The sequence below is a fragment of the Vidua chalybeata genome, chromosome 6, assembly GCF_026979565.1.
Source record: "Vidua chalybeata isolate OUT-0048 chromosome 6, bVidCha1 merged haplotype, whole genome shotgun sequence".
NCBI classification, from domain to species: domain Eukaryota; kingdom Metazoa; phylum Chordata; class Aves; order Passeriformes; family Viduidae; genus Vidua; species Vidua chalybeata.
Window position 1 is genome coordinate 46,414,673 of NC_071535.1, and position 144,179 is coordinate 46,558,851.

The following is a 144,179-nucleotide window of genomic DNA, read 5'->3' on the forward strand; positions in this document are numbered from 1 at the left end:
AAGGAGCATCAGTCCAGTGAGACCGTGAGTTCATGACAGGAAGTCATTCATGTCTTATGAGTGAGACATCTGCTCTGTTCATGAAACAGTGAATTCCCATGGGCTTTGAAATCCCCTTGGACATGGGTAGGCACATCAATGGTTCACACTTGCTGAGCTTTAATTCTCATCACAAGTACAAGCCTTGTACAGTCTGGAAAACTATTTCTGTAGCCCCTGACAGAACTGCAAAAGTATCCATGGTCTTTTATATTTATCCCATGAAAATATAAATAAATTGCATCTACATCAATAAAGCTTGTAAAATGAAATTATAAGTATTCATGAAAAGCAAGCTAACAAGCAATTCCTTTTCCCTTCTCTTCGACCAACAAAATAATAAAAGTCAGTGTTCCAGTCTTTCATAAGTGGCAAATGGAAAAACCAATGAACAACCCCATATGTAGTTGTTTTAGAATAATCAGTGGAAAAGGGCTTTAAAACTTTTCATAATGAAATTAAGGTAACTGAAATATTTTCATATTTGGTAAAAAAAACTGGATTACCTCTGTTTTCAAACAAGAACAGCCCCCTTTTATTTTTTTAATCTGCAGGGCTGCTGCCTAAGATGAATGATTTGAGTTTTCATTCACAAACCTCTGCAATATTGACTGTTGTGGAGATCAGATCCCAGCTATGGGACATCTCCAGCCTGCCCATCAATTGTGGCAGCCCTTATTTGGGTTGTGGGGTCATGCAGTTGATGTGATTCAACTCCATCACTATCACGCCTCCCTTTATCAAGGCTGTGCAGCTCACCCCCTGTTTGTACATAAAGCATTAGGTGGTGTGGCTATCACTTACTTCCTGCACAACTGCTCCTTGTGTCTTCAAGGGAATGGAGCCAAATAGGAACAACCTTGAATGTGGACTGTGCCAACAGGATGCAAGTGGCCCACCTCCATGGACATCTTTTTTTGCTTTTGTTTCCAGAGAACTGATGTACAGTCCATGTTACCACTGAGGAATGTTGGTTTGCCACTAGCCACAGGTACAGATGAGCTGGCCAACTGACCCCATGGGCTCTGAGTGCTGACACCAGCTATGCAGAATTGAATCTTGTGATCTCCCAAAACATGTCCACCTCTCTGTGAACCTGGAGTGATGGGATCCTTCTGTTGGTGGGCATGCCCAGGTAGATCACCAATAGAGTCCCTTAGAGTATAATGAGAGAGAAGCCTTTGCTACTTAAGACTAAATGAGAATGAGCTCTTATTACTGACTTAGTCAATACTTGAACAAGCTGAGTCAATACTTCAGATAGATGACTTTATACAGCTGGTTAAAAAAAAATACATATAAAATGGAAAACTCAAGAAAATTTTATATTCTGTCACCACAGTTCCTGTAATACATTTTATATGCTGTCAGAAATATGGACTTTTAAAACCTGAACTGGAAGCTTGATTTGGGTACAAGGAAAATATCTGGAAAATGCCAACAATTCTGTTTAGTGTATGGTGGATTCATCACTTTCTCTCTCATGTGATCATGGGAAGATTCCAGATAGCTTGTGCCCACTCTCATGATTTCCCCAAGCAAGTATGATGTGTTTGAGTGCAGACTATCACTGCTGGTGTTCCCCTACTTGCTTTCAGGAAGGGGCTGAATGGGCACACAAAATGTAGCCTGAGCTCCATTGCTCATTCAACATAGCACCTGCTTGGTCAGACTATGCTACAAGAGACACAGGGCAGGTAGTAAAATCATGTAAGTAGCAATGGGAAGTAAAGGGAGGGTTTGAAGGGGGAGAAAATGCAGGCTGTTTGTTTATTTGTTCATGTAGCCAGGGACATAAAACAAATATAATAACTGACCCAGAGATTTGTTGATTTGGGACATCACCCAGAGTTGGATTTCAGTACCAGTACAGGAAAAAGTCAGATTGTCTGACCCAATAAGTTTGAATGGGTTCCCATTTCTCTGGTTATTAACTGGCATCTGAGAGCTGCTAAATCAGTAAATTGTTAGCATTTCTGGATCTGAACTCAACAAGCTTGACTTGCTCATCCAGTTACTGTTGCACATGCTTTGACATCAACTTTAGCAAGGAGGAGGATTTGAACCAGGAACTCCTATAAACACTTTTTTCTTTGAAATCAGATTAGCAAATCAGAAATGTCAAGTGATAAGAGAAGACTTTCCTTCACAAGACTTCCTTTAGCAACCCTGAGTCAATGGCATTGGGAGGACATTAACCTTCATATCCACCCTACACATGGTAGAAAAATTGATTCACTGTCATCATGAAAGTTATAATTTTAACTTTGCTTCTGCAAGCTATGGAATATAATTAGAGATTTATTAAAACCACACATACTTTCCCTATTTAGAAAGGAAAAGGAAAAGGTATTATGCACCTGGAGGAAAAGTTTGCCCAAAATCTGGATTTAAAAAAATAAAAGGGAAAATAGAAAAAAGGGGAGAAAATCAACCTGCAGTGTCTTTGCTTGCTGGTTTTGACATTAAGGTCCTTTGCAGACCAAAAGTCAGCCTTCCAAGCAAGTAGATGGAAAGCTTCTTCTTGGGGTGAAGAGATAGTGGTAGAGAGATGTTTCTTTTTTGGAAGCTGACTAGAAAGATCATTTTATCAAACTTATCCTGGCATAATATTCCTGACTAGTTCTTCCAGTAGCAACCCTTGTATAGATTGGAGTAAATCAAGAAGGCCCCTTGCTTTTAGGTGTGCACAGCTGCATGTTGGCATCACACCTACAAAATACACTCTTTGGAGAGTCAGATACATTAAAGCCTGTGGTTCCTCATCAAGCAGGCACGCAAGATGTACTGAGGGAGGAGTACTTGGTGAGCTTGTAGGAGGGCAGTTTCTCTTCTAAAAATAACAAAACAGTTTCCATTTCTTTTCTTCTGTTGAACCATAATGATAGGGTTTATCTCAGACTCAACACCTTTTTTGGGGATAGAACTCTAGAATGAAAAGTCAGACTGAAAGCAGGATATTATAAGCAATTTAGGAACCTGCAAGTATCCAAACTGCTATCAGCAGAAAAGTAACCTATTAAACCTAAGGGTTTTTATACTTATGTCTGTTCTTAAGGTCATTACCCAAAAGATTTACATTGCAAATGTAATGTAAAACCATCCAACCATTCAAACCATTGCTATTAATAGTAATATTATTAAAATATTACTGGCTCACATCATATCTACATCTACAAAACTGGATGGGTTATTCTCCAAAAAGCAGTTTTCAGATGGGTATTCACATGCTGGCTCACTGATCTAACAAAACCTTTCACACCTAGCCTGTAGCATCCTAGCTAAAATGGAATCCAAGGAGGTGAAAAACTCAGAGTGTGAAATGCACTCACTGGGTGTCTTAAATCCAGCAGTGACTTTCATGGTCCTCCTCTACTGAAAGTGGAGAGAAGCATCCCCAGACCATCATTCACCCACCTAGAATCTGACTGGAAGATGTAGCATAGCTCTACCTGAGGTTACACCATTCTGTAGCAAACACCATTAAAAGGCAGCATTCAGAAGTAGCTTCTGGCACCTGACCCAAGAAGATCAGTGTCAGTCCTTTGTCTTGATCAATTTTAATGCAAAAGAAGAAAACACATTATACTGCAGGAGAAATGGAGCCAAGCTCTGTACATCCAGTGTTTTCATGCACAGGCTCTAGTTAGGGCTGTGATCTGTCATCACTGTGGTGGGTCATTACCCACAGGTATGAAGTTGCTTCTGTCAATATTTGTTCAAGTCTGCAAATAAGTAGATTACCTGAATGTATATGTCTCTGCAAAGATTTACATGTTAGATTTGTTGTTATCAGATCACAGAGGGTGTAACACAAATTTGACCACAATCATTTCAAAGAGCTAACGTCTTTCTCACCGTGGCATTTTACCACAGGTTTCAGAGTAATATCATCAGCAGGACAGAGACAAAATCAAAATACATAAAATAAATGCAGAGCAAGCAAATATTCTTCCCTTACTTTTTTTAGTTTTAGTATGAAATACCACAATTAAAAGATTTCTCATCTGAAACAGTTTTAAAGATAAAAATGGTTTTGTGAGCCAATGTGAATGCACTTTCAAAAAACACAACTACAAAGGAAATGAAAAGAAAAAATCCCAGGAGAAATTACTTTTTTTTTTTCCATCCTCATTTTCATAAATGTCTAAAAGGTCAGGGAGGAAAATGTACTGAAAATGTTAATTTGTCACCCCTTACACATCTTTGCTACGTATCTAACCTTTTCACTCTATCTAAAATCTAACGTTTTTCACTCACTGCATGAATTTTCTTGCAGCAGTGGTTCCTACTTTAAAGTGGATAAAGGGGAAAGTGCCACAGAGGTGAACAAAAGAGTGCAGATTTTTCTATCATACCTGAAAAATTACCTATAGCACCTACCTTATTAAGCTGTCATGGAATTAAGCTGTGTGGAATCATTACATCAGGATGTTCCAGTCACTGGGAGAGTTTAGGTTCCTTTGAGGTCCGTAGTTCAGGGTTCAGCTCAGACAGAGAATTGTGAGGTTTCCTGACTGAAAGGAAGTATTTGTCTTCATATGCTAGTGTAGGAATAGTATGTTCCACTGATAATGAGGGAAATTCTTGTTGGATTTGGCTGAGAATATTCATCTTTTTGAACCTATAAAGTGGACTTTCAGAGATGCTCTCAAACTAACAGCTCCCTTGAGCAACATGTGTTCAAACTCAAAATTAAAGCCAAGGAATTTGGCTCTTACAAGGCACATGAAATGAGCAGCAGGTTGAGAATCTGAGTTCCAAGTGGGCAATAAAGTCCATTTATAATGTTACACAGTACTACAGTCAGAGCTACCAGCAGTGGGTATTCATAGCACTGGCATGTACTTGCACTAAATTATAATAGCATTGAATATTAAAAAAAAAAAAATCAAACCTCAAACCTCAAACAGCTATGTACTTCAAAATTAATCAGGTCAAAGAGTTGGAGGAATGAGGGATTTTGAAAGTCTGTAAAGGAAAAAAATCGTAACTGTAACTATCATCTCTACTCCTGAACATTATTTTATATATTTGCATTTAGTATTTGTTCACTTCCTGTTTGCATGAAAATGGCTTTCACAAACCATCTCCATTAGCTTGTTCCCAAAGCAATTTTTCAAATCAAACTATATTACTGCTCTTTTTATTCTTTTTTTCTTCCTCAGTGTGCATTTTCCTTTAAAAAATAATAATTTCTCTTTCTAATTTATTTTAAACCCAGCAATTTTCTGCTTGATATTTCCTCAGCTAATGCCAGACAATTTTTTCCTCCTCCTTCTTATAAGTCCACTTTTTTAAGAGCTTCTTGTTTGATTTTTTCTGATATACATATCAGCTATCTCAGGCGTTTTATTGTAATATTTATGGGTTTCACATATGTGTATTCTGCTTTTTTAATATTGTTTCTATGTTCTCTTTAAAAGGAAGTACTACTCTTTAATTTTCCACACACTGGTAATATTTTTATTGGCCAGATAGAGAATATAAGATCACACATTAGTGTGTCAGAGGGAAGAGTAATGAGTTTGCTTTTGTTTTATTAGATGTTAAAAATAGTTTACCAGTTTCTGAGAATTAGTTGACACTTTTTTCCTTTATACCTCATCCCATTATAATTATCTATGAGGTGTCCATGCTGCTCTGGCTTCATATCTCTTCTGGTTTTGGCTGCAATTCTAACATGCAAATGGCCAAGCAATCAATTTATCCCCCAAAATCAGTTGAAACAAAAATGTCTGTGAGGCAGCAAAACTTCTATCTTTTTAGAGATATTTTAGCACATTAGCAAAACCAATTACTCAGTGAAGGGCTTACATGCTTCAAGATTTGTTTTTCTGTTTTCTTCCTTCTCATTACTAGTGATGCAGCTTTCCCTCTTCACTGGCTGCACACATAAAATCCAAAGTTTGCCCAGATGGGGAGCTGTTATGGGTGAGCTCCACAACCTCCAGGACAGCAGGAACCTGTCACTGGATGCTGTGTCAGGTAATGGGCTGACATGTTTCTTCGGCTCCTCTGCACGGCAAACACAGAAATACAACATAGTCCTGCACCCTTGAGAAGGTAAAACTGCTTTATCCAATAGCTTTGGATCTGAATTTTAGGAGGAGCTGCTGGCTATGACTCTAACTCTGAGAAGTGCAACTATGAACTCAGAGGGACTTTGGACACAATTTAACTGGAGAGTGTTACATCTGTTAATGTCTAGCACATTTGTGTTCCTGGGAGCATTACTTGAGGATTGCTCCAGATTCCAAAGGAGTAAATCTCAACTTCCCAGAGATCTACGTATGATCCACCACCCATTTGAATAGACACAGGACTGATAGCAAAATAAAGACCCATGCTGACATGCAACAGGGAAACTTATTTAATCCTAGAACAATATTTCAGAAAGCCACTGAGAAGAACAAGGATCCTATACATTTAAAGGTGACCTCGGACTGTATCTCTGTATACAGGGGGAGATGAGTTATTTCTTTATGAGCCACTCTCATAATTAGTCTTTACTATCAAAATGTATTATCAAAGCTGGCTGGTCACTGGTGAACATCTCCTTTCCCACCCCAATATAAAACCAGCTAGTTTCCAGCCTTTTTCATTTTTACCATGTTCTTCTCTTTATTCTTGCTCCTTCCAACCAAGTCACTACTTCCTTCCTGGTGATCTGTGGGGCACTGCTCTAAAGAGCATTATTGAAAAAAATTTAAAAGGGTCATTGTCAAGACCAGTCTCTGCTCTGAACACCATGACTGCCGAAGTAGCAATATACAGTGTCTGTCAGTGTAAGCAGTGACTGAAAGCCTCTGCCATCAGCACCACCACACAGTGGATGCATCTTGAAGGAGGTTGTCATGGACCTCCTCATGCCCATACCATTTCTACAAATGGTATGTCTTGTGTAGCTTGGGTCTGTCAGAACAAAGATAAAAGAAGGAGAACATTAAAGAAGGAGAAACATTAGCTGTGGGTGACTGAACACAAATGACTATAGGGTACAGAGGTTTAAAATGCAGCTCATTTCCCTCCTTGACCTAGTCCCAGCCTTAACTGTAACATCTTGAAGGTAAGTGTTAGAGGGGACAGACTTTTCCTGCAGGGTATTTCTATCTTGCACATGGTTTCATGAAGTTCTCCTTTTATGATCACCTTGTGCAATGCTGTGAGCCCAGCAGAACGGGCTGTGGCAGGGTGTTTTGGCATTTCAGTCTTGCACTTGGTCCTTCCAATCCATGGAATGCTTCCAAGAGAACAGGTGAGTAGTGGCTGAGCAGATCAGCTGATTTCACACACATATCCACTTTCCTTGAACTGGATGAATATCTGCAGTCATTCTTTGTTAATATTTATTCAACGAGTTTCACTCTGTGTATGTTGTACTATATCCTGCTTCCACTCTTTCTACTTTTTTCCTGTATATTATTACTTGTGCCTGTTTTTCTGTCTGTCATTTCGTTCTTTTGTTGCAGTCCACTCTGGAAATATTTTGCCCCGTAATTGCACACAGGGCCAATGTATCTTGAGGCAGTTTTTCTTTAGATGATTAGAGCTCTCTTTGCAATCCTTTGCACTACTTGTTGCTACACAAAGCAAGAGACAGAAGGTGTGCTAAGGGCTCCAGCATCCCTGTCCTTAATTGAGTGGAGATGTGTGCACTTTCTGGAAATTCACCTTTTGACTTGGAAATCTCTGCTCTGCTCCTCATCTTCTTTCATTTATCGTGAATTGGCTAATCCTGTTTTCCTCTTAAACAGCATTAAACCTGACTATCCTGCATAATCCCAAAATGGCATCACAGTGTGAAAACCCTCACTTTCAATCATTTCCCCAACATAACAATCATGTTGGAAATGTAACATATTTTTTTTTTCCTACAGTAGGGTAGGTGTTACTTTCTAAACTTAGCAGAAGCAACTTCCCAGCTGGTGCCTTGAACAAATATGGAAAAACAAACAAGTAGGTTGGATTCAATGATCTCAGAGGTCTTTTCCAATCTAATTGATTCTGTATTCTGTGAAATAAAGCAGACAAACATTCTATAACTCCCAAAAATGGCAGATACAAACAAATTATCTAGAAGCTGTTTGTTGAAACAAAAAATTGTCATAATAAGTATCTCTAACCACAACCATCAGTCATTAAGTTCATGCAACTGCAGAATTTAATCTTCAACTTGTATTTGCTTGTATTAACTTGTATCATAATCATTAATTATGATTAATAACGAGAAGGGTCAAAATCTTCCTCCCTTATTTTCTGACTCAACTAACTTGATAAATGGCCCTTTCCCCCTCTGTGCACTAAAGGAGTCTTTCACCCAAACTGCCTCAGCATCCTCACTCCATTCTCACATTAGCTTTGCTCCTTGAATCCCTACTTCACTACTTGCCAGCACAGAAAAGGAGCTAAAGGGAGACTCTGCCTTTCCTCAGCCGCAGTCTTGTTGCCCCCCTGTAGTCCTGCTAAGAGGAATAGTCAGGAGTCATCAGCCAAATCTCTGCCTAACAAGTGGGAAATGGGACTTGGAACCAAGCCTTGATTTGGACTGAATTTCACTGGGACAGCATCTGAGTATTTTCAGAATTTGAAGTACTGCATTTCTGTTATGTGAAAATGTGTGATCTTGTCAAGAGTATTTTGCATTTGCAGGTATCCATGGTCTCAAACACCCAAGCAAACAATCACAAGCCACATGATAATTGCCCAGAAGTTTGATATAATTAATTACAGGGACAACAGGGTCAATATATTTCATTAGTTCAATTGAAGGTTCTACTACAGATAAAGACAGAATATACTTCAGAATCTGGGTTTTAACCTGACCAGAGTGTTTTTGTTCAAAATAGAGTTAAATTTCCTGGCTGAAATGTGTTATCTTAGAGAATATAATTAAGGAAAGAGCCTGTGACATGTGCATTGGCAACACAGATTTCTGAGGACTCTGCTTATTTCCTGTCGTTGCTGCACCATAGCTCTCAATAAGAACATGCCATTTCAGGTGTGTTGCTCCCTGTTTAGTCAGCCAAGAGCAAAGCTCTTCATATTCAGGATTGTTTCCAAGGACCTGTGACAGATACAGCAATATCTGTCTCTTCCATTATGGAAAAGGTGCTGTCTGACACCTGCAGAAGCCCTGTGTAAACTGGCATGCTACTCATACATGCAGGCTGGTGCTCAGCTCAGTATATTTAAACTCCTTAGTACACAACAACACCCACCAGGAATAAATTACTCTTCTATCCACATTAAATGAACCGGAAGACCTCTCCAGGTGAAAGTGCAATTTTGTTTTTTGCAGTCACTGCAGAAAGAAATGGACTTAACTTTGTAGCTCTTCATAGGAGACATTTTGGCTGAACAAGAATTCCAAATTTGGGACTTGTGTGGTTATAGGTGGTATAGTTACTATCTAGAGAAACCTTTGAATTAATCTCAGATAAAATAAAGTGAGAGTTCTCTACTTTGTTCTTACTTAATATGAGAAATTTTCTTTCAGACACATATCTGCAGAGCACAGCTTAGTATTAAGCATGCACTTCTGGGTGGAAACCAACTACAAAATTGTATTCTTTCCCATAGTTCTTGTTCTCTTAGATAATGGTTGAACAAGCTAGTCTTTGTTTTCAATGATGCTTGACTTAAAGTTGTTCATTTAGTGTTTTGGCACTAAACAGAACAACCTTTTTGTCAATCTCTGACTGTGTACTTGCTCAATATTTTGTTTACAAATACCGTAATGATAAAATCTGTTCTTCACTCTAATAGAAAATACTGACATATGCAAACAACACAGATTTTGCACTAATACATAAGAGAATGGAAAATTGCTAAGATAGGAATTTTATAAATTAATAGTTTATTAAATTAATATAGCAAGTTATTATTATATATTATACTGATATCACAAATCATTCTAGTTCTTTGTATGAACATATAAATCTGTATCTGTTTTGGACATAAAGCCATTCAATGTTTCATTCATGATTTTGGTAACACTGCTTCTTGACAATATCAACCTTGGATGGGCAACAAGTACTCAGAAATTGCAGAGGGAAATAGATGCCAGAAGCCAGCCAGACAAGTGCGTACAGTTTGCTATAATATCCAATTAGCAGGTCTGTAAAAGAGCATCCTTTTACTTCCTCTTTCACATGAGGTAGGCTTGCAAGTCTTATGCTTCCAGAGCATTGCTGCACATCCTTACACATGTCATGTCAGCTGCCAGGAATTTTTACTGCAGTTTCATCCTGATTAGAGAGATTTTCAAATCAGACTTCAGTTTATAACTACTAGTGGTTCTTATGATTACATTTCCTGCTAGCAGTAGGAAAAGACCTATGGCTATCCTCAAATAATGCAGTCAAGGATATGTTAGTCAGACTTTAGGTGTTGAGGATGTAAAAACCAATAGCTGCAAATACATAGAGAACTAAATACACAGAGAGGGTAAATCTCTAAATACACTATAGAGCATAACCCTTCTCTTTAGGCTCAGTGATCTTGCAGATGATGGTAGTGACACATGAAGGAAGCAGACTGTCCATGACACCTCCTGCTCAGCCCAGCCCCTCTCAATGCCATTTCCAGCTCTTTTAGCTCACCTTAACCAGTGTTGCAATGTCTCCAAGAAACAGTGAGCTGTAAGCAAATCTGGTTTGGGATTGTGGCCAGAATTTAAGATGCAGCATTACCATTGTACAGCATACTACCCACAATTACCATTCCTTCCACTTTTCCTCCTTAATCTCCCAACATTCCCATGAGAGGGGGACAAAAAAATTCTCTGCATACCCACCAGGACACAGTGTGGCAGCACTTCCATCGTGACTAGTTTTATTCTTTGTAGTTACTGGAATGAAGAGAAGTAGTAATGCAAGGGAGATCTGTCTGGAGCTTTTTCTCCAATATGCTGTGTCGCACCGTTTCTTCCCTGCTTTGAACAAGCACATGTCAAGAAGGCTGCCAACAAAAGCATTGTTTCTGACTTTCACTGTTTCAACAAATACTGTTTTGACACTATGAAATGTGGCTCTGAGTTTTAAATGCCTTGTTTTCAGGGAATGGCAAGAGCAGGAGTGATTGAACTTGTGCACAGACTGTGGGCACTTAAAATCCTCACTAGTGCCATAGCCCTGCCCTTCACCCTTTCTTAGCGCTTAACCTGACATTGTTATTAAATACTGAGCTTTGTTATACACTGCCCTAGAAGTGGCTAGGCTTGTTGTGTATTTAAGATTTTAATAGGATTTGTCCTGGCTAATCTTCCATGTTGTAACTGCACAGTGTAAAACTCATTGCTCTTTATTCAGAGAAAGTGTCCTTAGACCCATTTATTTACTTATTCATGTATAGTTCTGGCTCTGACCTGCTTTTTCAGGCATTTTTACCCTATCCCTTTATTTACCAATGTGGGAACCAGCACAAGCCATGATTCCTTCAATTTCTCTGAGTTTTAAACTTCTAAGCTAGGATCCTAATACATACCCATTTTTATGTAAAAAACACACATTAAAAAAAAAAAAAAAAAAAAAGAGAGAGAGAAAAGAAAGGAAACCCCAAGACTGCTTATCTCAGTTTAGAAGTTAAAACAATTCAAACAATGCAAATTCTAAACCCAAGGAATTTTCCCCTAGCTTCTGTAAAATACTTTGTCGAAGTACATTGCTTATCAAGGTGGATCATCTCCCAGGACCACTAAATTTAGTGAATTGCACAACACAGAGATAATCATTACTTTCATAAGAGTTGAGAGAAAAGACTTTGCTTTGAGAACAGCATAGTAAGTTTTGTAACTATCTGCAAAGGAATCCTTCAGTGGAAAAAGTTTAATTGGATATCAAGATTTTATAGGTTAGATACACTGGAACCTCTTTTTGCTACTTAAGAATCTAGGATATTATAATGCTACATGAGAGAAAATGTACAAAGTTTTATTATGTACTCTTAGTGATACTTATCAATTCAGCTTGGAACCACTAGAGGGAAAGTGATTTCACATTATTGATTACAGCACTGCATGTTGTATTTCCTCAGTCACCTTAATCAGTGTAAATGTAATGAATTAATGTGACCCATGACAAGCTGGTTCAAACAAGGGTCTAGCTTGATGGAGCTTCAAGTCATAATGTGTGCAAACTACTCAGTACTTACTGAGTGTTATACAAATCGTAAAAGAAAAAAGTCATTTAAACCTTTCAATATGCAGCAGTTACAGCGAAGTTGAAATACACCACAGAGCTTAGAGAACAGGCTGAAATTACTCTTGTACAGTTCTAATGTGGCTACATACAACCCAAACAATTCCTAACACAGTGAAAGGCTTCTCTCACTTTTTTCACCTGCAGACAATATCCTTTCTTGATCTGATCCACCTTCACTTGTGTGGGACAAAACTGGACTGATTTCCTGGGAACTGAAACTCCTTATGGAAAACAAGGCTGTCAAACTGATTTTAACCAGTTTTTGACATAAATCTTTCAGCAAACTGACTTAATGTTCAGATGGGAAATGCTTCAGCTGCTGATATATGCAGTGCAGGCTTCTCCACTTTGATTCTTCCCTTAGAAAAGGAAGACTGTCATTTAGCAATGTTGAGTATATAACAAGGAAAACAGCTTTTCAACAGATGCAGGCAATTCTCTGTCATCAGGGATCTCTGAGCCAAGAAGGGATGTTTGCCTAAATGATTTGCCCTAAATGTAAATTGGTAAATTACATGAAAAAAAGTACAGGATAAAATATGTATGAGAGCACGGTCTGGGATGTAGAGGAGTCTGACTCAACAAAAGTGATTACCTGATAGTTTTAAGTCTTTGAGTCAAGAAATGTAGTGTTTGCAATACCATTGACAAAGTATGGGACTTGCAGGTTTCCTCTGTGCAGCCCAGCTGAGTTATGCTGAACCACTTTGAAATTCACCAGCGTAAGAGACTTGGGTTTCCTGGAGCCTTGAATTCAATCCAAAACCTGCAAGAAAAGAAAGCGCTCCCCACCTGTTTGCAAGAATGATTCAGAGAGAACAAATGAGCATACAAAGGAGTTCCAAAACTGCAGGATCCACACCATAAAAGCAAACTTACTTTTCCTGTTTCTCTTCTTGTTGGACAGAAATGCAAAATGGAGATGAACAGCCTTCTGGATCATGTTTGTTTCAGAAGGTTTAAGAGCCCACTACCTGCTATGAAACATATGTCAACCTTTAGATCGTAGAGAGTAATTTATTTGTTTATTCTTGTGAAGACAGGAAAAAGTCTCCTCATTTCACTATAATATTTTCTCTATCAAAAATGTTATTGCATTGATAACACTAATAATGGAAAACAGCCCTTTGTGTCAATATTAATCTGAGATAAATTTCAATAAGAAACCCTACTTCACCTTCAATTTCCAAAAGAGTCAGCTTTTTACAGAAATATTTTTTGCATCTTTTTCCATGATCATGTAATTAGTTCAACAATGGACAAGCTTTCTTCAAATCTCTTCAGCATACACTGCATAGAGATTGTAAGTTTCTCAGTTCAGATTTGCATTTAATGTATTCATTACTGCCTATTTTAATTGATCTAGTGCAGTTTTCTATCTATAGTGTCCAGAAATTCTTTCCAGAAAATTTAAAAACATTCCTAAATTATTAAGACCAATATAAAGAAGAGACAACTGTGCTTTATTGTGTTGTATAAAAGGAATCATAGGTCTTCTACTCCACATTTGTATAAAGGCATCAGCCCATAAGCATGTATTAGAACTAACCACACACATAATGTCACATCTAGCGTGACTATAGTCACTTCTTACTTTCTTAATCATCAGCTTACAAAAATCAGTTTCAGATCTGAAATCTACATGTGATTCTCTCTGTTCAATTTGTTACTAATAGTTCAGACTCTATCTTCATTTCATCAGAAATATTGTTAGCATTCAAAGGAGGTGAAGAGTTAAAGATGTACACTCAAAATTAGGCACCATCTGCAACAATCACTACCAGCTTACAACATCAATCTCCTACTGAAGACTGACAGTCATACTGCCATGGATAATATTTGCTTGATGATGGCAACAGAAAAGAGCAGAATAATCTTCTCTGCATCCCTAACTCATGGGAGTCATTTCATGGTAAGAAAGTTCAGTCCATACAATTCTTGTTTTCAAAATATGAACACACAACACCAGTTTTCAGCCATTTGCAGCAACTGACCAAAGCAGATAAGGATTTTCATAGTTTTCAGATCAATAAAGCCGAAAACTGACGATAAAAAGGTCAACAGACAATTTATCCACTGACGTGTTGAATGTCCAGTACAGTACAAGTCTAGCTGCTCAAGTCTGACAGCATTCTTGTTTTATATCATACTTCAGCACTGCAAAATGATAAGGAGCTTGACAGCTCAGCTTAGCAAATCCTGCAAGACCAAATAGTCACCCCCATGATGCATATTTAGAGAATATATCTAAAACCCACGGTCTGTGATAACTTACAACACACAGCCCATGAGAATTTCTCATTAGTAGTTCTCCTGTCCCTACTCAGACTCACCGAGGAGGGGTTACTTCCGTGAGCAGGGAGTGCAGGCTATCAGAAGTCACAACTTGCCATCTTTGTGCGTACACAGGATTGCACAACCCTGAGGCTCTGATTGGATCCTGCTGCTCTCCACTGGACTGTGTGCACATTAGGCACCTGCTGCATGGAGTTGAACCCGGATTCGAGGTTCAATGAGAGCATGTTCTGAGCATGATGGCTGTCCACAGTCCTCTCTCACTGTCTTGAGAATCTGGCCACTGCAGAGTGAAAATGGCAGACAGATGTCACCGTGTCGAAATGGATTCAAATTCTCCCTTATTTTGAATGGTTTTAATGCTGTGCATATTTATTTAAACTGGAATCTTCAGACTTGATGATTTTTTTCTTTAGATTCTGTGCTGGACTCTTCAACATCTCAGCTGCAGAACTGTAGGACCTTCACAGTTCTATCTGAAGATGGCATACTAAACATGCGACTACCAAAATAAAGTTCAGTATTTTGAAAATTAATCTTATGGGTGTTAGACCGTTTGCCCCCAAAATTACTGTGACTTATTTAGCAATATGTAAAACAAAGATAATATATCCCAAGTACTTAAAAATGTATTTTCAAAAACAATAGACTACTATTGATGAACTTCTCAGGGACTCCAGTGATGGGCACCACAGAAAAGTAACTGGGGAAATTGCTGACTGTATTCAGTGAGGATTGAATAACACACAGTAACAAAGTGATAGGACACATAGGTAAAAATAATTGAACACGAAAAACATTAATTATCTAAGCTCTGTCTAAAAAAAGCAAGAACCCTCTAAGAAACATAACATTTCACCCATGTAATTTAAAACTGTCTCATGGAACTGCATTGATGTCTTTGACATTGCAAACTTAATAATACTTTATAAAAATTAAGTAAACTCTCCTTAAAATTTACTAAAATAAAAACAAAACATAATACAGAAATATAATAAACAAAATATATAAATACAATAAATAAAATAAAAATAAATATAATAAATAAATACAGGTTTGTCTCCAAAGTGATTATGATTATGATTCTTATCCCTGCTACTGCAATAAGGTCTTTAAGAAATGATAGCAGTCCTTTGATGTTTATAAACCTTAGCCAAATTTCCAAATGAAATTTATTTATGGCCAATTTTTACCTCTCTACATTTTGTTCAACATTTTCCATTAGTTTAAGTCTTTATGCTGTACCATTATCCAAGTTGTGAACTGAAATACTGAATACAGAAAAGGACTCTTAAAAGTAACTTTTAAAAGTTACATTATAATAGAGATTGAACACACATATACAGATATCCTCATGCAATATGTTCTCCCTTCAAGAAGGATGACATAACAGAAGCTTAAATTATTAATGTGAATGGCAATATTTGAACTGAAATACTAAAGAGATCTCTGCTAACTTTTATACCACTTCTATAAATTTAATTAATTTCTCTGAGTCTTGAATAATACATGGACCAAAGGATTTTGTTTCTTTTTCCATGTTTGTCCTTGCTTGTATGCATTTAATTATATACTCCATGCCTTTTTTTTTTTTTTTTAATAAGAATGTCTGCTACTGGTTTAAGATAAGGGACTATACTCAAGGGTCTTAGAATGTCTGACAAAACTTGCTAGTGGTAATAGTATATATACATACCTATCTCTACTTATATGCAGTCTGTTGTTTATATTATTACAAACAAACAAACAAATTGTCATTCAGCAGAATTATGTTCACCAGAGTATATTAATGCAGATTTTTTTGAGCTTGTGTATCACCAACAGGTTCCTTTGAGAGCTTATAGGTACTGCTCAGCATAGCCCTCCATTTCACCCACTTTTTGACTAGTTGTACCATTTATATCTCTGAGCCTGCAAACACCAATTGCTTCTAAAAAATGATTTTTGATTTGGGTCACTAAGGCACTGCATAACAGACCCCAGCTTTCAGCAGGCTTTACATAGTGCTGCAATGGTCCTATGGCATTGCATAGGTCTAGGCAGAGCTCTGATCCCAAACACAATGCTGCAGCGTCAGTGCCTCAGAGAAAAGCAAATTCTCTTAGATGCAACTTCATATCGATGCAGTGACACTATTTCCTATTATGAATTTACCTTGGCAGCTGCTAGCTGAGGGATCTGTGCAACACACACCACTGCACAATGCAAATATGCCCTCCAGTATGTGTGTGTACATCAGTTTTTTAGTCTATAATACCAATTGTAAATATTGGCATGCACAGTTGTGGTGTCTGTGTTTACAAACTGTAAAGAGGCTTAAGTGTTTATCCCCTTGATACACAGAGATATCCCGGACATGTTCAGACAACATGGAAACCCTACTCTGGCCCCCATGTTCGTACTTCTCATGGCACAGGGTGCACATTGTTTTTCCTTTACTACCTCTGCACAGGATCTTTACTAGCTTTCTATAGGGGGAATGTCTTAATACAGCACCCTAAGTTGTTTTCTGATGGATATGCTTCCCAGAGGATAATGGTTAAATAAAATGAGAGATATTATACTCAATATCTTTTACTTCCTAATCATATCAGTATTAACCAGCCTCTTATGTTGCAGCTTGTCAGTCTCCAGTGCCTGATTTAAAATGTTATGCTTTGCTTGGGTTCTTCTAAATGACACTTCAAACTTTGAAATTAACAGATCAAAACCAGATCTTAATCAAGTTACTTATTACTTGTTTCTAAGTAAAACACAGAGATTGCAATGGAGGTTAGAGCATTATGTATTGCTCCTTTACAATGCACAAGCTAAAAGACAGAACTACTCATATTAATGGAAAGGCTTAAAATCTCAGTTATAATGTGATTTGATTTTCAATTAATGAGTTTTATTTAAGCATTTGGAACTAAAGGAATGGATTAATGGCTCTGTGTTTGACTGGAAAAGAACATAAAAGGAGTTCTATCCCTGTTTTAGTCTTTAACTATAGCTTTACTTTAGACTATATTGTGTCATACTATGAAATACTTACTGCAGCTGATTGAAATGTAGTTCATCTTCACATAAGTAAGAAAACACCTATAATGTTAATGAACAATTTTAAGCTGAAATTGTTACCTCACTTTTCCATAGAAGCTTTCAGATAAAAATAACGCATTTGAATTAGCACAGGTCAAAATTCAGGGACAATCAGAATGGTACTTCAGCTGAAATCCATGCCAAGTGTCCCAGCATCACTCTGGAGGTTAAACATGGCTTCAGAAGTGGCCAAATGACCAGCCAGAGAAAAGTTGAGCAGGCAGCGCCTTGTTAACTTGCATTTTAGCCCGCACACAGAGGAAGTGCTGTAATTCCTGTCAGTTACACATGTTTTCCTCCTTCCCTTGAAATGAATACTCCCTACTCCAGTATGGCACCAGGTGGACTAGACAACGTTTTGCATGTCCCTATGAGTTCATCATTCTGTCTTTTTTAACTATAAATGGAGACATTGATTTCAGTCATTACTGCACCCCAAAGTTAACCAAGTTTGCTCTCACATTTTATTTGCATTCTACAGTGGGTATCTATGAAGATAAGATATGATGGTCTAATTTTATTTTATGAAGAAGGATATTCAGAAATCATGAGTAATGTGTAAATAACATCACCACTATGTAGCATTTGATCACATAGGGTTAAAAAGAAAGCATCTGAAAATGCTAACTCTTACTGAAATATTTAATTCAATTTAATATTGCAGATGCAGAGAGTAGGAATATGATCTTGTGAAAAAGGAAGAGAAACTAAAGAAAAATTTCAGGGTTTTCAGATCAAATGCAATGGCAAAATCTTCTATCTTTTCTGTTAAAGAAATAAAAGTAGATACATCAATAAATTCTTCTAACATATTAATATTTCCATTTATGCAGTCAATTGTATGGATTTGATTATAAGGAGGTACAAAAATCAGACATGTTACTCCCAAATAATTTTTAAAATATACTTTCCCATGTCACCTCTGTGTGTCTATTGAGTGAATGAAGGTGAAATACAATTTGACGAGGAATTATTTCTTTGAATAATTAATAATGCTACTAAATATATTTATCATAAATATTTGAGATTATTTTTGCAAGTCTCATATATTTTAACACATTTTATAATAATTTGTGAGAAGAAATAGCACAAGATAAGAAATTTAATATGGCAAGAGTCATATGTCATGAATCAATGGATTGATTCATTGACCAGTCATGGTCAATGAATTAACCACTTACTAGTGTCAGGATAGTTCATTCATTACATATATCAGATTTGAAAATTTCAGTCAAAAATACAGATAAAGGGAATCACTTCTGATGGTGCCTTAAAGCTCAATTAAAGGGGTTAAACTGAACTGTAAACCAGATTCAGCCTAATAGTGATGACCAGACTGGAATGTCTCAGAGATCACAGTGCTTCCCTGAACATGCAGGAAATGTACATGAAACCACAGCATAGCAACTGTTGATATGAATTGATTTTTAGTGGTAATACAATGATTCATAAAGTATATATTTCTTCTTGCTAACATAATCTCTTAATAAGCTTATGTGTGTTACCCACATGAGTTTACCATACTATTTTATCATTACTTTAATTATGTACCATTTAAATCCATTATTTTTTTTTCTAGATCTTCATTCTGGAACTTTGATAATAACCATTAGAGACAATGATACTTCCTTAAATTTTCACTGCATGTATTTCTGTATGTACAAGTATCTTATAGGCATCGTCTTTTCCTTGTTAAATGATGCTAAGTAAATTCTACAGACTTACACATCAATGAAATTGCCAAAGGTATAACTCACGACTGAAACTAAACAATTCTTTCCCTCCAAACTTCCAATTCAATTTTATTATGCCACCTTTATTTAAATAGTTGTGCTCTTAAAATGTTCAGGACAACCAGCATATTTTTTGCTTTTGTTTGCTGCTTAGGTAAAAAATATACCTTTTATTTCCCTCTTAGTGCTGAAGTTACTTCTTCAAATCTATCAGAGAGTAGATTTTTATTAGATATTAGGAAAAAATTCCTTTCTGTGAGGTGAGATGCTGGAACAGGTTGCCCAGAGAAGTTGTGGATAATCCATTCCCTGAAAGCATCCAAGACCAGGTTTGACGGGGCTCTGAGCAAGATGGTCTTGTGGAAAGTGTCCCTGTCCATGGCAGGGGGTTGGAACTGGATGATCTTGAAGGTCCCTTCCAAACACAAATCATTCTACAACTCTATGATTCCATGATAATTTTTCATAAAACATAATAGAAAATCATATTTGAGAGAATTTCAAATGGATATTCAGTCTATGCCCTTGTCCCAGAGCACTATCAACAGCATTTAGACCATTCTCATGTAGGTGTTTTACTAACCTAGTAATGGAAATTGGACAGTATTCCTAGGCAACCTAAATGAGTATTTCACTACCTTTTCAATGCACCTCTAACATCCCTCCATAATAGCTAAACTCCATTCCATTTTGAACATTGCTATGACTCCAAAGAATACACAGACTATACCAGCACCTTCTTCCTTGCAGGAACTGGGTTTGAACCCATGTGGGATTATGGGATCTGCTCTCTTAGTGAAAGACTGTGTTTTTCTACACCCCAGGGTAAAACACTATAAAAGGTTAATTTCCCAAAGTACTATAGCTGTAAATAACTATTTTAACATACTCAAAAATCATTCTTCACTCCCTCATTGCTCCTAAGATAAGGAATATTCCAGAAAATATTCTTGCGTATCTGTCCTTTAATATCTCTAGGGCTAGAAATCACATGGATTTTTTAAAATCATAGATAGAATCCAACTAATTTTTAATGCTGAAATCATGTTTACTCAGAAAGGAAACAGCTGAAATAACCTCATATTAATGACTTGCCAACACAGAAGGATTCTCATTGTGTACACCTGTGTTGTGCTTGGCCAGTGGGATAACTGCTGACCTTAAATAGCATTTGATTTCTTCATTTTCACAAGCAAAGTATCTACATAGGCAGGTGCAAATTAATTTTAAAAAATTTTTATCAGGTGGAACTTCTTTGGAGGTTTTTGAGAAGCTAATTATCATCACAAGTCACCCAGAAGTCTCTTAAATTGTGTTTATACCACAGGAAACAAAAATTTGGGAAAACTAAGCTTAAGCAAAAATTCTTCTTGCTCACTTCATGACATTTCATCAAAAATGTGGAAAGAAGACTCCTCCTAGAGTGTAAATAGCTGAGGGAAAATCAGAGCATCCTCTATTTACCTCTGCACCTGCAAAAGAAAATGAAAATGTCTGAAGCCCCACCTTTTAAGAGCCTTGTGAAACAATCTGGGAACTGAGCCAAATTCTACTCTCTCACTATATAAGACTTGGGAACAGACAGGTATTTCCTCAGAGGCTAGTTGTTCGGTAGTTTCTACCGGACCTCCAGAAGATGGGTAAAGGTGGTGGGACACAAATACCAGTATGGATATCAATACTAGCTCTGGTCTTCATACAGATCAAAGGTAGGAAGAGTCACTTGCTTGGCATTTTTACTGTTTTAAAGAATTTATAACTTTCTTTGGAGTTTGAAGCTTTTTTTTTTTTTTCTTTTCTTGGCTTTGTGAAGTTAATGAACTTGCTACCTCCATGCAAGATTTTATTTTCTGCTTAAAATACTTTCTTTCCTAAGAAGAGAAAATTAACTCTTTTGAAACTGTTATCCTGTTTTTCTCCAGTTAAAATCTGGAACAGCTCCACTGCATTGAGTGGAATTTTCTCTGAACTTATATGTCTACAAAAATGCCTCAAGATTTGCATTTAGCTTTTAATATCCACTTCAAGGTGGTATAGCATTTCTAAATGTAGAAAACAAAAAGTGCAAAGGTACCTCTAGAAAAGAACAAATCAGCTGAGGAGTATGTCTGCATGAATTATTAAAGACTCTGTTTATCACCTTATATTAGAGTATTGAAGAAAGGGAGGATTTTGCTTGAAAATCATCAGGCAATAGGTTTTAGAAATTAATTTACTCTTGCTTATGAGGTTGCATAAAAGCTTAGCACACAAGGTTGGTTTGCAATGGGCTAAAAACAAATGGTACTGCTATAAATATTCTGAGGGAACTTAATAGTCACAGATGGATGGAAACCCCTTTATTTTTTCTTTTTTTCACCTGCTAATTTCCCTTTAAGTTTAAGGTAACAATAATGTTAGTTTTAAATGCATTTTGATCTCTAGTGCAGATCCTACTGTATGATTTCTTATTTTTCCTGCTCCTAGGTAGTTCCATAGTAACTTATGTTAAGAAGTGGTAGTGTCAAAGAATAGCTTATGACAGGACTAGCTGTAGCATTAGCAAAACATGCAATGACAGCAGGGATCTGCAGTGCATGTGGCATGAGACAGAGCACAGCCACACAGTACGTGGAGAGAGAAGCAAAAACCTCTCTGAGGCTGGGCACTGAAGGAGCCCAGAATCACTGAATGGTTCCTACCTTAAAAAGGGACACATGTCCTCTAACCCCAGCTCTTTCCCCAGGAGGGGACTTGCAGAGTTCCCCACAGCTCTTTCAGCCTTAACCCCTCTAGTGGTCCTATCCACAGACTGCCCTTGTGAGGTGCAGCAGGGGGTGAACCTGCCCTTGCAGTTTTCTCTGGCCAGAACAGTCTTCACCTCGACCTGCCCTCTGATGAACTCTCACTAAGCAGTGCACTGAAAGCCCCTCTGGATAATGCATGTATTCTAATTCTGATGCTGCAGTGGAATGGAATGAAAAATGGTTTCTTTGCTTTGGGGCAAAATCAACCGGCACAAACGTATCTCTTGGAAAGACCTATTTCCTTCTGTGCGGTGTGGCTTTTGTATTTGTTTTCCATCTGTGGCTTATTACAAAGAATGCTTGAAACTATAAAATAGAGTAACTTTGGCTTTGACAAAGATCAGTCCTCTAATCCTAATGTGAATTCTTCATGTACAAAAGGGACTTATTTGAAAGCCATCTAGCTAGAAAAAAAGGTTTCCCTGATGCTTAAAGCGCAGAGTGATCATAAAACCTAAGAAATCTAGGTCCTTTATCTGAAAAGCTTCTAAGGGAACTCAGGGATATACTGTGACAGAATAAGGACCTGCTCAAATCACCACAGGCATGTTTTTGATGGCTTCCCTGCAGTAATTTATTACCTGAAAAGTTAAAAAAGGAAAAGGCTGAAGAAGTGGTGTTTGGCCATCATGATTGCATGTAGCATGGGTCCTGATGCATTTCTGGCCTCCTGTACATAAACAGATCTTTGTTTTTTGATATACTGAGTGTTGCACATTTAAACAGATAAAATTGAGACATTATGAGGGGACTCAAGAAAATTAGACATTCACATTTCCTTTACTACTCTTCTTAATGCAGTTCAAGCCCAGGGTGGTGAACAACCAACAAAGTCAGAGTATGTTTCTCCATCTCTCCTGCAGCAACAAAAATGTAGGTATATTTACGCAGATCTCTTTCTATGGTTTTGCTCCAAACAAGGTGATAAATAGTAAGACTACTAGAATATTTTGATTCCTAGCCACACACATACCACACACATTAAAAGAGAAATCCTCTGTACAATATATCCAGTTCTCAGACAATCTATGACTGCTCGAAGCTTGAGAACTTCCTCTGAGATCTGGCCCAGTGGATCTGCTCTACTGATATGATACACTTATCTAATATTTGACTTCACAAAAGGTACATAACATATCTAAACATATCTAAAAGTGTATTTTCAGAAGAGGTGTGTGTTTACATATATATCATATATATCAAGGTACTTGATAGTAGGTAATAAAAGGCACATTTTTTTACACTGTGTTAAGATGACTACATCAGTCACAAGAGAATAAGAAAGCTGTAACTACCTTAAACATTAGAATAATTAAGTACTACAAGATCATGCATGACACATAACTGGACAGTGCAAAATAAGGGTGGAAGGTGTATTAGTGATGACAGGCTGAAATAATTGATCATTAAGTCTGCCCTGCAAAATGTGTGCCACAGACTATTTAAAAATAGCTGTTGTAATCAGTATTACAACACAGTGCTCTGAGGATCATATTGCTGCTTTTGAGTTCAGCGTATCAGGGCCAGCATCAGATGGGAGTCTTGAACAAATGGTGGAAGAAAGTACTACAGTCTGTGCAATTTAGCTGTTAGTGAAATTTATAGAAAGACAGAACACAAAGCAATTTGTAAAAACCACCAATGAAACATTGTGGAAACTTTCCACTAGAGTGTAACTAGTAGTAAGAAATATTATTCACTAAAAAGACTAGGCAATCTCTACCCATGGTTTAGGACTTCAGAAAAGATTAAACCTTGCCATTTTTTATCCTTTCTATTTTCTACCAGCTTTCAAATCCCAAGGAGTGACAATCATTCCACCTTTTCAAAATGCACTGAAAGTAAAGGGTAAGTTAAGCAAATGTCATGGCTCAGATATCTGTACCCTTGTTAATGAGAGAGCATGGAGTGATTGAAAAAAAAATCAATAAATTGCATAAGAACCTTTAGCATCATAAAAGAAAAAATTAACAGAGAATTAATTAATCAGGTAATACAGATAATCTAAATGTGAATTCAATGCTTTTTGATTCATTGTTCTAGGATGCAGCTGTAAGAAAAAAATTTAATATATATATTTAAACATGCATACATATTGTACATGTTTTCCCCCAGTATTATATATATTTCCAGTAAGGAGATGAAAATACTAGTGTGCTAAAAACTGTTGAGACACCTTATCTAGGGAAGAGGGTACAATTCAAGCAGGCTGAGTGTAAATGTGGAAAGGGATTGGGAAGATAATCAGGGATTTTGGAGAGTATGCTTGCAAGGAAAGGAAGACTGAAAAGAAAGAAGAGCTTTCTATAATGGGCTGGGGGAGGAATAGGGAGCTTATTCAAGACCCTGGACACTTCAAGGTGAAATGTAATTTTGGCACAAGAACCACCAGGCATACATGGGACAGGAATGTTTTGGAAGATGTTGAGAAAAGTGTTCGAGCCATTTAGAAGTTGTGGGTATTAGTGGCCTTCCCAAGAAGGAGTATCAGCTAGTTTTAAACTAGCTTTAAAGTGGTTTTATGGTGAAACTTTAGGACTCCATACATTTAGGAAAGGATATATGGGATAGGGAAGTCATCAGAACTAGAGCACTGGATCTAGTGACCCCAGAGGTCTCTTTTGATCCTAGGCCCTATATCCCTATGCAAAACTGATTAAGCACAAAAAGCAACTTAAATAAATAAATAAATAAATAATGACCAAAAAATAGCTTGAAAAAACGATGATGAGCTTTTGGTAAGAGGCTATTAAAGAAGCAGGAGGGATAGAACATCTACAGGGAGGGTATTAGAAAAAACTACAGAAAATTCTTACTGCTTATTTTGAATCCACAGCTGGCAACCCCTCTCACAATGGCCGTGTGTGCAGCACATGGGGTAACTTCCACTTCAAGACCTTTGATGGGGACGTCTTTTACTTCCCTGGGGTCTGCAATTACATCTTTGTATCCAACTGCAAGTCTTCCTATGAGGACTTCAACATCCAGATTAGGCGTGCAATGGTGGAAAATGCCACTGTGATCACTCATGTCATCATGAAGCTGGAAGGAGTAGTGATCGAACTGACACCCAGCTCTGTCCTGCTCGACAACAAATTGTATGTTCCTACCTTCTTTCAGTGGGCTCTTTGAGCAAGTATCTCTTTCCCTCATCTCATCACTGCTCCCAAGCAGTGGTAGGGCTCAGGTCTTTCCTGAAGTAGTAACAAATACAAAGGAGGGCTTGACAGTAAACTGCCACTTCTGCAGATTATCCCTGTGGCTGTTTTGTTCAGATGAGCTGTATCCAATATGCTGTCCCACTGCTACAATAGTGTGTATATGTATGTATGCAATTAAGTCTATAAGCTGCATTCTTTACACCCTTGAAGTTAGTAGTTTCCATTAATTTTACAACAGCAGAATCCCTGGTATTTTTGACAGCTTTTGTCCTTGAATTGAACAGTGTGCAGTAAAGCAGTGACTGCTCTTCAGCTTGTACCTGAATTAATTTAAAATTATCTGTTCTGCAAACTTGCTATCTATGTAGCAATTGTAGCACTGACTTTGGCATAGGGTGTGAAACCTACCCAAAAGGCCAGGTAAATATTCGGGCAGCTATGCCACAGTGAGTTGTCTGTTATGGCAGCTTTGTACAGTGAATTAATCTAAAGGTTATGTCAGGTACAGCTTCCTGAATGGCACTCATGTCACAGAAAGCCTGGAGTCTATCCCTTTATTAGCAAATGCTTCAAGGAGTAAATAGCAACATCCTGAAGCACACTGGCTACAAAACAGAGCCTCCCAGCACTTTTTTGAACAATACAACCACAGATATATGCTAACATTTTATCCAGCAAAACACCCTTAATGGAGAAAGCCAAAAGGAACAACAGGAAAAGCAAGGCTGATCTATTTGCATGATGAGAGGCAATTGCATAGGAAATGGATAAAATATTACAAACCTGTGTTGTCTGTAGTAGTTATTGCTCTAATTTCTTCAGATACATGTTGAAACTTCTCAAAGAGAATGAGAAAGGATATCATTATGGACATTCAATGGATATTCTGTCCTTACCCCTGATGACTTATGATGATCTTTCCCCAGGGTCCAGATGCCCTACAGCCATATGGGAGTCTTCATAGAGAGAAGTAACAACTATTTGAAAGTTTCTGCCAAGTTGGGACTGACCTTCCTTTGGAATGGACAAGATGCCCTCCTGGTAAGAAAACATCCAAAATACAGCAGAAAATGTGTATTTTGAAAATAGTCTTTTTACACCTTTGCAGTATTACAGCCAGGCAGGCATTACTTACTTTTGGATTTGTGCCCATTTTTAGTGTATTGTTTTGTCTTCCAGTCTTCTCTCAATTTCCTATTTTTCCCCACCAAGCTCAGCTCAGAATCAATAGATGCCAAATTATAATGTTCCTACCTCACCATGAAGTATTCCTGAGATTCCAGACCTGGCAAAGTATTTATGTTCACAACCCAAGACTAGGATAAGAATGAGCTTTTCTTAGTCATCCCTGACCATTCCAATTGTGCCTACCTTGTTATCACACAGCACAGTCTCCACAACAAACATATCTCAAATTTTGAATACACAAGCAGTACTGGTATAAGCTGTGCTCCTAACCATCAAGACTGCCATTTCTATAAACCTCTTTCCTCCTCTTTTTTTTTTTTTTTTTTTTGTAGGTGGAATTAGATAAGAAATATGCCAATCAAACTTGTGGACTTTGTGGGGACTTCAATGGAATTCCAGTCAGCAATGAATTTATTTCGGGGAGTAAGTAATAAAAAGCATTATTAAGTACTGGTGCTTTTTTTTCTTAGAATATACTTTAATATAGGTTGTGGGTTGTATTAACTGGAAAACTGGGGTACTTCTTAATGTATTCCTCTGATGTCAGTTGTGCAAAGTCAGGACTTTGAGATGTATTAGACTGCTTCCATCACTGTTAGATATTTTAAGACCTGTCACATAAAAATTTCTACTTGTTTTCAATAGTTAGGATCCAGTTTTTTATATATACTGTTCATATTTTCCTCTTCATATTATAATGGTATTATTTGCGTCCTAGCAGGTAGCGTCACAAAAGAAAATAACTCCATGCAAAATATAGTAAGCATTATTCTAATATTTGAACTGTTTTTTATAGAGACAAAACTGACTCCCATACAGTTTGGTAATAGGCAGAAGATGGATGGACCCACAGAGCAGTGTGATGATCCTACTCCTCCTACTTCTCTGATTAACTGCTCAAGAGAATTTGTAAGAACCTCTCTCTCAAAATTGTTTTCTCACTATGAATACATTCTCTGTCTTTGGAAAAACGTTTTAAAAGGGGGGAAAAAATAGAGCATGAAAATAACTCAGCTGTAGGTCTCAAAAGAAAAATATTCTTAATTTCATGTTGTATTCTTTGCTAAAGTGAATGCCAAAAATTTGCATTCCCCTTCTACAAGAAGACTGCATATTCTCCTGAAAGAGAAAATTACTGAGGATGTCTTAATACAAAGAAATTATATAATGCTTGGGAAGTGACCTGAGGTGACAGCAACTAAGGATATGGAAGCTACTAGAGTTATTCAAAGGAGTTCCATGTGGTTTGCCCTATTGTTATTTTTCCTTAAATATCACCTTATGGATAGGGAAGGGAGGGTTGGAAGGGTTTCTGGACCAGATCAATCTTAGATTTGTTCTGCTCCATGCCTTAAATAATTTTTTTCATATGTTCTTAACACTTTGTTTACCTTCTCTCTTTTCTTTCCTAGGCTTCTATCTGTGAGACAGTATTAACCAGCAAAGCATTTACGAGTTGTAACACGCTTGTGAATGTCCAGGACTACATTGAAACTTGCATACAAGACCTGTGCCACTGTGACAGCTCGATGGCTGACTTCTGCATGTGTAACACCTTTGCTGAGTACTCCCGGCAGTGTGCTCATGCAGGTGGACAGCCCCTGAACTGGAGAACCTCAGACCTGTGCCGTGAGTATCTCGGGAAGGGACCTCCCCCTGTGCTTACTACAAACATCTAGCAAACTTCACACATGCAAGGTTTTCTCCTGAAGAACACATTAGTTCAAAAGTGCACGCAATTATAATGAAATCAGTTTTTACCTGGTAATACACAAGACTTTGGTAATATGGAAGTTTACGGGATTTTCAATATGAATCAAAAAATCTAAAATGTTTCAGCCTCCACTTGGATCAGGATATCCTGTCATGTCTTGACACAAAACAACCTAAACTGCAAAAAAATGCTTTCTCCAACTTTTACATGAAAAGTCAGCTTTATAATACTCTTTCTATTTTTAGCCAAATCATGTCCGTTCAACATGCAATACCATGAGTGTGGCTCTCCCTGCTCTGACACGTGCAGCAACCTGGAACGATCTACACTTTGTGAAGATCACTGCACAGATGGCTGCGTTTGTCCTCCAGGCAAGCTCATTTCCTGCCCTTTTCTCATACCAACCCACCTGGAATACTCACCTGTACACATTTAACAATTTTTGTACTCTGGATTGTTCCCATCACATCATCAGTGTTATTATCACTGAAGTAATAGCTATAGTTCTCCCCTGGATGCACTATTTCTATTCAAATTACTAAATATGGCCTTTTAAACAACAAATGTGCTTTTATAGATCTATTTTTTAATGTATATATATAAAATGACTGAACTGAGAATAACAACAGCAGAGTCTTCTATTCTCAGCATTCAAACTCAGTTCACCGGAAGTATGAAGTGTTTAAGAAGATTTTGCATGCAATCATAACTCCTCTGCTGTTAGCAAAGCTGCATCTGGTTCCAGAAATGATCAAATCCTTCCTGTCAAGTGTTGTGTGTCTAAACAACAAGGAGCTGACAGAGCACTAGGCAGTGTGTTAGATCTGGTGCTTCAGAGAATTGCACACAAGAACTGCGTGTCAGTACAAGATAGATGTGCTCTCTCTGTGCATACTTCTAGGTCTAAATTTTTGCTATTGTTATGACTGTATCTCAGGAGCTTCACCCCTTGCAGCTGCTCTGCCCATCCCCATGTCTCACAGAATTCACCATCACTTGTTTGTGTCGTAGCATTGACTTCTCTAAGGCAATCCTCTGTCTCTGGGCATATAAATATTTACTGTACAGATATGTCCCTGGGCAGTCTTACAAATGGTTCATCTATTCCAGCTCATTACCTAATAGTTTTAATCCTAATTCCATTCCAATGAAACACATAACAGAAAGGTATTTTCCTAGAGGTCCCTTTTGATCATGCTAAGATTTTTAGGTAGACTTCAATGGAATATAGCCCTTCAAACTCTACATAGCTTGCATCCTATTATTTTAAAATACAGAAGAAAGGGGATGTAGTTTCCCCGCATCTGCTAGATATGTGTTCAAAGGCAGGTTCTGCAGGGCACAAAATAAGTAATAGACCCTTTCTTTTCCCAGGAATGGTATTTGATGATGTTAATGGTGCCGGCTGCATTCCCCGCAGAGAATGCCACTGTACCTATGAAGGTGAAACTTATGCTCCTGGTGCCTCCTTCTCATCTAAATGCAGATCATGGTAACATTTTTTTCTCACTTTTTGGTTTTTTGGGGGTTTTGGGTTGGAGTTTTTTTGTGCATTAGCTGAGTATTTACTGATTTCCCCTTAAAAAACAAATGAGCAACTACTTACCAACTGAAGTTCCATAATTACACTGCTTTAGAGGATACTTTCATGTCAGTTTTCCCTTCACACTTGGAACAAAAATTTGAGTTTTTGACTAGGTGCTTCAATTTCAAGAAATACCAGTGAAGGAAGATAATCCAAGTCAAATACCAGAGGTGTTTAAAAATGTGAATTAGTGTTATACCTTTGCAGCACTACAGTGTAATGCTAAGGTCTCATATAAATACTATGGAGAACATGACATTTGGGGGCATGTTAAATTTAGAGTGGAAGATCACATTTGAGAAGCATGTTTGACAAATATATATATTTTATTATCCCTATAATTACTGAAGTATTACTGCGTAAGTGTATGCAACTGTACCTACCTATTTATTTATTTTCCAAGAAATACTTAAAGTATTTGACATGGATTACAAGTTCACCAGGACTGAATTCTGTCCAAAGACTGGAAATGGACAACAATATATAGAGAAAATTATCACCTTAATGTAAATGTGCCTGCCCCATATTTGTCTGAGATTTCAAAGCAATACTGGTTCCTTTGGCAGTATGATCAGTGTTTCAAGAGGAAAATTAGGGCATCATCTGATCTTACTGCCTTTTTATTTTGTTTACACTTGCATTACCCAATGTTACTGAATGCCTCCTTCATTTCAGTTCCTGTGTTGGAGGTGAATGGTCTTGTGTCACTCAGTCATGCCCTGGGACTTGCAGTGTTGAAGGAGGTTCCCACATTTCAACATTTGATGAGAAATACTATTCTTTCTTTGGAGACTGTAGTTATGTCCTAACCAAGGTAAAAATGAGTCACAATCCTTGCTAAAGGAAAATGTTTTTATTATATATAATGTTGTTCGATGAAAACTTCTGGCAATCGCATCAGCTTTGAGTCATTGAGGGTTAACATGGTTATAGGGTTAACATCCCTAAATGGATTTCAGGGCCTTTTCTGTTAAGGTTATACTAAATAATATCGTAGTATTTTTGTGTTTTTTGATAATTTTTTAGTATTTGCATTGAGTTTTTATGTTAGATTTCATAACCCTAGGTGTATTCATAGTTTACCTTAGTAATTCAGTAAAGATAAACAATTTTCATAAGGACTTCATATTAAATAAAATCTTCTTGACATGATCAATCTGAGTGCTACCAAGAAAAAGAATCATAAAATCTTAGAAAAGAGCTAGAATGAGATGATTTAGAAATAGATTAGCTTAAATCAGTGAAACTTTTGGATAAGATTCACAAGCACTGCCTTGATGCACAATGGCAGCATAGGTCAGACTTAAACCTTAAGCTCCTCCTTTTGGCACCAACATGTAAAATTAGATTCTCAGGGTCTCTGGAGGCAGAGGAAAACTCCTAAATTTGTACACAAAAGTTCAAAAAGCCCTAGAATTTAATACTGAATTTCTAGATGGCTATAATTCTGCACCTCAGCTGTCCTCAATTTAGTCTTCATTATTCCAAAAAAGTGAAAAACCACATTCAGAATTACAGCCTTCTTTGAGTCTTTCCCTGTTGTGTTTTGGCCATTAGGCACACTTTGATGATGGCTCACAGAACATAGTACTATGAAAATCAGAACTGAGTTGAAATCTGAACCTTTATGCAGTAACTTCCTGAATAATAATTTTAGTTTCATTTTCTATGAGAGGATATTTAAACCCGTATTTCCTACCTGTTACAAGAATGTCCAAATCACCAGGGTCTTGAATAATCTATTCAGTGCAGAAGACATTGGAAACTATCTTTTCTCTCCCTGGTAAACTTCCTAACCAGTGGGCAAGAAAGGCACAGCTCCTTCTGCTCTAGCATATTAAACAGGTATTACCTACACATTAGGAACTCCTCTTACTAATGCATGAGGAAGTTTTAATGTTCAGATTAGTATGTCTAATTCACCCCTGAAAGCCAGAAGCAATGCACAGCTTTCAGTTTGCAGACTGCATGAATGCCAACTTACTTGGTGATTCTAGACACATGTTAGACCATAAGAATAAGAAGAAATGAAATAAACAATATTTTTAAAAGACTAACTTTATGAAGAATTCCATTTGCATGTGAATTTTTTTTGAGATAACCATTTCAATGTAGCAAATCCTTTTAACAATATTTTTGGCTTTCTTCTCCAAGCTCTGCGACAGCAATGAATTCACAGTGTTGGGGGATATCCACAGGTGTGGTCTGACTGACACTGAGACATGCCTCAAGGGTGTAGCCATCAGCCTAAATGGAGGACAAACGGTGAGCAGCAGATGTATACCCCTGACATCCTCCAGGGATGTTCTCTAAGATTAACAGATGAGGCAAATGGCACCTAACAGCACAGACAAGAAATTTGCACTGCCTTTTTGTTTTATCAAATTTGAACAATATTAAAAGGAAAATTAAGAATAAAGTAAGCACACTAGAAGAGAAGATCTTAGTGGCTTTCTGTTATTTAGGTAACTGGTTTTTGCTTTCTTGGACAGTCAGAGGAACACAGTAATAAAGATTAAAGAAATAGTACAGGAATCAGAATATCATCATAGTCTCCGTCCATTTTTTCCCCTTTATCTTGAGTAGTATTGGATAGGAAACGTTTGGAAAGTATTTACACTTGTAATTATCAAGTATCTGCTTGATAATAATTGTCTTTTCTTGTGGACAGAACATTGTGGTCCAGCCTTCTGGGAGCGTATTTGTGAATATGATCTACACACAGTTACCATTCTCAGCAGGTAAGTTCCTTTGAAAAACTTCTATTTCTCATTTTTATTTTAAAATGTTATTGCATAAGTTAAATTAAACTCTGGTTACACTGCAGCAAACCCAGAGCACTGCCATAAAGCACTATCTCCCATTTTTATGTAACAGGATTTGCCTATTCAACACTAATAACATTAGAAAAATCATGGTTTATATTTAGCAATATCTAATTAGTTCAAGCAAATAGTATTATTGCACACTTTCAGATCCAAAGAGTGTCATAAGAGAGGAAAGAAAAAATCTGACATGGAACTGGACTCCAATTTCTCAAGTCAGTTCCCTGTGTTCCCCTGTCCTTGTTCGCAAAGCACATTCATCACTGAAGTTTCTCACATGCCAGTTCTTCTCAAACACTACTGCATCTGAACACAAATCAAACCATGAAAGGACAGAATAGGTCCAGACTCCATTTGAGTCTTCAACTAAATAGTGCTATAACATTTTCATCAAACAAAGGCAACATTTTAAATAACAACAGATGTGTGTGTTCTTCCCTAATTTTAAAACACATGACAGAAAGCGGAGGTTTTGTATATATTTGTTGCTTAGGTGTTTAGGTTGGACTATTTTGGTGCTGGATTTGAAATCCTGTAAGGATCATTTTCCCCCCAGTTCTTCAGAAATTAGGATTATATCAAATGCAGCTATAGAATTCCTCTACTATTCTTCTACTATATTGTTCCTTTAATGAACAGTTAATTCAACTGCTCATCTCGAATAAAATTATAACTATTTTGTTCTTATATCCCTAGCAAATGTCACTATCTTCAGGCCTTCATCTTTCTTCATAATTCTGCAAACAACTTTTGGTCTTCAGCTACAGGTTCAACTCATGCCTTTGATGCAAGTTTTTATAGACTTAGATCCATCACATAAAGGGCAGACCTGTGGTGAGTGACCTTGTCCTAACAACTGCCTTCACCAGTACCTGTCATGCTGTAGGAGGCTTGCACAGACCATCTGCTTCCTTCTAGGTCTCTGTGGAAACTTCAACAATGTACAGACAGATGATTTCAAAACCACCAGTGGTGTGATAGAGGGCACTTCAGCTGCCTTTGGCAATACTTGGAAAACTCGAGCTGATTGTTCTGATGCCAAAAATACCTTTGAGGACCCCTGTACTGTCAGCATACAAAATGGTAGGCTCAGCCATCTCTTCTATTCTCCTTTAAGATGCAAAGATGGAATAAACTGATCAACCACCAAGCCAAAATAACAGAACTATTTGCACATGCAGGCAATTTTCCTCAGTTGACACTAGAAGTCTTCAATTAATAAATAGTAGCTAGCAAAATATTTTGGATCTTCAGATATATTCCTTTGGATCAAGACAACAAGTCAACTTACTTAAGGGAAACTGGAACCATACAACATTAATAGTCATTCCTGGAAAGGACTGATTGTCACAGCTGTGCCTAGCCCCTCTGAAGGTTGTGGCCCTTCCACTGTTAAACTGAGAACCAGACTTACAGTTCAGAGATTGAAAGCATTCAAGCTGCATTTCAGCCAACAAAATATATAATTCTTGAGTATTCACAAGCTACTTTTCTTTTTCTCTGAAATGAACTAGCGTAGTTCATCTTTTTACAGTGCAAGCCTTCCTTTTTAAAATTCACCTAGGGGTACCTTTCGTTTATTCCATGACAATTATAATGAATTAGAGAACATTCCGTTTTTAAAGAGTTAATACTTCTGCCTAGAGGAAGTGAAAGACTGTGTGCCTCAGCAAATGCAGAGGTTAATTATATTGTAATGTTAAGCTTCTGTAATTTCCCCGGAGGAGGTATAGTTATGTTGAGACAAGAGTTTTGCAAACGCACTGCCATAGAAATCCTTACCATGTTTTCAATTCACAGACCAGTATGCTCAGCACTGGTGTGGACTGCTCTCCGATACCCTGGGACCTTTTGCTGAATGTCACTCAACAGTGAATCCAGAAGTTTACCATAAGGTATTTGGCTAAAATTCCACCCATCCAATATAGGAGAAAAAGACTCAGATTTCTGATACTAACACCTGAGAGAACAACTTGCCAGTTGTGAGGAGATACATTCATGATAGTTCTTTACAAGGCAAGGATTCATTCTTATCTACACAATATGAAATTTGTTCCTTTGTGAAACTATCTTTCATTCTATTCCCTGGAGGATAAACATACAGGTGTATTCCTCCTGCACCTATTTTTAGGCGCAAACTTAAACACTAAGTGAGGAGTTTGGATTCACTGTCAAAGGATAAAAATTGTCCCTTCTGAGAGATATAATGAAAGCTTTAGCCAGAATCTTAACTGGTGCTTTAATTCCTCTGAACTGCTCTCAGAAGGCTTTTACATATATGCAAGGACAAGGCAAGCAATGTGCATAAAAAGCAACAGTGAGTATTGGACAAGATGTGAACGAAAATGTTCCAGAAATTCAAGGTGATGAAACTTTGCACCAGAGTCCCTGCGTACTTTAAAAAAACCTTCCTGTTATTGGAAATTTGTAAGATTATGCTCAATAAACATCATCTGGAATTAACAATATTGTATTATCCCTGCCCAGCATAGAAACACATCAAATAACTTCTTGTATTCTTTGTTCCTCTGCTGCAGACAGCCCAGGCTCTTAAGCAAAAGCTCCAAAAGCTGGGTGGTATCAAATAATCTCCATGTATTCTAAATATATATGGCACAGTGGCAACAAATTTGAAGTAGTTGGAAAACTGCCAACACATGAAAAAATAAAAAGAAAAAATAGTTCAAAATAGTGGACCTCTAATTGCTCTTTTTTTACATAAACTCTTGAAAGAGCTCAATGAAAATCAGATATATATTTACTTATACATGTAGATTACACTCATTTTAACCTCTAATGAACATAACACTCCTAAAAACTGCAGAGTTCCATGGCTTTGAAATGACATTCTGATGATCACATCATCCTCTGTTCCTAGACCTGTATGTTTGACACGTGTAACTGTGAGAAGAGTGAGGACTGCATGTGTGCTGCCCTTTCCAGCTATGTCAGAGCCTGTGCTGCTAAAGGAGTTCTTCTCACTGGGTGGAGGAGCAAAGCCTGCAGTAAGTTTTACATCCCTTTGCCTTTTGAAAATTATCACCTAGAAGGCCCCACACAGCAGCTCTCAGGGATTCCACTGTAAATTGTGTTAAACTGGAGTTTAAGTATAGCATTGACTTCAAAGAAGCTGAGTAGGAAAACAATGCCATAAAAGACAAACAACAAACAATAAGAAATATTAAAAACAGGCTTAGTTAGATTACTTGCTCAGAACCATCAGAAAAAACCTGAAGAGCAATACCCTTGCAATAGGAATAAAAGAAGTACGGTGTTTCTCAACTTTGAGAAATGTATAAAAAAAGCATAGAGGAAGAAACATACTGTATCTTATTATAATTGAACTTTGTTCTTTTTTTTAACTTGGGCAAAACATATGACACATTTATAAGGGAAAATTTTGCTCTAGTACTAAAAAAATTACACTACTGGGCATATCAGTAAAGCATGTGTACAAACAATGCCACGTTTATCATACATACTTTATCTCAAATACTTTATATCTATATTGATTCTTGAATGAACAACAAGTGTAACTCACCTTCTTACTCTCAAGCAAAATACACCACCTTGTGTCCGAAGTCCTTGAAATACACCTACAATGTTGATTCCTGTCAACCCACCTGCCGCTCTCTGAGTCAGCCTGATGTCACATGCAGCATCAAGTTTGTCCCAGTTGATGGCTGTACCTGCATAAATGGAACCTACATGGATGACAGTGGCAAATGTGTGCCTGCTTCTAGCTGTCCTTGTTACTACAAGGGAACTCCTCTGTCTTCTGGTGAAGTTGTTCATGATAATGGTGTTGTCTGGTAAGATATTTGTGAAAAAAAAAAAGTGAAGAGGTTAGATATAGGCAGTCATGAAACCATATAAATGTTATGAAATCAAATTAATTTCTATAACTAAAATTTTCAATTTAAAAAAATCACAGCTTCTTAATTCTTAGGGCTACCCATGTTTGGAAGATTGTAGATAAACAACTACAGGAATTCAACAGTCCTGTGGTGGGTCAACCTTTGCTAACAGCCAAACTCCCACCCTGTCCTTTGCCTCCACGCTTACTTTTCTTATCCATGACTGTAAAAAGCTTCTTCCATGGTGAAAGATGCCTGATAATTCTGTTATCCCATTTTAATGGGAATCTGAACTATTCTGAAGGACAGCTTTAAACCAGGGATATAGACAGAGCAAACATTATATAGAAACTATTGGTATTTTGTTCTAGTCTAATAAAGAATATTAATATTTTTAAATATGCAAACTATTTGATAAAGAACACATTTTATTTTATCACACAGTAATTTTTCATTCTTTCAAGTTCATTGGGAAATAGGCTGAAACATAACAAGTTTAAAAATATCCATTCCTTGTTTTCATAGCACTTGCACCTATGGAAAGCTGAGCTGCATTGGAGAGAAGCCAGAACCAGGTAACACAAGATTTTCTTTAATTCTCCCTTTCCATCTTCAGTCTTTTTATTTCTTTCTTCTCTTGTCATAATGATGCAAATTGTACAAGTCTGAAATCAACCAAGAAAATGAATTGAGCTCTTCTGTAATGTAGCGGACATTCTCAAAATATAAAGAAACACTGTCTTACCTTTCAGGTGGCTGAAGTTAGAACCCCCTGGGTTACCCAGGGTAAAAGGATACTTGATCACCTCACTCAATGTGAGAGGAAAGCTATTCTGATTTTAATTGAAGTGTAAAAGCAAAAAAACCTCCAAAGCGACAACAACAACAAAAAAAAAAGGCCAAACAAGTAAACAAGGATATTTGTTGTCCTGTTTTGTTCTGCTTTTCTGAAAGGAAGTGTTTCATGAAGCCAATTAAAAATTAATTTTATTGAGTAGTCTGAGCATAATCACAAAAACCACGTGAATATGAAATCAAAATAATATTTGGTTTCTCTCACTACATGCATCACACACTAAGGTACACATAATTCACAAAGGAGTATTTCCATTTTTTCTTGGAAACACGAAGGTACAAATGCATGGTTGGTCTCACATTTCTCATGGTTTTTTCTCTTTCAGTCTGTGTGCTTCCCATGGTGTATGTTGACTGTGACAATATCACTGCAAATGTGGTAGGAGCAGGATGCCAGAAGAGCTGTCAGACTCTAGATATGGAATGTGTAAGTACAGACTCTTTATAACTAGTTGAAAGCATATCAGTAAAGATATCTCTTACAATTACCAGCTACAGCTGGACTCTTCCACCAGGAAAATGTTTCAAGACATGTTTTCTTTATGGTCCTTACAGTACAAAACTCACTGTGTCTCTGGCTGCGTATGTCCTCATGATCAAGTGTTGGATGGCAAAGGTGACTGTATCGCTCCAGAAGACTGTCCATGTATTCACAATGGGATTTCCTACAGTCCAGGAGAATCAATCAGAGTTGGCTGTAACAACTGGTAAGAGCATATTGAAAAATAATATTTTGGAAATTAAATAACATAATTTCATTTTAGCAGTATCAAGATTTCTAGGAAGGAATCCTGCATAAAACAATCCACTTAGTACCTAAAAAGCAAACTGTCTATTTTTCTCAATGGCATAGCCCAGAAATTTCAATTTGTCAGAAAAACACCATGCTTTTGATGTTGTCATATTCATTCAAGTAAAAAAAAAAAAATCTTTCTTCTAAGGAAGTCCTTCCATTTCAATAGATCCAACAGGATCTGGAAATGTGAAACAATTGGTGTCTTCTGATGCAGATGATTCATTACATTAAGTAACACAGTCTTTGGATAAATTCCAATAGTTCTTGAGCTATGTTGCATTTTTGAGAATAAGCAAACCTTATTTTTTCATTAGAATCTTAACACATGTTAAAATACAGAAATGTACATATTAACACATACTGTGTTAGTCTAGTTTTTACATTGGGAGTGCTTTTTGTCTTGTGTAGCACATGTAGAAACAGAAAATGGCAATGCTCTGAGGAACCCTGCCTGGAAACATGTTCTGTTTATGGCGATGGGCATTATACCACCTTTGATGGCAAACGCTTTGATTTTGAAGGAGACTGTGAATATGTTCTGGTCCAGGTAACAGTGTCCTGCCTAGATTTTTGCTCAAAATACCTTGCATTTTACTTATGAACATGTAACATATAGTAAACAGTGAATATCATTCTCCTGTTTCAGAACTACTGTCGTCAACAAGCTATGAACCAGGGAACCTTCAGAGTCATCACTGAGAACATTCCATGTGGCACTACAGGAACTACCTGCTCCAAGTCTATTAAAGTTTTCCTGGGTGTAAGTATTTTCTTTAAGTTGTGCCAGAAGGATGGAACAAGCTGTCCCAGCTAGACTGCATAGGAGAAGTGGCCTCCAACATAACGAAAAGGTCACTAGACTTTTTTTTCCTCTCTGCTCTAGAAAGCAAAGGAGGGAAATCTACAAAGAAATCTGTAGTTGTTGAATAGGATCCTTTTGATGATAATATTATTTCAAGAAGTTACTGTCAATATAAAAAACTACAAAATAGTGACTTTCTAAATTGGCCTCTAACTTTTTCTTCTCCTGTCTTAGAACTATGAGCTGGTACTCAGTGATGGACACTCTGATGTCATCCAGAGGACACCTGGAGGAAAAATGCCATTCCAAATTCATTCCATGGGCATCTACCTGGTGGTTGATACTACTGTTGGTCTGATACTCATGTGGGACAAGAAAACTAGTATATTCATCAAACTTAGTCCCAGCTTTCAGGTATACTTTAAAAGTAAAAACATGAATAAAATTAATTCTGTAACATAATCATTATCTCTTAAAGAAAGAGGGTGGAAATTTAGGCTGTAAACCAGAAGAGCAGAAATCACATATTATCTTTGTTGTGTTTACTTACATTGTGTACTATGCATTATCCTTAAATTACATTATTCAGCAATGGCATAACAGCAACTTTATCAGTAGCTTTCTTCATGAAAAACCCTCACTGAAGAGACATATTTAGGATCAGCTAAAACTAAATAGCTCATTACTTAGAACAAAACCCATCAGTCCACTCCTTCATAACAACAAGCTAGAGACCTCTCTTCATAGGAAGCGTTTTATGAAAATGTCCAACACTGTAACTAAATAGGCATTAATAATCTTACATAAGAGTCATCCTGAGCTCTGTTACTCACAGCTACTAAGAAATTGTACCTTACTGATCTTTGTCATTTTGGTTTTTTATCCTGATGCAGGGCCATGTCTGCGGACTTTGTGGAAACTATGATGGCAATGGAAATAATGACTTCACTACTCGCAGTCAGTCTGTGGTAGGAAATGTGCTGGAGTTTGCCAATAGCTGGAAAGTATCTTCTAATTGCCCAAATGCCAATCGTACGCAGGATCCGTGCACTGCAAACCCATACAGGAAAGCCTGGGCACAGAAGCAATGTAGCATCATCACCAGTGAAGTGTTTGCAAAGTGTCACTCACAGGTATGACAAAAAATTTAGTCTTAAATTCTCGACAAAATAATTACATCCATTTTTATGTGGAATAGATTAAAAAATTCTCTAAAATACATTTTGTCATGCCTGACAAAGTGAAGTTAGAGCACATTCTGCATAGAGAGACTGCATAGAAATATTTTCACTTTCTCAGCTTTTGTCTTGAGCAAGTACACTAAAGAAATGGATTGTTTCACTTTGATTAGTTAGTTTGTTAGTTTTAATAGAAGGAACAACAGTAGATATATCTCAGTAGATATATCTCGGTATATGTTTATTGTCTAATGGCACCATTTTCTACTAATATAAATATCAACCACCTGATATATATGACTCTGTGCTGGCTTGTAGTAATTACCACTATTTTGCAACTGTCTTCAACACCAAACAGTTCTTAATATTGCATCTTACTAGCAATAGCTTTATTCTGCATTTTCCTCTTGATTTTTCAAAGCATTCTCATGATTTCTTCCTTTCTTAGCTTTCTCTCATACAGAGATATGAGTTTCAGATACCTTATTCAGCTATTTTAGGACAGTGCAAAGAGGACAAGGGCATGAAAACTTTAATGTTTTCTTTATCAGGTTGAACCAAATGAATATTACCAAGCATGTGTGGATGATGCTTGTGCCTGTGACACTGGAGGAGACTGTGAATGTTTCTGCACAGCAGTAGCTGCCTATGCTCAAGCATGTAATGAGCTAGACATCTGCATATCATGGAGAACCCCATCCATTTGTCGTAAGTTTCAACCCACTACTTTTTTAAGGGGTTCAGAGGGAAAGAAAACAGAAGGGGAAAAAAAAAGGAAACAAAGGAGAACAAGAAAGGAAGGATAAAACTGTGCGTCTGTGCACAAAATACAGCTGTGAGGCACAGCTGTATGCTTAAAAAGCAAACAGACAAACCCCCAAAAAAAACCTAAAAAACACCAACAAAGCAGTTGGGTTAAATTACTGGAAGACAATCTATCTTAGTAAAATGAAACCACAGGCAATAAGTTTACAAGTAGTGTGATTAGTGTCTAATTAACTTAACAATCATGATAAACTACTGATGAAATATATTTTATTACACTGCCACACGTCTACATCAGGTTCCATGTAAATAACCGTAAGTGCAAGCTACCTCAGTGATTCAGTCAACTTATGTTTCATGTTTAATGTGTAACTCCATGATGCATATATTTATTGGTGTTAAAAAGTTTTAGAAATGTAACAATTGTATTGCTTTAGCAATAAGAAAATATATTGTTCCCCACCTATGAGATTATGCTGATCCCATTGGATTTTTACCTAGAAAAACTGAAACCGTATAGAGCTAAAACATCAAAGATATTTTTCTGGCATTTCTTCTTCTAGCTCTCTTCTGTGATTACTATAATCCACAAGGGGAATGTGAGTGGCACTACAAGCCGTGTGGAGCACCTTGTATGAAGACCTGCAATAATCCAAGTGGGAAATGTCTTCATGAGACGAGGGGTTTGGAAGGTAAACATAATTATGCATATCTCATTCTGTTTGAAAGGTTAAAATGCAGAATGGTGAACAAAATTTTTATTACTCAGTGTATGACATGTTTGCACTAAAATTTATAAGAAAATATTTTCTAATTAGTATTGTATTCCCTAATTCCTAACTTGTTTGGAAAATAGGGACAAAATACTCCAAAGCATAATGCACAATCAAAGGAATAGCAGTAAAAGCATGTGACATTCCACTTACCATGTGGGACATTTTGGGAAAAGCAGATATGAGTGTAGGTTTACTTATACTTATGAAAGGCCTAGTGTCAACTTGACTCTTTTTCTATTGCAGGTTGCTATCCACAATGTCCAAAGAATAAGCCCTATTTTGATGAGGAAACTATGACCTGTGTTTCTTACTGTGGTTGTTATGAAGATGGAAAATATTACAAACCAGGAATGGAGATGCCTTCAAAGAAGAAATGTGAATCATGGTAGGATTAGAAAAGAATTTTAAAAATAAATTTTAAAATTGTGGAACATAATTCATCACACATTAAATTTGTTAATTACCAACAGGAATTAGGCCAGTCAGAGGCTGATGAACAATGTCTAATTTTCTTCCCTTCCCAGGAAATGAAATGATAACATAGTGAAGCATTTTATCATTGAGAGATTAATTTACTACTTATTTTGTATATTTATTAAAGTCCTTGCACATTATTATAATTATTAAATGAAGTGAAAACAAGCTAAAATAATTTTAGTTAGGGAAGAGTCTGAGAATTTTTAAAAAGATATACCTAAAGTCATAATGTGAAATTCATTAGAAGTGAGCAGCCAACACATCTACATTGTTTTGAGCTTGTTTTTGCTATTGCACTGGTACTTGCATAGTTGCAACAGTCAGCAAATATTCTCATGCATTACTGGTGACAAGTGCTGCTAAGCCTTCTGTAAGGCTTAAGTACAGAGTTAGCAAAAGCAATTGTGAAGCAATTGTCTTAAGATACCTTTAAAGTAGCTACACTTAAATATGGTAAGCAGTGCAATCTGAATAGCAAAAATCTTAAGCCAGAGCACATTGGAGCTAAACCAATGTCCTTTGCAATGTTTGCACTTCACAGATGCCTTGGCCTATATCATCTAGGCCATTAACAGCACTAAACCTAATCCATTAAATACATATCTAAATCTCAGTTTATTCAGTATATAGATGTCCTTAGTCCCTGTAAATAAATACATCAAGATTCAGTTCTTAACAGATAAATTGCCCTTCAAACCAGAGTTCTTCTTGCATATTTTGGAAGCATAATGGAAATTCACTGTGTAGATTACCTCAACATCTATGGTAGTAATCCTTTGTATATATCCTTTTAAATGCAAATGATATATATACTGTGCTTTTCCCCTGCAAAAAATAGACCTGTTGGGTAGATAAGAATATTTGAAATCATCCATCTCACATTTTTTTTCCTGTTCCCAAAAGCACTGGTAGGGATGCTGCATGTTTTATATGCTGGCTCAAAGAAGAGCTACCTTTCTTGCTGGAGAACTTGTAGCCTGAATATAAATACCTAGCCTGAATTTGTAGAGCAGAACTGACTATCTAACTCAGACAAGATAGGGCCATTTTACATTTAAAGACACAATGAATTGCAAAGGATTGATAGAAGAAAAATTATAACCAAAAAAATGTCACAAACCAGTATGTCCACACTCATAATCTGTTTTTCTTTTTTTCAGTGAATGTACAATTCATGGCAAAAAATGCAGATATGATGAACATGGTATGTTGATGAAGTCATTTATATATGAATGATACACATTTAGGGTACTCTGTGTTTCAGGTAGCAAGGAATAACATCCTGTTTTAATCTACAGAATGTATCTGCATTTATGAGGGGCAGAAGTACAACTACAAAGATGTAGTCTACAACACTACAGATGGCACAGGATGGTGTATTGTTGCAACCTGTGGTCCTAATGGAACACTTCAAAGGTTTATGCATGAATGTCTAATCTCAACATCACCCACAACAGCAACGACATTTCACTTCAGCTCTACACCACCTACCACTATTTCCACAGGTACGTCCTTTGTAGCCCCTAAGATTGTGTTTTCTTGTTTAGTGAGAAAAACATATTTTACAGTCCTAAGTGGATTGCTCAGATATTGGCATTGAGGTAACAAAATTTTGGTTTTTAGAATTCCTGTACAGCATTCTTCAGGTTGGGAATCACAAGTTACTCTAGGCATATGTTGTTTTATGAAATCAGTATTCAGTATAAAATACATAAGTTTTCAAATTACAGAAAATACCAGCATTACTGGAATTCAGTGGCTATTTTCCATCTTTTTCATAATGAGAGTTCACCTACAAAAGCTCTCCAACCAGTAAGTGGTTTCTTTAGATCAGAGCTAAACACAAAGTGTAAGGATGTTTGAAATGGAGGAACAAAGACTGCTCTGCTTTAAGTGAGGAGTCAACTGATGTGGAAGAAAAAAGCTAGTCTTTCTACTGATTTCAATATATTCCAGAGAGACTAGTATAGGGTGAAGCAAGATAGAACCAAAGCAAATACACTGAACCAAATGCAAAACATATGAGACTTGTTTATTTTCTACAGCGTATAGATTTGACCTGAGCCTTACTTCAGAACCTTGTAACATATAATTAGTATTCCCTTGGGAAGAGACAGTTTGAAGCATGTCACTACATTAAATTGCTGGGTGATGGATTTTCTGTTCTACAACATGCTAAAATAAACTGATGCACTACAGGAGTGTAATGCAAGACAAATGACATCAGGAAAATTGTCAGCCCATTTAAAATAAGAACAAAAAAAATATTAGTATTTACAGGAATTCATTCTTAATTTCATGGTCTCTTCCTTTTCCTTTTCTCCTTCACAGTGTCACCAACTACATCAGTATGTGTTCATGAAGTCTGCGAGTGGTCAGAATGGTATGATGGGAGTCTACAAACCCCTGGCTATGATGGGGGAGATTTTGAAACATTTGATGATTTACGAGCAAAAGGTTATGAAGTTTGTAAAGCCCCAAAGGCTGTTGAATGCAGAGCAGAGAAGTTCCCTGATATACCACTGAAAGACCTTGGCCAAAAAGTAGACTGCAGTACAACACAAGGGCTTATATGTTACAACAAGGATCAAATTTCAACAATGTGCAATAACTACGAAATCAGAATCCTCTGCTGTGTTTTTGTACCATGCTTTTCCACAACGCCTTTCAGCACATCTACCCCAGTCACAACTCCAACTCCGACAGAAACATCTACTGAAACAACATATTCAGTTACTACTGAAAGTACAACATTCATACCTTCACCCACTGAAGAAACAACTAAAATGACAACACCTGTCACCACATCCCCTTCAACAATACCTCTTTGCTTCAAAGAAAAATGCTACTGGTCAAGATGGTATGATGTCAGTTACCCAGGGTCAGGTTACAATGATGGAGATTTTGATACGATTGAGAACATTAAAAATAAGGGATACAAAGTCTGCAACAATAGAAAGGATGTGGAATGTAGAGCAGTACGGTTCCCTAACACACCATATCCTCTACTGGAGCAACACATAATGTGTAACACAGAACAAGGGTTGAAATGTTACAATAAAGATCAACTGCCACCCATCTGCTATAATTATGAATTGCGTTTTAAATGCTGCATGAATATAAGAGTGCCGTGTGAAAACACCCCTGAAATTCTGACTACAACAACACAAACAACTACAAGGTATTCAAGTACAATGTTCAGACCAGAACCAACAACTCTAAGTTTACAAACGAAACATAAGACAACAACTGAATACACAACTGAACCAAAAACAGATTACATCCACACCAGAATAACATCAAAACCAACAATGCAAACTCAAAAACAAACTACAAAACTGACAAGCAGCACAACAACAAAAAGTACAACATATTCAAATATTACCCCCTGTGAACCTGAAGTGTGCACCTGGAGCCAATGGTTCGACGTCGACTTCCCCTCCTCGGGGCCCAACCAGGGAGACTTCGAAACCTACCAGCACATCCGCGCCGCCGGCAAGCGAGTCTGCCTGCAGCCAAAGCAGATCGAGTGCCAGGCAGAGGACTACCCTGAGGTTCCTATCCAGCAGGTGGGGCAGGTCGTGCAGTGCGATGTCCATTTTGGACTGGTGTGCAAGAACGAGGACCAGACGGGCAAATTCAAGATGTGCCTCAACTACAAGATCCGCGTGCTCTGCTGCACCCCCAACTACAACTGCTCAATCCCAATCCCCGTGATAACAACCAGCCCCACCACCAGCACCACGACCAGAGGCATCCCATCCTCCACCACAGTCACCACCTCCACCTCCACGCCCTACATCTCCACCACCACGAGTCCTACCTCCACGGAAGTCAGCACTACCACCAGCACCACCAGCCCCACGTCGACGACGTCTACCACAACTTCCTCCACCACCCCCTGTGAACCCGAAGCGTGCACCTGGAGCCAATGGTTCGACGTCGACTTCCCCTCCTCGGGGCCCAACCAGGGAGACTTCGAAACCTACCAGCACATCCGCGCCGCCGGCAAGCGAGTCTGCCGGCAGCCAAAGCAGATCGAGTGCCAGGCGGAGGACTACCCTGAGGTTCCTATCCAGCAGGTGGGGCAGGTCGTGCAATGCGACGTCCACTTTGGACTGGTGTGCAAGAACGAGGACCAGACGGGCAAATTCAAGATGTGCCTCAACTACAAGATCCGCGTGCTCTGCTGCACCCCCAACTACAACTGCTCAATCCCAATCCCCGTGATAACAACCAGCCCCACCACCAGCACCACGACCAGAGGCATCCCATCCTCCACCACAGTCACCACCTCCACCTCCACGCCTTACATCTCCACCACCACGAGTCCCACCTCCACGGAAATCAGCACTACCACCAGCACCACCAGCCCCACGTCGACGACGTCTACCACAACTTCCTCCACCACCCCCTGTGAACCCGAAGTGTGCACCTGGAGCCAATGGTTCGACGTCGACTTCCCCTCCTCGGGGCCCAACCAGGGAGACTTCGAAACCTACCAGCACATCCGCGCCGCCGGCAAGCGAGTCTGCCTGCAGCCAAAGCAGATCGAATGCCAGGCGGAGGACTACCCTGAGGTTCCTATCCAGCAGGTGGGGCAGGTCGTGCAGTGCGACGTCCACTTTGGACTGGTGTGCAAGAACGAGGACCAGACGGGCAAATTCAAGATGTGCCTCAACTACAAGATCCGCGTGCTCTGCTGCACCCCCAACTACAACTGCTCAATCCCAATCCCCGTGATAACAACCAGCCCCACCACCAGCACCACGACCAGAGGCATCCCATCCTCCACCACAGTCACCACCTCCACCTCCACGCCCTACATCTCCACCACCATGAGTCCCACCTCCACGGAAATCAGCACTACCACCAGCACCACCAGCCCCACGTCGACGACGTCTACCACAACTTCCTCCACCACCCCCTGTGAACCCGAAGTGTGCACCTGGAGCCAATGGTTCGACGTCGACTTCCCCTCCTCGGGGCCCAACCAGGGAGACTTCGAAACCTACCAGCACATCCGCGCCGCCGGCAAGCGAGTCTGCCGGCAGCCAAAGCAGATCGAGTGCCAGGCGGAGGACTACCCTGAGGTTCCTATCCAGCAGGTGGGGCAGGTCGTGCAGTGCGACGTCCACTTTGGACTGGTATGCAAGAACGAGGACCAGACGGGCAAATTCAAGATGTGCCTCAACTACAAGATCCGCGTGCTCTGCTGCACCCCCAACTACAACTGCTCAATCCCAATCCCCGTGATAACAACCAGCCCCACCACCAGCACCACGACCAGAGGCATCCCATCCTCCACCACAGTCACCACCTCCACCTCCACGCCCTACATCTCCACCACCACAAGTCCCACCTCCATGGAAATCAGCACTACCACCAGCACCACCAGCCCCACGTCGACGACGTCTACCACAACTTCCTCCACCACCCCCTGTGAACCCGAAGTGTGCACCTGGAGCCAATGGTTCGACGTCGACTTCCCCTCCTCGGGGCCCAACCAGGGAGACTTCGAAACCTACCAGCACATCCGCGCCGCCGGCAAGCGAGTCTGCCGGCAGCCAAAGCAGATCGAGTGCCAGGCGGAGGACTATCCTGAGGTTCCTATCCAGCAGGTGGGGCAGGTCGTGCAATGCGACGTCCACTTTGGACTGGTGTGCAAGAACGAGGACCAGACGGGCAAATTCAAGATGTGCCTCAACTACAAGATCCGCGTGCTCTGCTGCACCCCCAACTACAACTGCTCAATCCCAATCCCCGTGATAACAACCAGCCCCACCACCAGCACCACGACCACAAGCATCCCATCCTCCACCACAGTCACCACCTCCACCTCCACGCCTTACATCTCCACCACCACGAGTCCCACCTCCACGGAAATCAGCACTACCACCAGCACCACCAGCCCCACGTCGACGACGTCTACCACAACTTCCTCCACCACCCCCTGTGAACCCGAAGTGTGCACCTGGAGCCAATGGTTCGACGTCGACTTCCCCTCCTCGGGGCCCAACCAGGGAGACTTCGAAACCTACCAGCACATCCGCGCCGCCGGCAAGCGAGTCTGCCGGCAGCCAAAGCAGATCGAGTGCCAGGCGGAGGACTACCCTGAGGTTCCTATCCAGCAGGTGGGGCAGGTCGTGCAGTGCGACGTCCACTTTGGACTGGTGTGCAAGAACGAGGACCAGACGGGCAAATTCAAGATGTGCCTCAACTACAAGATCCGCGTGCTCTGCTGCACCCCCAACTACAACTGCTCAATCCCAATCCCCGTGATAACAACCAGCCCCACCACCAGCACCACGACCAGAGGCATCCCATCCTCCACCACAGTCACCACCTCCACCTCCACGCCCTACATCTCCACCACCACGAGTCCCACCTCCACGGAAATCAGCACTACCACCAGCACCACCAGCCCCACGTCGACGACGTCTACCACAACTTCCTCCACCACCCCCTGTGAACCCGAAGTGTGCACCTGGAGCCAATGGTTCGACGTCGACTTCCCCTCCTCGGGGCCCAACCAGGGAGACTTCGAAACCTACCAGCACATCCGCGCCGCCGGCAAGCGAGTCTGCCGGCAGCCAAAGCAGATCGAGTGCCAGGCGGAGGACTACCCTGAGGTTCCTATCCAGCAGGTGGGGCAGGTCGTGCAATGCGACGTCCACTTTGGACTGGTGTGCAAGAACGAGGACCAGACGGGCAAATTCAAGATGTGCCTCAACTACAAGATCCGCGTGCTCTGCTGCACCCCCAACTACAACTGCTCAATCCCAATCCCCGTGATAACAACCAGCCCCACCACCAGCACCACGACCAGAGGCATCCCATCCTCCACCACAGTCACCACCTCCACCTCCACGCCTTACATCTCCACCACCACGAGTCCCACCTCCACGGAAATCAGCACTACCACCAGCACCACCAGCCCCACGTCGACGACGTCTACCACAACTTCCTCCACCACCCCCTGTGAACCCGAAGTGTGCACCTGGAGCCAATGGTTCGACGTCGACTTCCCCTCCTCGGGGCCCAACCAGGGAGACTTCGAAACCTACCAGCACATCCGCGCCGCCGGCAAGCGAGTCTGCCTGCAGCCAAAGCAGATCGAGTGCCAGGCGGAGGACTACCCTGAGGTTCCTATCCAGCAGGTGGGGCAGGTCGTGCAGTGCGATGTCCACTTTGGACTGGTGTGCAAGAACGAGGACCAGACGGGCAAATTCAAGATGTGCCTCAACTACAAGATCCGCGTGCTCTGCTGCACCCCCAACTACAACTGCTCAATCCCAATCCCCGTGATAACAACCAGCCCCACCACCAGCACCACGACCAGAGGCATCCCATCCTCCACCACAGTCACCACCTCCACCTCCACGCCCTACATCTCCACCACCACGAGTCCCACCTCCACGGAAATCAGCACTACCACCAGCACCACCAGCCCCACGTCGACGACGTCTACCACAACTTCCTCCACCACCCCCTGTGAACCCGAAGTGTGCACCTGGAGCCAATGGTTCGACGTCGACTTCCCCTCCTCGGGGCCCAACCAGGGAGACTTCGAAACCTACCAGCACATCCGCGCCGCCGGCAAGCGAGTCTGCCGGCAGCCAAAGCAGATCGAGTGCCAGGCGGAGGACTACCCTGAGGTTCCTATCCAGCAGGTGGGGCAGGTCGTGCAGTGCGACGTCCACTTTGGACTGGTGTGCAAGAACGAGGACCAGACGGGCAAATTCAAGATGTGCCTCAACTACAAGATCCGCGTGCTCTGCTGCACCCCCAACTACAACTGCTCAATCCCAATCCCCGTGATAACAACCAGCCCCACCACCAGCACCACGACCACAAGCATCCCATCCTCCACCACAGTCACCACCTCCACCTCCACGCCTTACATCTCCACCACCACGAGTCCCACCTCCACGGAAATCAGCACTACCACCAGCACCACCAGCCCCACGTCGACGACGTCTACCACAACTTCCTCCACCACCCCCTGTGAACCCGAAGTGTGCACCTGGAGCCAATGGTTCGACGTCGACTTCCCCTCCTCGGGGCCCAACCAGGGAGACTTCGAAACCTACCAGCACATCCGCGCCGCCGGCAAGCGAGTCTGCCGGCAGCCAAAGCAGATCGAGTGCCAGGCGGAGGACTACCCTGAGGTTCCTATCCAGCAGGTGGGGCAGGTCGTGCAGTGCGACGTCCACTTTGGACTGGTGTGCAAGAACGAGGACCAGACGGGCAAATTCAAGATGTGCCTCAACTACAAGATCCGCGTGCTCTGCTGCACCCCCAACTACAACTGCTCAATCCCAATCCCCGTGATAACAACCAGCCCCACCACCAGCACCACGACCACAAGCATCCCATCCTCCACCACAGTCACCACCTCCACCTCCACGCCTTACATCTCCACCACCACGAGTCCCACCTCCACGGAAATCAGCACTACCACCAGCACCACCAGCCCCACGTCGACGACGTCTACCACAACTTCCTCCACCACCCCCTGTGAACCCGAAGTGTGCACCTGGAGCCAATGGTTCGACGTCGACTTCCCCTCCTCGGGGCCCAACCAGGGAGACTTCGAAACCTACCAGCACATCCGCGCCGCCGGCAAGCGAGTCTGCCGGCAGCCAAAGCAGATCGAGTGCCAGGCGGAGGACTACCCTGAGGTTCCTATCCAGCAGGTGGGGCAGGTCGTGCAGTGCGACGTCCACTTTGGACTGGTGTGCAAGAACGAGGACCAGACGGGCAAATTCAAGATGTGCCTCAACTACAAGATCCGCGTGCTCTGCTGCACCCCCAACTACAACTGCTCAATCCCAATCCCCGTGATAACAACCAGCCCCACCACCAGCACCACGACCAGAGGCATCCCATCCTCCACCACAGTCACCACCTCCACCTCCACGCCTTACATCTCCACCACCACGAGTCCCACCTCCACGGAAATCAGCACTACCACCAGCACCACCAGCCCCACGTCGACGACGTCTACCACAACTTCCTCCACCACCCCCTGTGAACCCGAAGTGTGCACCTGGAGCCAATGGTTCGACGTCGACTTCCCCTCCTCGGGGCCCAACCAGGGAGACTTCGAAACCTACCAGCACATCCGCGCCGCCGGCAAGCGAGTCTGCCGGCAGCCAAAGCAGATCGAGTGCCAGGCGGAGGACTACCCTGAGGTTCCTATCCAGCAGGTGGGGCAGGTCGTGCAGTGCGACATCCACTTTGGACTGGTGTGCAAGAACGAGGACCAGACGGGCAAATTCAAGATGTGCCTCAACTACAAGATCCGCGTGCTCTGCTGCACCCCCAACTACAACTGCTCAATCCCAATCCCCGTGATAACAACCAGCCCCACCACCAGCACCACGACCAGAGGCATCCCATCCTCCACCACAGTCACCACCTCCACCTCCACGCCCTACATCTCCACCACCATGAGTCCCACCTCCACGGAAATCAGCACTACCACCAGCACCACCAGCCCCACGTCGACGACGTCTACCACAACTTCCTCCACCACCCCCTGTGAACCCGAAGTGTGCACCTGGAGCCAATGGTTCGACGTCGACTTCCCCTCCTCGGGGCCCAACCAGGGAGACTTCGAAACCTACCAGCACATCCGCGCCGCCGGCAAGCGAGTCTGCCGGCAGCCAAAGCAGATCGAGTGCCAGGCGGAGGACTACCCTGAGGTTCCTATCCAGCAGGTGGGGCAGGTCGTGCAGTGCGATGTCCACTTTGGACTGGTGTGCAAGAACGAGGACCAGACGGGCAAATTCAAGATGTGCCTCAACTACAAGATCCGCGTGCTCTGCTGCACCCCCAACTACAACTGCTCAATCCCAATCCCCGTGATAACAACCAGCCCCACCACCAGCACCACGACCAGAGGCATCCCATCCTCCACCGCAGTCACCACCTCCACCTCCACGCCTTACATCTCCACCACCACGAGTCCCACCTCCATGGAAATCAGCACTACCACCAGCCCCACGTCGACGACGTCTACCACAACTTCCTCCACCACCCCCTGTGAACCCGAAGTGTGCACCTGGAGCCAATGGTTCGACGTCGACTTCCCCTCCTCGGGGCCCAACCAGGGAGACTTCGAAACCTACCAGCACATCCGCGCCGCCGGCAAGCGAGTCTGCCGGCAGCCAAAGCAGATCGAGTGCCAGGCGGAGGACTACCCTGAGGTTCCTATCCAGCAGGTGGGGCAGGTCGTGCAGTGCGACGTCCACTTTGGACTGGTGTGCAAGAACGAGGACCAGACGGGCAAATTCAAGATGTGCCTCAACTACAAGATCCGCGTGCTCTGCTGCACCCCCAACTACAACTGCTCAATCCCAATCCCCGTGATAACAACCAGCCCCACCACCAGCACCACGACCACAAGCATCCCATCCTCCACCACAGTCACCACCTCCACCTCCACGCCTTACATCTCCACCACCACGAGTCCCACCTCCACGGAAATCAGCACTACCACCAGCACCACCAGCCCCACGTCGACGACGTCTACCACAACTTCCTCCACCACCCCCTGTGAACCCGAAGTGTGCACCTGGAGCCAATGGTTCGACGTCGACTTCCCCTCCTCGGGACCCAACCAGGGAGACTTCGAAACCTACCAGCACATCCGCGCCGCCGGCAAGCGAGTCTGCCGGCAGCCAAAGCAGATCGAGTGCCAGGCGGAGGACTACCCTGAGGTTCCTATCCAGCAGGTGGGGCAGGTCGTGCAATGCGACGTCCACTTTGGACTGGTGTGCAAGAACGAGGACCAGACGGGCAAATTCAAGATGTGCCTCAACTACAAGATCCGCGTACTCTGCTGCACCCCCAACTACAACTGCTCAATCCCAATCCCCGTGATAACAACCAGCCCCACCACCAGCACCACGACCAGAGGCATCCCATCCTCCACCACAGTCACCACCTCCACCTCCACGCCCTACATCTCCACCACCACAAGTCCCACCTCCATGGAAATCAGCACTACCACCAGCACCACCAGCCCCACGTCGACGACGTCTACCACAACTTCCTCCACCACCCCCTGTGAACCCGAAGTGTGCACCTGGAGCCAATGGTTCGACGTCGACTTCCCCTCCTTGGGGCCCAACCAGGGAGACTTCGAAACCTACCAGCACATCCGCGCCGCCGGCAAGCGAGTCTGCCGGCAGCCAAAGCAGATCGAGTGCCAGGCGGAGGACTACCCTGAGGTTCCTATCCAGCAGGTGGGGCAGGTCGTGCAGTGCGATGTCCACTTTGGACTGGTGTGCAAGAACGAGGACCAGACGGGCAAATTCAAGATGTGCCTCAACTACAAGATCCGCGTGCTCTGCTGCACCCCCAACTACAACTGCTCAATCCCAATCCCCGTGATAACAACCAGCCCCACCACCAGCACCACGACCAGAGGCATCCCATCCTCCACCGCAGTCACCACCTCCACCTCCACGCCCTACATCTCCACCACCACGAGTCCCACCTCCACGGAAATCAGCACTACCACCAGCACCACCAGCCCCACGTCGACGACGTCTACCACAACTTCCTCCACCACCCCCTGTGAACCCGAAGTGTGCACCTGGAGCCAATGGTTCGACGTCGACTTCCCCTCCTCGGGGCCCAACCAGGGAGACTTCGAAACCTACCAGCACATCCGCGCCGCCGGCAAGCGAGTCTGCCGGCAGCCAAAGCAGATCGAGTGCCAGGCGGAGGACTACCCTGAGGTTCCTATCCAGCAGGTGGGGCAGGTCGTGCAGTGCGATGTCCACTTTGGACTGGTGTGCAAGAACGAGGACCAGACGGGCAAATTCAAGATGTGCCTCAACTACAAGATCCGCGTGCTCTGCTGCACCCCCAACTACAACTGCTCAATCCCAATCCCCGTGATAACAACCAGCCCCACCACCAGCACCACGACCACAAGCATCCCATCCTCCACCACAGTCACCACCTCCACCTCCACGCCCTACATCTCCACCACCACAAGTCCCACCTCCATGGAAATCAGCACTACCACCAGCACCACCAGCCCCACGTCGACGACGTCTACCACAACTTCCTCCACCACCCCCTGTGAACCCGAAGTGTGCACCTGGAGCCAATGGTTCGACGTCGACTTCCCCTCCTTGGGGCCCAACCAGGGAGACTTCGAAACCTACCAGCACATCCGCGCCGCCGGCAAGCGAGTCTGCCTGCAGCCAAAGCAGATCGAGTGCCAGGCGGAGGACTACCCTGAGGTTCCTATCCAGCAGGTGGGGCAGGTCGTGCAGTGCGACGTCCACTTTGGACTGGTGTGCAAGAACGAGGACCAGACGGGCAAATTCAAGATGTGCCTCAACTACAAGATCCGCGTGCTCTGCTGCACCCCCAACTACAACTGCTCAATCCCAATCCCCGTGATAACAACCAGCCCCACCACCAGCACCACGACCAGAGGCATCCCATCCTCCACCACAGTCACCACCTCCACCTCCACGCCCTACATCTCCACCACCACAAGTCCCACCTCCATGGAAATCAGCACTACCACCAGCACCACCAGCCCCATGTCGACGACGTCTACCACAACTTCCTCCACCACCCCCTGTGAACCCGAAGTGTGCACCTGGAGCCAATGGTTCGACGTCGACTTCCCCTCCTCGGGGCCCAACCAGGGAGACTTTGAAACCTACCAGCACATCCGCGCCGCCGGCAAGCGAGTCTGCCTGCAGCCAAAGCAGATCGAGTGCCAGGCGGAGGACTACCCTGAGGTTCCTATCCAGCAGGTGGGGCAGGTCGTGCAATGCGATGTCCACTTTGGACTGGTGTGCAAGAACGAGGACCAGACGGGCAAATTCAAGATGTGCCTCAACTACAAGATCCGCGTGCTCTGCTGCACCCCCAACTACAACTGCTCATTCTCCACCCTCTCGCCCACCACTAGCGCATCATCCATTACTCCCCTTAGTGAACCCTTCTTTACAACACCTCCTCCTCACATTTCAACTACCCCATGTTTCTGCAAGATTGGTGATGGTATTTTTTCGCCTGGTTAGTGTGCATTATTTTTTTGCCTATTTTGTTTATTTTTAATTTTTCCTTTTATGCTTTTTTTGACCTTGTTTTTGTTCATTAACCTTGTTTCCGTGTTTTGCCCTTTTTTTTTATTCTTTTTTTTTTTGAGTTCTTTTTATTTATTTGTTTCTTTTTCTACAGGTGACTTGATTTACAACAGGGTGGATAGTGAAGGCTGTCGATTTTATGCCATCTGTAGCCCAACATGTAATATTGAACGACACACTGTACATTGTCCTGTCACTACTCTGCCAGCCACCACTTCCTCTGAGTTGTCTACAGTAACAACAGCATTTGCTATGACTTCCACGCCTACAAGTGCTGTTTTTCATGGTTGTGTTTCCACTATTTACCCTCCATTACAAGTATGTAATTTCTGTGTTATTTTTTGACTGTTGGAATAATATGATTTATTGGGTGGTACCTGATTGGAAGAGGTTGTAGTCCTTCTACCTTACATGTGCTGATTGTCTTATTTATTTTGCTAATGATGGGCAATATATAGGACATAATATTCAAATTTTTCCTTTTTCTGAATTTCAGTTTTTTATATTGATAAAGCAAGTGACAATAGTCTTGTTACTCTATTTTTAGTAAAATTCTTTGGTGCATTGCATACATGAGGTATCTTCTCGCTGATGTAGTAGAGGGAGTTTTCTTATGTATTTTTGCACTAAAGGGAAACATTTAAGATATAGTAAAGGCTTGTATCTGTTTCCATTGTCCTGCCATTTTATCTATGCACCTTTAAACTTTTTTTACTGTTATGTTCTCTGCTGACCTTGAAGTACACTATACACAGTATAGAGGAAATCAGTTCCTGTAACCTAATACATGTCCCCTAAGCTCCAGAAGAGCTCCTCGTGCAGAAGAAAAAGGTGTAGTTAAGGTTTCCACCTCCTTTCAGCATTAAAAAAGTTAATCCTATAGAATTTTGACAACTTTTTACTCCCAGTGAAAATATTCATTTTAGTCTTTGTTTTAGTTTCAGAAAAGTAAAGTTATCCCCCATAACATGGTCAGAATTTTGAATACCTCTAGTTGACATTAGAAATCATTAATACCACAAATTGAATAGAAGAAACACATACTAATTTCCTTTCCAACACCACCTTTACTGGAAACATCATAGCATAAATCTACAAAGAGGAGTAAAGTTTATACCTGTTTACAGAGTTTTGTGAAAAAAGCTTTTTTTTTCATTTTGCAGCCTGGAGAAAGATTCAAATTATCCAACTGTACAGAAGTCACCTGTAATGGAGACAACAGTATAGATGTAGTACCAACATACTGCCCACCTGTAAAGGAAATTACCTGTGCAAACAAATATCCACCAATGCTGGTACCTGATGAAAATGGATGCTGTTACCGATATGAGTGTCAATGTAAGCATCAATAGATTCAGGAATAACATTTTTTGAAAAAAAAAAAAAAAAAAAAAAAGCCAAGCTTTACACAGATTATATAGGCATTTTCATTTCTTGGGGTTGCTCTACAAATTGCAGTATCTCCAGTTTTAAAATTTTCTTCTACCTAAATTCTCATCTTAATCTTCCAAATATTTTCTCTGTACCAGGTGTGTGTAGTGGATGGGGTGATCCTCATTACATTACTTTTGATGGAACCTATTATACCTTCCTTGAAAACTGCACTTACGTCCTGGTGAAACAGATTGTCCCTAGATATGACAACTTCCGTGTTTACATTGACAATTATTACTGCGATGCAAAAGATGGACTCTCCTGCCCTAAATCCATTATTATTTTCTACAAATCTGCAGAAGTGGTGCTGACTCGTCAACTCATGAATGGTGTGATGACCAATGTGGTAAATACTTTTTTTTCTATTTTTGCAAAAAAGAAATAGTGTCCATAAACCTTACTAATGCCTTTTTGAGATACAGTCTGTTAGAATGTCACATCATGGAGGTGATCAGGGCAGAGAGTATCACTAGGGGAAAAAAAAGGATTGCACTGGATGCTAAGAACAAAATTCATATTTCATGAAAACTGGTACATTGTGCCATATGCTTATGTAAACATGCATACTTTGAAGAAATACAAATGCAAATTGCAAGCAGGAGTCTTCTCCCAGGGGAAAGATGGATATGTATCCCTTATCTGCTGGGTGACTGCTTTCTCTCCATATGGAACTTCTGTCACCAAACAGCCCTGACACGATTCTCCCTTTAATTTCCTACAGCGAAAAGACGTATAGTTGAAGAAAAGGGGTAACTTACACTTCATGATCCAAAGTAGTGTTGGCAAACCAATGAAAATAAAAAGATAGTCCCACTCTTACACTGGAGAATCTATTAGTTGATTAGAGAATCTATAGAAAGGGAGAAAAGCTTGTCTGAACAGGCACTCTCGCCTTACAGTGCCATGTCAAATTCTCAGTCAGAAACATACATTGGTTCCCCGTGAAAGAAAACAGTAACTGACTATTTTAACTCGTGCTTTAGCCTGATTCAGTGAGAAGAGAGTTGCAGAATAACTTCTAACAAAAAACTGTTAGGCAAATAAGTTTACCTTTATTAATTCATATAAGATACTGGCTATGAATTGAAAAGTTAACAAATAAATATGATCACTACTAGATAAAACTGGCACTAAGGGCATCTGACTTCATTTTGAATTCAGACAACTCTTCCAATATCAATTACTATGTAATACAGAGATGGTGTGATTATCTGGCAAAGTTATTACATAATAATGGCAGGGATGTTTCTGTAGCTAAAGAAAACTGCCACTCATTTTCATATGAAAAATGTTTCGAAGGCACATAATCATGAGGGATACAATGAAAATACTTGGATTTATATGCATAGAATACTTTGTATTAGCATACAATCATCACAAACACAGTATGTAGAGGCCACTTAGATTATTATCACATTCTAGCAATATAGCAATATAAGCCAAGATATCAATGCAATTATACACTGTCATTAGGATGCCAATCAGCACTGGATGTGATGAACAACAATATGGAGTTATGCATATTATGAAGATTAGCAAATATATTATTTAAAACAATCAGGCAGAAGCAGTGCTTATTCTGACGTGGTGTTTTGTTTTTTTTTAACCCTGCATTCAGATGTACTTCAACAAAAAGATTGTTGAACCAGGCTTCAAAAAAGATGGCATTTCTTTCTCCACTCTTGGCATCAATATGATTGTTGAAATAGAAGAAATTGGTGCTGTCATCACCTTTAGTGGTCTGATTTTCTCTGTCAAGCTCCCATACAGCAAATTTGGCAACAACACTGAAGGACAATGTGGTAAGAAGGCTGCACAGATTGGAGGGGGTCCTCTTTCCCCATCCCTACCACGGTTATGCTCACCCACTCCGGCTATGCAGTCTTACAATTGACAGAGATTTTTAAACAGCAGTAAATGGAAATGAGTACAGTTCTGCTCTTTAACTTCTGTAGGATGTCAAAAGCTCAATATTTCTTTGGGGCTGGGGTTTTACATCTGCTTATTTTTCCATAACCTAAAGTTCCTATAGCTAAAGTGCTCCCTATGAAGCAAGGCAAAATATGCATTTCATGAGCACATCACACCTAAACATATCAGCCCAGGAATGTATTGTGTATCTCTGACATGGCTTATGAGACTTACCCAGCTTGTCTCTTCCAGGAACATGTACAAACAATAAAGAAGATGAATGCCGCTTACCAAGTGGTAAGATCATTTCCTCCTGTCCCCAAATGGCTCATCATTGGATTGTTGACAACAACAAGTCGTGCCATGGAGTACCAATACCACCAGCTATAACCACACCTCCACCAAAGCCGCAGTGTCAGACGCCTCCACTCTGCAAGCTTATCTTGAGCGAGTAAGAAAACAAATTCATTTCTTCTAGACACAACTGTCTCAGTATCTTCAAAGAAGAATAACAGCTATAGCTTCGGCATGTGATAATAGCTGAAAATGTCAGCTTAATGACGGAATACATATAGTAAAAGGCCTCTGCAAAAAAAACTAGTCTGCCTTAATGATTTGTATAACCAAAGATAACTGAGCAAGCAGAGGTAAAGTCAGAAAATCAGGGATGCAGCAAGCACTAAAATCAATACTCCCTTGATGCAATACTTCCAGAGTTTGTTCATTAAGTATTAAGCAAAGACTGAACTCTAAATTTGAAGTGGGTCTTCAGTTAAAATCATAGAGAACCCAGTTACCAAACAGGTGAAGAGAGCAGATACAAACAGCTGAGAAATGTCCTTCATTCTTTGTACATTTTACCTACAATATGGATCTCCAAAAGTGCAAAGGCTTGTTTCCTGAAGTTTGTCCTATACCTGTGTAGGCTGACAAAGTTATTTATAAAAGCCATCTTATACATGCTTTCTGTAGTATCTAGTAAGTTTGGAGCTACTTTATGTGTGAATTTTCTATTGCTACTTTTTTTCATTCTTTTTTCTCAATCTGGTGCATTTGCCTTTTACACTAAATTTCTAGTCTCAAACAGCTAAAAGGTTGTGTACACATACAGAAATACTACGACCGTTAACATCTTTAGAAAAAAAAGGCACTTCAGATTTCTTAATCTTTCCTGAATCTATCTCCCAGCTTACTGGCCATTCCTAGGGTTTTGTTTCTCATAATGCCTTCCTTTCTGAAGCAGAGTCACATGCTATTAACTGGAAAGTGTTGTCTGACAGGAACAGACTTTGTATAATGGCTCATTGATATAGAAGGGGGTTGCTTTCTTTCCTGTCTGCAGGGTTTTTGCAGAATGTCACACCGTGATACCACCCGAACCATTTTTCAAAGGCTGTGTTTTTGATGGATGTCGCATAGATGATGAATCCATGCAGTGTTCCAGTTTGGAGATATATGCTACAGAGTGTGCTGCTAGAGGTGTCTGCATTGACTGGAGAGGAATGACCAAAAATACGTGTTGTAAGTATTGCAGGACTCAAAATGTGTGTGATAAATGGTAGAAATTAGCGCTTTAGTCACTAAACAAGTCTTACATCTGACACTTGGTTACTGTCTACATAAATCCAGTGGGGTCTTTTCTCACAGAAGCCGCAGGTGAAGAAGGCAAAGCTGTAGTAATTTTTTTCTGGAAAAAAAATGCATCTGCTGTCAATTTTTAATCTTTTTTTTTTGTTGTTGTTGTTTTTTTTCCATACAGCATTCAGCTGTCCATCAGGCATGGAGTACAAGCCTTGTGGGCCCATTAATCCAGCTACCTGTGACCAAAGGTATTGGAAAACAAAAAAAAACCCACCCTGAAGCACCTGCTTATATTTTTCTTATCTATCTACTTTCCTCAGAAATTTGAGTTATTTCACAATGAAATGTGTTGTGAATTTCACTAACTTATTCAAGATTTATAAATATCAATCAGCTCTAGGAAGACGTGCTTCCTGTTGCCCTTCAGAAAGCGTATATTTTTTGTCTCTCTTGCATCTGACATGATACACTGCTCTGCCCTCTTCCTCACCACAAAAGTGTTCTACTCAAGCACATATATTCTTCCCATTCCAGCTATGAGCGTCCTGGCTATGGAGTAACTGAAGGCTGTTTCTGTCCTGAAGGAATGACACTCTTGCATGCAGAGAGTAACATCTGTATCTCTGAATGTTGTAAGTCATCTGTAGCAAGTTTGGGGAATAAATAAAGATGGGCATTATTAGTCAGGAGGCCTGAGCTCTATAGTCATCTTCTACACAGTCAGAGCATTGCAAATCAGCCTCCCTTAGTATCCCCAATTACAAATTGAATCATAGTCAATATTACCCTTTTGTCCCATCATCCTTCCTTACGTGAGACCCACCAAGATGGTAGAACTCTACAGTTCAGCAAAATTAGTCTGCATATTAATTTTCTTGTTAGTTTTATCTTCACAGTATTTTTATTTGAAACTGTACGTATGTACTCCTTTGTCAGTTTTCATTGGTGTAAATACCCATTCATTTGTTTGTCTGTCTTTTTCTATTTCTAGTCTGCAGAGAATCAAATGGAATGTCCAGAAGGGTGAGTATCACAACGAGTATGGCTTAATGGGCACAGACAAGTGAAACAAGATGATATTTGGTCCAAAACTTTGTCACAAATGTTTGTTCAGTCTTAAAAATAATGAGTACTAGAGCACCCCTAAGAAATTTAACAATAAGTGATAAAATATTCTTTCAATAACATCACATACAGGGAAAAAAAAACTTTAAAAAAAAAAGAGAGAGAGAGATGGTAGTAGTGGAAGTTAGGCATATATACTTATTTTATTTCCACAAATTTGGCTTGTTAAAATTACTAGAAATGAAGGGAGAGATGGATAACAAAGCTTACCTGTTGCTTATCATGTTCATGTCTTGCATTATTAGTTCCTCAGCTGCATGGAAATCAGCAACCTAATGTGAATATAAGGATGTCATATGATAATTTTTTTTAAAAAATGGATGCAAGGCTCAATCACTTCTCCTTTAGAACTCCTGTAACCCTCATACTAACACTATTAGCATATAGAAAGTAATAGCTTTGTGAACTCAGAACCTTTAGTAGCCCCCAATGTCTTCCCCAAATAAACAGTTTGAGGGTCTCCTATAAAATCTGAAATATGAAAAAGCTGATATAGTCAGTTATCACTACATACCTATATGAACATGTTAACTAGAAGCAAATAAAATTTTTTTGGTTTATTTTTATATTTAATTTTTTCTTTCCATTGTCTGTGTTTTTCTTTTTTATTTAGCCAGGAGAAAAATGGACAAAAGATTGCCAAGAATGTGTCTGTGACAAAAATACTCTTAAGGTGAAGTGTACCAAGCACGAATGTTCTCTGACACAGCAAGTATTTTGTGAAGGACCAGGTTACATGCCTGTTCAGATACCAATACCAGAAGATCCATGCTGTACTAGGACTGAGTGCTGTGAGTACTGTCTTAGTTCTTTATCATGGGCAATATGCTATATTAATTTTAGGGAACTACAGCAATCATTTCACATTTTTTAATACTTTGCATTGATGTCATAATGCTTTTCTCTCTCATCCTGCTTTTTAGAGCCTTCTTGAGGGCATACAGTAAGTGCCTGAAGATAACAAATGTAAAGATTAAAAGATTTTATATAGTTAGACATAGAAAAGTAACTGAAAATCTTCTATAATTTAACACTGAAAGCCTTTGATTCTGCCACTATCTGAAACAATATTTGAAAACCATTTAAAACAATTTCAATTTCAAAGACCAGTATTAAGAAAATTAACTTTAAAAATAGTCCTGACTATTTAAAAATTACTCAGGAAAGTTCCAGAACCAGTTATCAAATAGAGTCATCAGATTTCCCCATTGGTACAAATTTCTCTTTGAAATTGTCTCTTTCCAGCAAATACTACTCTGTTCTTCTCAGTGTTTTGTTTTACAAAGATTATGGGAAAGCCCAATCACATTGAAAACACCTTGGCACATAGACTGAATTAGTCATTAAACTATCTTTTGTAAACACCATATCTACCCCATGGGAAGACTTCAGAAGTTCATGTAAAACAAAATTGCTTTAATTCAAAAATTCTGAGCTTATTTTCTTTATTCTCTTACATGAGACAGACTGTAACACAAGCCTCTGCACTGACATCACACCTCAGTGCTTAGAGGGGCAGGAAATAATCACAATAATGCCACCTGGAAACTGCTGTCCTATCTTTGAATGCAGTAAGTATCGTGCACCCTCCTCATATGCTATTTACTGCTGTATTTTTCTAAGTTACAAAAACCTTATAAGAAAGATGCAAGTTATCTCTGATATCATACTGGGCCTTTTTGTGAATGAGTGTTTTAAGGCTGCTGCCACAGGCTTATGAAATGGGCCTACAAAGCTATGAAACAGAAGTTTTTTCATGCATTTCTGCCTCCTAAAACTTACACCTCCTTCTTCCTTCTTTACAGGACAGGGCTGTGTAGTCAACGAAACCTATTATGCAGTAAGTACACAGGGTTGCTCACTATAAAAATATACCCTCACATAGCTCACAGTGTAGTGTTTTTGAGACATCTATCATGGTCTATATTTTGAAGGAAGGGCTGAGATGAAACATTATTCATTATTTCACTGAGGTTAACACTCTCTGTACAAGCAAAATCATGTTCGGCTCTCCTTTCTGCATTAGCAGAATTTGATTCCAAAACCGATATTACCAAAACAGAAACTCTGCATAAATAAAACAACCAAAATTGTATTTATGGATAGCTTAGCCTATACATAGTTCATCTTTGTGTTTTCTGTGACGTGTATACACAGAGCAACCTGTTTTAACTGACTAATAATGGGTTTTTCCAACTTCCCCTAGCCTGGAGCTGCTGTTCCATCAGGCCCCTGTGAAGAATGTTCCTGCTCTGCATCCTCTCCCTCAAGGCCTCACCACCTTACCGTCATGTGCCAGCCTGTTATCTGTGACACATACTGCCCACTGGTGAGTGCTGTTCTGCTGCCAGAAATTCCTACCCCACTCAGCTCCAGTAACCACCAGCCCAGGTCAGTGACCTGACTTAATGCCATTGTCTCTTTATTCCTTTCAAAACAGGGCTATAAATACACAGTGGAACCCGGACGGTGCTGTGGCACGTGCAAGGCAGCAGCTTGTGTAGTGACTCTGGGAGACAACATTACACATGTGCTCCATGTAATTACCTCAGGTTTAGTTCACTTTTGGGGAACTCTGCTAGTCTTTTCATTCTTTCCTCTCCTTGTATTTGTCACATTTATTTCGTCCATCTTTTCTCAGACAAATGCTTACTCAGGCAGGGGCTGGACAATCTCCATACAGCCTAAACAGTACCTTACACCACAAAACACCAGTTCTAAGACTTCTGGAAGCAACTGTGATATGATACTGAACAATGGCTTTCAGAAATCAACATAGGAAAATACATGGGTGAAAGCAAAGGGCTTTTGTTTGCCTCCATTTCTGAAACTGTAGCACCCATATTGTTCAAAGGATAATTTTATCTGTGAAGGCATTTTGACACATCCGTAAATTCTAATGACAAAATCATTGAAATGCAAATTATTCTTTCCAAATGAGTCCACGTACTTACCCTATTCACACAAAAAGCACATCTATATCCAGATAAAAATAGAGCCTCTTCACTTGGTTAATGAAAACCACTTAATAAGTAGTATGATAATATGGCAAATAATTATCAGCTGAAATTCAAGGAAGTTGTTAGGAATAATCAAACTACTATACACAGCAAAAATAAGACATTGGAGGCTTTTGTTTCATTTTTATATAAGAAGATTTTAGTTTGCATTCATTTTTGACTACTTTCAGGAAGGAGAAAACTGGAATCCACCTGGTGATAACTGTACTGTTTACACATGTGAAAAACATGCTGACCAGTTCATTCAAGTCATCAAAGAGGCAAACTGTCCTGCCTTGAACTATGATGAATGTGATCCAGTAAGTACTGTTCTACCAGTTCTCATTTTTGGAAAGGTTGCAGTGCCTAACACCAGTGATAGAAGGATCATGGTGTCCAATGAAAATAACTAGCAGAAGCATCATGCAGGAAGTAACTCTCTTTTTATCCTCTCTGAACTTGGTCCCAGTCAAATTTTATCTCAGAAAAGCAACTCAAAATTAAAATGAGTTATATTTCAATCCTCACTGAGGATCAGACATTAGAGAAAAGGATACAGCATAATATTTTGGATTCCTTAAAGTGTTAAGGGACCTAGAAGCAAAAATCAGCCTCTGGCACGTCACTCATTTCACTCATTGTGTTACCCTCTCTGTTATAATCCTTCACCTTTACTGACTTTGGTCACAATATTTTGGCTTAATTGTACTAGGAGCTTTATTGCTTGCTGAAATTATACTACTAAACTGAGGGGTTTTCTCCATTTCTGGAGGAAATAACTCTTATTAATATTAAAGTAGTGATGTGCCCTTAATACTTAGCCTTGCTTGAAATTAGATTTCCTGTCAATACAAAAATATACACAGTCTCTGGTGCCAGAGAGAATTAGGAAGCAGGGAAAGTCTGCTTTAGTATGCAGATATGAAACCTGAGTTATCTTTTTATGTTTTCCCACTTAAGGAAGATATCAGGTTATCTGACGATGGCTGCTGTTTAGTGTGCCAAAGAGTACCAAAACGTAAGTAATAATAATTTTGTTAAAAGTATTGATTAAATGTGCCTGATTAGGTATATTAGCCCATTTTGCACAATGGGTGCATAGACAGAAGAGGTCATCTGACCAGGTTTGAGTTCGATGCTTCACTGGAGTAAGAAAGGAAACAGGTGGAAAAGAAAGGAACAGGACATTTCCACTATGCATTTTAGGTCCTAGTGAAACAGATGGTGAACCTTCCCATCCCCTTCTCTTAAATGCTGGCTTTTTTTGGGAAGGTGAGGACTATGACTACTCTCCAATTTCCATAGATACATTCTCTTTAAGGAGGAAAGTGAAGCAAGTTCTGAGAGATGGGTGTGCATCAAGCAGTTGCCACAGTACTGCTCTTAATTTCTGCATTCTGAATCAAGTTGCCTAAGAAAAAAAGGAATGTTTCATCCACTGATAACACAAACAGCAAGTCTTCATTCAGCCCTCAGCAATTAAAAAATATGCATTGTGACTTAGTTTCCTATTTCAGCTCCTTCCACCTTAGTTTTCAGTTACAAACTGTTGCATCATACACAGCTATCTATTTTTATGCACATGTATTTTAACCTGTTTTCCTTTGCTTTGTGATGACCTCAGTTTGTATGAAGCACAATATGACTACTGTCATCAACTATAATGGCTGTTTATCTCCTGCACCTGTTGAGATAACATACTGTGAAGGCAGCTGTGATGCTTACTCACGGTAAGTGGCATAAAAGATAATTGTGGCCTCTTGTCTTCTACTCTTTAGACCAGTTACATCAAGCAAATCACAAGTGTTTTTCTGATGTGTCCATTATCCACCCAGATATCAACTGTTTCCATTGTGCTAATTAACGTGGCATTGTACTAGCTTGATTACCCCGAGTTTAACAGCCTGTTCAATATCACAGTAAAAAGACCCAAATTTTGATTTTGCTCATTTAAAAATGAAGTTATTTGTTTCTCATTATTCTCTCACTAGACTGGCTCACTACATGATCTGGAATAATTCTTTACTTTTCCTGTGCCTTAATGAAGACTTAGCATCATATATTTTTACAATGAAAAGCAATTAACCTGTATTTCATGACAATACTGTAAGAATGCTAATATTGAGCAATAGTCCCACATGCAAGCACAAAACTTGTGGTTATATTCTGTAATGGGTGGGAGGGGCAGTATTATTTCTCACATAAATTCTGAATCTTTCTCATTGGTTTTTCTATCAGATATTCTCAAATGACAAACACAATGGTGCACAAATGCTCATGCTGTCAGGAAATCAAGACCAGCAAGAGAAAGGTGACTCTGATGTGCAGTGATGGAAACTCCCTGGATCACTCCTACACCTATGTGGAGAGATGCAGCTGTGTGGGTGCTGAGTGCATTACCCAAGGCAACACCCAACAGGAGACACAGCAGAAAAAGACCTCTCAGGAGCAAGCAGATGTCAAAAATTAGAACTAGAGAGAGTCCTCAAACAAGGGCTGAGCATAAGACTAAATAAAGAAACTTCAAAAAATACAGAAGTGTCAAGAGCAGCTAAAATTTTGGATGAACAGATGACGTTTTCTGCATAAACCCCCAGTATGTCTGTCTACAGAATTTCAGCTTTCATTATCAATATATCTCCCATTGGTTTTTATGTCTTTTCTTTTACACCTTGAGAGGTGTAAGTTCATCTTGACATTTTCTGTTCATTTGTCTTCTGAGAATTGCTGGACTTTTAATAACATTTTAATTCCAGTTCACCGAGAAAAATCAAAAGACAAATGCAGAAAACAAACCAAACCCAAGGAAAACCCTACCCCTCTGCTTCTATATGTTTTTTTTTTTGTTGTTGTTTTTTTGGGGGGGTTTTTTGTTTGTTTGTTTCTTTTTGTTTGGTTGGTTTTTTCTGAGGAAAACTTACAGGGCAGAAAGCCATATGTTTTCAAAACTATAAACTTCAATATTCAGAACAATTTATGATGGACATATTTCCCTACATGTTTTTGTGATGAAAAGGAAAAGTCCTATTGTGAGAAGCTGCTGCACACTACTTTTTGTTTACATAACACCATCAGCATAGTAGCTGTATGAAAATATGGATTTTTAAATTTTGTTTTGTTATGTGGTTAACTGTTTACAGAAGAAATATATATATATATTTGGCAACAGAGGCATATGAAGGATTTTTAAAACAGAAGTATAATAATAATAATAGTAGTAGTAATAATAATAATAATAATTGTAAATTCTTTCCTAGGAAGCTTCAAGAAGTTGGACCACTACTATTTATTACTTTTTTTTTTTTAACTGATTTATTGGATCATTTCTTTCAGAATTAATGTTAATATCCCATTTCTTACTCTCAGTCATGTTGTCTGGGTATGGTATATTTTCTTTTGTTTTTGAATATTATTTTATTTTTGTTCCTTAAGAAACAAAAAAGCAATTATGATTAATAAATTTTGAGCATTTTACAGCACATCTGCTTTGACTTTTCAGTGAATCCCTTGCATGAGAGTTGCTGGGTCCATAAAACATAGCTCCAGATCAAAAATCAATGTAGGCTGTGGTACCTAACCCACTATAGAGCTTTGATATTGCTTTGAATGAAAAACACTCACAACCAAATACTTGGAAGTGTTCCAAGCACATCACCTCAGCTGCTATCACTTAGTGAACTCTTGGAAAGCAAGCACCTCTCTGAGTCTGCAAATGTTTTGTAACCCTGAAAGTTCTTTACCTGACTGGCATAAACTAGCCAAAGTATTTCATACCAGCCCATCTCATGTTTTAGAGCCCACTGCAACATAAATAAATCTCTGAAATAGCACTGTTGTAGATCTATGTGATTGCAACTGAGAGGAAAGCTCATCTCTTTACAATTTGCTGGGTGAAGGTGTGGGTGTTAAGGTCTTTGAAATGGGTCCCAGTGTCTCTACTGACTTTGGGCAGTGGGTTTGCTGCAGAGCCCAAGCAGTTCTGCTCCTGAAACAGACAAGGCTCTGCACAGCCTGAGTTTCTGAATTTTAGGGTAAAATAGTAGGTTCAAAGTTGGATATGTGGTAGGCGGTTCCGGAAGGCTGAACCTTCCTAGTGCCTCAGCCAATGGGGAAAGGAAGAGGGCAACATGTGGCCAGTTTAGGATAAAAGGAGGGTGCCCCCTCTGAAACTTCGAGAGAGAAAACGCCGTAGGTGTGTTCCATGGTGGACTCTCTCCCTTTGTTCAAATAAAATTGTAGAAGTCCTCGGTCTCCTTTTTGGAGACAAACTTCTGGCATTTATGAAATTTTTTCTTACACTACTCAGCTTTAGTAATAGAGTACTTTGAGCCAGCCAGCACAGCTCTGACTGTACATTGTATAATGCCAAGCACCATCCTACCAGTAACTGCTCTAGGATTTGTAAATGGAACAGTAAAAAGCTGAAGTTTTTTTTACTAAATTTTTCTCCTACCCTACAGTTTGGATGGCTCAACAGAGGGAGGAACAGGGTGCCCTGCAGCAGCTTAGGCTGCTCTCACACCTGTTTTTCTTTTACAGGACAATAACCACCCCTATACTTCCCCCTTCAGAGGCGAGCACTGATATTTCCGTGAGAAACACTAACACCACCATACTTCCTGCTGGCAGAAATCCCGAGCTCCGTCCCAGCTTCCTGTTGACATTTGTTAATTTTTTGCCATGCCTTGGGCTCTTTTGCTGCCCAGCGAGGCCAGCAGATGGCACACTGCTCTGTTCCTCCCTTCCCGGCTAACCCTCCAGGCTTCCCAATGCAGCACCACTGCTGAATTCGTGACCATTCGGTGTGTAACAGATTTTCTGGCCTTACCAGGCAGGCTAGGAAATTATTATTCTGCTGTTCATTCTGCAAAAGGGAAATAATGTCTATAATAGAAAATTCATTATTATGTGTTTTGTTGGTCCACAACAGCTCCTTGCCCAGCATTAACCTACTGAAATGGCAGATTTCCTGCATGTTGCTTCAAGATCATTAGTTGTTTTCCCATACAAAGCCTGTATTTCAGCATCCCAGAATATATCCTGTTTCCTGGAGATCCCGGTGTGAAGTAAGTCTGTACCACCAGCCATTTCATACACTGAAAGAGAAAAAAGTAATACTATGAGGAAGAAGAGAAGGGGAGACATGTGGCACATGGGAGGACTGACAGGTGATAATGGCAGGGACAGCAGAGTTTGGTGGCGTAAGAAAAGAAAAAACAGAAATAGAAGCAAGGGCATTGACAGGCTTCAGTCCTGGCATGGGGAGACAGGAACAAGGGGAACATAAGCCAAGGTAAATCATGGAGGTACACCAAGTTTATGGCTGAGGAAGTACTGGAGACCCTGCCTTGGAGAAGGAAGGATTTCTATCACAGATGCAGTCCCAATGCTGGGAAAGAGCAAATGGAAACCCTCAATTCAAAAGGAGGACAGGGGACAATATGTTTTGGGCATTAAAGACTAAATGAAAGCTCTTGAAACAAGACATGGAGTAAATGTAAACCAGAGCACTGCAATGGATGTAGTAGAGCAGACTTACATTCTTCTTAAATTTGCTTTAACATAGGACCTATCTTTGCTCTGAGTTGTTGCTGACACAGATTGGGTAATAGTTCCAAAGTAAACCTTCCTAAAAGCTAGGATAAGTTGTACCACTTATCTTTGTCAAAAACAAATTACCATTTTTTTTTATAACCATAGATAAATAATGGAGTCAATAAGTGATTGGGTGGGAGAAAGTGATTGGCTTGGCTGGTCTTTCATGACAGGTCAGAACACCTGCAGGTCACCCTGAGCTGTGCTGGTGTAGATGGTTGATGTTTGTTACACCGACAGCAACACCAGAGGGCTCTGGGCTCGCAGCTTACAGACATGGATGAACAGGTTTGCTGTCAGAAGAGTTTCTTCCCAGGCACTTCAAAGTGAGCCACACAACTATTCCTTGCTTTCAGATGCTGAGGATGAGCTGTGCCCTTAACTTAATCCTGAATCTACAAGCATCGATTCCAGATAACATAACAAGATTTGTTTATACATCACTTAATTTTTTTATCTGATCATCGTTGGAGCACAAATAAATTGCAGCAGAGAAATCATTCACTTAGAAGTTATTCCAGCTGAAAAACCCACCAGTATTCAAAGTTTTAGTGCCTAAATTCAATATTGAATTAATGGGCATTCATGCCTTCGCTCTCAACTCAGGTCTCTTGTTATGTGGCTCAAGTTCTTCATGACCAGCTTATTTTTAATCTTTCTTCACACAACATATTAAAACTCTGCAGTGTAAATAACAAATTACTAATAATCACTTTTCAATTATGCTTTGTAACTATCAGCAACATATAAACTATAACCTGAAATTATGTGTCTATTCATATTCCAGCTTCCAGTAATTCATTTGCCTCATAAAGCAAGACAATGTTTAAACCACATCATTTTCTGAAAAAATCTATTGAAGGACTTATGGTTGTTTGTGGCACAGCTCAGGAGCTGGGCTGATAACAGAGAACTCAAGAGTGGAAGCCACACTTCATAATAGTAAAAACCCAACTGAAAAAGGAAGGAAGCTTTTTACCTCTTCAGTAGGTTTTGTTCTAACCATTGCAAAAAAAAAAAAAAAAAAAAAAAAAAGCTACTCTCTGGCAACATTCAGAGTTTTATAATAGAAAATGAGACTAGTTCTAGTCAAACATTACTAATGTAATAATAAAACAATTATAAATGCACAGGAAGTACATTTTTGCAGAGGATGCATTGGTCATGACTGTCAAATTTTCCTTTGCTCCTTACAGCTTCAAAAATTACCTTCCTTCTTGAGCCTCTGATTTCTTTTGGCATTCAGTATAACTCCTATTTATAACTACAATTTGATGATGATTAACCAGCAAATGTTTCCACTATTAAAATAATTGTGTTTGGGTTTTCTTAAATAGACAGAAACTTATTCTGCCTGCCTCTTACTACTCTCCTCCTGCTGTGACCATGCATAGAAAAATAAAATCCCACTTATGCCTCCTTCTGTTTTAAGAAAGCAAAGGCTGTCCAGGCAGTCAAATATGGAACTCTTAAATAGAGTAATTGTGGATATGTCACACACACAGTCTTACAAAATGAAAATGTGTGAAGTCTTAGTAGCCAGGCCTGAAATGAAACCATTGTTTCTGTATTGCAGTCTAGTTACAAGGATTCACTGGGATTCACTGACTTTAAAAAAAAGAAAAAAAAAACAAGAAAAAAGAAAAAAAAGCCATAAATACTTGAGAGGAGTGTGATTCCAAGGCAAATTTGAAATTGGCTTTTGTTTCAGAGAATGTCAGATGTGAACTCTGCATCTGTTCCCTCACTCAGTGAGAAGTCAGTCAAAAACTCTCATTCCAGTTTAACTGACCTCTAGAGAGGTGTGGGGCCAAAACTGAGCTTTCTGTCATTACTCAGTGTCACAGCTACTGAAGCACATAGCTGCCAACTGCAACACGGCTATAACATGAAAACATGCAGAAAAGACACCATAAACACCTTCATGAAATGACCTCCTGCCACAACCGAACTGAATTTCTTATTCACATGAATTGCTGGTTGCTCTGTATTCTGGAGAATGAGATTATTCTACCTGATGAAGGTTTATAATTTGCTCTACTATCAATGCTTTTGTGCTTTATGACCTCATTCTAATGGCAATTAAAGTCCATTATTCAGATATCTGCTATTTTACAGGAAATTTGTATTGCAATTGCACTAAATTTGGTCAACTGAAGATAATGCAAAACATTATCTCACATACTTCATGGTGAGTAGTTTTACAGCATTCATAATAAAGAAGTTGTCACAGTACACCTGATCTAATTTTTACATTTAGCAAGGAAGCTATGGGAACAGTGTTATCCATCCCTCAGTAATACTGCACAGGATTTTACTGAACCGTATTTCAATAAACAGTATTTCAATCCCAGCTGAGATTCCATCATAAGTAAATTCTCAACCTAAATAATTTTTAGATTTCCAGTATTATTTGGGTTTTTACAAAGTAAAATAAAGTTTGTTAGTCACTGTGTGCTGGTTTTGGCTGCGGTAGAATTGAGTTTTTTCATAGAAACCAGTATGGGGTATATTCTCCTATGACATAACTGCAGTGTAAAATAGATTTAAATCATCACAAGGAAGGCTTCAGCTGATTAAAAGATTGTGTGATCTGTTCTCCTCTGCCACTTCTTATCTCTCCAGGCTCAGAGTAAACTGCAGAGAAAGGGCAAAGAACAGTTTGAGTCCACTCAACTCTGCAAACTTCACAAAGCTCATGAGCTCTTCTGCCTCAGTACCAAAGAAGCACTTTCCAGAACCAAAGAAGCACTCCTGAAGCAGAATTTCACATGAAACAGCCACAAGGCCATCAAGGCCGGCCTGCACTCCAAGACACGCGATAAAACTTGCCAGCATTACACTGAGGTAACCACAGTGGACATGACATTAACAGGTTCTCAATTTACCTCACAGGTGAATATAAATATGCACAGTGACTAATCTCTGAGACTTTCAGGAAACCACAAAAATGGCTTAGAGACTCTTTTTTATGTTCATCCACCCAACTGAAAAGATCCCTGAGCATCCCAGTAAGGACACCTCACTTACCCAACTAAGGAAGCACACCTGAAGAATATACAATGGCTAAAAATTACCAGAGACAAAGAAAATTTACCCTACCTTGGTTCATTCATTCTGGTATGGTCATGCTGGTGTTATTACATTATTTTTCCAGCACATGTGACAAAATCACCATGCTGGAAATGACACACAAAGCATGAGAATCACAATCCTTCTTGCATTTTTGATAGTGAAGATAAAGATGGAGCCATTTTTCTAAAGTCAAGTTTATTTATTTCTCTTAGTTATCAATTCACTTTAGGCTAATTGAGATTAATCTGACCTGTTGATGTGGCCAAGCTAAGGATTCAGAAATAATATGCTCATAATAAAGTCACCCGGTAGCAAATTGCTTCAATCCTGGCAACTATGGTTTTTAAAAACTTATATCAAATATATAATTAATGTAATACATTACAAATAATCTCTCATATACAGTTTATTCACAAGTACTATTAAATAATAAATAATCTAACTGCCTTGTGCCCCACACAGCTCTTTGAAAGCTCCTTTTACAAAGACTCAGAATAATCAGTACATTGATGAAACAAATTTATCTGAATGTGCCATAACTAGTTCATCCATGCTGTAAGACCTTTTTGGGAGGGAAGAAAGAGAACAACCACTCTTCTGAGAGCTTTTCCATGGCTATGACAAACTGCTGAAGATGCTGAAAAACGTTGGCAGTACAGGAGCTGTGAGAGACCAGGAAGGAGGAGGCCTTCCCAGGGCCTAACCCAAAACTGCCGAAACTCCAGGAATGTCCTCCCAAGAAATGTTGAGAAATACATAAGGAGGAGGACCCCATTCACCAGGGGACCTTCAGGTACAGCCTATTAACCCCGCAGGACCCTGCTGGATGTGGGCACCAGCAGCAGGAGAAGCCTTGCTCCTGGCAAAGCCCCTAAGGATAATGGGGTCCATCCCAATGTGAGGTGTTGTCTGGCTCCCAGAGAAAGGGGCTGCCAAGTGTGATTTCCTCCCATGCAGAGGGGGACTGCCACCACCCTGTGCTACACACACAGGGCACCTACTGCTCCAGGGATGGCAATCCCCACTCCTCCAGGGGAAGGACACCAAGGTATGGACCTGCAGCATGGTACTCTTTGGGAAACTCCTTCTGAGAGGACTTGGCAGCTCTGCTGCATTTCTGCTACTGGGACAGCAACCAAGATTGTGCCTGAAAGGTCTGGGACTTTGTTTTTACCTTTGTTTTAATAGTTCCTTCCTTCTTTTTCCCATATAGGAATTTGGATTAGAAAAAGCCCATCCCCTACTGCAAACAGGCACTGCAAATGAAATCACAAGTTTTCCACCTCAAAATAATTTAGTGGAGCACAGGTTAATCTGCCTCAGTGAGGTAACCTGTTGACTCCTGCCCAAGATTACACATAAATGGTTGAAAAGCGCTGCTGGCAAACTGGTCCCCAACACCCCTGAGGCCCCAGGAGGGGTGCCCTGGCCCTGCTGCAGCCCTGGGGTCAGCCCCTCTCAGCCCCTGCAGACAGGGCACAGCAATGCCCTTGTTTCATCCTATATCCCCTGTGGCAAAGCACACTCCACACAGTATTTATACTGTTGCTATACACATAGTATTTATACACAGTGAACAAAGCAAACTGCTCCACCATTCTCCATAAAGTCAAGTTTCTAACATCACTGGGATTTGGTACGGGTTTATCTTCTTACGAGGTTAAAAGAGAAGAAAGAGAAGAATGTATCCAGCTGGTTTTTGAAAGTGTGTCCTTTTTCCAGCACCTTTGTTTTTATTAGCAAGTTTTGCTGGTGTACCCTGGTTGCCTGGTTGCATTGGTACTGCTTTTACAGCCCCTTGTGTCCTAGCAGATGCTGTCCTGGTCTCTGCTGGGAGCACGTCCCTGCTCTGTTCAAAAGATCTTCAGGCAAACCTGGGGATTTTGTTAGTTTAGATGATGGGCTGAGTCAGGACACTACTGGGAAAGCTCAAAGCTGTACGTATTCCTTCCCACAGTGCCAAACAGTTCTGGCACTGCTGAGAATCTGATGTGTCATACCAGTGCACTCAAGTATCCTGACTGCAAAAGTAATAACTGTCAAGATCAAACATGTCGCTTACAAGGAAATGACAAAACATACACAAGGACAGTCTGTTTTCCACCTTACTGTAAGAATACTTCCATCCCTGCTTGCATTCCTTGAGGCTATGTATGTCTTGTTATTTATTCTTTGTTTCATTCTTAATATCCATTGTATCATGTATCTTAATGCGTATTTGTGCTTGTGATTATATTGACTTGCTTCTGTTAAATGATGCAGGCTACTGACTTTAATTCCAATTACTGACATACAACTTTTTGAAGTTGTGAAATACATATTTTAAACTTTTTTTTTAAATCAGAGTGTGTGTTTATATTTTAAATTAAATTCATAGGCTTTCACTTTTCTGAAGAATTTTTGTTATTAGTCTCCAGGAAATACGAAGAGCTGCTTTCAGAATTACATAGGAAGTTTCATAGCTGTGCATTTAATTGAGCAGTTGCATAGAAGATCATCAGTCTATCTTGTCAGCCTTAAGCTTCTATAAAACACAATAGCAAACAGAGTGTTTTGCATGAAGCAAGAAGTTATTTTGTTCCTTTCTCCCAAAAGGTTCTGTGTCATCTAGGATGTGACTCAGATACTTCAGCTGTGTTAGGCAATCTGCATTGATATGTATATCAACTTTCACACTGAGAGGACTTTCTGCAGTTTGTGGCCAAGGGTCTCCAAAGGGAAAGGATCTACAGGGAAAGTGCAGATTTGTTGTCTACTGCTGGTTTTATTTCAAACAGTTTTTTTCCTCTTATTATCAGTGGAGCTACTTGTACCCTTACTGCTCTGAAGTCTGTCCAGCCCTCCCTCTTCAACTCAAAGTCAGATGTAATACAAGGTTTATCAGCAGTGGCAATATTTTATTGGCTCAGCTGGCATAATTAGAAAAATTAGGCAAGCTTTTTGGCACAGCAGACCTCCAGTCAGCTTTGAGAGTTATTTCTTAGAAATGTCTACCTCAGGAAGTGGTGTAATCCAGCCAAATCCTATTCTCCCAGCCCCTTTAGCTGAAGCCAAAAGACTGGATTTGCACAGCCGGGACAAAATCTGGATCACAGTCAGCTCCAGAAAAAAAACATAAGCATCACTGACACTTGAAGAAAAATCCTGCATTATTTTAGAAATATATTTGAAGTCTGGCTTTCTCCCAGGACTTCTGTTCCACTATAAGCACTCTAGACAATCAGTATTACTACTGTGAGATATATATGCTGCTATTTTTTTACTTCCTGTAGTGTTACCTGTACATTTCACTACTCTGCATATAAGGCTCACATGCCAACAACCATGTTAAACTCTAAATATGCAGTCAGCATTTCACCTGTAAGCAGCAAGGGACCTGGGTCTCCAGGGATCGTTCCCAGCAGAAAAGATTGGTCCCTCTGCTGTTAACATGGGTGTGTTTGGGACTGTGATGGCTGCTTGTTTTACTGAATCAGGTTTCATGGCAGGAATTTTTAGGGACCTTCACTTCTATCCAAGCATGCAATGTCATTAGCTCCTGGTAGTGGACAAAGTTCTTCTAACTAGAAAAACTGCTTTGCCCTTGAGTTCTGCAAAGGTTGAGAGTAGTTGTCATTTTATCTCAGATAATAAATCTCCTATTCATTTTGACAAAGGCTTGGGTGTTTAACAGCGTCACACAAACTGAATCTATACAGAGCAAACAGTCAGACAGAGACTGCCATTGTGGATGAGTTGTATTACCTTCAGCGTGGTGCCTAAAAACGTCCTTGAAGCATGGTCTTGACTCTGCCCCAACACAATGCACATGCTGACAGATCAGAGCCTTGTAAAATAATTGTTGGTAGATAAAGTAAATCCTCGTCAAAAAGGTACTCTCTGATGAAAAGATCAATAGAAGTAATCAAGACAGTCTGTTTGGGAGCCATGTGAAGGCTGTAGAAACAGAACAAGGGTGTGGAGTTTTAGCTGAAGTATTTGTGCAAAAATCATGCAGCAGCATAACGTTTCTTTGGAGGAAGGAATGAGTAACAAGGAAATGCCAATCCTAGTCTGTGTACTCTCTCTCCCTCTTTGTTTTTCTTTTCCCCTCCCCCTTATCTGGTGTATTTTTTGCAGTTTTCTCATTGCATTTCGTTAAGAACATTTCCATTTCATGTCTGTGGGGTACTGGTTCTTAGGTGTCAACTCAGCAACATTCTTGAGAATTTATAAAACTCTAAACTCAAATAGCTGTGTTGGAACAACTGGGATTACTGATGTCTGTAAAGTCAGATTCTATTTAAAGCCCAATTCCATTCCACATACTTGTTCAGAAAGGTAATTTAAGAACATAGGCTTTTCAGAACAAACTAACTGCATGCTTTGGCATTAATTTTACCCTAACAGCTAAGACCTCCACTCACATGGACCAGGATTTTCCTGTGCTAGGCACCATAATATCCTATGCTCTGAATCAATTCTTTGAAATATGCACCTGCATGCTTTGCCAAACTAGATTAGAGTTTAATTTTGTTTACATCTCTCTGCATTGTCCTATTTTTTTTTATTTATTCAGATATTTATTAAGCCATGGTGATGCTTATAGAAGAGCATAGAATTACTCTCTGCTGTACTGTACAAGCAAGAAACATGAGAATTCTTAGAGATAAAAGGTAACATAAAGACACGGAAGAGAGGAGAGAAGGAACAGTAATAAGCATCTAATGTTACCTGTGTTGTTTATGAAGCTTAAAGGAAGCAGACAACTGCTTGAAACCAGGATGTTGCTAGTTATTTCTGTAGTGTGTTCGCTGCTCTGCTAGTTTTCAGACAGTAGTCACAGTTTTCATTGAGTGAACAGTAGTCATTAAACAGAGGGAGGGATCAAAGTTGACAAGTGACAGAAATTTTTCTTAACCAGCAAGCAGTGTCATCTAAAGGAGACACAAGGATGTCCGTGCACCACCTCCAAGACAAATAAAATTCAGAAGCATGACGTCCTTTTCATGGCTTGCCCAGAACAGCACAGAAAGGAATTCTTTATACCATGGTTTTTTAACCCTTTTAGTCACATAGGCCAGCCAGTATCTTTAATTGTGTTTGATTTACTTTGTCTCCAGGATCTGGAGGTCCAAACAGTGATATATCTCATTCATTTTTTCATTTGCTACCTCACACACAATCTCAGTTTCCTCATTCATCCACATGTACCCACTTCCCTCTAACACCTTTCTGCATTCTGCCTCCTCACTCATTCATTCCAGCTATCTCCCTGTATGATCCCCAAGGCCCACATTCTTCTTCTCCCCTCTCTCCCAGGTAGTGCTGCACTTTCCACCTCCCCTTTGCTTCTCTAAGAAGAAGCTGACACGCTCATAAATCCAGTAACAGCAACAGCAAAGGCCAAAACAAAAAGGCACAGTGAAAACTCATGTGCTAACTAACAACAGCTGAACTGCAGCAGAAAGTCCAAGAGCATGAAATTGGTCAGTCTTAAGCAACTTTTAAAGCAAGTTAAAGGTCTTCCAAGTTCCATTTTGTTTGCTTCTTCTCTACTGAGAGATGATCCGTATCATCTGTTAGCAACCATGATCCATATGCCCTTCGTAACAACAAACAAAACAATAACAACAACAACAAAACCAACAAGAAGAAATCCATAGAGATGGTGGTCTCAAAGGAATCACATCAAGCTCCCCTGAGCATAGGCTTGTGCAGCATTCAGTGGTATTCATCAGAATTATCACTTTGTGCCTGCTCAGCTCTTTCCTTGACATTTTGTTGGCCATGGCCACAGATGGAATATTGGTTTGGATGGACATTTTCTCTCTTGTACTTGTGGTCATGCTTATACTAAATAATCAGGGTGGAAGGAGTTCTCATCTGGTTAAAACCAACATCAACTTACTTACTGTTCTTGTCTTACACTTAGTGTTGGGGTAAAAAAACCCTTCAAACTTATTAGCAAAGCAAACATGTTTATCAGAAGGGTTTGATTCCGTTTCCCAGTGTCTAGTTTACTTTCCTGCTGAATTACAGAAAGACTAGGAGTTTGATTTGGCATCCATTAAATGCTTTACTGCACAATAGAAATACCAGGATCTCTCTGAGCTAAATGTAACACCCTGGGATGGCATCAGCAATGTCATAAGAACAACTTGATTTCTGGTCAGCTCTAATGGAAAAGTGTTTGGTTTTTCAAGTGTAGTTGACAAGACATGATTTTTACACATAAGCAAGTCCTCACCAAATTCCATGATGATGCAATATGTTGATTTGTTAAATGATATATCAAGCAATTTATATTCTTTCTACATTCTCCCTGAAGTATTTCCACCTCCTCCTTCATAAAAGACTTGGTGGAAGTGGATCAAAAGTCTATAAAGTGTCAACTTAAGAAATTTAAGTTTTTAGAAAAGAAATTTCAAGAAATTAAAATTTTTACAAAGTCATAGCAGTTGGAAAGAGGGCCTTTGCATGGAAAAATCTTGTGTAATCTCATCTGGCAGTGCTATGAAGTAAAGATATAAGAAACACTCAAGAGCAAATAAAAAATTGAGACAGTTACGTTCAAGCCAATGTATAACTGCTTGTTCAAGATATTAACTCATAGCAGTAGATATGCAATCATTCGGCTACTGTGATTATACATTGCATTATGCATTGCCTTGGGGTAGGAAGCACTTTGTCCACTTAGTAAGGCAGCATGGGAAAGGATACAATCATTATCAAAGTATGCATTATTAAAGGATTAATAAAATTTATATGAGCTCCGAGAGAAGTCTCATAATTGATTTCAGTGGGAGGTGAATAATGTTCTATGAAAATTAAGTTCTTATCCAGCTCTGAAAAATAGAGGATAGAAGAGAGTTAGGAGGTTAATCACTAAAATACAACTGCAAATTCTTATGTTTTAGCAAATTAGCATAATTTAAGAAAAATATAAATTTGCATAGAACTTTGTCATGACTTCCATTGTCTGGATTTCTGGACCACAGAAAAAAATACCCAAAGACCGTTCTTCTCCCAAGGCATTCTTCATTAAATCAATTCAGATAATCTTCCTACCTGTAAGCCCATAGGAATAACATTCCCACATTAACTTTCAAAGGCCTTTGAATAAAAAATGGTCTGAGGAAAATTATTTTTTAAATAAATTTTGGTGTAGAACTGACTAATTCACATGCATAAATACAGTTATGTTCCATTCACTTTATGAGCAAATATTAGCTATAATAATGACTAGTTAGCGGGTGTGCCCAAAAGAACAACCATGAGAGTTTCTTGACATTCTATTCAATTCTCTTTGGTTTCAAAATATAACATGCCAAAGGTTTTGCTCCATTCAGGACTTTCATATGGATCTGATCCACAAATACCCTAGTAAATAATTCTGGAGCCAGATGTCTTTTTGGATACAGCTAATGTCTCTTATGTACAGAATGAGCTCATTCCGTTCTTTCATGACTGGTCAAACTTGAAATTCTTTCCCAAAGTCTTACTTGTCTTTGATCTTGATATGTACAGGATTTTGTTAGGAAATAAGTAGCACTAAATGGAAAAACCCACTGGATTGTCCAGGTGTGTATACAGCAAGGTCTGAGGTTGAGGCCACCTTACCCTTTGCAATTAAGGTGGGTTTATTTTAATCCAACACTATGTTCTATTACATAAAAGAGTCCCAAGAGGTGAAATACTTCTCTTCCATGAGTGAAACAAGCGAGCATTAATTACTTTGCTCAGATTAGGACAACATCAAAGATACTTTAATTTGCTCCTAGTGCCAAGGTATAACGAAGTCACTGCAGGCAGAAGAGCCCATTCCTACCCTCAGCACACCAGAATGTGGGGGAAAGGGTTTGCATTTAAAATTATCAATTTTCAATAATTAGTTTTTTTTTTACTCTAGGAGCAACCAGCATTGATTTTCTGTCAGAATAGGATATAAATATAGAATTTGTTAATTTCTTCTTGAGACATTTATAATAAAAATATTTTGCCAGGGATAGAGATGAAAATCAGACAGAGAAATTTTGCATTCTACATCATGAAGCTGATAGCAAATCTGAGGAATCCTGACTCACAGCAGACTGCCATATCCACCTCTGTGAGAGACAGAAGTCCTACCATATTCCTGCTAGAGATCACACCATTACTTTGATTCTGAACTGGAGCAAATTTATTTTGATACTTTTTCTGTTAACATTTTTTGTATTATACATCAAGATTCTTAATGTAAATTGTGTCCTAGCCACATCCAGACTCAGACTTTAACAGAAATGCCCAGTTTTTGTTTCCTAGGTATTTCAAATGAGTTGCAAGTGGTGTGAAACAGTTCTACTGCTTTACCTACCCCATCAAGAGATAAGTTGTAGAGGATGACAAGTTGCTTAAATCACTTAATCTTAGTGCAAGGCACAGGGTATATGAATTAAAACACTATACATAGACAATGAGCTATGCTATCTCATTGCAGCTATGGGTAGTATGCAGTATGGATATGGGATAACCTAAGAAAAATGTAATGAAAAGACTTGTATCCTCCTTTTTCCATTATGATAGAAATTTCAAGCACTTCTATATGCAATGCAATTTAATAAGCCACCTTGATATTACTCATTATTTAGATGCTCAAAAATATAGACTTAACAGGTTTAAATACTTATTTCAGCTACAATAAACTGACTGTCTGAGATCCATCAACATTCTGCTTTGACTGGCTCCTAAATACTATATGCAGAATGGCAATTAATTTAAACCAAGTGTGAGTTGTTTTGCATGTTCTTTCTGTTTGTAAAGAACAATACTTAAAATTGCAACTCACCTCGGCAGTTAAATAATAACAACAGCAATCAGTACAGATCTATTGCTGTGGAAACCTCTTGTTGCAATTAGAATTAGTCAAGCTGTGCAGTCAAAAAAAACACCAAGATTCTTACTTTGAAATGTGTCCTGTCCATGTTCATACACAGACACAGGCAGAAATAATCAGATTTTGTTTACTAAGTAGTTTAAATGAGTTATAAGTGATTTGAAAATCAGTTCAACTGCTTTATTTACCCCAGCAGTGGCAGGCAGCACTTTGCTGTCCTGTAATTCTTGCTTGGTCTTAAAATAAAGGGTGATGCCACAATCTGTGGAAAGTAGAAGCTTGCTTACCCCTATTCTTGCTTTGCCCTTCTTATTCTGTTTGCTGACTGCAGAAGACCCTCAGAGAACAGGTGGTGTACTCAGCACCAGGCCAAGCTCTCTTCCCAATATCTGGTAGTTACCAGTGTTTGACATATAGAATAAGGAGAGTGTTTTAACAGAGCAATACAGTCACAGCCACAAGGGTCACAGTCCCTCTCTTTCATGGAAGTGGCAGCTCTTGTGATGTCCTATGTACATGGCAATGCCTAGGGATTTAGAAAATCCTACTTTTAGGAAGCATTTTATGGAAGATGACTGTATGTAAGAAAAAGAATTAAAATAGAACACTGATTCCCTGTTCCTGAACAGGCAGAAGCACATTTAACAATCTCATGGTGATTTTTAACAACTAAAGAGGATCTCTGAAATTTAAATAGGAATTAGTTAGGAAAACAAAGATGGAAACAGAATTGGTAATAAAAGGCTGGTACTGCAGCATTTATATGTGTTACAAGACGAGTACTTGTATGAAGACCTAGAAGCTCCCTCCTAAAAATTTGAAGCCTCAAATATGTCATCAGTAAAATAAATTATTTCAGTTCATGTACCCAAGAATTTGGAGGAACAATAAACCACATATGATAAACCACATATGATTTTTTGCAAAACTATAGAAAAATAATTAAACTTACAGTGGATAATCTTGCACAAAAGGGCGATGAAATTTTGGAGCCAGGACATCCACTGACAAGTAGATACAGAATGACAAGCTTGGCTTCTCAGACAGAAGTTCAGCTGAGCCTCTAAACTCAGTTTGCAGATAAAAATTATAATTCTTAGAGCCTGAACCTCCCACGCAATCTTCAAACTGAATTAAAAGTTACCTGCCCATATGGGCACAATCTTAGTCTGTCAAGCTTTGAGGATATGTGCAGCACTGATGAGCATGCTCAAATCTGAACAGTTTTACAAAGAACATGTGCAGAAGTGACTCATCAAGTGTCACTGAAAAAGGCTCACAAGGAAAAGTACACCAAAATATGTTCCGATTCTGAAATAGGCAAGGAAATACAAATACAAACTCAAGATTTGTTTGGGAAACTAAAAAGTCATTAAAATGAGGTTGTTGCCTTGTTCTTTTGAGGTTTAAAGTTCTAGAAGTTTTCAATGCCTTCTGATGTTTATATATTTCTACTGCAGTTATCACACACTGTTCATATAAACAATGATTGTTTTGCATTCTTTGTGGGTGGAGAGAATTGATGAACTGTTGGTTTGACCAGTGTGGTTGGAGAGGTGGTAATTTCACCCTCCAATCCACTGTCACTTTTACTATTCTATATATAGTGGAGTTAGAAAATAAAATCTCTCTTTTAGGTTCTTTTCTTTCCCCTTTTACATCTAGTGTCCGTGTGTGAGTTATTTCGTGTCGTAGTGTGACAATGAGGGGGTATATGCAATTACTGGCACAGAAGAAATAATTATGCCAAGCTTGTGGAGAAGAAAAACAAAAGAAAAAAAATGAACTATATTGAAGTCTCTCACCAAGTATTCAAAAGTTCAGATTTGCCTCATGTATGTTATTGGTATACAACAGAATAAGCATTTTATAAAACAAAGAAAAGATGCATAGGCAAGGCAAACCCACAGTAGTGCCAAACAGATAACAAAATGCCAAACACATAAGAAAGCATTTGTGGTGATATGAGTTCAGAAAGCTGTATTCAACACTCAGCAGAAAAGGAAAACAAAGCTGAAATCCTGCCAGATGAACCAAATGAGAACTATAAATATCATCCTAACACTGTGAGAACCAAGCAAATACTGAAGGTGAAAAACCCAGCAGCTTTCACGCAATGGATGTACATGATAAACAATGGAAAAGTTGTGCGTTCAGCTGAATGAAGTGCCTTGTTGTGCTGGGTTGTATGCCACGTGCCCATCTCTCCCCCAGTGTGGGCTCCTCTCTGTGTGCTTCCACAGGTCCTGCCAGGAGACTCCTCAGCACAGGTTTCCCACAGGGCCACAGCCTTCTTTGGATATCCACCTGCCCTGGTGTGGGGTCCTCCATGGCGATTCTCCATGGTGGACCTCTGCTCCTCCATGGACCTCCATGGACGTACAGGGGCACACTCTGGGCCGCACTATGGCCTGCAGGGGAATCTCTGCTCCGGCACCTGGAGCACTTTCTCCCCCTCCTTCTGCACTGAACTTGGTGCCCACAGGGCTGTTCCACATATTCTCACTCCTCTGGCTGCAGTGCTTCTGTGGAGTAATTTATTTCCACTTCCTAAATACATTGTCCCAGAGTCATTACCACCATCACTGACGAGCCCAGTTTTGGCCAGCAGCGCCTCTTGGAGCTGGCTGGTGTTGGCTCTATGGAATGTGGGGGAAGTCAACCGTATAGTCCTTCTGCTATGAAAGCCTTGCCACACAAAGCCAATTCAACGGTGAATTTAAGTACATTCAACATGGTAAAACTGGTTCACCACATCTCTGGGCAGAGAATGCATCAAAAGCAGCTCTGAGGAGAAGGACTTGGGGTGTTGGCAGATAAGAAGCTTGACATTCCAGATGTCAAACGAATGGCATCCTAGGCCATATCAAAAGTAGTGTGGCCAGTAGGTCAAGGGAGGGGATTCATCTGGAGCACTGCATCCAGCTCCGGAGCATAAGAAGAACATGGACATGTTGGAATGAGTCAAGAGAAGAGTCACAAAAATGATCAGAGAACTGGAGCACCTCTCCTGTCAAGAAAGACAGAGGGTTTTTCAACCTGGAAAAGAGAAGGCTCTGGAGAGACCTTAGAGAAGCCTTTCAGTCCCCAAATTTGGCCTACAAGAAAGCTGGAGGGGGACTTTTACTAGGGCAGAAAGAGATAGGAGAAGGGGCAATGGCTTCAAACTGAAAGAGGGCAGGTTTAGATTAGATACTGGGAAGAAGTTCTTTACCGTGAGGGTGGTGAAATACTGGGACTGGTTACTGAAGGAATCTGTGGATGTGCCATCCCTGTAAGTGTTCAGACCAGGTTGGATAGGGTTTTGAGCAACCTGGCCTAGTGGAAGCTGTCCCACAGCAGGAGGGTTGGAACTAGACAAACTTTAATATAACCACACACTTAAGGTGTCACTCTGTAAATAAGGAACACAGGCTAATTCTGCTGAAAAACAAAGTTATTAAGTTATTAAAGCAAGTTAATTCATTATTTCTAACCTTCGCTGCTCTTAGCTCTCACTTTTTTCCCCCATTTGGACAATCTAATCTCCATAGAAAGTTTTCTTCCTCATTCCACAGTACCTTGCATAACCAGTTCTAAAATTACTGTAACAAAATAAAAAGTGATAACAGTATATAACACAGAGCTCATCTGCTATTCACTGTTAGAGTTTAACTCTCTCTCCACATTATTTTCAGCCTTGTTTTCTCTGGAGAAACCTCTATGAGATTTCTCAAGTGGTGTGACATGTTATACTAAAAAAACCCAGACTGTATAAATTATTCTAAGAACCAGGGAAAGGATCCCATGGCCAGAGAGCATCCAGCATTTTCTTCCACAGTGGCAGTGCACATATTTATTGTGGAGAAGTTAACACACCACTGAAAGAAAAGTGTGGAGTGTGAATCCCTGTGAAGGGCTGGAAAGTAAAACTCTGGGGAGTGACTAGTAGACTGATGAAAGGAAAGAATGACTGAGGCTATCAGAGACAGGATATCAGCAGGACAAGCTGAGGACAGCAACTAAACCTCTACAGAGCTTGGGGAAAGGGTGTGCTAGATCCTCTACTTAAGTTAATACCAACTTCGTTGACGTTAATTGCAGGCTGTCATTATGTTACGTTACTTTCCACACCACAGTGGGCTCTTCTCTGACCAATCCAGTTCTTTCATTTCATTTTGCCACTTGACATGGCAAGCAATTGCTTCACAGATCTGAGGCACAATGCCGGGGCACAAACCCAAACCGGGCACAAAACCTGGGTCCCAGCTGTCTCTGGTTTATCACACTTGTGAGGAGATACAAGTTCTTAACTCTACATGAGCTGTAATTGGAACACAGAAGGCTAATGATTTTGGTTTCACTAAGACATTCACTAAGGCTTCACTAAGAGCCTTACTACTACCACTACCTAAATTCTGAATGCTTACCTTTTGCCACCCTCATGTTGTATGATCTACTTTCAGGTTATAATTATGGTATTTATATTATATATGATATTGAAATTTTATCTGGCATTTGAAATTTTAGATTAAACCAGTATAGTCAATGTCACAAGTTTTGCCCCTACTTCCATGCAAGAAACAAAGAAAAAAAGGTAAAATTGGAGATACTATATCCATCCTCAGAATTATTTGATTGACTGTTACAAGAGGTACTTTTAGTGATCAATCCATTGGTACAGATTTTTGATACAAGATCAAAATGAGAGAAGAATATTTGTCAGCCATATCCTCAGCTGTTGCAGTTAACTTCCAATGACGTCCAATAACTTTCCAATGACTGATGTCTGTCATCTCTACAGATCTATCCTGAATTACTTGCCATGGGAATTACTACTGAGATGTCAACATGAGCTTCTGGTTTTTACACACATTAAAACTGAGAAAAACAGACAAGAAGGCAAGAAATTAGTAAATAATGCCTTCAACATTTCCCAGAAAATTTCTTCCTGGAAGTAAAAGAGCTTTGTTTTAGTGCCAGCCAATACCAAAAACTGTGGTCCCTTGGTGTATTCCTGATACAAATTAACAGTAAAAACAGCTGCTATGTTTCTGTTATTAAAGCACTTCAAAACTTGCTTCTGGGGTTTCTTTCCCCTCCTACAACTGTAGGTGAGTCTTTCCCCGCTACAACTTGCTCCTCCCTACCTATGTAATGTCTTTTAACTGTATTATCTGGGAAACTGAGAAGTCCTTGAACTACTTTTTTTTTAATCTGCGTGAACCACTTGAAGCAATTCTTGTGACCAATGAACATGTTTGCTTAAACCCTTCTAGTTTTTGTGATACTTTCATCTACAGACATGATTCCTCTAGCAATCAGTAAAAACAAAACAAAAAACATGATAGCTTTCAATTCATAAGCCACCTAACAATTTTCAATTTCACAAGCCACCTAACAGAGTGCCCTGTATTTGGTTTGGACTCGATGATCTTGAAGGTCTCTTCCAACCTAGTCACTCTGTGAATTCTGTGAATTTCTTCTGCACCTGTCAATGTTATTAACAATTTCATCCACTCCTTGGAGTGGAGAAGGAGGAAGAGAGAGGCTATAAGGTTGAATAAGCTGAATACTGGAACAAGTCTTACCATCCGTAGAGATCAAAAATCTCAGTCTGAGCAGTAGCAATCATAGCAACTCCGGAACATGGAACAGTTTGAGCAAAATTCCTAGGCAATATCTTTTGAAGAACACCTTTGAGTACAACTGGGACAGCCTTCTGAACAACCACCGTGCACTGCTAAATGCTTAGTGGAATAACATATTCAAGTCTGACATGCATTGCTTTGGTCACAAAGAGTTATTAGAGTGAAAATTAAAAACTATCTTAGAAGAAAAAGGAAGTGGCTGATATTAGCACTCTGCTTAGCAACAGTCCCTGTAAAAGAGACAGACCAAAGGAGAAAGCAGCCTTGACTCCAGTGACACTCCTGATCATCCTAGGTATGGATGTGTTCATCACCTTTACCAGATGAGTATGAAAAGCATTGACTGCACCCTCAGAAAGCTCATCCCTTTATCAGTATTCCCTTACTCTTATACAGCCAGTGGAAAACAAGAAACTTTCTCCGAATGTTTCAAAGCATCACAAGAAGATCCTGACTTTCTGTTATGCCCCTCGTGCACAGGTGGGTGTAACTGGGAAGGGAGGCAAGCTCTGCTCCTAACCATCACAAACAGCCTATTGCTAAAGGCATATGTACGTTGGTTGCTGAAAGCCAAGTTTGTTGGGTGGCTTGTCTAATTGTCTAAGTGAGACTAGAGTATATTTGTTTAATACAGTTAACTGGTCAGGTAAACAAGAAATCATTTGCCTTCTCTATGTACAGATGACTTTATATTCATTATGAGTACTGGCACAGAATAAAACCATGTTCTATGGGCAGGAAATGCAGTATTTTCTTTTCTCCTGCTTTGCTGAAGCATAAAGATACAGATTTAGAGTGTGTAAACAGCTTATTACTGAATTAGGAAGATGTAATTTCATTAAACATCCTGGACATTTTGACAGAGAATGTTTCATGCTATAGGAGGCCAAAATGTTGACTTAAGTACCCCAACATTGCCATAGCAAGCTTCCACTGATTTCAATCCAGAAATCAAATCCAGATAACTCTCCATAAAGAAACTATTTTTAATTTATTTTATAGCACTAAATATGTGAGGTTGTGATCTCTTTAGAGCTAAACAGAAGTGGAAATAGGGGCTCAACTGGAAAAAATGGAAAGAAAATGACATCATTCAATTCAGTAACACCTGAATGGAATATTGTATTATACCCTCCTATTCTTTTACGGAAATATTTTAAAACGTATAGTTGCAGGGTAGGATTTTGGTAAGAGTCCAAGGGAGTTAGGTTATGGCTGTGATCCCATTTTACAATTAGAACACCTTCCCAAATTTGTGTCCTTCCCCTGCTTCAGCAAAAATGATAAACACAAGCAGACACTGCTGAACTGAATCTTACAGGCATGTAGAAGGTAAAACTGTCCCATTTTACCCAAAGAAAATCCTTTCTGCCTCTCCACACATCCTAGTTTTTGTGCGTTTTTTTGCTCCTCACTCCTGAGGCTCCCCCACCCCAAATTATATCACCCAGATCCCTCTGGCTAAATCCCCCACTGAACAGCAGCCTTCATTCCATTCTTTATGATGGAGGTTTTTTAAATCCATCAGCTACCTGCACTCTGGAAAACTGTGAGGAGGCTAAAGCTGAGAGTGAATTGAGGGAAAATGATGTATATACCAAGCACTGAACTGGAAATTGCTTTGCCAAATCTAGCAGTTTTAAAATAATTGTTTCAGTAACTTTGAATAGTTTTGTCCATTTTTTTACTATTAAAGTAAGATCTATTGACCTAGGAAGTTGACAGAAATCTGCCCAGAGCAACTCATCCTACCTCCAATGTCAAGCTAAAAAAGATAAAGTGACAAGAAGTAGAAATACTGTCTGTGCTTATTGTATGCATTTGTTCCTGCTTTTGAAATGATTGCCAAGTAAAACTGCAAAAAGTCAATGTTCAGGAAAAAAAAGGTCTGTTAAACCTTTACTGGCAAGCCTTATACCCTTGATTCATTGCCTGTTTCACTAATTTGTAGTTCTCATAACTCTGTGGATGTGAATGGAATTAAACAAGAATGATTCTGAAACAATGTAATCATGATCACAGACTAAAATCAATCTTTTTAGTCCTAGAAAGCTGGTACAAGACTGGCTGGCTGGCTGGTTGAAATTACTCCTGATATTTTCTATAAGAAGGCAAAACCAGAGAATTGAAAAGTACATTTGAAGGTTTAAGGCCCTCTCCAACAAATGCAGGATAGGTGGGGGTGAATCTTTCTCAGCTGGGTGTCAGTGCCACACAGAGGGGTTTCCATGGCATACACTCAGAGTGGCCACATGAGACTACAGCTCCCTTCAGGTTATTATTCTGTTCTTTTTACAAGAAGATTAGCTGCCCCAACAAGCATGGAGGGACTTCTTGATGCTGGGTCCCCACATATGAAATATTCCACAAACTTCAGAAATCAGTGGGTTTTTTTGCCAAGGAGTTGCCTGGCATCAATTATAGTACTGATAAACTTGGAACTGTTACATGCCATCCATCTGCATAACTGCAAAGCAACACCAAATTAAATTTGTTCCAGGATCTGTTATTTGTGGAGGAGGAGTTGCATTTTATTTGCAATAATTTCTTTACTAGATGTAATTTTAAAATGTACATACGTAAATGTATTTACTCCTCCCAAAATGCAAATAATGGCCAGTTTCTGAGAAAGGAAGAGCATCCCGTTTACCTGTTCAATAGCTAAAATCCCCCAAACCTCACCTTTCTACACTCTCTGAATCAATCTGGGACTGAAGCCAAAGTCACCTACTATATAAGAGTGACAAAGCACAGATGAACTGGAGTCCTGATCAAGTTTAGACCCAACATCCTTGTGCCAAACTCCACTCAAGATGGGGTTTGACAGGGGGATATTGCTACCAGAATGGGCTTTCCTGTTAGCAGTTTGCTGTATCCATCAAATAGGTAAGAAATTTTCTTTTTTATTGGGAAAATAAAAATTACTCTGTTTAGACCTAGTAATACATTTCAAACAATATACTAATTGATTCATATAAGAGGTGGCTGATTTCTTTATATATTTTCATTTGAAATGTCTGTCTATTAACTGGACCAATTTAATATTGAGTAAACTTCTATATATAACTACATATGGAGAGTAGCCTTGAAGATCAAATCCAAAAAAACTCTTCTTCATGTCTTAAAATGTCAGATTTTCAGTGTCCCATATGCCTTAAAAAAGCATTTTATTCCTGTTGCATTTTGTATTAGAATTCATTATGAATGTTATGGATGTTACAAAATCTAAACCACTACATTTTCCAGTTGCTAGATCAGACCACTGGTCAATCTTTGTCAATATTTTGTCACCTACCAGGGGCTAACACCATATTTCTCAACATTTCTTGCAACTTCTTTTGCTATAGAAACAAGGAGGGACTATTCATACGGCAAGGATTTTCAGTAACTAATTGTGCAGTAACTAATTTATACTCCTAATTATTATACTAATACCCTGTGCAAAATATTTACATAAATTACTGATAGTGAGTATGAGCAGGACAGGGAGATTTATGTGACACCACAATCCATTATTTTGGATGGGGTTTTTTCACCTGTCAATATATATCCATCAGGGCTGGTCTTGGCAGTTTTTATTAATATAAATAACCCTGTTAAGTTGATGGAACCAATCAAATTGGAGCTACTTGCAGGAGTACAAGCTTGATAAGTCAGTCTTGTTCATGTACAGTAATTTCTGGCCTCTCAGATGACATTTTAAAACCTGCAGATTGCCTACGTAAATTTATCTTGCATATAATTTTCAAAACATTGAGAGGTGCAAATATAATTTAAGGCTGCTTTATAGTTTGTGAAATAAACACTAAATCACTGGCCAGTTGGTCTATATTGTGTTTGAAAACACAACGGTCTTGTAGAGTATAAACTTCTGTTTGGAGTTACGCAATGTCAGTGAGAAATGTTTTCAGCCATTCACGGAACAAAAAAGTTATTTCTCCTGTGCAGTGCTAATCTGATAAACTGCTTTGAAAAATGAGTGTGATTAGACAGTGCCAGCAAACACTCTTTATTTGAAACACACCCTGTGGAAAATATTTTCCAATATGCAGACTAAAGACGATTGGTCCCATCCCATGCAAACGTGTGACTGCCTTTATATTTTGTGTCAAATATTAACTTTTATAAACTGGTGACAGCAATAATTACCAGCTGGATATAGACTTTGCAGGATGCATCCAAATATTCTTAATCATTAAGTTAGTTTCCAAATTATCAAATAGTAAATTTCTTACAACTGAGAGACACTTATTTTTATACTAGTAAACAACAGGGCATTGTGTAATTGTTAAACAAACCACTGCAGGTAGAATTTCCTTGGGAATTATGTGTTTGCTAAGTAAACAAAAGCTCCTGCTGTTTCCTTGAGAAAAATTAACAGAACAAAATACATATATAGGTCTATTTTACTCTGTTACAAAGGTTCCCACACTAGAATAAACAAACCTTCTAAGATTCTATACCTGCTGAGATTCCTATGGATGTGTAATGTGAAAGCAAACTTCAGCCTATTATGTAGAGTTAAAGAGGTATTTCTCTTACCTGATCTGTATGAATTTTTTTCCCCAATTATATTTTCATCAATTATAATCAGTATAAATTATAATTATGTGAATACATTTACTTAATGTTATTATCTGTGATACTCAAAGATGAGCAGGAAATAGAAAATGTTTAAACTCTGTCCCACGTTACTTCTTTGCACATCACTAGTGGGCAATCACAAAGTTAAATGAGAAAAGAATTAAAAGCTTAGAGCTGAAACAAACTGCATACGCTGCAGCAACTATGGTGGGGTTGCCCAGAACCCTCTGCTCCAAAGCCAGTAATCTCTTGGGGTTCTCTTTGTGAACTCTTCTCACCTATTGTATAAGGAAAAAGGGGGCCTAACTTAGGACAAACTCCATAGGCAGTTCTGCTTTGACCGAGAAATTCTCTAGACACCTACAGTGCTCATTCACATAATCCAGACTAGGATTCAGATATTAGTTATTTCATCCCTTTAATCCTGTGAGGGTTTAGACTTGGCAGCTTAAAGGTACCTATTAGTCAATCTGTTACAAACACAGTTATTATATCCTGACTGCATTCAGTCCTTCACAAAATAAAGTTATAACCCTTCAACTTTTACAGGAAATGCCTGATATATTTACTTATAAAATCCACGATCTTAGAATGTCACCCCAGGAGGTCAGGGTCAGTTTTTTCTAGGAATCAAAGCGTTCTGGAGAATATTTATCAACTCTCAAAAGTCTTTGCTTCACGTGTTGTAGCAAATAGCTTTATAACATGATGCTTAAGGTTTTCTGCAGAGAGGATGTGAGTTTGAACAATCTTTGAGTAAGTAGATGGGTAGAACCGGAAATTGGGTCCATCAGGTTACTTCTGGGTTACTGCTCAGGCTATGGCCTTTGTATTGTCCCTCAGAGGTACCTCCTTGTACCCAGCTGTAAAGCAAATCTAGATCCACGATGGAGGCTTCCTATCTGCTCCCTCAGAAAAGGCCCTATGCTTAGACACCAAAGAAACTGTCATAAATATCTGCAGCCATTATTGGATGAAGCTTGAAGCCCCTTGATTCTTTTAACCACTTCCATGCCTTTTCTTACAGCCTAGCTTCTACAGAACAATTTTAATGAATTGTTTGCCTGCATTTTGTGAATTCCTCCTGAATTGTTTCACATATTACTGAGATCTAGTGCAGCAGTGAAATAAGGGGTGTTATCCAGTCATTAGAATCTCTTGCAGTGAGTTTTGAGAGAAACATAGAAAGCAGATATATGTAATTTAGATAACAATATATTGTAAAGCATATTACAAAATACATATGTTATTTGGATTAGAAGCTTTGACTATTTGTAACAGAATGTCTCTTGTCTATAATTACATTTTAGCTTTCTTGAGGAGCCTGTTTCATTTTCTCTGATAAGATAAAGGAGATTCTCCCCTTTGTTTTACGGAGTTGTTTCTGGGTCCTTTGATCCTAGTGAAATGCTTTGCTTTAAAAGTTCAAGTACAGGATATTACTCTTAATATGCTTTTCACTTTTTTTTTTATAGGAGGTCAGACTGGATTCCAAATAGGAAGCCAGTTCTCTGGGGGTCTTCTACAGAAACAAAATGGTACATTTATTTATAGTATATATTTGTATTTATTTGCTACATCCATACTGAATAATAAAAATCCCTTAAAAAACCCTCCTTAGCATATTGCCAGTGGTGGCAGATGAAAGGAAATGTGTGTTAACATCTCTCTCTAAGTATAGTAATATATTTCCTAGACACCAGTTACTAAGTACACACACACATTACACGGTATGGCTATATTTGTATAATCGTAGTTAACTAAGAAAACAGATGTGTTTGTAGAGGCTGGATGTATATCTGCATGAACATATAAAACCAAAATGATGTTTGGTTCCTTTTAAAAAAAGGAAGTGTGACCACTTTGGCCTGCTGTAAAATCAGTGGCCAATGTTAGGAAATCAAGATGACAACCCATCTTTGCTGACTTTTACCATGTAATGATTTGTGTCTGTCCTGCACAACCAAGGTGTGGCCATTTTGAAGAGTTTTCAGCCCCTTAATAGAAAAATAGAAAACAGAAAAGATTACAAGGTTTTTATTCCCTCCTTAGAAAGAGGAGGTGTAATGAGAAGACAACTGTGCTTTTGTAGTAGTAAGAGGCTAATTTAGTACAGCTTAGCCCTTTGTATTGTTCCATGTCTCTGAAGAATTCCAATATTCTAATGCAGCACAGTTTCATAAAAGGGTCAAAGTTAACATGTAAAAAATGCAGATCATCACAGCTGAAAGGAATTACTTATGACTTAAGTATCCTGAGTTCAAATTTTACTATCTACTTTTAACCTGTGTAAAATAAAACAGGCTTAACGTTGTTTCCTTGGGTCTGACATATAAACTCTCTAGTCCTTCCTGGGTCTATCCTACATGCAAATTTAGGTATTGTTATGCTAGTTTTTTATTGCTTTCTTATTTCTATTCTAGCTTCTTTCAGAAATTCAGCTAACTTGAACATCATCCCACCACTGCTGACAAATGTAGCAATAACATGTAAGTAAAGGAAACAAGATGTATTCAATTAGTATTCAGTTTTAGGGGTATAGACAGAAGACTTTAATATAAATGGGGAAAGGTACTGAGAAAGGAAGTCATGACTAATTCAGAAGAGACACATGGTGATTAGAAATAAACTGTTGTCTTAGCTGAAATGAAGATGACTAATTTAGCTGAACATAACTGTAGCCATTTGTAGGGTATGAGTAACATATGAGTGGTGAATGAATACACAGCTGAATAATGCTCAGATAGCAAAAACAAATGGAGGTAGGCAGGCAAAAAACATTTAATGAGAAAATGAAGCTTTGGACAAGTTGATTTTCCCCATATGGAGGCTGGGCGCTTTAAATAATTTTTAACAGCCAGTTTTAATTCACAGCTGCTAATCCTGCTCACAATGGCCGTGTGTGCAGCACATGGGGCAACTTCCACTTCAAGACCTTCGATGGGGACATATTCACCTTCCCTGGGCTCTGTAATTACGTTTTTGCCTCCCACTGCAACGCTCCCTATGAGGATTTCAACATCCAGATTAGGCGTGAAGTGGTGGCAAACATTCCGACAATCAACCGCATCACCATGAAACTCGAAGGTGTCGTTGCCGAACTAACAAAAGATGCTGTCCTGGTCGATGGCAACAGGTAAACTCACTCATAACACGTCTTGGGTATCTACAGGATTTTTTTTCCCCCCAGTCCTGCCAAGTACTTTGGTGTGTTTGAGGAGAAACAATTATATATTCATTAATAGATCTGATACCTTTACCAACATAAATAATGAGTAAAATGCTATTAATTCCTGTCACAGAAAATAAATCCTTCCCCTAAGGATTACCTCAAAAATAAAACTTGGATGAAATGTTCTGAGAAGCTGGATCCAAATTTGATAACGCTGGACCATCTCATTTTGTAATTGCTTTTCTTTCCAAAAATACACTATTTTAGAATTCCTACAGATGGTGGACACCACAAAAGTTTCCCTTCTTCGTATCAAACATTTGGATCAGAAGCTAACTAGCATTCTTTCTGCCTTTTCCCAGAGTTCAACTGCCATATAGTCAATCTGGTATTACAATAGAGAAGAGCAGCATTTATGTGAAAGTTGGCAGCAAAATCGGTGCTGTGTTATTGTGGAATGAAAAGGACAGCATTCTGGTAAGAACTGCTCCTGGGCCTGTTTACTCCTTCAGAGAACAGAGCTAATCTTTGATTAGGCATGTCCCTACCTGTTTAGAGGGTGGCTACTGCCTTCTTATCTCACACTGTTGGGCAATTCTTCTTTAGTAAAGATAGGTTTGTATCCAGGTAGTCCTAAAGAAAATTACATGGATTAATACCTAGTGGATAGCAGGCATCTGCTTAAAATAGGATGAAAAATCACTTTTATTATATCATTAGCTATTGGTATTATTATAGGGCCTAATTACCCCTTCATATATATTTTTAAGCAGAATTTGACTCTCCTATGCCTTCATTTTTTTTCTGTGGATTTGATTTTCTTCCTGAAGAATCAATAGAAAGTGACTAAGAATAGTATAGATAGTACAGTGAAATTTGAATTCTGTGTCAATAGTATCAATAGCTTGGACTCTGCAATCAAATCTAAGCTGAGTATTCTATCCTTCATGTTTGAATTAAATTGCTAAATAAAATTCCACAGATTTGACAACAAATACTAAGAGACAGCAGGTGCAAGTGTTTTATCTAGTCTTGAATATACTTTAGAATATTTATACTAACTTCTATCAACTTACTATTCATCATTTTAGCTGGAATTGAATGAGAAATATGCCAATCAGACTTGTGGACTTTGTGGTGACTTCAACGGCTTTCCCATATACAATGAGTTCATTTCAAACAGTAAGTGTTCTAAATTAAAAGAAAAAATGGTTTATGGGATCTCCAACAGGGTCTGACATCATCAGCATTCCTCTTTCCCATCCTGTCAAATGGTTTACCCATAAGATATGATTCAATCTCTATTTAAAGAAATGTAGTAAAGAGATCAGATTATGTATGTTAATGCTTTGAGTGTAAATATAGTACTGGTGCTAACAACTGATTGCATATCTCTTGCATGCCACTATTGTAAACCATGCTGGTAAAACTAATTAGGTAACTCCATAAAAATGAGCAGATTTTCACTAATAAGATAATTAAATATAGAAATATATTCAATAAAACAAAAGGTAATTATATTTCCTAGACAGTACATTTCTAGTTTCATATTTGTCTCAAAATCAGTATATCCACATTTCCCTGTGATTTGCATGATCTTTGTAAGATCTTATCTTTTTAACTATTCCCAGCTTTAACATTTTCCTAAACCTTGTCTTACAACAATCTCCATTGTCTAAATTCCTGTTTAGATTTTTTTTTTTTTTTCCTCTGCCCTGAATGGTCTCAATATAATCTGAAAAGAGATTATTTTCTGGGAAAAATCTTAGTGTGCATCTAGATGTAATAGTAATGTAATAATAATGTAATTTTCCAATGTCTGCTTTTTCCAGGGTGCTGTACAAAGTAAATTTAGGTAGTGATGTAGTGCTTCCTATGGAAGGGGTGATGATCACATTTAAAGGCTTAAGGGAGCTAACTGTCTTGGCCAGCCTTGACCCAAGTTCTTGAGAGGAAAGAAAAGATAACAGGCAGTTGCTTTGAACAAAAAGCTCTGTTCTTCATTATTAAACTTCTTTTCTACAGATATTAAGATGACAGCCTTGCAGTTTGGGAACATGCAGAAAATGGATGGGCCAACAGAACACTGTGAAGACTCCACTTCTACCCCAACATATAACTGCTCTGATAATCTTGTAAGGATCCTAACCATCCTTTTATTTTTCTTTCAAATTTATCCATTCCCTTCTACAACTTCATACAGGTCAATAGGAAAAGCCCTCAGGCAACAACAACTTAAAGAGAGCTATAAGATTATGTTACATTATAACTACAAAAAATAACAATACCAACTCTCCCCCACCAACCTTTTTCTATTTACAGAGACTTGTCTATTTTTTTTCCTCCAAAGGATGACATATGCGAGAAAACTTTGACCAGCTCTGCATTTGCAGAGTGTAATGACCTAGTTGATGTTAAAGATTACATTAAGACCTGCCAAGATGACTTGTGCCGCTCTGCAGAATCTAAAAACAGCTCATGCATCTGTGACACCTTTGCTGAGTACTCCCGGCAGTGTGCTCATGCTGGTGGGCAGCCCCTGGACTGGAGAACTTCAAAACTGTGCCGTGAGTATCACTGGAGACAGCCTTACTTCATGGTCAGTAACTAACAAACAACAAGCTCTCAAATCATGCTGAGGATGCAGGAGGAGTTACAGGCTGTCCAAGATTGAATCCTTTAGAAAATTCTGATGTGTAAGTAAGTTCCAGCATGAAGACTTCAGCAAAAGAGCTGAGGATTTTAATGCAACCTGAATTAAACACTACCAAAACACTAATATGGATACTCTAACAAGAGTCAAAGTGTAATTTAATGAACCGGTGTAGTGAAGGAAGCAAGTAAAGGATAAACAAGAAGGAAGAATGAGGCATACTTACTTGCTCGTGTTTCTGTTTCCTTTCCTCATGGTGGCTATAGCATTTGTTGTTCTCAGTTAACTGATTGAATCTTCACAGGTGTATGTCTGGCTAACCACATATTTATCTCCTCTTGCTTGATAGTGATGAGTTTGTATTGATTTAAACATATACTTGAGTATGGTGGGTAAGTGTTGATACTATCACCAGCATTTGCTCCAAAACAAAAGCCCATGAGGTGCTATTTGTCCTTCTGATGTTTTCTCAAAATGCAAATATAGTAAAGCTTTAGGACTTTAAGTCTTACATTTCACTAGCAGTACAGGTGTTCACAGGGAAGGAAGCCTTCTGTAGAAACAGACTTTGCTGGCTTTCTGAGGTTGTTACCTTGCTGTCCCCAGAAATCCACTTTACTGAGCCAGTTCAGCACCAGAGTCATGAAATGCACTATGAAATAGGGATTTAGGTGGTTAAACTTGCAAATTTTGAGAGCTAGTGGTCAATAGCAGTTTGGTGTGTTTGTTTTTTTTTTTTTTTTTAATCTAGCTTAAAAACTTAAATGGATATAAATATTTACATGTATAAAGAACTAGAAATACTTTTGACTGAAAAAAAAAAAATCTCTTCCTTTAAATTTCAGCCAAGAAGTGTCCTTACAACATGCAGTACCAGGAGTGCAACTCCCCCTGTGCTGATACGTGCACGAATCCTGAACGATCTCTGTTTTGTGAAGAACACTGTATTGATGGCTGTTTCTGCCCCCCAGGCAAGTCCTTAAGTACTCACATCTCTGTTCTCAAAGAGCAAGAGCTTACCTGTAGGATTTGGGTAGGTTCCATGGGATTTAAGCCTCAGATAGTTGTATTTTTCACAGCTGCCAATGACAAGCATTTGTTATGTGTCAGCTGAGAAAAGGTGTCTGAATTAATTGCCAATACATGTGCAATATTTGGAAAGCAGGAAAAAAGAACAGCGAACAGATAAAGAGCAATCTTTAAACCAGCCACCTATGCTACAACAAGTCCCTCTTTCAGAGCAGGTGGAATTTAAGAATACAAAGGTTGAATCCTTCCCTCAGCAAACTGACATAGTCCTGCTGTCCTCAACATTGCCATGTCCACTCACAACAACTACAGGTCTCTTGCTAAGAAAATATTTAGGATTTGGAACAAATAAAATGGGTTATATGAAATGCCTCTTTAATTGATCAAGGTTTTGTCTTTTTCTTTTTTATTTTTATTTTTTTTTTTTTAAATTTAGGGTCTGTATTTGATGACATCAACAATTCTGGCTGCATTCCCCAGCAGGAGTGCTCCTGTATTTACAATGGCAAAACCTATGCTACAGGAGCTTCTTTTTCAGAGCCATGCCAGACCTGGTAAACTTTGTTACTTTTCTAACTCACTATTTCCTCTCATATATTTGATGGGTTTAATAGTTTATTATATGCAATGGCCTCATTGGTAATCGATATGTGTATTTAACTGACTGCTACATTTCCAAAGCACCCCTAAAGAACATTATTTGTTTTATTTAGCAACAGCCATAACTAGCTTTGCACTCTATCTCATGGTGATCAAAGCAAGGATTTACAATGTTTAGATATCTCACCAGTCAATTAAAATGCTTCCTCTTTGTTTATTTTGTTCAAACATTTGGAATTCTCTGAGGGGAATGAAGTTGTAATCATTAATGTATTTGTAAATATTTATTTTCTCTGGAGAAAGCAAGGGATGACACAATACAAGCTCAATTTCTCAATTGTTAATCCTGTACCTGTGCTCTACCACATGAGCTTTGAAAATAGACACAATCTGCATCAGGAGCAGATGTGGAGTTACCTTTTCTTATTTATTAGTTTATGATACATTTATATAAAAAAACAAAAAAAAAAAAAAACAAAAAAAAACCAACCCAAAACACCCAGAAGATATTTTAACCTGTCAGTGCGCTAGTGTGCTTTATGTTACCTGAAAAAAATCCACACAATTATTTATCCAAAACCTGTTTTGGAGAGTTCACTTGTCCAAAGAACGAAAACAATTAGAAAAGCAAAGGGAATGGTTACCAGAGAAATTGATTTTAATGAGTTGCATCACAAGCTCACTGCATTTTGGAAACTCTTAAACCTGCTTTGGAAACCTTAAACCACAGCTTGAAGGGAAAAGCAATAGCAAAGCAGCTGCACCTAACAGCACTGTATATCCTCTTGTTCTCGACCACTGTTAATGATTTCACCTAACTTTATTCTTCCAGTACCTGTAATGGAGGCCAGTGGAGCTGCCAAGATAAGTCCTGCCCAGGAACATGCTCTGCAGTGGGAGGTTCCCACATTTCCACATATGATAAGAAGTACTATGATCACCACGGAGACTGCACCTATGTCCTCTCTAAGGTGGGACTCAGAGGATACTTCTAGGTCATAAAGCCTTATAGATTTATAGAAAGAAAACACTTAGGAGACTTAGCACTTCTGACATCCACCATTAAATTCCCTGTCACTTAGCCAGATGTTTATTATGCTGCCATTTCACTGACAATATTAGTTAATTATTAGGAGGTCATGCAACCGTGCATGGTGCTCACTGGAAAATTTCCAGTTCTGTGAGGGAGTAACTGAAGAGCACTGTATTTTTAAGAATTTGCTTGGTTTGCAACCTTCAGTACAATTAATCCAGCTTTCTTACTGGGTTGCATAATTTTTGCCATGTTACTCTACTATAAGGTATTTGGCCAAATGGTACAAATCTAAAAATTACAGTAATTATTCTTAAAAGTAAAGATTATAAAACAGCCTTTTATTTTTAATTTTGGTGGAGTTTAAATACAGAAAAACACTTCAAGTTAATTGATGCATTTCACTTAGCTTTTGAATGTTTTTAAATATTTAAAAAGAAATAGAAAATTTGGAAATTAATTATATTTAAAATATTTAATTACAGACATGTATAGATGAAATGTCTTGATCTTTTAGGGGCTTTTTCTGTTTGCTGTTTGCTTTCCTTTTTCCCCATCTGCACAATTCAGTAAAAGGAAATAAAATGTTCTATGTTACTGTTCACCTAAAACATATTTTATCAGAATTTTTTGTCTAGCATTTATACCAGATACAGAAAGATGAGAGTTACAACAGAATTGAATAAAATATTAGAAGTTGTCATTAATAAAACCACCAAATATGCATATGGATCTCCATCTTGACATCCGTATTGATATAATCAGTAAAATCCAGATTCTACATTTCTTGTTCCTAATAATTCAAACAGAAAAAAATTGAATCCTCAACCAAGGAAGCTCTGGAATTTGCTACAGTCTGTATCTTCTCCAGAAAAATAAATACCTTTTCAGAATTGAGATAAAATTTTATAGGGAAACCTTCTGTAATTAGTCTTCTGTGAAATAACTTGACTTTTTTTTTTTTCCAGGACTGTAAAGATGAGAAATTTACCATCCTGGCAGAACTACGCAAGTGTGGCCTAACTGACACTGAGACCTGCCTAAAGTCAGTGACCCTCAACATGAATAAAGGACAAACTGTAAGAATGCAAAATAAGCACAATAAAAATACGGGGAGAAAAGAAACCAGGGCTTAATCAGTCAGGCAGCTGCATTTCTTTGTCAAGTTTTCAGCATATGTATGATGAGTAGATGATATTTTTAATCAAGTGAAAAGAAGTGGATTTTCTTATGAAAATCAGATCAGCCATAAATTTCGCTTTGTGGAATTTCATTAAGAAACACATTGTACTCACGAAGCTGAAAAAGGCTATTTTCTCTGCCAATTAGATGGGAAAAGACCATGAGCTTCAAGGTTAGTAATTATGATTACAACAGTTAATGAATGTAATTAATCATTAAGATGTGTTCAAAGAAAACAAGATGATGTAATCCCCTAAAAAGCTGAGAAAGTCCCTTTAAAAGTAATTCTGTTCTGGCAGGGAAAATTAGTAGTGTACAAAGTAGAAATAAGGGGGAGGTGAAATCACAAAGATCTACCTTTTTATTAAGTATTTGTTTAATTACTATCAGTGGGGTCCTCCTCATTGTTACTCTTTGGACTATAGTTATTTTTCACACATGGTTGGCAGCCCAGAAGGCCAGCCTGGGCTACATCCAAAGCAGTGTGGCCAGCAGGGTGAGGGAAGGGATTCTTTTCCTCTACGTTGCTCTGGGAAGACTCCCCTGGAGTTCTGCATCCAGCTCTGGGCTCCCCAGCATAAGAAGAACATGGACCTGTGGGAACAGGTCCAGAGGAGGCCACGAAGAACTAACACAGGTCTGGAACACCTCTCCTATCAGGAAAGACTGCAAGAGTTGGGGTTGTTCAGCCTAGAGAAGGGAGAGCTCTGAAGAGACCTTAGAGAAGCCTTTTAGTCCCTAAAACAGGCCTACAAGAAGGCTGGAGAGAGACTTTTACTAGGGCACAAAGTCATATGACAAGGGGGAGTGGCTACAAACTGAAAGAGGGCAGGTTTAGATTAGCTATTGGGAAGAAATTCTTTACTGTGAGGGTGGTGAGGCACTGGAACAGGTTGCCCAGAGAAGTTGTTGATGCCACATCCCTGGAAGTGTTCAAGGTCACATTGGATGGGGCCCTAAGCTACCTGGTCTACTGAAAGATGTCCCTGGCCATGGCAGGGGGTTTGGAACTGGATGACCTTTAAAAGTCCCTCCCAAGCCAAACCATTCTATGATTCAAAGAGTTGCCTTTTGTTCCTCTTCCTTATCAGATCGTGGATGTCAAACCTGATGGGGGTGTGTTTGTGAACTCCATCTACACCCAGCTGCCCATGTCAGCAGGTAGTTTTTTTCTCTAACGGTAAACTACATGAGTGCTTTTGAAGTAAAGTGGGATGTTTGGTGTCATAGAGAAATACAGGACAAGCACAAGCAAGGGTTCAAACAGTAGCAAACAGAATTTACAGTCTCCTGATTTGATTACTCTCAGATTTACTTCCTTCTCACTGCACAAAAGTGAAGGCATCTTTTTACCTCTTTTACCTCTTTTTTTGTTATTACCCCTGTGCTCACACTTGCTTAGAAAGAAATTTTATTTTTGTTTTGATAAGTAAGGATTCCATGTGATATCTCTGACCTCCAGATCTTTATTTCACTTCTGAATTTGAAAAAAAAATGCAATAGAAATTCAAAAAGAACAGTATTGTGTTTTCAGCATTTGGCCTTGTTCAGAAAATGACCATTTTGTTTCTCATGTATAGCTAATGTCACCATGTTCAGACCTTCCTCATTCTTCATGATCATGGACACAAGCTTTGGCGTCCAGGTTGAAGTGCAGTTCACACCCATGATGCAAGTGTTTGTGCGTCTGGATGCTTCTTTCAAAAACCAGACTTGTGGTGAGTGAATGAAATAAACAACACCTTGATCAATGTCCTTTTTTTGTAGTCAGAGCAGTATAAACTTTTCACTGCTTTTCAACAGGTCTCTGTGGAAATTTCAATAACATCCAAACCGATGACTTCAAGGTCATAAGTGGAATAATTGAAGGAACAGCATCAGCGTTTGCCAATACGTGGAAAACTCAGGCTTCATGCCCTAATATCCAGCAGAGTTTTGAGAATCCTTGTGCACTCAGCATTGATAATGGTGAGTGCTTTTTAGAATTTCTTCTAGTTTGCTTTCTTCTTTTTGCTAATCTGTAAGGAAAACACATCTGTTGGATATCAAAGATAAAAAAAATAAAGACTTAAATATTTGATAAAAACTTACGCCTGAAATCAGAAGCAAATACTCAAAATGCAAGCGCTGAAGATAAGTAACAATGAAAAAAAAAGAGTGACAGAAGCGTAAGTGAAGCAAACTGCAAGGTCACTGAAAATAGAGTAGATGTGCAAGCTGACAACTTGGTGTCAGAGAAGTGGATTACAAGAGCATCTTTGGAAACCTTTAATTCATCTCCTTCAGTAAGTCTACTTCTTTGGTTTAAGGAACCATGACCCACAAGCTGAGTGAAAAAGGAAAAAAAAAAAAAAAAGACAGGAGAAGAAGAGATTTAATGGAATGTCAGAACTGCCTGCATAGGCCAAGGCAGCATGGGTTTGTGACTAATGAAGTACAAAGAGTAATGTGCATTTTTATTGTTTCTTCATTTCACAGAAAAATACGCTCAGCATTGGTGTGGACTACTCACTGACAGCACAGGACCTTTTGCTGCTTGTCACTATGCAGTGAATCCCGCTGTTTACCACACGGTACTTTGTCAGACTGCTTTTCCCTTTGGAAACAATAGAAACAGGAGCTGTTCCAGACGTGTCTTAGGCAATGCCTGTATCCCCTTTGCTGTACTGCAGTACTTCCTTCTTTCAACATGTGTTTCTCTTTGTGTTGTAACATTATTTCGATTGTCAGTCTTGGCTTCAAGATCCTGACTTGTTTGCCAATGAAAAGGCAGCTATTTACTCCTGGATGGTTTTACACATAAGCCAGATAGTGTATTTAAAGGCATGTCAAATGCTTCTTTGAATATCAGTCAGTTGTTAACCTTATCAGACTGGCATCTCATTAATAACTGCTTGGATGAGAAAGCCCATTACCTAATTACCATCACTCTGCTTTCAACATGTTGCAAATCACTCTTCTCACTAGTAGTCACCCAGGTGTCGACACTGGTGAAATGGTCTGTCTGGACTGCACGTTGTGAGTAGAGCTTTGGATGCTATTGTGCAGCATATCCACTCAAAAGGTTCAGAGGACCAAGAAGCTGCAAAAATGTATAACAGACTTTAAGACCACTATATCCTAATTATAACTGTAGTAATTGACTGAATTTTCATTACCTGTGTTTTCCAGTGCCAGGAAAGTTAGACAAAGACTAAAAAGTGATAAAGCTGTGTTACTGTTGTCTATGAGTGAGCATATCTGAAGAAGGATTAAGGAATAAGACTGGAAAGATAATGCTCACTGTTTTTTTTTTTTTTTAAGACTGACTCTTAAAAAGTGCTGAGACCTCATTTTTCTCTCCATTCTTAGAACTGCATGTTTGACACATGTAACTGTGAAAATAGTGAGGACTGTTTGTGTGCAGCTCTGTCTGCCTATGTGAGAGCTTGTGCTGCAAAAGGAATCCAGCTGCAGGGATGGAGGACTGATGTCTGCAGTAAGTACTATCCACTATCCCATTTCCTAAGAACACACAACAATAAAAATTGCTGATCAGAGATTATTTTCTACTCATTTCTAGACAAATCAGTAAGTGATGAGGAAGGGATTTTGTTAAGTGCGCTCCTGGAAGTAATTCTCTGCTGTCCTCTTAGAATCAATTCATTGCTGGCAAGAATGAATATGAATAGATGGGAGACGTGGCTTGATTATGAAAGGGACTTTTTATGGAAGTGCCTCCACCTGTTTCTGTGCAACTTAGAGTTTCACTACAGCTTTACAAGTATCACAAGTTATTGCAGACATAATGTGTTGTATTGGAATAACAGTACTAGAAATACTGACCAGAACACTTGCTAATTCATGTCTTTGAAGCTGCATGCTGGGTTCTGCTCACCCAGTATGTCTCTTTTCAGCATACCAGATGACATTCAGGGAGATATCTTGTCTCATTCCTCAAGAAATTTAGGCATCTTGGCAATGAATGGCAGCACCAAATGGAGGTTGCCTTCTGAACTTTCATTTGAAAAAATCTTTTCTTCTTTGCATGCATCATTTACTCCATATGTACAATAGCTTGTCAGATCAAACTCTGAAATTATTCAGAAATACATTTACATGAAATATGCAACATAAGCAGAGGTGTTATAGTATTGTTTACGTGTTATTTCTACTGCCTGTGATTTTTCTTTTTTTCACATGAGAATTTACTGCCTGGAATTGACGATCTATTTTATTTTCCTCTCTCAAGCAAAATACACCACCTCATGTCCCAAATCCCTGAGCTACAGCTATACCATCTCTTCCTGTCAACCCACCTGCCGCTCTCTGAGTGAGCCTGATGTCACATGCAACATTAAGTTTGTACCAGTTGATGGCTGCACCTGTGTAAATGGAACCTACATGGATGAGAGTGGCAAATGTGTGCCTGCTAATGAATGCCCCTGCTACTACAAAGGATCTCCTATACCATTTGGAGAAGTGGTCCGTGAAAATGGGCGTGTATGGTAAGTAATCTTTTCTCATTAAAGTCTGGAATGTGTAAGATGGTTTCACCCTGAATTTCAAAAGAATGCTCTCTCTTCAATTTCTTCAACTTTAAGTTTCTTTTAACTTTATTTTCAACTTTTACAAATGGTACATATTCCCCTGAGTTGCAGGATGGGGACAGAGAGCAGAATGGAGCCGCTACAATGAAAAGTGAAATGGTTAATGGCCTGTTACACCATTAAAACACACACAATTCTATGGAGCCAGATGGGGTCCACCAAGGGTACTGAGGGAGCTGGTGGAAGTGTTCACGGAGGCATTTTCAATCATTTGTTAACAGTCTGGTTAACCTTGGAGGTCCTGGTTGACTGGAGATCAGCAAATGTGATACACATTTACAGTGTGGGCAGCCTGACCTTGCTGCCAGGGAAAGGACATGGAGCATATTGTCTTGTCATCATGTGGCACATGCAGGGCAAACGGGATCAGGCCCAGCCAGCATGGGTTTGGGAAAGGCAGCTGCTACTTGACCAACCTAATCTGCTTCTATGACAAGGTGATCTGCTTAGTGGATGAGGGAAAGGCTGTGGATGTTGTCTGCCTGGATTTTAGTAAAGCCTTTGACATTAGGGAAGTGATTGTCCCCCTGTACTTGGTCTTGGTGAGGCTGCACCTTGAATCCTGTATTCAATTTTGAGTCTCTCACAAGAAGAAAGGCATTTTGATGCTGGAGTATGTTCAGAGAAGGGCAGCAGAGCTGGTCTGGAGCACAGGTATTATGAGGAGCAGCTGAAGGAGCTGAGGTTGTTTAACCTGGAGAAAAGGAGGCTCAGTGAAGACACACTCTCTAAAACTGCCTAAAAGGAGGTTGTGCTGAGGTGTGGGTCGGTCTCTTCTCCCAGGTACCAAGTGATAGGATGGAAGGAAATGGCCTCAAGTTGCACTGGGGGATGTTTTGATTGGATGTTAAGAAAACTTTCTGTACTGAAATGGTTGTCAAGCACTGAAGCAGGTTGCCCAGGGAAGTGGTCGAGTCACTATCCCTGCAAGTATTTAAAAGCCATGGAGATATGGCACTTAGGGACATGGTTTAGTGGTGGACTTGGCAGTGCTGGATTAATGGTTGGACTCGAGGATCTTAAGGGTCTTTTCCATCCTAAATGTTTCTATGATTCTGTAATATTTCTAGATTGATAGGGCAGTTGTACTTCGGTGCATTTTTTATTCCATAATCTTTCAAGTGTAAAATTACAACAGCAACAAGAGGAGATCTTATGAGAATGTAAGCAACAAGCAATATATGCATTACAACCTATGAATTTTCCTGCTAAGCAACAATGGATATCATATGAAAGCAGCACGTGTAGTTGTATTGAGAGGAATTCTTTCCGGAGACTGCAAAACAGGTTTTTGGAATTCCTTTGAAAATTCTGAAACTTGACAAGGGATAAGTAGCTCTCAATCTCAATATTTGGCTTGAGAAGAGAGAATAAAATAGGTTGTTTTTCCCTCTCTCACAGCACTTGTGTCCAGGGAAGACTGAATTGCATTGGAGCACCAAATCCAACTTCAGGTAAAAATAATCTTCCACTTACTTTTTTCTCTTTACTGGGTCTTGCACAGAATAGAATAGAATAGCATAGAATTGATTCTTCTTAATGGATTTTTAATAGAAGCATTTCTCACTTAGTCATAGTCTGCAGTTATCATAAAAGGCTGGAGTGAACTAGATTAATTATAAAACCTCTTTTTACATGAAGACTTTTTTTTTTCTAATATATTTTGTGGGGTTTTTTTGGGAATCCAGTACTCTGTAGTGAATCTAATCAGCAGGTTGAATAGGGACAACAATCTCTACTAACTGAAATAGGGAATTTCCAAAGAACTTATAAATTGTTTAAATGGCTACAGCTGTGGAACAAATCCTGTGCCACTTCTTTCCTTCCTCTAGTCTGTGAATCTCCCATGGTCTACTTTGACTGTACAAACAACACGGCAGGAACAACTGGAGCAGAATGTCAAAAAAGTTGCCAGACTCTGGATATGCAATGTGTAAGTATGTCATGGCCCAGTGAAATGGTGCTAAAGTAATTATCTGTCAGATCTACTCCAAATCTACAATACAGATACATCATTCTTGTAGCAAAAGCCCTAAAATCATGTTATGAAGCATTAACAATGGAACCCTTGTAACAAAATATAATAAGTAATATCCAAATAAATTCTTAAGATTAGTGTCTAGCTTTCTTCAGCTACTGCAGGTAACAGTAACTAGTAATGAAAAATCTAGGGTGCTACTGCTTATTTGCCTTCTGTAGGAAAGTCTAAAAATTGGCTAGGAGAAATGATTCTTTCTCATACCATGCTGCAGTTATGAACTTCTTGCACATCTAATCATGTTACTCCACTTAAGTTCTCAGTAGCCACATGCCATTTCATGAGTAAGTACCATATGAGATAAATAGATTTCAATATAACTCAGTCAAACTGAAAAAAATATTACTTGTCTTTCTTTTAAAAGTCCATTCAGTCACAAATCACCCACTACAAAGTGCAAGATCCAATGTTTTAAATTTCACAGGTTCCAGCAGAACAATCGGGATTGGTATACTTAAAACATTTTTCTTTGACAGATTAATATTTTATTAAATCTATGGCTAATAATTGCTTTTTTGTTCCGTTACCCTTTAATTACTTCATAGTTCTCTCCTATTTAAGTTGGGCAGCAATAAGACCATATAAGGCACCTTTAATGAGAATTGAATCTTCCTTTTTCTAATGTGATCATTTCACTCTAAAATTATGTTTTTCTCTTATATTTTCCAGTATACCTCACAATGTACATCTGGTTGCATATGCCCAGATGGACTTGTGTTAGATGGGAATGGGGGTTGTATTCCTGAAGAGGACTGTCCATGTATTCACAACGAAGCCATGTATCAGCCTGGGGAAACAATCATCTTTGACTGTAACACCTGGTAAGTATATCTGCAGAAGTAGCATTCCTGGTTCCATCATTTGCCTTTCTAAAGATCTTTTACAGTAAAAGAGCAAGGAAATATTTGGATTGCAAATTTAATCAGTTGATGGATTTTAGATCTTTTAGCTTTGGATTACACAGTATGAGATATCTGATACCTGTCAGATGGCCAAAGCACAGAATGGGAGGAAACCTTTAGGACTACAGGGTTCACTAAGTATCTAGTTTTGCAGTTAAGGTATTCAGGTAGCAGAAGAGAATTTTCTTCAATTCCTTACATGAAAAACATAAAAGAGTGTTTTATTTCCAGAAAAAATATAGCATTTGGAAGGGATGGGTTGCTGAACAAATACTGATTGTTCAGATATGTCTACACAAAAGAGTAAGTTGTTTTATTATTAAAATGTTTCTTTTTTTTTTTCTAGTGTATGCAAGAATAGGAAGTGGGAATGTACCAAAGATCAATGTCGGGGCACTTGTGCTGTTTATGGAGATGGTCATTATAATACCTTTGATGACAAAAGGTTCAGTTTCAATGGAAACTGTGAATACACACTAGTCCAGGTACTGATAGCTAGCAGTAGCAAATGAGAGGTAATCTTGATCATATCTGTAAAAATAATACATTTTAAAATGTTATTCTCTACCCAGGACCACTGTGGGAAAAGTGGCTCAATCAATGGGACCTTCAGGGTTGCCACTGAAAATGTTCCCTGTGGCAACACTGGGACAACTTGCTCAAAATCTATCAAAGTTTTCTTAGAGGTAAGAAGGTTTTATATATAAAGCAGTTTTGTTTTGTACCTGCTAAGGCTTAGGAGAAGTCTTGATTTCTATTACTTCAAAGAATTTGGAAAATATTTTAAGAACCAATTCAACTAATTAAATTAGGTTTACATCAGATTCAAGTGAAATATTTGGGAGCTCTTCCTACCTTTCTATGTTTTCGACTTCCCACACTATCTTACATCATCCTTGGGAATAGTAAAGGTCTAAAGGCAGAAATTTAACCTATTGTGTCAGAAGATTCTTTTACTTTATGCAATGTAGTTCCTCCATGACAGTCAAAAGACACTTTTTTAACCTACACCATTTAAAATATCTGTTACCACACTTCCAGGAACCTGAGATTTGAATTATATTGCTTTGATTTATTGCATTTAGATTATTTGTTTTCATGATATAAACTATTCATAGTATACTCTTAAAAGGAGAAAACCATGTTTGAGACCACACCTGCAGCCACTGAGCTCATTTCTCCTTACCTATTCCTCCTGTTTCAGAGCTATGAACTGATCCTTGGTGAAGAGCGTGTCAGCATCGTAAAGAGAGGACAGAGTGACGAGATGCCATACACAGTCCGCTCTATGGGGATGTACCTGGTAATTGAGACCAAAAGTGGACTGATCCTCATGTGGGACAAGAAAACCAGCATCTTCATCAAGCTCAGCCCTGGTTTCAAGGTGTGGAACAAGCAGTTCAATGGCAATTTACTGTCCAGGTTTGATTAGGTGTGAATCTTGTTGAGACCCTGCCAGGATCCCAAATAGTGATGTCTCCAGCATTCCTGCCATTCATCCCACATTGCTTTCCATTCCTCTGGTACCTCAGGAAGCCATGTCATCATCCTGCTGCCATTCTGAGCTTGGAAGGCAGCTTACAGTGCCTATTTGGCCTGACAGAACTTGAGTTGAAAAAACACTATTTTGGACTTGAGTTTGTTGAAATTACAGACTTATTATTAAAATTACATAACTACTTGTGTATAAATCAACTGAATAGGCTTGATCTTGAAAATAATCCATTATTTCCAGTTCTCATTGACACACAAGAACAAATTATCACACTTCAAGAACAAGGAAGTGTATTATGTGTGAAAGCCTCTTTTATGCCACCAAGTATTTGTCAAGCATATAACTACACAGATGATAAGGAAAATTAATTCCAATATTCATACTCCTTCTCTTAGCTTATGATATATAAGCACTAACAACTGTAGTAAATACAGAATTTTCTATCTTATTCCCTACCACAATGACATTTAAATTACGTATTTAAACTAAGTGCAATTTAGAACCAACTTCTTTCAGTACCACAGGTTCTTTCCCTGCCTCACTCACCAGCATTTTTTAAAAATAGTAGTAATAATGGAAAGTATGCACCTTAGTTTCATAGAAAAAGCATGTATTGCAGCCTCTCACAGTTGTACAGACCCATACATTCAGAATGAGGGATATTTCTGGATGCACAAGGAAAATGTAATTTCTTTATATACCTGTGAGCAGACTTAATGGTAGACTCAATTAATAGATTAGGTAATTGAACTGGTAATACTTAATACTTAGAAGGTTGTTTTTATAGCTACTGTATAAAACAAGGCTTAAATGAAAAGCTTAATCAGCTGTGAGTCCTCACTTCCTTGTTAAAAATATACCTCAGAGACAGAAGGTTATGATGCCAAAGATGGGTTTACTGTTCATATTTAAAGAAAAAAAAAGTTAAGAACAGTATCCTTCGAGCCTTAGTGGTCATATTCTGTTCCTCTGTTTCAGAGTTTGAAGATGTTTAGGACTCATAAAATGGAATGCCACCATTCTAAGTGAAAGTATTCTTTCAGTCTCAGATTTTGTTTCAAGTTTTCTCACACTCATTTTTCTTTCACTTACTTCCTTTTGCAGGGCCAGGTCTGTGGTCTCTGTGGAAATTATGATGGTAACAGCATCAATGACTTCACTACAAGGAGTCAATCTGTAGTAGAGAATGTCCTAGAGTTTGGAAACAGCTGGAAAGCATCCTCTACATGCCCTGATGCTGCCAGTGTCAAGGACCCATGTTCTACCAACCCTTATCGGAAGTCCTGGTCAGAGAAGCAGTGTAGCATCATCAACAGCAATGTCTTTGCTGCCTGTCACTCTCAGGTATTACCAGGGCAGAAGTTTACTGTGGGAAAACAAAGTCTGTGGGTTGTTGAAGGTGCTATTCTCATAGGTCTTAACATGCATGCCTCGTTTATTAATATGTTTCACTTCAAATTGTGCCAGGAAAACTCCAGTCTGTGACAGAGTTATAGTTCCTACTTGCAAGAAATAAAAATACATCTACAAAAGAAAAATAACTACAAAATAATAATAATTTCATAATTACTATGTATTTCCTTGCAGCCTGACTTGAATAAAAATTCTCATATACCAGGTAGAGAAGACAAGTTCAGTGAAATAACATAGGAATGAAGTATCAGCATAGCCTTTACCTGACACTAAGTACATAACAAATGTTGTCGGGTAACTGTGCAGTTGCCTAATATTTTTTTTTTTTAATTTATCTAATCTTACACCAGGACACAAGTCTAGGTTTCTAAAAATCTGGCAATACATGATTTGGATGTATCATTTGGCATCACCTCAGGTGTCTTAAAGTGTCTAACAAAAGGAAAAGAAATTACCAATGTAGGCCTTTCCTCTGGGATACTACAATTGTAAGAAAACTACTCTAGTAAAGGTAAGAAATCACTTAGAAGGCAGGATGCATAGTATTATATTTCTGTTTAATAACAGGTTGAACCAGCAAAATATTACCAAGCATGTGTGACAGATGCTTGTGCCTGTGACACTGGAGGAGACTGTGATTGCTTTTGTACAGCAGTAGCTGCCTATGCTCAAGCATGTAGTGAAGCTGGTATATGCATAGCCTGGAGAAGCCCAACAATTTGTCGTAAGTTTTATGTCATAAACACTTCTGAAAGTGTAGCTAAGTGTACAGTATCTTACATATGTGCATTAATATCTCACTGTGTAGATTCTTCATGCTTAAGCTATTTGCTATTTTTTTTTTCTTTTCCTGAATGTGTTCAACTTTCTCCTCAGCACTGTTCTGTGATTACTACAATCAGCAAGGGGAATGTGAATGGCACTATAAGCCTTGTGGCGCTTCCTGTATGAAGACCTGTAAGAACCCAAGTGGAAAATGCCTCAATGACCTGCCAGGTTTAGAAGGTAAAAATAGCTGCAAGTACCTCCTAGTGGGTACATATTACTATATTTTAAATTGTCTTTGATGAAGTATATTTCCTCCATCAGCTGCATTTGCACAATTGAATTTGCTCTAATATCATTACATCCACATGAATGGAGGCAGAGTATGGAAACAGGAGTAAGAAGATCTCTAGGACTAAATTCTTATGGATAAGCTCTGCTGATGCTAGTAACTCTGCTTTTCTTCCTAGAGCTATTGCAAAACATAAAGTAAAAACATTATGACTATTAAAAACGAGACCTGCAAATGCATTCGACACAAATAAAACCTTTGCTGACTGTATCTCATTCTTACCTTTTCCACCTCCAGGTTGCTACCCTAACTGCCCACCAGACAAGCCATATTTTCATGAGGATCAGATGAAGTGTGTTAGTCTCTGTGACTGTTATGATGATGAAGATGGAAAGATACATAAGTGGGATGAATGTAATATATGGTAAGACTTAACATACCAACCTCATCATATACAAGGAGAAAAAGATCAAAACTCCAGGGGAAAGTTGTATGTTCCTATTATGTGCAGGATCAGTTCATGCTACCTGTGATGAAATAATGCCTTATGATATAATGCCAGCTTTCCTACTACATTAATAAGAAGGTTTTATGTGATTTTATGTTTTAATGAATTTGTTCCTGATTATATTGTAAATCCTCAGCATTGAGATACATCAAGAACAAGAAGTTCTTTATGACTAGGCTGTCTTTATTTCACATTCCCGTGGCAGGAAAAATTTTGTGCCATGAGTAAAGATATTTATTAGCGGCCTGCTTACAAGGATTTTGTAACATACTTGCATCATTTGAGCATTTACACTCACCCTTTTAGCCTTCTATTTTAGTACAAAAACATTGCAAATGCAAAGAAAGTGATATGAAGGAAAAAAAGAAAGTCTTCCTTAAGACTTCTACCTGTAACTTTGCATGATATTTAACTTCACTTCTGTTTATAAGTTCAGGTTTAATATAAAGGAAGATTCTGGAAAACAATGGCGAAAAAGGAGACAAAACAAACAGAATGCTCTAGGAATAAACACAAAGTGCCTTGCCTTTTGATGCCAGTATCTGTCAGAAAGATGACTAATAAAATTACATCACAGTCATAAAATATATGGGGTTTTATGCTTTCTGTTTCAGTGAATGCACATCAGAAGGTTTACAGTGCAAGTTTGATGATAAAGGTAAGACAGCTAAGAAAAATTATTTAGAAAAAAGAAGTATTGGATACTATCTTTTCATAGATGCCTGAACTGTCAAAAAACTTCTGAATTACAGCCTGCAACTGCATTTATGAAGGGAATAGCTATAAATATGGTGAACTCATCTACAACACCACAGATGGAACTGGATGGTGCTTCAGTGCAACATGTGATGTCAATGGAACAATAAGCAGAAACATCTTTAAATGTGGCATTTTTACAACAACCCCATTTACATTTTCCACAAGTCAGCCCACAACTACTGCTTCAGGTATGCATGAATAATCTTTAAAATAACTCAAAAATCTCTGTAAGTGACTAAAAATTACCTGAAAGACAGGACCTTTTCATCAGTTAACAGTATATAATTTTACTTGAAACTACTGACTTCTACTGGAGTTGCCAAATCACCTGGCAGCTTTAGTTGAAAAAGAATAGTTAAGGATGTAGAAATGAACAACATTTCTTACAAACTCAGTCTCCTCTGTTTTACCATGGTGATCCCAGGGGAAAAATTAATAGTTTATTAATCACTGCATCCTGGAGAATCTTCTCATTTCCTTGCAAAAAAACCCAGCAGTTCTAGACCAGCTTCTGAAAACATGAAAGACAGTTGCTGCCATTTCTTAAATTAGTGAGCACATAAGAAATTTAGTTTGAGGGAGTGTTTAAACTATTTATAACCATTCTTTGGAACCTTTCCTAATTGTGTTTAATACACAAATCAATAGTTTCCTTCTACCCTGGAGTACACTGCTATATTTTTTGTGTAGTTAATTAATTACAATAACCAAGTTCTGAGTAATTGTGAGAAGCATATCCACAAAATTATACTACAGCAAGAACTAAATATTCAAATTTAAGTCTTCTATTAAGTAACATTCATATTGAGAAAGTAATATCTATTCCACATGGTTATCTTCATAATGCCAGGAATATGAAATCTTAAAATACATAGAAAATACCTATTAGATTATATATTTCATATATAGTATATGTGTATTCTCTATTATAATGTACTACATATAAAATACATATATGTTAAATATATATTTTATATGTATAAATATGTTACATGTGGTAATACTGAACTAAGAAGAACAGTCATTAACTGGTCAAAATATTTTAAAATCTGTGTGGTTATGCAGTTAAGTGTAAATAAATACAGAGATAATACCAAGGAGAATAAAACCTCCTCTACTTTTACCATAGCAGTTGTGGTATCTGTTATTTAAGCAGTGACATACTGTGCAAAGGACATCAGATTACCTATATTTAGCTACAAATCTTTAATAGATGTCGAAGAAATTACCTCTAGAATAATAAGAAAGGCAAAAAGTCAAAATCTACTTTAGAAATTAAATTTGAGACTTCCAAATCAAATTCATTAAAATTAAAATACTATATAATATTAAAATATTATTTACAACAAAAAAAAGAAAACGGTACGGAAGATGAATAATTTCTTCCTGGAACTCTCTTTAATAAGAACAGACAAGACTTATGTTTCCTTCTTTAAATTACAGAAATGACAATTGCAACACCAGTGACAACTGTATGTGTGAAAAATGTCTGTGTGTGGTCAGAATGGTATGATTCCACTCAGCCTGAAAACAAAGAGGACAGTGGAGATTATGAAACATATCAAAATCTCAAGGATAAAGGATATAGTGTGTGTACAAACCCAAGCAATGTTCAATGCAGAGCCAAAGAATACCCAGATAGTGAAATTACCAACCTTAACCAAACAATAGAGTGTAGTCAAAGCAGAGGATTAATATGCAATAACCAGGACCAAGAATTTAAGCAGTGCTATAATTATGAAATCAGAATATCATGCTGCAGATACATACCATGTTCAGAAACACAAACTACAACACCAACAACCACAAGAGAATTCACAACCATTGCTGTAGAATCAACACCATTTATAGTACAGACAACAATAATACCAACAACACAAAACCAAGAAAGTGAAGTAACTACAACACCACTGAGAGACCAAGAAAGAACAACAACTCTGACTGAAACACCAGTAACAGCAACAACATCACAAGTCTCAACAAAAGGTTACCAAATCACAACAAGTATAGCAGAAACCTCCACTGCAGTAACCCAAGCTCCATCATCACCCAATACCATCTCCACTCTCCCAGAATCAACACTAGGAACAACACTGGGCACAACGATAATCTCCAGTACTACTGCCCTGCCAACGCAAGGCATGACTGTCACTACACCGAGACCAAGAGTGCCTACCCAAGCTACCACCAGTGCCAGCACCTCCACAACCACCAGGGAAAGCACCATTACATCTACAGAAGAAACTCTTCCAACTGTATTATCAACTGTTGCTATTCAAACAACATCAACTATTACAGCCCCCACCCTGGAAGTAAAATTAAGAACCACCGCAGGCACCACAGCTGCCCCCAGCACCACAGCCTCAGCCAGAGAGGGCACAACCCCCAACGCTACCACCATCAGCACCTCTTCCCCTCAGACTGAAGGCACTACCACCATCACCCCACCCATAACAACAGTGCCCACTCCTGCCACCAGCACTGCCAACACCTCCAGGACAACTGAAGGAAGTACCACAAGAGATTCAGCCACCATTGCTCCAAGAGAAAAATCCACAGTGGCAACCCAGGCTTCAACATCTCCCACAGCTCCCTCTGAAGTTAAAATAAGAACCACCACAGGCACCACGGCCAGCCCCAGTACCACGGCCTCAGCCAGAGAGCGCACAACCATCATCACTACCACCACCAGCACCTCTCCCTCTCAGACTGAAGGCACTACCACCATCACCCCACCCACAAGAACAGCGTCCAGCCAAGCCATCAGTACCGCAAGCACCTACACAACCACCAGTGAAAGCAGCAAAATATCTACAGAAAAAACTCTCCCAACTGCATTATCCACTGTTGCTATTCAGACAACTTCAACTATTACTGCATCTTCCCCTGAAGTAAAATTAAGAACCACCGCAGGCATCACGGCCAGCCCCAGTACCACCATCTCAGCCAGAGTGCACACAACCCCCAACGCTACCACCACCAGCACCTCTCCTCCTCAGACTGAAGGCACTACCACCATCACCCCACCCACATCAACAGTGCCCACGCCAGCCACCACCACTATACGCATCTTCAATACCACAGACAACTGTGTGGTGGAGCACTGTGCCTGGACACAGTGGTTTAATGTGGACTCCCCTACTCCAGGCAGCGAAAATGGAGATTTAGAGACATTTGAAAACATCCGAGCTGCTGGGCATGAGTTGTGTGACAAGCCACAAGACATCAAGTGCCGAGCTAAAGACTACCCTGACCGAATTGTGAAAATAATGGGACAGATATTTGACTGTAGTCTTGACAGGGGGCTTGTGTGCCGAAATAAGGATCAGACTCTCAAGTACCCCACATGCTTTGACTATGAGGTCTCAGTGCTGTGCTGTGCCCAAAAACACTGCCAGACAACAGTACCACTACCAGGAACCACTGTAAGAACCTCCACAACATACTTCCCAGCAGAAACAACCACAACAGCAACACAACCTGCAGCAACACCTGCTGTCCCCACACTTCCACAGCAAGAAATAACAACCACCGTAGGAACAACAAGTACCCTCTCAACACAAGGAACGACCATTGTCACCCCAGGATACACAGAGACTATAAAAATAAAAACCACCATTGACACTACAGCTGTCCCCAGTACCACGGCCTCAGCCAGAGAGGGCACAACCCCCATCACTACCACCATCACCACCTCTCCTCCTCAGACTGAAGGCACTACCACCATCACCCCACCCACAACAACAGTGCCCACTCCTGCCACCAGCACCGCCAGCACCTCCAGGACAACTGCAGGAGGCACCACAAGAACTTCAGCCACCTCAGCTCCAGGAGAAACATCCATGGTGGCAACCCAGGCTTCAACATCTCCCACAGCTCCCTCTGAAGTTAAAATAAGAACCACCACAGCCGGCCCCAGTACCACGGCCTCAGCCAGAGAGGGCACAACCCCCAACGCTACCACCATCAGCACTTCTCCACCTCAGACTGAAAGCACAACCATCATCATCCCAAAAACAGGAGTGCCCACGACAGCCACAAGCACTGCAAGCACCTCCACAACCATCAGCGAACGCGCCACAATATCTACAGAAAAAACTCTCCAAACTGTATTATCCACTGTGGCTATTCAGACAACTTCAACTATTACAGCCCCCACCCTGGAAGTAAAATTAAGAACCACCGCAGGCACCACAGCTGCCCCCAGCACCACAGCCTCAGCCAGAGAGGGCACAACCCCCAACGCTACCACCATCAGCACCTCTTCCCCTCAGACTGAAGGCACTACCACCATCACCCCACCCATAACAACAGTGCCCACTCCTGCCACCAACACTGCCAACACCTCCAGGACAACTGAAGGAAGTACCACAAGAGATTCAGCCACCATTGCTCCAGGAGAAAAATCCACAGTGGCAACCCAGGCTTCAACATCTCCCACAGCTCCCTCTGAAGTTAAAATAAGAACCACCACAGGCACCACGGCCAGCCCCAGTACCACGGCCTCAGCCAGAGAGCGCACAACCATCATCACTACCACCACCAGCACCTCTCCCTCTCAGACTGAAGGCACTACCACCATCACCCCACCCACAAGAACAGCGTCCAGCCAAGCCATCAGTACCGCAAGCACCTACACAACCACCAGTGAAAGCAGCAAAATATCTACAGAAAAAACTCTCCCAACTGCATTATCCACTGTTGCTATTCAGACAACTTCAACTATTACTGCATCTTCCCCTGAAGTAAAATTAAGAACCACCGCAGGCATCACGGCCAGCCCCAGTACCACCATCTCAGCCAGAGTGCACACAACCCCCAACGCTACCACCACCAGCACCTCTCCTCCTCAGACTGAAGGCACTACCACCATCACCCCACCCACATCAACAGTGCCCACGCCAGCCACCACCACTATACGCATCTTCAATACCACAGACAACTGTGTGGTGGAGCACTGTGCCTGGACACAGTGGTTTAATGTGGACTCCCCTACTCCAGGCAGCGAAAATGGAGATTTAGAGACATTTGAAAACATCCGAGCTGCTGGGCATGAGTTGTGTGACAAGCCACAAGACATCAAGTGCCGAGCTAAAGACTACCCTGACCGAATTGTGAAAATAATGGGACAGATATTTGACTGTAGTCTTGACAGGGGGCTTGTGTGCCGAAATAAGGATCAGACTCTCAAGTACCCCACATGCTTTGACTATGAGGTCTCAGTGCTGTGCTGTGCCCAAAAACACTGCCAGACAACAGTACCACTACCAGGAACCACTGTAAGAACCTCCACAACATACTTCCCAGCAGAAACAACCACAACAGCAACACAACCTGCAGCAACACCTGCTGTCCCCACACTTCCACAGCAAGAAATAACAACCACCGTAGGAACAACAAGTACCCTCTCAACACAAGGAACGACCATTGTCACCCCAGGATACACAGAGACTATAAAAATAAAAACCACCATTGACACTACAGCTGTCCCCAGTACCACGGCCTCAGCCAGAGAGGGCACAACCCCCATCACTACCACCATCACCACCTCTCCTCCTCAGACTGAAGGCACTACCACCATCACCCCACCCACAACAACAGTGCCCACTCCTGCCACCAGCATTGCCAGCACCTCCAGGACAACTGCAGGAGGCACCACAAGAACCTCTGCCTCCTCTGCTCCAGGAGAAATCTCCACTGTGGCAACCAAGGCTCCAACATCTCCCACAGCTCCCTCTGAAGTTAAAATAAGAACCACCATAGGCACCACGGCCAGTCCCAGCACCACAGCCTCAACCAGAGAGGGTACAACTCCCATTGCTACCACCACTAGCACTTCCTCCACTTCACCTGAAATAAGATTAATAACCACTTCTGGCCCCTCAGCTGTGCTCACTACCACTCTTCCTCAGTCTGGAAGTACCACAGGTAAATTCTTATAACATTCCTTTCTCCTACTGTAGAATATACTGCTATAACAGTTTTCTTCAGCACCACTGGCAGCCCAGGTATGCCATTGTCTACTTCTTAAAATTTTACAACCATCTTTTTCTTTAGAAACAACATTCCTATCTTTGTATTCTGTGTCTTCTTTCCCTAAACCAGTCTTTGATTATATGACTCTATGACCATTTATATTCCTTAGCACATCTAAACCAATTTTTAATTAATCTGCCCCTTTTTTGCTAGTATTTATGTTTGTCAGCTTGGTTAACTTCCTAGTATTAATTCTTGCTTAAATGTAGAAAGTTGAAACTTTTCAAAACTTTAGAGGTAAATCTCATCAGATTTGCCAAAGGCCAGATGTTATTCAATGTATAATGGAAAAATTTCCACAATCTCCACTTATGAATACGTCAAATATTTGAATGCAAGAAACATGTTCACTTGGTTTGCCAGAATGTTGAATATACCTCTTGAATAGGTTAAAATTATTAGATCAAAATCCTGTACATGTAAACTAAATTATTACTTATGTTCAACAGTAGCTTCAGCTGGTACATCGCAATCAAATCATGTTATAACAAGCACTCCTGCAACCTTCAGTTCTTCCACCAGCACATCCGTTACATCCAGCAAAATACCTCCATGCTTTTGTCATGTGTTTGAAACTTTATTTTCTCCTGGTAAGTATCTTATTCTATGATTATAAAAAAAATCATAAGCAATATAAACCCTTAAGACTCTATTCAATTAAAGATAACCACTCAAAATCATCTAAACGTAGAACGCTTTATACATGAATACACTTAATATTGTCACAATATTTTCTTGTTTTTTTCTCCCTATGTATTTCCATTCTTGTAATTTCTCCTCCAATTTTCATCTACAGGGGAAGTGGTATACAACAGAACAGATAGAGCTGGCTGTAATTTTTATGCACTTTGCAGTAAGGAATGTGAGATTGAGCCCTTCTACGGGCCATGTCCTCTGACAACTCCTGTTCCTTCAGTTGCCTCCTCAAGTACATCACAAGCTGCCTCACCAACCACAGCAACAACCACCGCAACTTCAGTAGAAAGAAACTGCACTGATGTAATTCCTGCACGAAAGGTGGCTCCCCTCCCTACTTTCTAATTCACCACTGTTGCAAAACCAGACCAATTTCTGTCCTTTAACAGCCAATTCAAATCAACCTCTATGTATCTCAGTAACGAAGTTGGTCATATAACAAATTACCTGATAGCACACAGTTATTTAACCTGGCATTACCAGACTTTTAAGTAATCTCTTGGTGGAAAAGTTCACTAAGACCATGGCAGAGACTTTTGGTTTTAATAAAAGTCATTTAAATTTCATAGAGATAAGTAGACTAGCTCTGAAATGTAAAATATTTTTATGCAGAAGAAAATTCTGTGGTTATTCTAAGCATACCTGTTCTTAAATGATGTGCTAAAACAACTCCAATCTGAATTTCCTACTAATTTTAAGAGTGTATCTTAAGTTAAAATTGAACAACTAGGATGAAGGAGCATTTAAGAGTAAATAATTTACATATTTTCAGCCTGGAGAGGAGTGGATAAATGAATGCCAGAAGTGTGTCTGTGACTTCCTCACTGCTACTGTGCAATGCCAGCCGCTCCCATGCCAAACAGCTCAGCAAACAATTTGTGACCTAGGATTTGTTTCCATGGCTGTACTACCACAAAAAGACCCATGTTGTCCTGAATTTGAATGCCGTAAGTATTAAAAATTCATGTATAAATACCACTCCAGTAAATTACATTTGCACTTCTGTTAATATCTAAGGAAGTTCTTAATGTATCACAATAACAGCAAAATATTTCTTAAATTTTTCTGTCTCCGTGAACACAAAAATATTTTTAGCTAAATATGCATTAAAGCTTTGTTTAAAACAATAATGTTATTTTCATTTAACTTTGATGACAGAATGTGTGGGAGAGCAGAATAATATTTTGAACATTCGCTGGTCTATGTAGCTCAACTATCTTTGTACCTGTTATACATTGATAAATGTTATCAATGCATCTTTTTCATGTTATTAATGGAATATTCGAGCACATTAACATTAGCCTAAATGCAACTAAGCTAAGATGCAGAAACATAAGAATAAGCCACTAAAAAGCTTAACAGTTAACTACAAGACCAAGTAACAGGAAGCAATAGTACAAAGTGAATTGTAATCAGTAACTGAATTGACAGTGTATGAAAAGTAATAATCATACTTACACTCTTGCCAGATGCTCATGAAAATAAAAAAATCCTACAGTTAGTTTATTTATAAACATACACTTTTATGTACATATATTTTATGTACGTATACTTGTGCAAAAGACCAAAAAGAAAAAAGCACCCACAAATTAAGCCTGAAAAAGGAAAATCAAAACAAAGGAACAGGCAAGTTTAAAGCAGTTCTGTGAAAGACATAGATGGGTTCTGCCATGTTGTCAGATTTATATTAGGTAGGAATACCTTTAGTAGGAATACCTTTGCAGGAATACCTTTTTCCACAGGGTCAATCTTCTGTACAAGCCATGTTCTGAAAGGTCATGAAGAATCAATAACTGAAGCATCTTTGTTTATCACTGGAAGCTGAGGGTTCCCAGAGGAAACAACTAATTTAATTTGAATTGAACCAGATATTGAAAGGGCAAAAAAGGGATTTTTCAGTCATAGCTTGGCTTTGAAGCCATTCCTCTCCACCTCCTCCAGCTGATTTTAATGATGAAACTTTACTTAAACATTCAGCTACTCTACATATGAAGTCTAAGCACACAGGGGATTGAATTCAAGTTTTCCATACTCTCTGTGTTACTAATAAAACCTGATAACATCTTGACTTCTCAGGAAGTCTCACAATTTGAGTTATTCTGGAATTCATTTCTTGTTTTGTTTTTCAGAACCAATACCTGATGTCTGTGTGATTAATGGAACATTGTACACGGTAAGAATGATATAGCAGCATATTCCTGGAAGTGAAAAGTACATCCTTTCTACCAAAACAAGTCTTTGAGACAAAAAGTTCTTTTCCCAGTACATGTTACTGGGGGTTTTTCTCTCTAGCCCTTAACTGGAAGTTGTTTGGGTATTTTAAAGTCAAAATCAAATTTGTCACAGAAGTCTTCCTCATTGAGTAGTATAAAAGAAGAGTGTACCATTTTTAGTGACGTACTTTCTTTTTAAGCTTCTTCTCACTTTTGTAATTAATGACTTTGCCAGACAATCTGATGAATAGCCCAAACTCAATTGCTCTTTGAAATAAGCTCAGAGAACCTTAAAAAAACAAAGCTAACATTTTTTATTTAATTGATACCTATACCCTTTTGCTAAAATTGGTACTTAGGCCATTAACTCGTAATTTAAATATTAGCACTTGGAGTCTTTGGGGATACATTTCAGAAAGACTAAAATCCATATGTAAATTTAGATCTCTGCTTACATATCTGCATATTTTAATCCTGGCTTTTAAATTATAATTGATTTACAACCACTGAACAACTTACAGAAGAAAAATATTCTTAAATGGAGCATTGAAAAGCTGGTAAGATAGTTAGACAGTACAAACCAATCTTAATTTATTTACTGCTCCCTTTTACATTGTTTCATTTAGTTTCCTCTTAATATGAGCTTTCCTGCAAGGCATGAAGCCAAAAGACTACATTCAAAGAGAATTTGAGAACTGTCGTATTTGTGTTTCAGCAACCTTAATGGTTCTCAGCAATGCTTTCAACTCTGCCTTTATATTATATAAAAACTGATGGCATTGGAATGTTTTTGGGGGTTTTTTTTTTCTGTCTTGCAGGTTGGAAAGTCAGTAGTAATCAATTCATGTAAGAAGTGTACCTGCAGTTCTGAGAAGGATCCAGAGACTAATGCAAACATCATGCATTGTGAAACAGTTCAGTGTGAGACGTCTTGTCCACTGGTGAGTTCAGGTTTTCTAGGCTGCCCAGTCAGCTAAAGCAAGACTAGAATTCTCCATCACCAATTCAACATACTTTCTCCTTCATCTCTTTCTGAGTAGGGTTACCAATACATGACTGAGGAAGGAGAGTGCTGCGGGAAGTGTATTGAAGTAGCTTGCAAAGTCAAACTCCGTAACAGCACTGTTCATGTGCTCAATGTAAGTATTCCTTTCATTTTCAGATCTGTTAGCCCATGCAAGTTAGAACAGCTAAGAGTCAACTTATGTCCCTTACTAGTAAAAAATAAATACTGAAATTCTCTGAAAAACAATGTATCAGTTCTCTGAGTTGAAGATTATTTGGAATTAAATTCTTGATTCTTGTTGCTAATGGAGCAACGGTTTCTAATTTATGGTCTAAGTGTTCAGAACCAGTATTTAAACTTTCAAGCTAGCTACAGTTTGTAGAATTTTATTTTTGCCACTTGAAAGAAGTTCATCTGAGAATCTTTGAGGATTGAGAACTTAATTAATTCAGACACACTTGATCACAATGAAAAAATCCAACTTCTGCTTTTCCTATAAAATCTTAGGTTAATGAGATCCTGCCACTCGATCAGTGCAGTCACTACAAATGTGAAAAAATTGAAGATCAGTTTGTTGCAGTCCAAACTAAAAAAGTATGCCCTGACTATGACCCCGAAGAGTGCGATCCTGTAAGTTTTTATCAATTTTTCATTGACTGAATTCAGTTTAAATGAACAAGGAGGGACAAGGAAGAATTCAACAAATCACTTCTACTGAAGTTGCAGGAATGTCTTAAGAATGAAACTACTCTTGCTCTATGATTAATAATAAGAAAAGCATAGTATTTTCTTATGAGGCTACAAGTATTCAAGACTCCTATGGTGAGGACAGTAAGTCAAGTATTGTTTCATTCAGGGTTCATCATGGAGAAGCCTTCTGCCCAGTATCAGTAGTGCTAACTCATATTCTTACTCATGATTGTCATCTGTGCACTAATATAAATCCTCCGTCTTTACTTTTACAAAGGACGAAGCAGAGATTACATCTGATGGCTGCTGCAAAATATGTAAACGTAAGTAATGTTGTGTTTATGTGTTCTGCCTGAAGAGCACTCTATTCAACTATCTGAGTGGATGGAAGGATTCTTCACTCCCCCTGTTTTCACACATTCTATTTAAGACGACCCTGTGTTTCACTGTTTATTCAGAAGAAAAATGCAATTTTTTTTTCCTGATACTGAATACCACAAATCAAACCAGCAATACTCAAGCCTCTGCATTATATTCCAAATGCACTTTACAGCCAAAATCAAAGAGTAATCTGACAACTCCATATATGTTACACAGTACCCATCCCATCACATACTGCAGATTCTCAGTAATCAGACATCAAGCACTTTGAAACTGGTTTACAATTCCTTTAGTTCAGAACTAGAGAACTGAAGTATATTTTCTCTTCTCCCCTTTTTTTATGAAGCTAAAAACTGCAAGCCTTACACCAAGGAAACTGTGATCCGCCATGCGGACTGTGAGTCTTCTGAACCTGTTGAGCTGTCATATTGTGAAGGAACTTGTCCTGGCTCCTCAATGTAAGTTCTAAAAATTCATTTAGCATCTCTATGGCTTTCTTTATCTGATATGTCAAATTAATTTGTCACCCAAGGGCACTGAGGGAGCTGGAGAAAGTGCTCACAAAGCCACTTCCAATCATTTGTCAGCAGTCTGGTTAACCATGGAGGTCCCAGATGACTGCAGGTCAGCAAATGAGATGCTCATCTACAATAAAGTTTGGAGAGAGGATTCAGGGAAGTACAGGCCTGTCAGCCTGACCTTGGTGTCAGGGAAACACATGGAGCAGATTGTCTTGAGTGTGATCATGGAGTACATACCGGGTAAAAAGGGGATCAGGCCCAGCCAGGATGGGTTTGGGAAAGGCAGCTGCTGCTTGACAAACCTGATCTCCTTCTAGGACAGGGTGACCCACTTATAGGATGAGGAAAAGGCTGTGGATATTGTTTACCCAGACTTTTGTAAAGCTTTTGACAGCATTTCCCACAGCATTCTCCTGGAGAAGCTGGGAGCTCATAGCTTGGACAGGTGAACTGTTCACTGCATAAAAAACTGGCTGGATGGCCAGTGTTGAGTGGAGTTCCCTCCAGCTGGGGGACAGTCACCAGTGGTGTTTCCTGGGGCTCAGTATTGCAGCCAGTCCTGTTTTATGTCTTTATCAATAATTGTGTGATGTTCAATAAGGCTTAGTGCTGTGTCCTGCCCTTGGGTCACAACAGCCTCGGACAGTGCTACAGGCTGGGACAGAGGGGCTGGGAAGCTGCCCAGTGGAAAAGGACTTGGGGATGTTGGTGACAGCAGCTGGACATGAGCCAGTGTGTGCCCAGGTGGCCAAGATGACCAAGAACACCCTGGCCTGGATCAGCAATAGTGTGGCCAGCAGGACCAGGACAATGTACTCGGCCATACTGAGGCCACACCTCGAATCCTGTGTCCAGTTCTGGGCCTCTCACTGAAAGACATGGAGGTGCTGGAGCATGTCCAGAGAAGGGCAACAGAGCTGGGGAAGGGTCTGGAGCACAAGTCTTGAAGAGCAGCTGATGGAGTTGGAGGTGTTTAACCTGGAGAAAAGGAGGCTCAGAGGAATTGTTCACACCCTCTCAATTGCCTGAAAGGAGGGTGTAGTGAGGTGGGGGTTGATCTCTTCTCCCAGGTAACAAGTGAAAAGAATGTGAGGAAATGGCTTCAAGTTGCACCAGGAAGGGTTTAGATTGGATATTAGGAAATACTTCTTCACTGAAATGGTTGTCAAGCACTGGAACAGGTTGCCCAGGGAAGCAGTTCAGTCACCATCCCTTCAAGTATTTAAAAGACATGCAGGTGTGGCACTTAAGAGACACAGTTGAGTGGTGGACTGGGTAGTGCTGGGTTAATGCTTAGACTTGATGATCTGAAAGGTCTGTTCCAATCTACGCGATTCTATGACTGCAGAACAGCAACAAAGTTAGTGTGTTTATATGAATGCACTAAAGTGAACTGGATTCAATGGAAGCATGAACAGTTTCACTATTGAAGACAATGAAAATCACATTCATAAGTGTGCATGACAAGGAGGAAAAGAGGACATTAAAAAAAACCACAAAACCAAACCAAACACTCACAAAACAAAAATCACTGAGGGGGTTTTCTGTGAGTTTTTAACAAGATGCATTTTTTTCCCCCGGTGGAACACAGGTACTCTCTTGAAGCAAACCAGATGGAACACGAATGTGGTTGCTGCCAGGAACTCAGGACCCAAACAAGAGAGATGACCCTGACTTGCCAAAATGGAACCAGCATAAATTATACCTATGTCTACGTGGAAAATTGTCAGTGTGTGAATGCTTGCTCTTCAGAAACCACTGCAGCACCTGACTCCCAATTCCAACAATCTAGAAAATATGGCTCCCAATTGCAACAGGCTGTATCACTTGGTTCCCAATGGCAACTCAGCTGAGGATATGATCACAGGAAGAAGAAAGTGGAGACCCTAGGGAAGCTGGAATTGTGTCTTCCCCATATAACTCCCTCAATAACTTGTGCTCCTTCTTTAACATTCTTTTTTCATGTCTTACTTGTAAAAATAATTTAAAAAAAAGGTCGATTAAATTGCAGTGTTTGGGTTTTTTTTCAAATGTTATGGTATTGAAGAGTAAAAACAGGTGACTGCAAAATCCCTCATGTAACTTACAGAAATATGCAAACACATGCTTTATCACAAAACCCATGTTTGAGGTAAAAGAAGAATTAAGGAGTCTCCAAAAACGAAATCAAGAAAACATTGCAGTTACATTGCATTTCTTGATCCTAGTGACAGCATTATCACATATCTTTTTTACAGACATAATAGTCCTAACACATCTCAAAAACAGGAACAAAGCTGTTTTATTTGATCAGTAAAATTTTCAGTACTTTTCAGTTATGGTGACTGTTAAATACCCATCTTCATTACCTAAATGACAGACTCCATTGAATGGCATCAGGAAGTTTTCTGACTCAGAGGGGTATGCTCTCCAGCAGTCTTTGGGAATACAGCCCTCTTCCGGGACTAGGTAAAATTCCCTCATCTATGTCCAAATAGCTCTTCCCACTGGCATAAAAGGTACAAAGATGAAAAAACTCCTCTTATTTGCTCACTTTGACCTCCTTTACTTTGTTCCTCATGCTGCATGTACTGTATGTATTTCAAATGTGTTCCAGCCATACTCACAAATCATGGAGCAATGTGAAGGATCTTGCTAACACTCCATTGGTCCAACACTGGTGTGTGGCCACCAGGCTTATGTCCAGCAAGCCTAGGTTTAGCCCTTTTCCCCTTCAGTCCAGTTTAATGCTCTTTCAGTGAGCACTGCACTCTCGTGGAAAGATCCTTCTCTCTGAGACAGGAGTACCCCAGCTGTTGTCTCCAAGTATCGATCTGCTGGTTCTTGTTTCTTCCCTCACCATTCCCTGCAACTAGAAGGATAAAGGAGAACACTACTCATGCTCCTGATCCCATAGTAACCAGGTGTCCAAACGCCCCAAAACCCCTTCTGATCATCCTTGGCCTTCATATTGCAAACTTTGTAATTGCCTACAGGAGAGAGCAATAATGGGTAATAATACAAGGGCTGTACCAGAGCTGAAAGTTTTCTCATCACGTCTAACCCAGCCCCCAGGGAAGCAGATGACTTCCCTATGAAGTGGGGCTTGCCAGGAAATTGGACCTTCTGTTCCCCTCACTGGAGGGCCTCCTATGCCAACGCCTCATCTATCTTTCTTTCTGGAAGCAGTTTCAACACAGTGCATAGGAGAACTTCACCTTAGCGAGTCTTCCTACAGAGATGAACCATTGTCCTCATCATCTAGTTTCCACTTGCAGAGCCTTGTACCTATTAAACAAGGGCACCTGGGAAGGTAGGGTAGTCACAGAGGAGTGTCCTGGCTGTATCAGGCAGGAATTTGTAACCATTATCCCCACTATATACTCTTCTATAACTACTTAAAGAATAATTTTAAAAATAGCTTTAAGCATTTTAGATCAACTTAATACTCCACATTAAACTGATGACTATTACAGAGGTAACAAATTTAAAGCAGACATTGCCCTGTGAGTGTTAAGTTCCTGATAATCCATAAAGAAACAAGGACTGCAGAGACATGGCAAGTGTACTTTTTCATTCACTCTGGTTATTTTATAACTGGAGAAAATTTTAAAACAAACTGAATCATCCTTTATTCTCTTTCAATGGTAAACACATTAAACTTATAAAAATTGTCAATTCTTCATACACTGAAATGTTTTAAAAACATGTTCTAAGTGAACTCTTTGAATACTTCAAACAGTAGTATTTTATAATTCTCTCATCCATGGAAACACATATGTAGCTCAGATAATTTTCAATCTGCTTGCTTTTCATAAATTCTCTTTTCCTGTCTATATGCAAATTTTCCTTCAAAAGTTATAGTATAACCCAAGTATATCTTACAAAATAAATTATGTTTTTTGGCAAGATAGTAAAGAAAATACTTCTAAAATATACTGCTGCATGAAAATAGATTACCTTTGGTTTCTGACTAAGCTTCCTGAGGATCTAGAAGAGAAAGCTCAAGTCTTCAATAGGCTACAACTCAAAACTGCAGAGAAGATTGCTAATATGGGTTTTCATTTTTCCTTCTTATTCTAAGAAAATACATGTTTGCATTTCTCCTAGAGGCCTTGTTCACACTGATGTTCTGTAATGTTTTAATAATTCAAAATATACTGATTTCTCTTTATACCCCCACACATCACCTCTGATTAACACTGAAATGAAAGCTAATAAAAATACAAAATGCTAAATAGATGCTTCAGCAGCCACAAGTACACCAACATTTGTTTAAAGTAAACTAATTTTCACTCTTCCTATCTCTCACAGCAAAATGGAGAAATATGAAAGCAAACTGTAACCTTTGAAGATAAATTGGGATAGAAACTGATACTCAAGGGCTAGAAAAAAAGCACAATTTTAACATAGTTTTATTTCACAGTAGGTACTCAATACTTTAAGGAAATAAATCAAAGAAAATCAGCTGTGAAAGATTCCTCTCAACTACCATTTGTTTAAAAAAAGAACCAACTCTTGATTAGGAGAAAAAGCACACTATGAATGGACAGTAAATCCCAAAATGTTAGCTTGATACCACAGTAATACTTCAGACTAGCAGTTGGTTAATAATCCCAATTATAATTGTGCATGGTGATGCTGTTAAGTGAGAGAGGGCCCCAGATACCTTTGCCCATCACAGTACTAGAAAGAGATGCTATGCAAACCAAATCTTACAAACTCATTTACCATATATTAGCAGATAAAGCCATCTCTTTTTGTAGCTGGAATAGCACACATGGTCCATTTCACTTCGACACCACTCCCATCCAGAGTCCTCCGTTCTTCACACTGCAGCATTCCCTCCATAACCACGTGCCACTCTTCCCCTCCTCCCTCGCTCTCCAATGCTGTCCTTCAAACAGCCTCAAGCAGCCTCACTACTGCCTTCTTCTGTCCTCCAGACCTGCAACATTAGCATATTTCCTTGAGAAAGCAGCCCCTAGAAGACTCAGAAAGAGGCACCTACCTGTAGAGGAATTCTCAAAGTACTTTTGAGCATTTGCTGTTACTGTTCCCACCAGATGGTCACATTAAGAAGCAGTGTAATTTGCCAACCAATGTTCAACACTGAACAGAAGACAGTAACCAATACCTGAATTTTAGATCAGTCAAAGACTCACACTGGGGTGCTCTCCAACAGAGACATGATACACTTTCATTCAGATGGTACATTTATTAAATTAGAATGAAAAATTTAATGTACTTTAGAGTGCAAGAAACATATTTGGACACTGGACCTCAATACAGAGAAACAATGTCTTCAGAATAATTACAGCAACACAACATCCTCTGTAGGGTATTACATATCAACCAAACAGGCAATAATGTTTATAAGGGGGGAATAAACCCATTCAGTACCATCAGCAGATGCAAAGAGCAGTGGAGAAGTTGCAAGGATCTAGCTAGACAAAAGATGTTCCTACCTTTAGCAAGTTGAGGCTCTTGGCAGGACTCAAACTTACTGAGAGCACTAACTTTTAGCAGATGCCTGTCTTACACAGATGGCTTTGGCTCCAAGCTGCTGGAAGCTGTTGAGCAGAGGAGCAGCATCAAACACATTAGCATTTTCTCACAAGCTACAATCATGACTGATGATCTGTTTGTTTTAAATAGAAAACCAGACTTTCAGTTCCAATACCTTAATTTCACAGACCCTAAAATAAGTAAACACTTTCTTCCTTTTTTCATCTCTCTCCAACTCAAACCTAACACAAACAGCTTAACTGGAAGGATATGTATGCTGAAAAGCTGAGTAGGCTGATCACTTTGCTCTTTTTAACAAGAGAAAGCACATATTGATGTAAGAGTTTAGCCTCTAATGCTTAATTAAATAAAGACAAAAAATCCACAGAACAATATTTAAGTATAGTGTAAGATAATGAAATGGATCTACTGGCCATACTGCTCCTACATATCCTATTATCAACTCGTATTTGTACCCTGTTTTGCATAACATTTGCGTAGGAAAAAAAATACACACTAAAAATATATCTAAGAACAGGAGTCTCCCTCAAAGGGCCAGAGTAAGTTTATGAATAAACCTGGCTAGCTTAACTTTTGCACTTACCCCTCCTGGCAGTTAGGACTGAAAGGTGGTTTTGTTCTGTGCCTGAAATGGAGCTGTAATAGGATGCAGTACAATTTACCAGCCATTAAGTTGAACCATGACCACTTGCTTTTATGAAAAGCTGTGTTTATGAATCCCATCATTTTAATATAAAAATTTAAATATGTACATTTTCCCTGAATTAATCCATCCCTAGCAATTAATGCTATTTATGTAAAAGTTTGAGCACAGGACTCATCCTGGAGGTATCATAGCATTAAATCCTTACCAACATTCATCCTTTGGGGTCATGATGTGACAGAACACTCTGCTTTTATACAGACGAAATGCCTCTACACCTACTCAATCACAAAATTTACCATGATTGTAAGGAAGAGGCAAGACTAGTTTCTTGAAGAATACCCATTTAACTTTAGAAAACAAAAGTGTGGCAATTCTTCACCTACAGCACAAGAACTATAGCCTTGAATTTCATTATTCAAGATCCAATTGGAGGATGTTCAAACACACTTATGCTTTCAATGAGAAATTTAAGATGTTAAGGGATTCATAACAAAACTTAAAACTGTACATTATGAAAAGACAGCTTTAAATGGTCAGAAACTGGGATAATTTTTGGTGCTGTATTTTAAAAGTTTCAGTATTACTTTCAATGATTAAAAAATAAATATTCATGCTCTACTGCCAGTGCTCCCTAAAGGCTAGTTGAATGTAGGTTGGGGGGGATAAAATCAGCTTTCCATCAGATAATAAAGAAAATATTTTAAGCACAGGACATAAAATAAAGTATGGGAAAGAAGAGAATATGGGTTGTCATTCTCTATTCCAAACTTGGCTTTAATGTTCTCATGAATCACTCAAGAGCCTAGATTTCAAGCATACATTCATTTCAACTCTTGAAAATATAAAGGTCTATGGCTATCGTAGAAAGTATTTGAAATCATTAAATTGAAACATTATTAAATGAAAATTATTAAACAAAATTAAATGAAAACATTAAAGAGACAAAACAGCAACATTGCACATCACTGGAAAAATAAATTGGCGCAGACTTTTTAAAGTGCATTACTTTACAAAAACAGACACCACAGAAATTCATCCGACAGGTGTAACTGGTGCATAACTGTATGATTCTGCAGCTCCAAAATCAAATCTTGAAAATATTACACTAATAATAAATACAAACACCTTCTCAGAGGATCAGACTGTAATTCAGATATGTTAAATTGTCTCTCACATAGAATTTTATTTCCATCTGCATCAAATAATAATAAACAGACTACAGCAGCTGCAGTCTAACATGTCACTCAGCAATTCATAATGCCATTCTAAGACCCTGAAGTTAGTTTTCATGTTTATATCTTATAACAGGAAAAATACAATCATTTTCCCACTAATGTAAAGCAATAACTTTGCTGAAACATAGGTATATAGAAAGAAGCTTTATAACCAGATCATAGATATCTGCTTTTTTAATGTAAGACTACATCTTAAATAAATCTTTACGGCTTCAATATTTTTCCAGGTATAAGTATCTCTACTTCTGCACTTCATCTTTGAAATAACCATGGGAATGCAGAAGTAATAGTTAGAGTGCAATTAACTGTAGGAGTACATTAGGACTTAGTCCTGTTCTCTGCTACAGCATTACATACTGTATGAGTTAAAAGTTACCTCCTAAGATTTTACAGACACATAACAACACTGTGTGGGAGAACAAAGCCCCAAATGCACACCAGATAATATATTACTTTGGTGCCCAATGACTAGATTGAATAGAAGATGCCCATTACAAGTATCAACAGTATAACCTAAGAAATTTAGCTTATTAAATTAAAAATCTTCCATCTAAAAGTTGTGAATATATCACAGTAATAACTAAACAACACAGGATAAGAAAGGGTCTCTCCTTTAATTTCTGGCAAAAATAGGCTGTTTGCTGAAACCTAAATACTTTTAACAAATCAGTTGTATTTAAACAGCAAACCTTCCATGGAAAGTTTTTTTCCCCCCAATCTAACAAACACTAGTAAATCTTGTACTGCATAGAGTTACTTTGTAAGAGCAGGTTTATGAAAAGGGGGAGAGAAAAAAACAAAGCAGCATTATTCCCAATCCCATCAGAATATAGCCGCACAGGGCACAGCTGATAGTAAATATGCTTCACTGCTCTATTGTAGGAGATAAGCTAAACTAAGTATGTACAGACTGAGAAAGAAAGAGAAGAAGATCCAACTGTCCAAGGAGAAAAGGGGTACAATCTGTCACACATGATGCACGAACAGAAAGCTGCTGGGAAATTCTTCCTCTAGCTAAATCCCTGGCTTGGCAAGTAAAAGTAAGTGGCATCGAGGACAGGGACTATACAGGAAGTGGTCATCTATGATTCTTCAGCCATCTGAAGTAAGGAGTTGATAGCTGCATCCTTGTTCCCCCTCTGAGCTTCTAGCACTGAGCGGATTACTTCCCTGTCCATGTTGGGAAACATGTCCTGGATAGATTTCAGGTCCTCTTCATTACACAGGTGCTGAGGGTTGACCGCAGGTGGTGGTATTGCCACTGGGACCATGCCTGGATTACAGACTGCAGGCATCCCTACAGGTTAAAAACAGAAGAAAGAAAGCCACAAAACATACATGAGTAGGGGGGAAAAGGAAAAAAAAAAAAAAAAACAAACTCACAACAAAAAAACCCAGTGATTTTGAAGACAAAAGCAGCTCATGACTTGTCCCAACCCAACAACTTTAGCATTTATTTATTTTGACATGCACTCCAGAGAAGGAAGAAGATTGCAGAGATTATACCTACACTGTTGCAACTGGAAAATATTTTTCTGGAACAGGTTCTCACCCCAAGGTTATATTTCAGAAGTTATAAATTACAGTATGGCAACAACAGGTAGTGTTCAAAGTTAGGTACAACTTGCGTTAAACAGGTCCACACAATTCACTAACCAAACACTAAGCTCATCACAGAAATGTGTGGTTGGTTTTCTCCACCTCATATTTCAGTTCCCACTGTATTTATGTTGTGATGAAAAAATCGTTTTACATCAGCAATATACACAGCTGATATTTAGAAAGACAATGAACGCAATCTCCAGTGTACTCAAAGGAAAGCAAAGTACTTTGGTCCACTAGGAGACTGGACCACACAAATAAGCAATTTTTAGCAGATGTTTTTCCTGGCTAAAGTTCCATCCAGCATTCAAAGTCACTACATGGTAAAAGAGCAACACCTCTAGAGGCACATACTGCTTTGTTCATCTCTCTTCCAAAGGACAAAATTCATCTGACCTGTCATTTTTTGTTAACTTCTTGTACATCCATGTAAAATAAAGCACTGTCAGTTTACAGAGTTTAATAAAATGAGTATTCCTATTCCTGTTAAAAATAATTACTAGACAAAATCCCTTTTTCATCACATTAGACCTTCTATCACTAAGCACAGAACCATTGCTGAAAACACTACATTTTGTTTAGTATAAAACTGAAAACAGATAATAGTACATATCTACATTTTTTTGTTGTCACTTCTGAAAATTGTATATTTCATTTCTTCTCTATGAAGTTTCAGATCTTTGATTATCTTAGTACCACTCCTTAATGTGTTAGCTTCTGCAGTTCTCCTGTAGAATTTCTAAGGTAGGGCAAGAAGTACCTGTAGCTAGACAGAACCAAGTTCCAGTATCGGCTCTCTATTTGCTTTCAAGCATTTTATGCACTGTTTCAAAGACTATTCACCTGATATTTTTATAAAGAAGTCCACAATAATTCAAAGACCTTCCTGTACAGTAATGACCAAATTGAGAAATTGTCACCAAATACGTATTAAGATTAATTAAAATGATCCTTTACACCAGATTTAATAAATAATTTTATTTCCCTTTTATTACAATGAGATCCTTCTGCAACCTGTGGCAGTCAGAGAGGCTTAGAAAACTGCTAACGGTTCTTGTTTTGACAAATTGTCTTGGGACTCACTTTAAGAAATCTGATGCACCTCACCAAAGGAGGTGCATTCGATTCAACTCCTTTAATTAGATGCATAATCACCCATTTTTATTTGTTCATCAGCTTTTAAAAAATAGATATTAAACCACAAGATTACCTTTATTGTATCAGAATATCATCTGATAGGAAGAATGCTTAGGAAATAGCATTTTACAAATGCAGCTGAGAAGGTGATATACACAGACAACACCATACTTTCTGATGTACTCCAATGCCTATGAATTTTAACATACAGGCTTTTCCTACTCAACCATGTCACTTCCTCCTAAAGTTTACCTAGTTACATATTTGCTTTAAAGCAGTTCATTCCAGTCTTCCTGGGTTTTAATCATTCTATACAATAGAGAAAATGGCTACTTCAAAAATGTTTTTAATCGAAACTTCACTTTGCTATCCTTCAGTCCTTGGAAAGCAAAACTTCCTTCACCTGTTATGGTCTCACATTCCAACTAGGTTTTCCTGAACTACTTTACATACTTATATCTTTATTATTATTTAATTACATACATGATTCTAGGTTTTCTGCTTCTTTAAAATAAATAATTTCTGCTTCTTTCATGCATTTGATCTTCAAAAGCCTTGTTACACAACCTAATAACCAGTTTATATTTAACATATAATTTAACACTTTCACATCCCCATATATGGGAGATCTACCAATTTTTGTCAGAAACATACTTTACTGCTTTACTTCACACTTCTTAAGATTCTCTGAGTGTTGGTTTTGGATTTTTTTTAATTTGGCACACATTTTCTTTGAACAACTCACTTCTTTTACACAGTTTTTCGTTTGCCTGTTCACTTTCTATATATTACCTTAATTATTTCTCTGTAAGTTAAACAAAGGATGAACTATTTGCATCATCACCATTATACATCTTCAAAATAAGATCTCTTTTTGAGAACCAGCTGTCATATATTGCCCAGGAGTAGATGAGAAGCTGCTTCTCTTCTACTGAATTCTGACTAACTGCTCAAAAATTGTAACAACAAAGCATACGTATAGCCAAGATAATTTTCCAGAATGCCTCTTTGCAGCCTCATCCCTCTTAACAAAACGACTGAAGTACCTAGGTGATTGAAAATACTGCAATTATATTATACTACTTCTACTCAGACCTAACATCTAAAAAATAGAGCAAAGAGCAGTTTCAATACTTACCTTGTCTCTTCAATTTTTTTTTCCCTCTAACTATTTAGTCAGAAATATCTATACTCACTTTAACATGTAAAAATGTTTTAGCATCCCAGTGACTTGTTTCTTCTGTCAGCATAAAAATGCTATATTATAATTCACATTCAAGGTTGGATGAGCTAAACATCAACTCTGGCTGACCAGGTACTCTAAATGAATATAGTCTTACTGCGAGCACTGCACCCAGGATTTCACCCGATGTACTCTTTTCTATTTTTCTCCTCAACTTGGATTCCTGTCCTATCTGAAGGGATCTATTACTGATTTGTAAACACCTCCCTATTTATCTATGTTCTCCAATTTTGATTTTAAAATTCTCCTTTTAATAATCTTAAGTTTTATTAGAAGGAAAAAAAAAAAAAAGGAACCTAGAAGCTTTAAGTCTAATACACAGGCTGCATCTATTCAAAAAGATTTGTACTGAGTCATAATCTCATAAATTTGTTACCTGCACACTGGAACCATATTTCTGCCCAGCCATCTGCATCACACCTCTACCACAGGTATCTGTCACCTTTTCTGCACCACCCTAAACCCTGGTTCTACAGCTTTTTATGGCCTTTGGACCATGGTCCCTGGAATTCTGTCTGGCACTATGTGTTTGAACACACAGCCCATCAGACATCCTGGAGGCAAACCACTGTGCTCACCAACACTGCAAATACACTTCACCCAATTACCCAGCAGCATTTTGCACTGCCTCTTCTAGAGCTTCAACAAATCTCAACTCATTCCTCACACTGCCTACAAACAATGGAGGCATTTAAAATAGGCATAAGAAGATGTGTGACCTCAAAAAAATGAAGTTGCAAAGCACCTGAAAGAATCAAGCAACAGAAGTTATGTTTTACTTCTAACAAACTTTCCAAGATTTTTTACTAAGTCATCAACATCCTAAGATTATCCAACAATCAGCCTAAACAGTGTATGAACTATCCATACAGGAGGTCAGTTTAAAGTATTAATCCAAATTAAACATGAGGCTCTTTTCTCAAGTACCACAGCATCCTACAGCTTACCAATACTGTTTCAATGTCTTATCAGTGCCAAAACAAAATCAAGACTAGAACAGAGTTTTCCTTACTGCTTTCATCAAAAATAGGTAATAATGAAGCCAGACATCTGGACAGTCAGAACTCAAAAAGCATTTCCAATATAAATAATCTATTTAAGACACAAGAAATGTCTTGTCCATGTTGTTTCTCACCAAGGATTTTCAAAACCCATTTTCTTAGCTCTTTTAACTTTAGCTTATGCTGTCTACAACTAGACTGCACAGAAATGGAGTTAATATCACAGATTTTTAATAAATACCTCCACAATAAATGCTTACTTTTCACAAAACTCAACATTCAAGCTATACAAATACGAATTTAAGAGTACTTTGGGTTTTTCTGCACTCAGGCTAAAAGCATCTATAATTTCTGATTTACAAAATAGAAAGTAAAACTTAAGCATAAACTTAAAGAACTATGCACTGAAATTTAGCAAATAGACACATACATGCAGTCATTAGAGAAAGTTATAATAAGCTTCCAAATTATCAATGTTCAGTAAAAGCTGGTTTAAGTTAAAAAAAACTCATATCACTGACAGGTGAAAACTGGAACTAAACAATGTAAGAATCCATTACCAGTGGAATTGTGAACTCCTGCATTACTCTCAGATATTCGGTACATGTTAGAATAATGGAACATTGTTTTCCAATTCAGTGAAATGGCAATGGCAAACATGCTGGCATAAGCAGTGACATTCCAATAAATGAAACAATAGCAAGTCAGTTGCTACAAGCAGCAATGAAAGCATCAAAGCAGAATTAACAGGGTAAACTTTTTCCAACTGCATACAAGGCATTACTCACATGTAATTTTATTTTCTTTCTCAGTCAAGTGCCCTATGTTTAATTTCTTAACTCATTATCATTCTGTCCCATCCATAGATTCCTTCAGAGCAAACTCAGGAACCTTCTCAGCATGAATTCTTTCATTTAAATCAAGAAATTGGTTAACTCTTTTCTAAAAAACAAAATAGGTCTTAATGATATTTGCTCCAGGAAAAATCTCACTACTAAAATATGCATACCATCTCATTTTTTAAAATGTCACTTCTTTGCAAACTACTAGAAAAATTAAGTGTATGAAACAACAGAAAAATGCTAAAATTCAACTACTCTGAATAAACCAAATATGTTGTGACAACCACAACAGTTTTATCGACAGCATCTTTCTGAAATTCAGGGCATCAAGAAATGATTCTGAATGTATTTGATTGAAGACCAATGCTTTTATCAAAGATAGCAACTTTGCATAGTTCAAAATCAAAATTGTCAAAGAAGTCTAGAATGATGGAAAATTGATTTCCTGTAACATGATTTAACTTTAGAGTTCTAGTCAGGTACTTTAATTGGCATGGATTTAAAACAGAAGTGCATTAATAATATGCACTGATGAAAAAAGTGTCACTTTTTAAAAAAAAGCTTATTTGAAGATTAATCAGGGAAATTAACACTAAAGCAATTAGCAGGTTGTCTTCTCAGTGTCATTGCAAAACTCAGTTTTTTGCATTCAAGTTTACCAGAAGTCATGACATTACCGGCTTCTCCAATAATGTTGCAGTAGCCAAACAACTGCAAGAATTGCTTCTCTTCTAGAAAACCAATACTATCACCTAGTGTAGCTCACTGACATACAACAGCTTCAGAAGAATATCCTAACATCACTTTATATCCATCAACATTGTCATTAGCAATCAGTTTAACCATTTTAGCTCAAAGCTGAACAAATGCCTTTAAAGACTTTCCAACAGGTTGGAGAGGCTTTAAAAATTTGCAGAAGAGGCATTAAATTGTTCTACTGTGACAATCAAGTGGCAATACCTTGTTATACAGTCTGCTGTAACAAATAAAGCTGTTTAGTTGAGTTCATGCAAAGACTCTTGAGTCAATGAGGATGGGAGTGAGAAAAGAGCTTGGAAACTTACCCAGAGCAAAGTACTCAAACCCTAAAGACAGGTGAAAATGAAGGGACAAGGGGAAAGGAATAAGACATGGGAAAGAAATATTAATCTATTTTTAAAAGGATATTAATTATTTACCTTCCAAAGGTGAAAGTTGGATAAAATGAGGCAGCTGGGTAAAACCTAAACTACCTAACACTACAAAATTAAATGCTGCTAGGATTCAGTTGCTCAACTAAGTTGCTTCAGCATCCTGAACAAGTTTCCAAAATGTGTTGTTTAAGCAGAAGTAACAATCAGGGGAAATGCTACCAAAATAAGTAAGCCACCAGGTCTTTGCAGCAAGGATTATATTTACAGACCACAAAGGACAACATACATCCATGGTTCTCTGAGCAAATACCAGTAACATCACAAGCTAACCCATGATTCTCCCTAAGGACACCTAAAGGAACCATGTGCATACACACACAACTTTGCCTCATGAAAAGTGAGATTCTAGACTCTGACAGGACCCAGAAACACACAGGTTTTTAACATATTTTTAACATGGGGGTTTATAAAATAAGTAAAAGCAAGTTTCCTATTTATCCCATGAATATTTAGCTTATAAGAAATACAGCTTGCTCATTGAACTAATGTTTTTTAGCTCACTGTCTCTGGTACTCTTCACTACAAGAAGACACTGCAAGCACCAGTATATCAAAATAATCTACAGCTTAAATTAAGTAATCTTTAGAAAAAGAAACGGGAAGAGGTGGTAGATAAACTCAACTTCTCTAACAACAACAGGGTTCACAAGTTCAAATTTTTGCATACCCAATCCATAGATACATCACCTATGGCAGCTATAGCTTCTAAGCAACACTACTGCTGTTGTCAGTAGTTTTAAATTTCAAAAATTTTGCAATTAATTACCATGGTGCAAGAATATACTATGGCCACTTCTGTTCTTAACACAGCTCCATCTACCACCAAATGTGATGAAATAAGCATCTGCTTACCACAGTGATTACCTGCTTGTTTCTACTGTTTACCTCAGCTTATATGACAGTGTGAGGGTAATCAGCTGCTTCAGCATTAATTAGAAGGCTAGTTAATTAGAAAGTTAGTTTTGAACAGAAGTTTTCTGTTACAGAAAAACAGCTTGGCCTTTGTGACACACCTAAATTTGACTTAACCATCTCTCTTTAAAGCACAGTTATTTTAGACAGTTAACAAGTAACTGTTAAAACTGTCTGGATAAGCATTTTATTCCACTCACTCCATTTCCATCATAGATAAGGCTTTGATTCTACAGTAGAATCCCCTTCATTTCAAATATGATAAACTATTCAATGATGCTCTTCCACTCCTCAGAAGGAAAAGCAGAACTTGTTTACTGACTCCATTAATTTAGCTGCACAGGTAAAAAACCTGGACTAAAAATATGCAAAGCAGGAGCATACTGATGTCCATCACCCTTCCTGAAGCAGTCTCAAAAGGAAGAGAGCAAACACTGTACAGTGTTACAATGGAAATGTGCAATCACAGTGGGCCCAGAAGACACAAACAGTTCAAATGTGCAAGGAAGGCCAGCATCTTGCATGCACCTTCCTGAAAGAGTTTACAGAATTCAGAAGGAGCATCTAGTTTAATATACAGAAAGTATTTAAAAAAAAACTCCAAGATGTCTTCTTAGATGCACTATTGTTTCCTTTTATAATCTGAAATTACTTTTATTAAGCCATTAAATGTATGAAACAGCAAAAGTATTCTGCAGCCAAGTCACTTTCCAACTACAAACCTAAACATCCATCTAATTATTATGAGTGGATCATTGATTAGTGAGTAAGTCATGGCTTTAGAACTCACAGTGCTTTGGGAAATTTTGATGGTGTCCACAGAAATTCTAGAACAGCAAACACAAAGCACAGTAATATTTAAAGAGAGTAAAAAATACCACATGTAGGTCAGAGGTGGCTTGTAAAAAGTATGGCATTTATGAAGTCAAGGAACTACACTCAAGCTTTCCCAGAACAAAAGAACAGTTCAAATCCAGAGGTGGAACTTTGCAATACTTTAAAAATACAGGTCACAGATGCAGGAAAAATTTTGAACACAGAATAGTATTACAGCAGCAATTAAAACAAACATGCTGGATCTTGGTAGAAGGGCAATGCTCCACCATATAGACCCCAAATTCTTAGCTGCTAAAATGCAAGACATTACTATCACTTGCAAATTATTAGCTATTTCTTCACTTGTCCAAATAGAAAATATTGTCAAGATAAATAATTTACAGAATATCATGATTTGAACATCCAGTACTTAAAGAGCAAGTTTGAATGTATTCTGTAAGTTTTGTCTCTAAGTTCTATGTCTAATTTCAATTATACAGGAAACTAGTCTCTGCTTCATGTCTTCTTTTTATACTCTGGCATGGAAATTCTGTAATATGAATATTCTCATTTTGATCTATTCAAGAAATTTGTTATCACTTTCTAGCAGATCTTTTAACTCTAAACAAGATGACTGTGTTTGAAGTTCACTACAGAAGGTCTGGTTTACCACAACAGAATCACGTTTTGGAACGTACACTCCAGTTCAAAGCACTTCACTGGCAAGACTTAAAATCTGACAATTAAACTACAGAGATAAAAAACACCTAAAATGAAGCAAACTGCATGTTTTCATCAGGGAATAAAGCATGCAGCCCAACTTTTTCATATTTAGCTCTAACTTAACTCTAAAAATGAAACAGGAAGTATGATTCCTAATTTGCATATACAGTCTTCTATTGATGAGGTTTGTTTTTACAGTGAATGGAATTTTAAATTCAATCATCTCCTAGTCATTTTAAATTCAATCATCTCCTAGTCTTACAGAAGAAAAATGAAATGTATGTATCTGTTGTGTCATCCCTTAGCACTTTAATTATGTCCCAGAGACACTATCATAAGTTAAAAATATGTGAATTTATCTCTTACTTTCCCTGAAAAGTACATATATTACTGAATAGACAGACATAGAATAAACTGAGGATTTTAAGAGCCGTAAGTGAACACAAACTCAACTGATCAGCTTGTCAATTCAACTTGTCCCTAAGTAGGACAAATTCAAACTTATTTACATTCTTTAAACTTTTCATCTTTGACAGAAAAATTACAAAACATAAGTTAACACATCTTTTTCTACAAATCCAAAACTCTCTTTGAATCAACCAAAAGCACTGACAATACCTGCTGCAGTTATGTAAATACATCAAAATGAGCTATCTCAAAGGTCCCTAACATTTTTCATTCACTGAGTTGTGAATACTTCACATGCCATGTAGTGAGTTCCCTTCCAACAAAGCATCTTCAAAGACCATAGAAAAATTAATCCCATAGTGGACTACTAAAGCTGCGGCTCCGACAGCACAATTCATTTGAAGCACTTTCTCAAGTGTAAGCAGCTTCACACGTGCTTGCCACCACTTAAGTAAGCACAAGTGCAGCCTACTAGACAGCTATTCAGAGACCTGATCGAAGTATAAAATAAATACTCAAAAAGTGAAGCCTTCACAACTTGATAGACATTTTAATCCATTTAATCAAACTCATGCAGCTCTATTAAACAGGGTACAAAACTGAAGGCAGACCTGTATTTAATTTGTTCCCTCTTCTCATAAAAATATATAATGGGAAAAGTGGTTAAGGAAAAATATTTTATAGCTTCCATTACATTCTGAAAAAAACAGGAGTAATCTGGTATTTATTTCTGCAACACCCTCCATCTGGAAGGTTCATAGTCTTCAAGTACAGAAAACATACCTGCTATAGGCACATATCCAACTCCTTGCTGATATACAGTGGGCATCAGGACCACTGGCTGGGGCTGCATCATCATGGCAGCTGGCAGAGACTTGACAGAAAAGCACAGATTAGAACAACTCAG

General features: G+C 39.1%; 3 protein-coding genes across 4 annotated transcripts in view; 2 read left to right on the plus strand and 1 right to left on the minus strand.

Moving 5' to 3' along the window:
- The first annotated feature begins 24,356 nt into the window (after positions 1-24,356).
- MUC5AC (mucin 5AC, oligomeric mucus/gel-forming) lies at positions 24,357-66,766 on the plus strand. Its single transcript, XM_053945860.1, has 44 exons — positions 24,357-24,504; positions 24,974-25,235; positions 26,225-26,339; positions 26,819-26,909; positions 27,283-27,395; positions 27,899-28,115; positions 28,446-28,571; positions 29,575-29,692; positions 30,461-30,599; positions 31,940-32,050; positions 32,457-32,526; positions 33,307-33,444; positions 33,529-33,693; positions 34,411-34,505; positions 35,489-35,615; positions 36,167-36,422; positions 36,993-37,042; positions 37,649-37,749; positions 37,878-38,029; positions 38,527-38,665; positions 38,765-38,878; positions 39,155-39,334; positions 39,814-40,053; positions 40,650-40,806; positions 41,427-41,555; positions 41,883-42,024; positions 43,277-43,320; positions 44,448-55,175; positions 55,341-55,564; positions 56,410-56,584; positions 56,776-57,026; positions 58,299-58,482; positions 58,844-59,042; positions 59,934-60,112; positions 60,351-60,420; positions 61,164-61,235; positions 61,911-61,970; positions 62,221-62,240; positions 63,103-63,137; positions 63,504-63,626; positions 64,488-64,616; positions 65,257-65,314; positions 65,921-66,026; positions 66,535-66,766. Exons 1-44 carry the CDS (start codon positions 24,357-24,359, stop codon positions 66,764-66,766), a joined length of 16,584 nt encoding a protein of 5,527 aa, XP_053801835.1.
- A 26,088-nt stretch (positions 66,767-92,854) lies between these two features.
- On the plus strand, positions 92,855-128,020 carry MUC5B (mucin 5B, oligomeric mucus/gel-forming). The gene is given in 39 exon segments (XM_053945861.1): positions 92,855-92,918; positions 94,903-95,170; positions 95,569-95,683; positions 96,298-96,388; positions 97,232-97,341; positions 97,557-97,773; positions 98,705-98,830; positions 99,325-99,442; positions 100,321-100,459; positions 101,490-101,600; positions 102,795-102,864; positions 103,284-103,421; positions 103,507-103,671; positions 104,182-104,276; positions 105,055-105,181; positions 105,935-106,190; positions 107,694-107,746; positions 108,125-108,225; positions 109,000-109,151; positions 109,579-109,717; positions 109,805-109,918; positions 110,437-110,616; positions 111,832-112,071; positions 112,708-112,864; positions 113,017-113,145; positions 113,495-113,621; positions 114,320-114,363; positions 114,458-114,652; positions 115,908-120,392; positions 120,950-121,090; positions 121,297-121,517; positions 121,969-122,143; positions 123,326-123,369; positions 124,228-124,350; positions 124,450-124,548; positions 124,923-125,045; positions 125,383-125,428; positions 125,833-125,944; positions 127,599-128,020. Coding segments are annotated over 39 exon segments (9,672 nt in total). The 3' UTR covers positions 127,861-128,020.
- A 2,352-nt stretch (positions 128,021-130,372) lies between these two features.
- Positions 130,373-144,179, minus strand: part of TOLLIP (toll interacting protein) — a 25,702-nt gene continuing 11,895 nt past the window's right edge. The window contains exons 5-7 of one of the 2 annotated variants that reach the window (XM_053945614.1): positions 144,056-144,146; positions 140,286-140,306; positions 130,373-134,693 (exon numbers count right to left, since the gene is read on the minus strand). In XM_053945614.1, the coding sequence (XP_053801589.1) occupies positions 134,479-134,693; positions 140,286-140,306; positions 144,056-144,146 (327 nt within the window). In that variant the 3' untranslated portion in view covers positions 130,373-134,478. The remainder of the gene's footprint in view (positions 134,694-140,285; positions 140,307-144,055; positions 144,147-144,179) is intronic. The other variant, XM_053945616.1, reaches the window with a different exon arrangement.

Coding starts and splice junctions, on each gene's coding strand:
- MUC5AC (XM_053945860.1), top strand. CDS start 24,357: ATGTGGAAAGGGATTGGGAAGATAATCAGGGATTTTGGAGAGTATGCT. Junction 28,116..28,445: donor GAGAACCTCAGACCTGTGCC/GTGAGTATCTCG, acceptor TTCTATTTTTAG/CCAAATCATGTCCGTTCAAC. Junction 57,027..58,298: donor ATGGTGTGATGACCAATGTG/GTAAATACTTTT, acceptor CCCTGCATTCAG/ATGTACTTCAACAAAAAGAT.